The 142,660-nt window shown below is 44.2% G+C and overlaps 3 protein-coding genes across 3 annotated transcripts; 1 reads left to right on the top strand and 2 right to left on the bottom strand.

Moving 5' to 3' along the window:
• Window positions 1-22,944: 22,944 nt before the first annotated feature.
• On the bottom strand, window positions 22,945-50,405 carry LOC103303465 (cytochrome b5). Its single transcript, XM_008160470.3, has 5 exons — window positions 50,076-50,405; window positions 31,883-32,011; window positions 30,030-30,059; window positions 25,918-25,952; window positions 22,945-24,242 (listed from the first exon to the last, which is right to left on the bottom strand). The coding sequence occupies exons 1-5, from the start codon at window positions 50,202-50,204 to the stop codon at window positions 24,161-24,163; spliced, it is 405 nt and encodes a 134-aa protein (XP_008158692.2). The 5' UTR covers window positions 50,205-50,405; the 3' UTR covers window positions 22,945-24,160.
• A 9,486-nt stretch (window positions 50,406-59,891) lies between these two features.
• Window positions 59,892-81,212, top strand: C12H18orf63 (chromosome 12 C18orf63 homolog). The gene is made up of 13 exons (XM_008161667.3): window positions 59,892-59,896; window positions 60,877-61,045; window positions 62,732-62,810; window positions 64,541-64,597; window positions 71,260-71,371; window positions 71,956-71,997; window positions 73,446-73,522; window positions 75,988-76,097; window positions 76,900-76,996; window positions 77,109-77,194; window positions 78,355-78,538; window positions 79,918-80,916; window positions 81,099-81,212. The coding sequence occupies exons 2-13, from the start codon at window positions 60,912-60,914 to the stop codon at window positions 81,210-81,212; spliced, it is 2,091 nt and encodes a 696-aa protein (XP_008159889.1). The 5' UTR covers window positions 59,892-59,896; window positions 60,877-60,911.
• A 35,127-nt stretch (window positions 81,213-116,339) lies between these two features.
• On the bottom strand, window positions 116,340-132,111 carry DIPK1C (divergent protein kinase domain 1C). Its single transcript, XM_008160459.3, has 4 exons — window positions 131,905-132,111; window positions 124,901-125,566; window positions 119,961-120,125; window positions 116,340-116,565 (listed from the first exon to the last, which is right to left on the bottom strand). Exons 1-4 carry the CDS (start codon window positions 132,109-132,111, stop codon window positions 116,359-116,361), a joined length of 1,245 nt encoding a protein of 414 aa, XP_008158681.2. The 3' UTR covers window positions 116,340-116,358.
• Window positions 132,112-142,660: the final 10,549 nt, after the last annotated feature.

Raw genomic sequence — 142,660 nt, forward strand, 5'->3', positions numbered from 1 at the left:
GTTGCCAAAGAACAGCTTGGTTTGAAAGATCCTGAATGTGAGGGGCTAAGAAACAAGCTAATAGGAACTAGTCAAAGGTCTGAAAATAATAGAGGTCAAGTACAAGTCAAATGAGTTTACAATCAGTTACATCTAATAACTAAAATTAGACCATGCTTCCCACCTTAGGGGATGTGAGCTGATGAATTCATACGAATGATCAGTAAATGGCATACCAATGCTAAATTTATGCTTCTGGCACACTCTGGGCATTAAATATGTTCCATTTGTCACTTCGGTGTTTAGAGACACCTTTGAAACTGTATTTACATCATTAACCCGTCTGTCAAGCAGAGAAATTGTCCTCAAGAAAGCTCAGTTTTGCTGACCCACAGTTGACAAGTTCATGATGGCTGAGACGTGACAGTCTGACAATTGACAGGCACCTCCATAAAGGGCCACCTGACAATCACTTGATCATGGAACTAGCAGCCCAAAAGATTACATGGCAATTTTTTTATTTTATGTTCCCAGGTTAAAACTAGTATCCTTATTCCTCTAAAGATGGGATCTTTGTTCCTGGGATATTTTTTCCTTTAATTTTGAATTTCATGTCTATTTCTTCTCCATTTTGGTACAGTTAAGTCCCTAGAAGAGGCTGCAGCATCTTGACCTTGGTCTCCACAGGGCAGCTGGCACCCGGATACCCCAGCACCCTGGCGTGGCTGCTTCCACTGACCAGCACTGACACTTGGTATCAGCACCTTTTTTAGAGCAAATTGCTGTGATACTACCTGGGTGGGTTATAGGAACATTTAGGCACATGCTGCAGGTGCAGAAGGGATTGCAGGGGTGATGCCTGGCCAGCAAGAGGGGCACTGGCTCTACCCTGGACAAAAGCAGCTTTGAATCCTGGCTCTGCACCTCTTACAAACTAAAACCTGAGAAGTGACTTCACTGCTCTCAACTTCAGCTCACTCACCTGTAAAATGATGGTCATTGGTGGGGGTTAGATGTGGCCTTATCCTATCTAATAAAGAGGGAATATGCTAATTGACCCTCATGCCATCGCAAAGATGGCAGCGCCCACAGCCAAGAAGGAGGGAATATGCTAATTAACTGCCCCGCCCTCAAAGATGGAGGCTCCCACAGCCACAAGATGGCGGCACCCAGTACCCTCAGCCCCACCAGGGTGGCAGGTGCAAGGCACGGCTGGGCCTGCCCCCAGGCGGGTCTGGTCGCTCCGCACGACTGCCTCCGGTGTCCCCCAGTCCCCTCAGTCCCCGCCACCCAGCTGTCCAGGGCCGGCCCAAGGTGCAGGCAAGCCTTGGATGGGCTCAGGTAGCCAGGGCCGGCTAAGGCTTGTGCAGCCGGCAGTGGCAGCAGCAGAGGTGTGATGGGGTGTCGCCTTCCCCTGATTGCTGGGTCGAATCCCGCCCCTGAGGGCTCCTGGACTGTGAGAGGGGGCAGGCCGGGCTGAGGGGACCCCCCCCCTCCAGTGCATGAATTTTCATGCACCGGGCCTCTAGTTTAGAAATAAGAGCCTTTGCTATGTGAATTAAGGTAGGTCTTACTGGATTCAGGTGGGCCTTAAATCCAATGACCTTCTCCTTATAAGAGGAGAAAAGACACAGAGACAACAGGAGAGATGGAGGAAAAGTTTGGAAACCCTCCCACTGAAGGTGGTTCTGCCGACACCTTGCTCTTGGATTTCTGGCCTCCAGAACTGTGAGCAAATAAAGCTCTATCACTTTAAGCTGCCCAGTCTGGGGTATTTTGTTCTGCAACCCAAGAAACTCATACAGTAATAGACCTTGTTCACTGGCTGCTTATGAGGATTAAATGAGATTATGTAAGTGAAGGCTGATTAAGTGTTAGATATGGTCCCTTTTCTTTCCTCTTCCTCAGGGACTGGGAATGCCAATAAATCCAGAAAGGGCTTGTTACCTGAGAAATCAAAGGTGAGAGCTCCTGGGCATTGATGAGTCTGACTTAAAACAAGCAGCCAAATGACACACAGCATTGGCCTGCCCCTCTCGACATCTTGTCCCATGGGACAGATTCTTGGTCTGAGCTGGTGACTAAAGGTTTCCATTGACCAAAATCCCAGCCAGCTTGGTGTGGGAAGTTTGATGATGAGCAGAAAGAAGCTTGCTGAGCTGATTGTCCTCATCGGTGATGGCAGAGGACCTGTGGCCAGTCCCCTCCCAGGCTTCCATGACAGATTCCCTGGCCTGTGTCTTATAGACGAGACACAGGCCAGGGAATCTCCAAGTTCCCTTCCATCTCTGGCTTCCATGGCAGTGTGAGTACCACAGTTATTAGAAGACACACCCCTCAGAGCACCCAGGTCCCTTCTCCCTGACACCTGCTCACCTTCTCCTCTGAGTTCAGTTTCTCGGGTCAACCACAGAAGATACACGTGTCTGTATGCTATTTGGGAATAAACTGACATTGTGTCTAACAAATTAATTTGTGTAAGTCAGGTTTTTGTAGCTTCAAGTATCAGAAACCAGCTCAAGCAAGTTTAGGCATAAAAGAAATGTAACAGCCCCTGGAATCAAAGATAGACTTAAAGAGCCAGATACTAGGAAAGTCACAGCTGCAGCTGGGCTACAAGGACATCTGGGGCTGGGCCTTGACACCAGCAGGAATCTCCTCTCTGAACTCTTTGCTCTCAGCAGCTGGCTCCCTTCACTGCCTGGAGATAGCTGGCTGCTCTGGCCTCGGGGCCTGGCTCCTCCTCCAAGAAGTCCTGGGAGATAACCACCCTCCACACACAACTGTGTCTTGGAGAGAGCCCAAAAATTCCACCCACGCCACAAAGACCTATCCCCCAAAGAAGTGGCAGGTGGGGTGGGGTTGGAGAGGAGGGGCGCTGGCTGTCACCAAGCAACCCATAGATTAGACATGCATCCCAGGGGTGCAGGTGGCGGGAGACACTCAGCAAGGTCTGCTCACCTCCCCAGAGACCTATTAGTGAAGTCACAGGTCTTAAGTACTGAAAATTCGGACCCCAGGTAAGGATAAAATTGTCAGGGACTCTTTATCACAAATTCTGTCTGAACAGCTTGAGTCTTGCCTGGTAAGCGGTGACCCAAATCAAATCCTGTTTGAGAATCATTTTTTATTCAATATCCAAATGATAAGCAAGCAATTTAGGGGTGCTTATATTTTTTATGACAATTTACTGAGGTTAGAACATATGTAACTCAGTTTCCTATATGTTTTTATTTCAGAGTCTCAATGCTGAGACCGCTATTAGAAACATGGTTCTCAACAGGTATTGAAGGCATATTTCAGGTATTAAGTACTGAGGACCCCGTGATCAGAAAGACCTGTCCCTCTTAGGGGGCCTTCTAAACTCATTGGCTAAGTCACTGGGTGAGTTAGCCTCTCAAGTCCATAGAGTCTTCATCAGAATAATTGAGATCATTAACACCCACCTTGCCCCCTGAATTAAAGAGACATATAGCCTGGTTCCCATCACTCTCTAAACCATCCAGGCTTGGGTATGTTCTATTAACTTTTTGATGTTAAACATGTATTATTCTGATTTTTCATTTTGGAGATCCAATTATGGCAAATATTGTTTACCTTCTGTTTTCCACAATATTAAATTTGTAATAATCCTATATAGTAAAAGTGGTAATATGCAAATTGACCCTCACACCATTGTACAAGATGGCCGCCCCCATGTGGTCAATGATGGCCACCACAAGGTAGCTGGTAGGGAAGGGTAGTTGTAGGTGATCAGGTCAGCAGGGGAGGGCAGTTAGGGGCAACCAGGCTGGCGGGGGAGGGCAGTTAGGCATGAACTGGGCCGGCAAGGGAGGGCAGTTGGGGGCAACCAGGCCTGCAGGGGTGAGCAGTTAGGGTCAATAGGGCCAGCAGGGGAGTAGTTAGGCATCTATCAGGCTGGCAGGGGAGTGGTTTGGGGGTGATCAGGAAGGCAGGCAGGTGAGTAGTTGAAAGTCAGCAGTCCCGGATATTGAGAGGGATGTCCAACTGCTGGGTTAGGCCCGATGTGGGATCCCACATTGGGCCTAACCCAGCAGTCTGATATCCCCTGAGGGGTCCCAGATTGGAGAGGGTGCAGGCTGGGCTGAGGGACAACCCCCCTCCCGAGTGCACGAATTTCATGCACCGGGCTTCTAGTAACTATTTTAAATTATAATAATATTTGAAATGTAACTGACCATTTGGGACAGTTTCAGTTATCTCATTAAATAAATTGATCATTAACCAAAAATATCATGCTTCATTTATTCTGAATAGAAACTTATAGTAATAATAGCAGAAGGAAAACAATTAAATCTTTGGAAATTAAGTTAAAGAAAGGAGAGGAATTTTTACATTTTTAAAAAAATATTTTCAAATTTTCTAATGTGAATAATGTCACTCAAGTATAAGAAACTCTACGTGAGGTTCAAAGGGGCAGACTTTGAGCTCGTTGACATGTTATTTTTCAGTCAAAACTTACTGAGAAGTAATTGGTCATGATCTTCAGGTTTAAAGAGCACTTTTGAACTTCCTGGAAAATAAAAGCTCCCATACTAGCCTGGGCATGAGTAGCTCACTTTATCTCAGATCTATGAGATTAGAAGAAATTTTGTCTTTCATGAGCTATGACTGAGCACCCAGGAATCCCTTCTAGAAAAATCAGCAGCATAAAGGCAGCCGTGATGGGGGGTGGGGTGGGAGGCAGCACAGTAGCTTTTTGTGCTCACATTGATGCCAGAACTGAAGCAGCGCAGGTCAGGTTGTGTGACATTTCATTTTTCTCTTCTAAAGAGCAAATGTTTTAGGATCCTGAGTGTTGTCAACCAAAAAAAAAAAAAAAAATCAGTATGGAAAAAGGAGAAATGGCATTCAACCAGGAAAACTATACCAGGAAAAGTATAATAACATGGGAATATTATTTCTAAGCCCATGATACATATAACCATGTCATGATAGCCGTAGAAATTTAAAATCCCAGGAAGTGCAAGCTCTGTCAGTGTTTTGTGCGGTAAACAGTGGACAGAGAAATTGTTCCTGTTTATCCTGCTCAGTTCAACTCAGTGCTGGGAGCAAAGGCAGCTTAAGAAAATAAGTACCCACATTTAATTTTTTTTCACTAGTTCCTCATAAACACTGATCAGTGAGGTGAAAGACTTTTACTATGCTGCATGCACTCAGAATTAAAGATCTTCCTTGGAGAGATATAAGTCAAAGTAAAAGAAGTATTACAAAATGTTTCATTGAAGCTTGTGCCTACTGTGTAACACAGATTACTTTGGAAAATGCAAGTACCAGTATATATTGAAATAACCAGACACAGTGCTAACTGTGGGAGATGATGTACAAAGAAAATTCTATTTTTAGATTTGCATGTCCACGGTCTTATTATTTCAATCTAGGCCAGAATTCCAGATTTAGAATATTTTCCACTCTCAAAATAGAGCATGTATTGGTGTGTGAAATATATCTCAATAAAAATGTTAAAAAACAAAATAGGGCATATACAATCGCAGATAAAACAGCTATACCTTCAAGGACTGTGCCTTAAATTATGGCTCATGCCCTACCTGGTTTGGCTCAGTGGATAGAGCATCAGTCTGTGGACTGAAAGGTCCCAGGTTCAACCCTGGTTAAGGGCACATGCCCGGGTTGTGGGCTCGATCCCCAGTGGGGTCATGCAGGAGGCAGCCAATCAATAACTCTCTCTCATCATTGATGTTTCTATCTCTCTCTCCCTCTTCCTTCCTCTCTGAAATCAAAAAAAATATCTTTTAAAAATTATGGCTCATTATTTAGGTTTCATCAGTCTAAAAATGCTAAAATTCCAGCACAGAGTATGTGCCTAAACATCAACTTACCACCAAAACTCTGAGAATAGCTCACAACCATGATACTTTTGACCCTCAAAGAAACAAGGGATGAAATTCTAGGGCAAGGGAAGGGTTTTCCTGCCAGGATAGGGAAAGAAGGGATGGAAGAAGGAGTGTTTGTATTCCAGCAACGGAAAGATGGTGTGCGGTCCAATGAACTGGGCTTCCAGGGGAGGCGGCCGCCTGGGGCTGTTTCTCGCACTGGCCACCAGGTGGTGGGACGGCCTGGATAAGTGGCTGCTATGGCATGTGGGTGGGGGCAAAAGTGGCCTTGCCCCAGGAATGGAGAATGTGAGGAGATGAAATATTCAGAAGCTACATTTCCACACCAGGAAGTGAATGTCTCACAGCCTAGAGCAGTGATGGCGAACCTATGACCCGCGTGTCAGCACTGACACGCGTAGCCATTTCTGATGACACGTGGCCGCCGAGGATGCAACATTTGCTGCTCCTGAGGATGAAACATTTGCTGCTCCTGAGGATGAAACATTTGCTGCTCCTGAGGATGAAACATTTGCAAAATAATGTTTTTTCCTCAAAGTGACACACTACCTGAGTTATGCTCAGTTTTTTGGCGAAGTTTGACACACCAAGCTCAAAAGGTTGCCCATCACTGGCCTAGAGTCACTTCATTGTTCCTTAAGACCTTTTCAAAAATATGCATTCAAAGTTGCCCCTAACTGATAAGGAGGGTGGGAATCAAAAATCTATCTAAAACAATCTGCTTTCTACATTTTTCCCAATTTGATTTTTAAAAATCATGCTACTCCTCTAAACCAATCTACTTGGACTCCTGATGTTATGGGAAAATGTGAGTGTTGAATGGTCCGTGTTCAGCTTTCAATTGTATTGGACTTGAGGTGAGCTGGTCTCTGGGTATCTCTGGCATTGGGGTCTGAAGACCTGGGTTTGGCCCTCACACCTTGAATTTGCGACATGGTCTCTGCCTCCGTTTCCTCGATGATAGAATGAAGGTGTAAGACCCACTGCATCAGCCAGGGCTGGATCAGAGAACGGAAACCATGCTGGTATTTCAGAGTGAACTCAATGCAGGAAGTTTTGCCAAGCAGGTGATGGCACTCAGAAGTGACACAAGGGCCAGGAAGGCCAACCATAGCATGCAAGCCGACAGAGGGAAGGACAGAAGGACAGAGGAGAGGATGGAGGGACAGAGGGGAGGAGAGTGGAGTCAGCCTACCTGTACTCACTGCAGGCCTGGCCAGCACAGTCATGCCCCTGGTGCTGAATCCGGGCAGCATGCCTGCCTGTCCCTTGCTCTTATGCCCGGTGCCTCCTGCTAGCTGAGCTGGGCCAGAGCAGCCACCTGGGAAGCCTGGGAAGCACACTCAGTATGGAGCCTATGAAGGTAACCCTCAAGTGACACAGAGCCCAACAGGGACAAGTGAGGACTAGATTCAATAGCAAAACTGCCAAGGGTCCGCACCCTGCACCGCAGGCTGGAGATGAGCAGAACCCATAGGAGTGAGGCAGGTTGTGCTCCCAAAGCTGAGTTCTGGGTGAGTGTCCTTAGAACTCGGAGCAATGCTTTTGAATGAACTCTGTGACTTGTAAATAGAACTTCAGATGTGAATAAACAGCAGGAGGAAAGAAAATGTGATGTAGGCACAATCAAACAAGCAAATATTTATGTCAGATAAGATGTTCATCAACAAAAATAGACACAGAGACTAAGAAACACTGAACAGACAGTCCAACCTCAGAGAGAAGGCGGGGTTGGGGGGGGGGTGTGTGTGGAGAGGAGGGTAAGAGATCAACCAAAGGACTTGTATGCATGCATATTAGCATAACCAATGGACACGGACACTGGGGCGGTGGGGGCTTGTCCTGGGGGGAGGGATTAGTGGGGGGGGGGTCAATCGGGGAAAAAGGAGACATATGTAATACTTTAAACAAACAAACAAAAAAGATGTTCATCAATCCTCATGTGATGTTCTGGGCACAGTGGACCTCAATGTTGGGGACCATGGACTGGCTCTGGGTAGAGTTGGATAGGTCAGCAGCCTAGCTCCTCCCCCTCATGTGTACCCTGATCCCCAAGACAACTCCCAGCTCACAAGTGGATTCAGCACTGTACAAAGGTAAGCACATGTAAAACCTCTTTTGCAACCCTTACATGTCATTTTCAAGACAAATTAAGGATTTCAAAAGATGTCACATTCAACCCTAGCTGCAACCTGAGGCAGAGCAGCGGCCTGGGGACTTCCAAGGCTGCACGAGGTCCAAGGCGAACTCTGCTCATTAACTGCTGCCATCAACACACACTCTATAATTTCCAGAGAATGAAATCACAAATATTGCATCCAAAGGCAGATAGAGTATTAAAATTCCTGATTTTAAGAGTTACCATCTCTCATTTTGTAAAGGAAACTGATCAACCAGGTCTTTCTTTCTTTTATTCCATTTTAAAATTTTTATTATGGAATTTTCAAATATATTCAAAAACATAGAAAACAGTATAATAAGCTCCCATGTTTATTTACCAATTCAACAATTATCAAAATTTTGAGTAATTATCCGAAAGAAAATCTCAGGGTCATATAATTTCACCTATAAATATGCACCTTTAACCTTTATATAGCAATGTCACTATTACAACTAAGAAAATTAACAGTAATTGCTCAATATCATTCAGAACCTACCCATATTTAAAGTTTTATAACTATCTCATGTTCCAGTTACTGCTTAAAAAGCCTTATCTCTGTGCCTCTGCTCCGGTCCAGCGGGATGGATTCCCAGTAGGATAAAGCACATCCTCCTCCTTCAGTCTCAGGCATTGCAGAAAGGAAGGCAAAGGCAGCTTCCTCCTAATCCTGGGTCTGTGCTACCAAGGAACTCCTCCAGCTCCAAAGCATCAGAACTAGAGGGGGGGAGGGGGTGGGGGAGAGAGACTTAGTACAGGATAGAAGGAAGGGAGGGAGAGAGGGAGGGAGGGAGGGAGAAAGGAAGAGAGGGAGGGAGGGAAGAAGGAAGGAAGGAAGGAAGGAAGGAAGGAAGGAAGGAAGGAAGGAAGGAAGGAAGGAAGGAAGGAAGAAAGAAAGAGAGAGGAAAGTTCTAAATTCCTCGGTAGATAGATGGTTAAATCGTGCTAATGTAGATAAACTAAACTACAATTTACCAAAATTCTCTGGGATCTGAAAATCAGAATAAAGGTGATCATTTGTTTAACTATTTTAAAAAAGAAAATCATGTTTAAAAAAAAAAAAAAGACAATACAAGCTACTCTAAAGTTCATTTGGAAAAATAAACATCCAAGAATAACCAGGAAAATTCTGAAAAAAGAACCCAAATGAAGCAGGAACTAGCCTTCCCAGACATTAAAACATGTTATGAAACTAGAGTATTTAAAATAGTTTGGTACTGGTACATGAAGAGACAGACCAAAGTAACAGAATCCAAACATCAAGAACCAGACCCCTGTACATACAAGAATTCAGGATATAATAGAGGTGGGATTCCTAACAGAAAGGAAAGGTCACTAGTCAGTCAGTGGTGCTGAGACAACTGCACAGCCACCACCCGGACCAAAGCAAAGCGGGCTTCCTAACTCACCTCCTATGTGCAAAATAGTATTTCATCCTCAGGTGGGTGAAAAATCTGAGAGCCAAAAAAATCCCAAAGCATAAAAATACTAGGTGAATACTTGCCTATTAAAAAACAATTTTGTCCTAGTCAATATTGGTGGATCAGTGTTCGGACTGAAGGGTCCTGGGTTCACTTCTAGTCAAGGGCACAAATCTGGTTGAAGGCTCAATTCCTGGCCCTTGTCAGAGTGCATGTGGGAGGCAACCAATCGATGTGTCTCTCTCACATCAATCTTTCTCTCTCTGTATCTCACCCCCTCCTTTCCACTCTCTAAAAATCAATGGAAAAATACCCTCAGGTGAGGATTAACAAAATATTTTAAACATCTTGATGTAAGATGGCCTGTAGGTTTGTGCTCTCACATTGATGTTTCTCTCTTCTCCCTCTCTTTCTAAAAATCAATAAATCATTGTTTTTAAAACTTATTTTAAAAAGTGGTGTGTGCAATGCAATATACAGAGGATGTATAACAGAATAGTATACTTGAAACTCACATAATCTTATTAACAATGTCACCCCAATAAATTTATTACTTTTTAAATGTGATATATGTGTGTGTGTGTTTAGGACAATATACGAAATACATTTACAAATGCACAGAATAACTTTGGAAAAATACCAGAACTTAACAGAAGGACTGGAGGCTAAGGATGACAAAACTCACTTTTTACAGCCTTGGGAGCTATTTGAGTCTTTTGGCTACGTGCTTGCATGTTAAAAGCAAATTACATAATGGACATTCCACTCAGCTCAATACAGCCATACTTTACAGAAACAAAGTATGGCAGCCAGGCACTGGGGAAAAGGAAAAAAAGAGTTGTTTAATGGGTATAGAGTTTGGCAAGTGAAAAAAAATTCTGAAGATTGCTTGCACAATAATGCACTGAACTATACACTTAAAAATGGTTAAGATGGCAAATTTTGTTGTGTATTTTACCACAATTAAAAATCATTTTGCCCTGGCCAGTGTGGCTCAGTTGGTTTAGTGTCATCCCATGCACAAAGAGGTGGCTGTTTCAATTCCTGGTCAGGGCACATGCCCAGGTTTCGGGCTCCATTCCCAGTAGGAGGCATGCAGGAGGCAGCTGATTAATATTTCTCTCTCATCAATGTTTCTCTCTCTCTCTCCCCCTCTACCTTCCTCACGCTCTCTCAAATCAATAAAAAAGAAGCGTTTTAAAAAATTAAAATCAAATTTAAAAATATTTTAAAGTGAAAAAAAACTCCCTCACAAATACTCATACTTTAAGATTTTACTTACTACTAATTTGAAAATCACTTTTAAAATATTCCATTATTTTCTTATTCCAGAACTGAGCATTCAGGGCAGGAGGACGTTCATTCGGTGCACACGCGTTCCAGCGACCTTTCCCCTAGAACTTTTGCCCCTTCAGCAAGACACGCAGCTATTGTTCAACCCAAGATGGCTGGCCTTACAGGCAGCAAGGCCACCCACTCTGGACCCTTTACCTGTAGAAGAGGTTTGTGTATAGCTCCCACCCTGGAGTACACAACTCTGGGTTACTTTGCACGACTTACTATAATTCTGGGAACACTGCGCCGCATAGACCAGCATCCTGGAGCCTGCAGCTTCATCAACCTGGCCCCACCTGGCACACACCGAGCTTCCTCTTTCCTCGGTGCCCCCATCCCCTTAGCCAGTATTGGGTAACATGGTCAGAATCTATGGTGACCATGTTTTCCTTAAACTGCCTCTTGTGCAACAAAATATGCTCATCACTGTTCCATTAATCCATGATTGAAGAAACTTGGACCCAAAGAAGTTGTACCACTTATTGCCCAAGGTCACAGTCAGTTACAGGCCAAACCCAATTTAAAAGCCCACTTTTCTCAGCTCCTAATCCAATGCCCTTTCTCTTTCATCCCACGATGCATGCCAAAGGCTACAGAGATGACAATGAGGCAATAGCACAGGCCTTCCAGAGTGTCCCCTGAGGGCAGTCAGTCCCGCAGAGCCATCCAGCCTGTGTTGCAAGATGGCTTGAAATGTCCGTTGAAATTGCAACATGCCGGACTCCGAATGAAAATTTTGTTTGATGGGAGGCCAGGCTTTGGACAACCCCAGCTCTTTTTGGGTGGGGAAAGCATGTTATATGTCAGAATCTACACGTCAAATATATTCAGTTTATCTCTGGTCTGCCTCTCACTCTGGGCTCTCCTGGAATGTGCTGGGCCCACCTCTGTCCCAGCACACAACCCACCGGGGCCCCTTCCTTTGTGCATGTGCCTCTGGCCTGCACTGGGTGCATGCAGGTCTGTGTTCCTAGTAAAAACTGTCTCCAACGCATGGTCATACTTGATGAATATTTTCTCAATAAAAGGAAGCATACATGATAAAATGTAATGAGTGATCATTGCACATTCTAGAGAGTGACAGTTCTCTAGTTGTAAGATGACATGACAGTGACATGTTTTGCTGATCTATTCCATCAAGCAGGCAGTATATGTGAATCAGTAACAAAATCAGATCAATAGTCCTTAGTATAGATTTCTAATAAACTAAGAGCTGACAAGTATGATGCTTAAAATATCTGTTGGAAGAATATTTACAGATGGTTTGCTATTATTATATAACATTATATCTATGCTATTGGAGTGCTAATGTATTTCTTGCTTTTAACTCAGAAATTGTCTTAAGTATGTTAAAATGCCCTTTGATATCTTGTTTTTAACTTAATATTTTATTAAGAGTGATTTATTTACTAGTATATGACCTCCCTATCCATTGGAGGGTCAGCCACAATCCCAGGCAGAGTCCAGAGAATGCTGTCAGGCAGAGATGCAGCAATCCAAGAGCTCCCACCAGAACTGACCCAAATTAGATCAATAGTAGGCTGCAAGGACACAGGTGGGGTACAGACAGTATCTCCTGCCCCAGTGAGGCTTGGGAATTCAGGAACCCTCAAGCCCCTAAAGGGGAATAGCAGCTGCAGAAGGCTCTAGCCAGTAGGTAGCCAAGCCCAAGAAGCTAGCTTCTGCCAGCATCTGCACCAGACAATGCAAAGAGGAGAGGAAGAAGCAAAACACCTGCTGAGAAATGAGGCTACCAGAAACAGGTAGGAAGACCCTGGAGCTGGCGTGGTCCTCCTGCACTCCTGAGCTGCCACACTTGCTCCTACCTTTTCTCTGTGACGTCCTGACTCAATTCTGTGCCCGAGAATCACATGGTCAGCATTTTGCAGAGAAAGGAAGTTTTTTTAAAATTTCTTTATTGATTAAGGTGCTACATATGTGTCCTTATTCCCCCATTACCCCCCAGGCCCCCCCCCCCACTTATGCCCTTACCCCCCTGTTGTCTGTGTGCATTGGTTAGGCTTATATGCATGCATACAAGTCCTTTGGTTGATCTCTCCCCCTTACCCCCACCCTCCCCTACCTTCCCTCTGAGGTTTGATGGTCTGATCGATGTTTCGCTGTCTCTGGAACTGTTTTTGTTCATCAGTTTATGTTGTTCATTATGAAAGGAAGTTTTGATGAGATTCTTTTTTTAATCTTTACCCAAGGATATGATTTTTTTTTTTTTGAGAGAGAGGAAGGGAGAGAGAAACATTAATGTGAGAGAGAAATATTGATCGGCTATCTCCCAAATGCACACCTACTGGGAATCAAACCCTCAACCTTTTGGTGTATGGGACAACACTCCAAACAATTGAGCCCCCGCAGCCAGGGTGAGGTTCTTTTTTAAGTTAACAGAAGGCCCCCTCCATTGCTGGCTTGAGAAGGGATGTTCATGGGTAAGTGAGCACTAGCTATCACTTTTAATTATTTCAGTCACAAACTCAATACAGAGCTTTAGGCAAAAATATACAACACTGCATCCATTTCAAATGCCCCTCTTCCCATTCAAGACTGAAAATCTGAGTTCAGTTGACTGCTAGTGACCTCAGTGGTGGAGCTGAATACCAGCCACAGACAAGGTGCCTGGGGCAGGCCTGGCTTGACAGCACCTTTGGGCAAAGCTCTGCTCCCAGCTAGATGCTAAGTCACCCGCATGGGAAGTGCCAAGCAGGTGAGAGGTTTTTAATTTGGAAAGAGCAACAGAGCCTGGTGAAACCACCTGGGGCCCAAACCACCTGTGATTCAAAGACTCAACGAGGTGGAGATGTGGGTTTTGGTTCTAGGTTCCACTTGCAAACATGCATAGGGCACGCTTGGCCTCATGGCTGTGTTCCGCAGCACAGCCCAGGTTCATTTCACTCACTTTACCTTCCTACCTGTCCTGCTCTTGGCTCACCTGGTTTCTCTAGAAATAACCCTGGCACGCCCAATATGCCATTCCGTGTGTTCTGAACAGAAGTGATGGAGAAGTGCCCCTTAGCAGCTGTCCTGTAGAAAATACCGCCCCAACTCTGACTTGTTATAACCAGTGCGACAGGAGTTAGTGCCAGCTAACTGCCTGGTGTCTGCATCAATACAGACCATGTCGGTGCTTCCCTCTCACTCACCCTGTGTTCGTGGACTTTTCCAAGGAAGTTGACTATACCACAGGTCAGCCTCACATCAGCCTCTAAAATCTCTAGCCAAGTGAACTCGTTGGGTTTGTAGCACAGGTTTCATTATCTATTAGTTATTTTAGCATCATATATTTCATTGTACTGGAGATTCATTGTTAAAATATTAGGTTCCAGGTTGCCATGATTTTAGAGGTTTACCAAAAGGACTTTCTAGCATATTTCTTCAAAAAAGACCTCCTGATAGCAACAGGTGAGAAGTATGTCATAGGAAATCATAATATTTGGGTGGTGTCGTGAGCAAAATCAATCTTGCTTATTATTTAATGGTTTCGCTATCCTTAAGACTAACCTTAAAAGCAGGCATACTTGGCATTCAATATCTTATCTTGCTTTTCAAAGACAGATTAAGAAGAGTGAAGCCAGGTGTTGGCTCACACCTTTAGTCTCTAAGGGGAAGCCGTGACAATGAGCCTAACTTTCTCATCTGAATATCAAACCCTGCACAGCCGTGAGGCAGCAAAGCCCACATCAGAAAAGCAAACGCAAAGAGTTTCTCCACACCTGACTCTCACTATATTAAAACCGCAAGTGATTCTTCATTGTGCAGCCCTTAGAATGAATGCACATGGACTTTAGAGCTACTTGAACTCTGGCCCTGGCAATGAGAGTGATTACCTAACTGGGTATGTACAAAAGATTATGCTGTCCTGTGTATGTCTGGGCTCATAAGGAGCTTGTGACTTTTCCTAGGGACAGAGCTTAAAAACAGGCAAATCGGTCAGTAGGAGCGACAGAAAGGTGACCATGTTTTACTAATAAACAGAGCATCATTACATCTCCCTGCCCTGAGAGCAGGCACTTTGATTTGAAAGATTTGGCTCTGAACTTTGGTCAGCATCGGGTTTCACCATAATTTCAAGTCCAAGTTACTGGGTTTTTGTTTGTTTTTAAAAAATACATTTTTATTGATTTCAGAGGGGGAGAGAGAGATAGAAACATCAATGATGAGACAGAATCATTGATCGGCTGCCTCTGCACACCCCCTACTGGGGATCGAGCCTGCAACCCGGACATTTACCCTGACTGAGAATTGAACTGTAACCTTCTGGTTCATAGGTCAATGCTCAACCACTGAGCCATGACAGCCAGGCCAAATTACTGTTTGAAGATGGGGAAACCAAGAAGCACGAGATGCCTCTGCTGACCTTCACGGGACTACGCAAAGCCCAGGTTTTGCTTTCTTTGGCTTATGAAGCAGTTGTTCCTGCTGGGGATGAGCTCTCATCTCAGCAAGGCCAGGGTAGCAGAGGGGTGAACAGGCACGAGGGCCTGCTCGCTCCAAACACACTCGTTCCACCTGCCCCTGCACTGCAGCAGCTCTGCCAGGAAAGGAGAGCAGTTGGAAAAAAACGAGGCAACGGGCATCTTTGGCATAGGAATGGCATATATGCAAACTGACTTACGATTCCTTTTCCCCCAAAGAAGCACATGACTGGTAGGTGGTGAAAGGTGATGGGTTATTCTAAGTAGCTATGGCTTCACGTTTACTCTGCAGCTTATGGAGCAAGATGAGCAGGAAAAACCAACAGTATAAACCATTCATAGCCTAACCTGGAAAGCCTTCTTTCAGCCTGCAACACAGGTATTGCTGGCTTACCTGGCCACACCCAAACCCCTTCTGGCTATTCCCAAATAGTCACGTAAAGGGGAAAAATTCAAACACCTGTGTGTAGCTTGCGTCCTCCTCGTCCATTCTCAACACGTGTGTGAAGGCACACATTCCCCTCATGCTGATGTTAGGGTGAGGGACCATCCACGTCACGGGCAGCCACTCCCCACAGACAGGTTTCCATCCTTACACCCCCCTATGAATGTCCCCACAGGAAGAGGGATTCCTGAATGGTAACTCACCTCCACTGGCTGATCTGGGCCCCACTTCAGCTGGGCCAGAAGTGACCAGAAAGGTCTTTCCTTTGGGTTTCTCTCACTGAGGGGCAGATGACTCTCTCATACAATGACACTTGTTTATAAGAAGACGCCCACACAAACTGCAAACGGAAATGCACAAGTTGAGCTTGAGATGGGCAAGAATGAAACAATGGTTAAGCTTCAGCAGAACAATCTATACTAGGCACCCTGTCAACCCAACTCTGCCTAATCCTGTAACCGGTGACTCGCCTGTCTCCCTGTCCTCTGACACACACAAGACCCGAGGCCCACGGTCACCAAGACTCTGCCTCCTTGAGTGGCCACAGCCCTACTCCAACTAGGTGAGGGTATGCTTATCACTTGTACTGGTTCCCAGGCTGCTTATTTTACCCACATCTATAATCGCAATTACACTATTTTATTAAATATGACACAACTTGAAAAAAATGTTTGTGCAAAAGATGTTCCCATACAGATGGCAAAGGCTAAGTTGGATGCTTTTGAAAGCTCTACTAAAGGGGCTGTTAGGTGGGTGTGAACAGATCAGGTAGAAAATTCTGAAACTCTAGGGATGCCAGAAGCTTCTCTCAGTTCTCATTCTACTTTGAAGTAAGGGAAATTTAAAATGGTGCCTTAGTGATACAATCAGTGGGCCCACACTCAGAGAAAAGCTCTTGGCGAATGAATGAACACTTGAATGACTTAAAATAAGTGAAAATAAAATGATGATATTTCACTTTCCCGGACTTTGATCATCCAAACATCTGAAATAGGGAGAGGAGACAGCTGCCTGAAATCATAAAGGAAAGGAGGGAAGTTCTGTGAGCATTTGGAATGAGCTTTTATAAAGAGGTCATGCATCACACTCCCATCTTCCGCCTGCGCGACTCAGCAGGGCATGCTGATGAAGAAAGACTCCTCTGTGGTCCGGGAGGAGAGCCCTGTAAACCGAGGCCACACAGGTAAAGAGACACTTGATTAGAATTTACCTCGGCGAAGAGACCTTCACAGGGAGAGAAAAGTTCTGGGATCCAGATAAACTTGAAAAATACAGGAAACCAGCCAAGAAAGGGCATACGGCTCCATAGCAATGATTGTGAAAAATAAATCTGCTCCATGATTTCCCTACAAGCATTGCTTTCTGTAACATGGAAACTTCAACCAGAAACATTGCATTGCTCTAAATCGTATCTTCCGGAAATTCTGCACATTCCTCAGGTAAATCAGTGATGGAGCTCACAATAAGAGAGAGACGCTGTCTCTAGTGATTACTAGGCCTCTGTATCGAGTCTGGAATGCTGAAATAAACACTATTTTCCCAGCAGGAAAGTGTCACTTGGAGCCCCCCAAATCAACGGGTTTTAGTTAAAAGGAAGGCTTTTAGGTACGGGGCTTACTGCCACGTAAAATTAGCAGCTTGTTAGAGTCTCTAGACCCAGGTCTGAGGCGTATTTGCTGAAGTCACAAGATACTGCGGCTTGGCAGAGATAAAGAGTAATTTAGCAGAAATTAATCAAACTCACAGAACTTCTCTGACCTTTGGGCACGCAGCCCGCCCTGCCCTCCATCTGTTTGCTACTGATAACCCTGTGCTCTCCCTGGCCCTCGCTCTTCTGGACGGGCTCCCAGATGGAGGCACTCACAGAGCCTCCACAGGGCTTCACCAGCCAAGAGCATCTGTCACACAGAGACTATCAGAGCTCTGTCAGATAACATCTTTGTCAGCCTCCCGCAGGGCTGAGAAAGCACTGGAGTCTAAAGACACGTGGGCTCCGGCTCCGATGTAAGGAAGTCAGAGTCAACCTCCTGCCTGCAGCTGTTCAAACTCACTTTCCTTAAAGGCTGAGCAGCAGTTTCCTGAGCGCCTGGGGCACTGCCGTGGACTTAGTGGCAAGAGTGATGTCAAAGTGGTGTTTTAGTAAAAATAACCTGATGGTGATGGGAGTAAGACACAGAGATGGGAGGGCGGGGAAGCAGCTAAGGGACTTTGGTCATTGATTCGTTTATTCAGTTATTCAGTCAACCAACACCTGCTATGTCCCAGGAATTGGACAAGGCTTTCAGCAATGTTATTTCCAGAGTTCCCTCATGGCTCCAAGAATATTAAAACACACCAGCAAACTTTCCTACCTAAAAAGGACTTGGACTGGAGGTGAAATGTCTGCCTTTGTACGTTCTGCCTTGGTTTTCTGGGGCACCTAAGGCATAGACACAGCAAATTGGTTTCAGTTGCTCCTTTAAAGGGAACAGGGATACCAGAGAGCCCCACAGCCCCACCCTGGATGTATAATTGTTTCTAGGCCAACCCCTGAGACAGCTTCAGCCTGGTTCTCGGGATACCAAATACCAGCAGCTGCCAGGGACCAGACCACCTGTGGCATCAGGAAGGTCTGCCCCCACCCACCCTCCTTAACATAACTGCCTTTTGCCTCAGAAGTCCTTTGGTTCACACTGACTTTCCTGGCTCAGGGGGTCTTTGTCATCTGCCTCAGTAAGAAGAGGTGACCAGGAAGACACCCAGGCCTGAGACAAGAGTGGAGGGAAGCAGGGCTGCGTCGGATTTCTCCATTTTCCAGGACACTTCCCTGAGAGAGTCTCCCGCCTGTAACTTGGGACTTGCTTTCCCTCTTGACAGTCATTTTCACATCGGACAACCCAAAACAAATAAGACTGTGATTTATGTTTCAGAATTGACGTAAGGATTGCGTGATCTCTCTTCAGACGCTCAAAATATTTGTTGGTTGACCACCAAGTATATCTCCTGATAGCACCCTCTCACCACCACCCCCATTGCCATGGGAACCCCTGTGCCCTTTTCTATAGTTTCTCCTTTTCTATAGTTTCTGAGATTGACATAAAACATCCTCCTGTCCTGCTGCTCCTCCCACAGTCTGCCTCTGCCTCTGAGCAGCTGACTGGGCAGATACGGAAGTCCAGCCCCGTGGATGCCATTTGCCTTCACTCACATGGCCCCCCTCCCAGAGACACAGAGAGCAGAGACCAGGCCAAGGGCAGGGACCATCCATCCCTCTTCACCCACAGGAAAGCTGATGCTGATAGCTAGGAGTCGACCTCATTTCTCAAGGGCGACTCTACTATCCCAAGGACCAGAGTTCCCCACCCTGATAGGGAGCCAAACCCAGTGGCGCCTCCGGATAAGGTGACAGAGAGAAGACACACGTAGTCAGAGAAGAGCAGACATGGGAGTCTGAAGACTGGGTGGCCCAGCCTCAGATTCCTATACCCGAACAATGACATGGCTATAAACTGTAAATATCACAATTACAATTCGTTTTGTTTAAATTTGAGACACCGCAGACCTCGTCCCGCTTTAGAGCAGCCTCCTGTCTAAGAAACCCAGCTGGGAGAGTGCAAACATTCATGCATGTGGCCAGGCAGATGGGGCAGGCCCGCCAGTCACTTCAGTCCCCACAGTAACCCTGAGAGCCTCTGGTCCCTCACATCTGTGGGGCAGGGACAGATGTAGGAGCGCACACAGCAGGTCTCAGTATTTAATGCTATAAATCTGATAACAAGTCTGCCCAGGAAAATGTGTCTCCTCCTATCTTGAAAAAATGCCTTAAAGGCTGGGCTTGAATTTAGGATTTTCAGATTCCTCTCAGTTCTGTGGCGAAGTGGTGCCTGGAGAACCAGCTCATCCATCCTTCCCTTCGGATGCCAGGTACACCCACATTGCAAAGGAGCCCCAGCGCATGCAGGACACCATCACCTGTGGACTCCCAGACTGTTCACCTGAGTTGTCCGAGCTCCCTGGAAACCATAACCCCTTAGCCACCCTTCAGGCCAAGATGTGGGCATAATCCTGGTCAGTCTTTGGGAGGATTAGACTGGGAGAAGAGACTCACACAGGCCCATGGGCAGGCTGGGTCCAGGCTGGGGTCAGGGCAACAAGTGTAGCTTGGAAGGTGCCTGGCCCCACAGGGAGGGGCACAGCCAGAGGTCAGAGTGGGACCCTCTGACATGGGTGAGGCCCCTCCTATTGAAGGCAAGAGCAGCACTGCTCACAAATGATGAACTTGGAAAGTAAGATTTGTGGTGGGGGTTGGGGGGAGTATAAGGAACATACTCCAAATCAGGCAACTGGTTTCCACCTGAGGTCTTAGGCCAAGCCTTCCTCTCTCCTGGATCCTGACCTGGATTTAGTAGGGCAGATGCCTTCCTGAAAGAGTGGGTGGTTTCCATTGTAGCACCCTCAGAGATGCCCGCCTTACCTTCACCTAAAAACAATGTTGTTAGATGTAGTGTTTCCAATGAAGCAGTCCCCAGTTCAGGAACAGGAAGGGTTTTGAAAACCAACCAAAGACTTGTAAGCCATGGAAAATTCAATACAACTCACAATGTAGTTTCAACTCAAATCTTCAAATGCTTTCTGTGAGCCAGGCTGTTTAGTTTAGAGAACTAAAGCAATACTTGTTACTGACACAATCCAATTGAATATTTTGAAAGAAACAAGAAAAATCAGGCAGCCTGATGTTAAAATTAAGCAAGCAGTCCTGGCCAGTGTGCTCAGTTGTTAGAGCATGAGCGCTAGCACCAAAGGGTTGAGCGTTCGATTCCCGGTCAAGGGCACGGACCTGGGTTGCAGGTTCGATCCCCAGCCCTGGTGGGGGACAAGCAGGACGCAACCAATCAATATCTCTCTCACACATAGATATTTCTCTCTCTCTCTCCCTTCCTCCCTCCCTCCATTCCTCTCTCTCTAAAAATCAATGGAAAAAATATCCTCAGGTGAGGATAAATAAATAAATAAATAATAAATAAAATTAAGCATGCAGCATGAACATCGCTCAACATATACCATTCCTATTTTAAAATCATGTTTTGAATTCTTATTGTGGCCGAACAGTGGACGAGCACATAGCAGACCACAGTCTTCACACACCTGCGTAGATCATACCGTAAGAGAATTAAAACAAAATGTTCACTTTTCCTTTATAATTCTTCATCATGAATTTAAATATCTGCAAAGGGCATAATGTTGGTCTATTTTAAATATTGCCATTTTAAAAGAAAGCTGAAACATCACTTAAATGTGCTCAGTACAATTTAAATCTCAGAGCAATTTGCCATCATCATTCCCCTTCTGTAAAATAGGCTTTGCCACTCGTCCTTCACCGATAGAAATTTCACAAAGTCCCTCTTTCTCCTTGACCTCATGTTTCCACTTCTTTTCCCCAGAATGTTATCCAAAGAAAAGATACAGTTATGGCTGAAAGTCTTTGTCACCCTATCATACTTCTCTATAACAGAAATATATACCTACCAGTAAGATTAAAACCTTTTATTTGGATTTCATGTGGACCCATATCATACACACTCAAAGAGGAAGAAATTCATACTATGACCTGTCTGACAGTAGTCTTCCCAGACCATTTCTCCGAAGGGAGGCATTTTTCAAGATAGTGAGGAGATACCATTAAATTTAATTTATTACCTCCACTACCGATTACATGTTATATCTGAACTCACAACAGGCCCAACTGCCCTCACCAGAGATACACATCAGAAGAGGCAAGCATAGAGCCCTCCCTGAACTTATAGCATCTTGATTAGAGAAGTGTCCGATGAAAGGCTTCATAGACCTAATATTTCCAACCAAACTTTGCTTGATACTAATCATCAGAGATGCAAATTAAAACCATGATGAGGTATGACCTCACACCTGTCAGGATGGCTATCATCAATAAGTTAACAAACAGCTAGTGCTGGTGAGGGTGTGGAGAAAAGGGAACTCTTGTGCACTGTTGGTGGGAATGCAGAATGCAGCCACTGTGGAAGCAGTATGCAGTTTAAGCCCAAAAAATATTAAACATGGAACTGCCTTATGACCCAGCGATTACACTCCTACATTCTAAGAAACCCAAAACACTAATTCATAATAATATGTACAGCCCTATGTTCACTGTAGCATTAGTTACAGTAGCCACGATCTGGAAACAGCCCAAGTGCCCATCAGTATGAGTGAATAAAAAAGCTATGATACATTTACACAATGGAATACCTCTGGGATTGCAGCATCCTAGGACTTGCTCTATAGTCTCTTGGTACACCTCCTGTCACAGTGGCTTGTGCAGGCGTTTACCTCCGTGATGAGATAGAAGCTCTTAGCATCCAATTCCTGTGCATCCTTCACAGCGCATAGCATGGAGCCCACCCTGGTAGAAGTCTTTCAATATGCATGTAAACATGCAGCGAGTCTTGTAGTCAAAGGAAATGTATTTGGAGCCACACAGACTTAGGTTGCAATCCTAGCTGTGCTATTGCAAAACAAGATTTGGCAGTAATTACAAAGACAGAAGAATGTGATTCATGTCAATTACTCAGGGCAGTGTCTGGCATCCAGGAAGTGCTCAAAAGAAAAACGACAGTAATATTACATATAAACACATAACCTTATAAATTGTAATTATAGTATGTGAAATTGTATTCATCTAAATTTTCATTAACACAGTAATAATACAAGATGAACAATAAAATTACCATTATGACCTCTAGTATTAATGAAGTTCCTGAGTGTATCCTTTAGAGAACTAAAGCAAAGCCATAACTAAACTTTATATATATATGAAAGAAGAAATATCTCACCTGGCATAACTTTAAAACTTGAACATACTCAAGAAAAGGTTTTTAAGCCCCCCACCAGCTTTCCTTTCCCCAATGGCGATGCTGTGTGGTCTCCGTTAGCAACAGTTCCTTAGGAGTGTGTTCTGAGATTACAGAAAGCCCTGGTGGCGAGCACTCATTTCTTGTTTTAATCCCTTTGGTTTTACTACTCCTTTTGCAGACACATCCACAATAATGATGCTGAAAAACACATCTTGAGCAGTTAACCAACCTCTCTCCACTCCTAGAGGAAAAACTGAGGAACTGGGCACGGGAATCTTCGCTATATGAGTGTCAAAAAGAGGAATGCAGGTCCTAACAGTCATTCTAGTTCACTCCTTAGCTACCCATGAGTAAGCCAAGGCAGCACATGTGGACCAGAGTCCACGGACTCTGATGTCGATGATGTCCCGGAACTCAGAGGGAACGTCAGCACCACAAGGCCATCACAGGAGGCGTGATTTTGTTCCAGGCATGCGTTTATTGAAATCTGAGTAAAGGATTCCCACATGATACAGCATCCTTCCCCACCCCCTAGATTTGCTCCAACTTTAACTTTCAGTGATAGAAGAGGCAAAGGGTGATACATGTCAACGGTTATAAAAATTTATGCTCTGTAGTAAAAAAAAAAAAATTCCTTTCAATGTGTCAGTGGTTTCTGAAGAACCCTCACCTCTGTAGTCAGCTAGCTTGCCCATGTAAACTTGCACAGTCACAGCTAACTAGAGTACTGAGTGTCTACAGATTCATCCCCCAGCTTCCACTTTGAAAGACAAAAGGCATGGGGCGGAGAAAATAATCAAAGATGAGCCACTCAGTCCTCGGAGCCCTGCTAGATCCCCCAAGGCTCATCTCCAACAGCTCAATGCCTTTAGACATCAGATTCCAAATGTCCCACAATCTCTTTCAAATGTGTGTTTTTATGGATTAGAAAATCAGCATTTCCTTACAAGAATACATAAACAGTTTTTGCCTTGAAAAACTATATAACCGAAAACTTTGGACTGATATTTTGGAGCTGAGAGAAGGGACAGCTGTAATGTCCTCTCATGGGTCTCAAGTTTGTTTTTTGTTGCTGGTATTTTTTAATCAAAACAGAGAAGAAGTCTCCACTTTCTCTTTTGATAATCTATTTCAGGTAGAATAATTTTTAGAAATCCTTAGGCTATCATATCCAGGGCCTTTCTTAACTTCCTTGAGAAAGAAATTAAATGGGAAACATGCAATACCAAGTTTTCAACTAGATATTCCCTTCCTCACATCATACAAACCTTCACGTCATACAACCTTCATTTAATTAATACATTAAATGACTCCACTAGACAATCGGAGATTTGAAATATTAAAGACAATTACATCCCACATCGACAGGCACACAGGGTGGTATATTTGAAAAGCCAGATGCATTTTTGAAAGATCATGCCTACAGTGAGTAAATCACGTAGTCGTGGGACGTTGAAAAGAAGTTGATGAAGAAGAAGGCACAATGCGAAAGTTCAAGGGTAGACAGAACAGAACAGTTCTTTTGGCTTGGCTTGTTTCTAACGTAGGAGAGGGAAACAGGTGTATTAAAATTACTTTTCAGGTGAAGGTTTCTGTTCATCGAAGCAGCTAACACTGGCTTCTTTCTTCCTGATCCAAGGCAGCCTTTTCTTCCATCGGCTTCTGTGGAGGTGTTTAGTCTTCCGCCATGTAGAGGTGGTACATCAGGGCCACGACCAGTGCGGAGATGGCTGGGATCACCCAGTTGGTCCACCAGCTGGAAAGGAACAGCAATGATGCTTCATGGTGTTTGATGCAGGTGACACAGTCTCTGCACCTTCCAGTTACCATGGAAATCGTCTCTCACCTCTCCATGAAAGACCACTGTGAGTTGCTAAAAGTGATGTGAGCTGGCATTCGGGCCAATTCCACTATAGTTCTAGCTTTATAAGAAAACTAATGACCTCCTCCCCCACCCCCCAGTTCCACTTATATCTCCTTCTATAAACGTATACAAACAGCTATGAATTACTCCCCCAAAAGATGTTACGATTTAGGACTGGTGACTTACCTAAAGGACATCAACTCTGGGTTACGTGTCACAAGCTCACAAAGGGAATAGTCCTTACAGATTTTACTCTAGTTTCAGACATTCATTAAGAACTTAAAACAGCATTAGGTTGAGAACCAGAAGAACAAGGTTCCCCTTTTGGGAGAGCCTTGGGCAAGCACTATGGCCAAGGGCAAATCCGGCACCCTGAGCTGGAAGGAAAGGTAAGGGCTTTGAACCATAGGGTGATTAGGATTGACCAGCAACACAGCTCTACCGCTTGTATTCTGTTTGGAAAAATCTAATCTTTACACACATGTAGTAGACTTAGCGTGTTAAGAAACATGTGGCCCACAGTTGCAAGTTCACAAAAATGACTAACTGACCTAGTGATCAGTCCTGAAGCAGAGAATTTTGGACCTACTATAAATAACAGCTTACAGATCGAATCAGGGGCAGAGCTAGGGAGGTCTTTAATTTAGATGTGAACCTATCATTTCTTAGGAAACAGAAATTAACACATAGGTTTTAGAATCTGAATAAAGCCAGACAACACCTATGTATACGTCCATTTTTTTGCCATACATTTTCCATCCTTCAATCCTCTGCACACATCAACCCCTTCAAAGACCAAGTCAGTATAAAGATTTCAATTGCAGAAGGATTACAAGTGTGATTTTCATTTCGGTGGGGTTTCAGTTTCCCTTTTGGAAGGAACAATGTGGCAGTGAAGAGTAAGGTGGGGTACTGCCCGGAGGCAGGGAAGGGACCAGAACACCAACAGCCCAGGCAATTAACTTTCACAGGGTGAAATAAAATTGGCATAAATCTGTGGTTTTGAGCTCGGGTCCAAAATATATATTTATATGGTGGAAATTATACAAGTCAATATGACAGACCTGCCAAAAATGTTCCCATGATTTTGGACTAAAATGAAGAAATCTAGTCCACGGAACAAGTGATTCGGGCCACACCTGGATGACAGGGTTCAATTTCAGGGCCACGAAAAACTGAGCCATGCTTAGACAGATAGGATCACTGCAGTTTAAGGAACTGACCACACATCAAATGAGGAAGGAGATACAATGTTTGCCTGGAGATTAAAAGGTTGTGCGGCCCTTGGACTGCCCTGTGGGGAAAGGAGACTGGTTTGCTCCGTCTGTCCCCACGGGTAGGTGCAGCTGGAGGGCGAGATTCGCGGTGTGAGCTGTGTGCAGTTTAGGAGGGAATGCCCTGAGCAGTCTGGGTGCTGAGTGGAGGTGACCCCTGGATGTCCACTGAGGGGGGCTCCATGAAAGTTCGAGCATCAGAGAGGCCCTGAAGTCAGGGACAGGCCTCTAGTCCAACTCTGATTCTAGGAGCCTTCTGATCACAATAATTTTAAGAGGAAACTACCACATACCTAGAATTTGAGTCAACCGTAGTAATGAGAGTTTCCTGAAACGCAAGAGAAAAAGTAAAATAAGTTAAAGGGAACAACAGACTGAAAAACCGGTTTTATAATAAGATCACATTCATCTACTGCATTCTTCAAAAAGATATTGAAAGGGAAAATTACATCATACACTGCTTTTCACTAAAATGCCTAATTTCGACATTTTTTCCTGAAGAATTTTAAGAATGATCTACATTTAAATTACTTATGAACATAACCTAGAGAATTTGAAAGAAAATGTTAAAAACTTATAGGCTACAAAAAGATCCGGTACAAAACAGATATCTGAATAGTTTAACGTAGAAAAGGACAACAGCTATGATTACACACACACAACCCCATTATTACCTTTAGGAAGAAAGTTTAATTCTTCAAAATCATGAATGAAACGTTCAATAAAAACATTTATTTTATTCAAATCTTATATGAAGTAAAAGTGTCCCCAAATTATATTAAAAGGACGTGTCAACCAAAAAGAAAAAATTAAGAACCACCATTTAAATTGTAACACGCTGGGCAACCTTTCTTTTGCTCTGACAAGACAGTTCTAGAAAGATCCTGGAGGCCTTGGGGACTGACCTCACACTGTCACCCCAGAACCTCCAGAACAGGACGCCCTGTGTGCTGGGGTCTGTCACAGTTCCAGCCTGTCTACCTCCCAGCAGCTTCCGAGAGTTCTTGTCAGACAGGGAAAGTGAACTGAGATGGCTCTGGAAAATGCACACTTCCCCAAACAGCCGAATGACTAAGGCCTCGTGACTCAGAAACTTTTCCAGGCTTGCAAATGTGTTAAGAAGCATTCTTTTGAAATCCACACCAGCAAAAGCATTAGAACTGCAGAGGAAGGAAGCCATAAATAAGGCGGCAGCAGCATTTCATCTCTGCAGGGTCTCAAAGCGCAGAACAAAAAACCGTTAGCAACACAAGCGGCAGTGTGCAGGTCTGCATTGAGGCGAAGCTCCACACAGCAGGCGCGCTGAAGCTGCCGCCGAAGGGCGGACACCTGTTAGGGATGAGCAAGCAAAGCAGTTCAGAGACCCACCAACCTGGGAACATGGCCGTTAAGATTCCTGACACGGGAGGGGGAGGAGGGGAGGAATAAATCATTAAAAAAGTAAACTTTACATTTCTTATCTTTTTGAGCAATGTTCAATCCTAGAGACTACAACGAGTATTCACAACTACTGCAAGGTGATTTTTCAAATTTTATATATCATAAATAAAGTTAACAAAGATTCTTAGAAGTGGAATATGCAAAAATATTAGTTGGCTATTAGAAGACATAATCAACTCTGAAACACAACAGTTCATTGAAGGCAAAATATTATTGTCACACCAGAAAGTTAGTCCTGAAATAGTGAACAGCAGGCAAACACGCATCCGTTACTTTGTTACACGGAGCACATGCACATGCACTTGACCGAACATGCTGGCAACTCTGTGGACACAGCTGGCCTGGCCTCCCTCCGCCCACACGGCCTGAGCGCTGATGCTCAAACACCACTGGAACTTCCTCACCACCAGCAGCAACAGTGAAATTGTACAGAGCTGACCTTTAAGAGATCATATGTGATTTTGATTGCTTGTTAACTGTTAGGCTCTTACCCCAGGATGCTTGAGAATAAAGCAAGTATGAATTACCAATTAGCCCATTGATGAAAAAGGAAACGGTCTTTCCTGCCCAATGCTCTGAAGGGACTAAGTTGGGCTTTGGTATGTAACTAACCAATATGTCAACCACAAACAGGGAGAAAAGACCATGGTTTTTGTTACAGGCTCTGCCACTCACTCTGTGACCTTGAGGGGTTCAATTTCAAGCAGGTTAACAAGCTACCTCCCAGCAACTTCTAAACAGTACATAATACGCTCTATATAAAGACATGCAAAGGCCATCAAGCTTTTGCAAATCAAAGTCATCTAATTTATAGGTTCTCACTTAGCCAATTCCTTAATTGGAACTCTTTCCTAAAAATACTATTGTCAGACTAATGGTTTTCATGCTAAGTTGAGAGCCTACATAAGCTTAAGAGTCTGCAACTGTCAAACCTAAAATGGGTGGTGGCCCTGGTGCTGCAGTGTGACCTTGGACAAGGTCAAACTTGGGACAAGGTCTGAGTGTCACCTTCCCTGGATCCTGAATCTTCATCTTCTCAGGGATGCCTGAGAACCAAATAAAGTCATACATACAGCAATGCTTTGACAACTACAACCAAGAAAAGGCACTCCAACTACTAATATCCTCCGTGTAAGCAAATTGGATATAGATTTATTCATTTAAAATGCATCATTTCTATGTCTGCAAAGACCTTATTTTTGGCAAATTAACATTATACTTTCCTTTGGGCAGAATCAAGCTAATAATCTTTGGTTCATCTTATTTCACAATTCAACTAGCTATGTTAAGCAGGCAACATTTCAAAAATTCAGACCACAGCATACATTTATCAGTCTGGAGGTAGATGGATGGTTATACAGACACTCACAACAAAAGAATAATCTAAGGACACTCTCTTCTTCTGGCAAACCAGACCACATGAAAGGCAAGTCTAGAACAGTGGTCCCGTATTTCCTCTCACGAAATTTGCTTTCGGCCTCTAAGAAAAAGAGCCAGTTCTTGTCCCACAGTCCTCTCGTTCTGCTCTAATGTAAGCAAGGCCACATCTGTTCTAAAAGCAGACAGAGGAGAAAAGAGTCTGTCTTTCAAAAATAAGGCAGTGACAATGGGAGACCTTAGCCCTAATTGGTGCTTTCTGCTGGTAGGCATGAAATGGTTGGACCTGCATTAGATCTAAGCTCACGTACTGAGCCTTAGCAAATCCTTGTTTGATTATAGCCAAATGATTTGCACCAAGATTACTCAATACAGAGCACCTAACAGGAGAAATTATACTTTTTCCCTGACAAGCTTTGGAGAAAAAGCAAAAACTTCATACACCGCAGAATTTCGGCATTCCAAAAAAGCAGCCTCAAAAAAGGTGCTAAAGCCATATGAACCAACAGCAAGGATTCTAAGCAATTGTTACAGAGGCAATTCAAAGTCTGAAGTCCATTTTTTATCTCCCCAAAGATAAAAACATTGAACTTAAGCCTTCCTTGAATAGGGAAAGGAGAGAATATAAATGAACGGCATCACGCAGACTTTCACTGTATTATCTGGATTGCCAAGGTAAATGTGGCCCTTTATGCTCTGCTGGATTAACTGCTTGATTTTCTTGTAGATTAAATTTAGACAATGTCTTGTCAGTAGCAGCTGGTAAATGAGTTCACCAGATCCTAACACGAGCCCCGTGAAGTCTTGCTGTTATGCTCTCTCTAATAAAACCAAGAAAATAAACTAAAAAAGAAAAAGTATACTTTCTGTCATTTGTTTCAAGCAAACTTCCCCCACAGTCCTTTAGTTACAGGCCCAGGACTATTTTTCCCACTTGCACTTTCAGGGACTTTGGCGGTTGTCACAATTCTTACTCTGAATTTATCTTCAAGTATGAGTGAGATGACCACCTCAGAGAGAAGGGCTAGAGAACCTGGCACAAAATTAGTATCACTAGAATTATTTTCCTTTCCAAAGGAAAAATGCACCAAAAAGTTATCATTTAATTTAAATAACATTAAATTTATCCAGGATTTACTGAACATCTACTTATGCCCCAGAGATGTGGAGATGAAGACATGGGAAGTATCCTCAAAGGTTTAAGCATTAAGACCTCAGCTCAATCAGATTTTAAGTTCTCTGAAAATAGGGCTGAGTCAAATCTTTCACTCCAGAGGCATAGTGTGAGTTATGAAAAGGAACTAGCTCTTCAAAAGTTATCCATTAATAATCATGGTGGGAAAATTATCTTAGGTATTGAGAGTTTATGACAAGAACACACGCCTATCCTAATGAAATATAATGACTGGTCTATACAAATACAAAAGTGTGTTGAGCCAACCCAACAGATTACATATTCATTTAACCTAGAAATACACCTGTGCTGGCCTCAGTCAGATCAGTAAGAGACCTTTGCCCTCCAGTTTTCAGGAATGAGATACAGTGGCAATAACTATGGCCACCGAGATATCAAGATAGTTACACTTACCGTGGGCTTGGTTATCTTTGGTCTGTCATCCTGCAATAAAAAACAAGATATATTACAGAATGGAAACGTCTACAAATGTGCCATTTCCAAAGTACTCATTTTACTGCAATTTCTAAAAAATGTTACTGTTCAGTAATTACCTTTTCAGGTTCATCTATCTAGGCTGCTAAACACAAAGTTTGATCCCGCTGACTTGACTGCAAAAATTGTTAGCAGATTAAGTGCTGAAAGGTATTTTGATCTAGAGTTCCAAGTTTCTAACAGCATCTATGATTGTCATACTTATTTGTTGATGTGTGTGCACTTATTAGACTCTGATTCTGATCTTTACTTCAGGGAGCAGCTGAGTAATCAGATTCCTCCCTTCCATCCTCTCAAATTGCCTTTGAGATGTGTGTATGTGCGTGTATGTGTGTGTACATGTGTATATGCATTGTATATATATGTGTGTATATGTATATGCATTGTGTATATATCTATGTGTATATGCATTGTATATATATGTATGTATATGTATATGCATTGTGTATATATGTATTTGTGCATGTGTATATATGTATGTGTGTATGTATATACACATTGTGTGTATATCCATGTGTTTATGTGTATATGCATTGTGTGTATATATGTGTATGTATGTGTGCATGTGTATATTCATTGTATATATGTATGCGTGTGTACAATTTGTGTGATATCCTTAGTAAAATCCTGCAATCTCCCAATCTTAGTGTCAGAATCTACTTAAACCTCTGGCTGAGTCAGTTAAAATAAAGTGCATCTAAAACAGACCACAGGTGAATCCTGTAGGCAGAAGAGACAAAAATGCTGCTGTCACAGCCTAAAAAGCCAGCGCTCTACCCTCACAAGCTTTGGAAGAGAGAGTAAGAACAGAATGGAACGTTTTTTAAGGGCAGGCCCCACTGATTACCATAAAACTGCCCCCCTTTGGTAAAGTATGAAGATGAAAGTATGTGGGTGAATAAAATCTCCAGACAAATGAAGCCTATTTTCTCCAAGTACCATCTCTTACCACCACAAACCCCACCTGCCAACTCAATGGAAATGTGGAAGTGCTCTACAATGGTCCCATCTGCAGGCTTTCCTAAAGAGCCTCCTCTCTCCTCTTCTTCACTCACCTACCACAAGGCAGGAGCGCCCACTGCTCAGGACGCTGTCCAAGTTTGCAGCTATTTTCCTGATAACTTCAGTGGACAGACTAGCGAAGTTGTACATGGCCATTTACAAATGCCACTGAAGGTCCTGCATTCATATTACAGCCCTGGCTTGATATAAAAGCTGAATCAGGCCAGTGTTTCCTCAAGGCCGGTCCATGAACCAGCACCAGCGGGGATGGTCCCAAAGATCTGGGGTGAAGTTTTATAGAAGGCAGAGTCTACTCATTTAATAGAGCTGATTTTTCTTAATTAAAATCATTTTTTAAGAATACAATAGTCTCAAACTAATGAAACTAGAAGGGGGATTCTTAAAAAATATTTTGGTAAAAAAAAAATATTTTGGTCAAAAATGAAAACTATAAAAAATAAAATTATACTGGGTTTATATCCTCCACTTTCTAAAATTTGCTCCTCTGTGACCCTTCAGGGTCTGAGACACACTGTCCCCAGGGCATGGCCTCAGAGTTAGAGGATTCTGACTCTAAATGCCAATGGGAAATGCAACCAGGGAAATGCAAAGAAACTTCTAAGCAATTAGTTTCTGACAAAAATGGTGTTGTAAAATCGGGAGGAATTGTTCTACTTTACTCCTTTTTAAATCTGCACGTCTACAGATTTGGGTAATGTCAATCCATAGCCTTAAAGAAAAAGAAGTAAAGGCCCCCAAAAAGCACGTACTGGATGCAGCTCCCCGATGATGTATGTTTTGGACAATTCTCTAGCATCCGTCGAGTGCCCAACATCCTCAAAGTTCTCAGTAGCATCCCCTCCAGCTTGTTCCCTTAAGACTTCTTCCCCACCAGGATGCTGTTCAAAAGACACATAGACATAAGAATAAGTAAATATTTTTCCAAGCAAATGAGATCAAGGAAGTGGCCGGTTTATTTGGTTAAATAAATAGGTTATTCCAGAAGTCACAGATGACAACGCGTGAGTATAACTCATCCATAATGTGAATGAAAACAATATACTCACTTGTATTCAAATACCTTCTTGAAAGTATGGTAGAACCCTTCTCCAATGGTGTTCATTTCTCCGGGTTATTCACATGGCAATAACAGCATTAGGCAGATATTTTCAATCCTTTGGCAAATGCCCTCTTTACTTTTCCATAAAGCTCTCAAAATTGCTCTTCTCAGTCTTTATCTAATCTATTTTTCTTGAGTTCTGTCCCTTTGACCTCGTAGGTCTAAGTGTGAACCTACACCATTACCTTAGATGTAATTCATCTTTGAAAAGTACATTGTGTACCTGCCAAGTACAGAGAGGGGATAGCATGATGGGCAGGTAAGCGAGTCCCCTGCCTCTTGCAGAACTTACCTTTTGGTCAAAAGGAAAAGTGAAGCAATCGGGTATCATAGTGACTTGCTCAAGATGCTGCCATAGGGACATGTCATTGATAGGGAGCAGAAGCAAAGAGGAAGGAGTTCAATTCTACACAGGGAAGGGGTGGAAAGAGCCATTTGTGTAATCAAAGCATTTCAGTGCTCTTAGCTGCTTTCATTGGTAAAACCCAAGGATGGTCATGATGCAGGAAGGGGAGATTGACACTTGGGCCCAGTCATGGATATGGGTGAAGGCAAGGGAAGGAGTTCTCGGCCAAATAAAAAGAAAGTACTTGGTTATATCATCCTAAATACTTTTTCAGGGGTAAAAACTTTCTTAAATTGAGCTTCGTTATTACCTCAGATCAAATTCACCTGCCCTTGAGCTAAACACCTGTAAGTATCCAATAGCCAAAGAAAACAATTCTTCCTTGCACAACTGACTGCAGTCTCGTTTTAATTCCTCCCAATAATGGAAGACGTAAAGGCACATAACACTTTAGAAATGTGGACAATTATTCTGTTTTGAAACCTGTTTCTCCTTTTGTGTAAACATATCTAGTGCTAAACAAATTTACTTATTTTTTTCCTCTACTATTTATAAAAGTTATCCATCTACATTATAGAAAAATCGGAAAGCACAAAAAGAAAATAAAAATCACCTAAATCACCCATAATCTTGCCATCCAGAGAAATCTGGGTATACATATGCATATGTGTAAATAGTTTAAAAAAGAAAATTGTGATTGCGACCTTATGCACACAGCTTTGTTAGACAAAAAACAGATGATGATACATGGTACAGAGACAGTATGCCTAGTGGTTACTCCCCCTATGTGAACTTGGGAAAATAATGTGCCATTTGCATTATTATGTGCCATTTGCCTTATTGTGTACTCAACACACACCACATGTTGCCATGTGCCACAGAACAAATATGCCAGGCTCCACCATGAGCCCATGTCAGGGCTCCTGACAATCGCTTAGAAACTCTCCATGATTACAACTCAAGTGAAAACCAGTGCTCTGAGAAGCATGTCAAACTCAAAGGCTAACATGGGCCAAATAAACGAAGCTTGCGGCCCACAGGCCACAAGTTTGACATGCTTGGTGTACAGCCACCAAGAGGCTGAGTGAGGGGCAGGACCATGTGTCTGAAGTTCCCAGAGAGGAGGGAGCAGGTGGGTCCAGGACCAGAGAGGAAGGGCAGGTGGAGAGGGCAGGGCGGGCACACAAAGCTCAGGCCTCTTCAGAGATTCTCAGCTTTATCCTTCGGGCAACGAGAAGTCATTGAGAGGCTCTAAGAAGGGAAGGTGACAAAATCAGGTGTCATTTAAAAACTAAAACCCTGTCTTCGGCGTGGACAGCAGCTGTCAGAGCAGGAGAGGATTTGGGAGACTGCAGTGAGCTTATGTAGATGAGGGTGGCAGAAGATGATGAGAGCCTAGGGCAGGCTGGAGGCAGTGGGAGATGAGGAGGTGGATGGTGAGGGACAGACAGGGCGCACTACAGAACCCCTTGTCAAGTTTCTGTCAACTGACTTATCCAAGAAGTGGCCAACATCAAAGCTGAAGCTGGCCAAGGACGAGACGACTCTTCTGTGTGGCAGGTCTCAGGATCGAGTCTCACCAGTATTATGATTTTGCCAACCGTGGGGTGTTAAAGGGTAAGAATAAGAAGTTCTTGTCTGTATAATGACAATGCAATAAAGCCTTGCGTGATGCAGCTGGTTTCAGTTTATTTATTTACATTAATTTAACATAAATGAATAATTTTATGGCTTTAGTCCTCCTTTTACAATCACTAAAGGTCTGAAGTGGTCTCTTAAAGTCTTTTTCAGTTACACTTTATGTAATGTGAGAAATACAGTTGTAACTGTGCTTGTGAATTTGAGAGTTTATTAAAGTTACGTGTCTGCCAGACACATACAAAAATGAGAGAAATGCAAATAAGGCAGAACACAAAAAGTTGTAAATGAGTATCAATAAAGCTAAGAAAAGGATAGGTCCTTCCAGTGGAAGGACAGGCAACAAAGGAAGGCCTGAGGACTTCACTGTATGTCTCAATATGCCCAATGCCTGACAGATGGGAGGGCAGGTCACCCCTTCCCTCTTGATTGGTCGGTCATTCCAATTAATGGCACTCGCTGAGCCTGTGTGGGGCTCAATGATCTAAAAGGTGTATTCCCTGTTTTCTAAAAACAAAAACACACACACAAAACTAAGAGCCCAAAAAGGAAGAACATATTATAAACTTGGTAAATTTTTTTCACTGGGCACCAAATACCTATAATGATGAAGCAATACTGACAGTCCTTTTGGACAATGCTAATAAACAGAACAAGCTCAGGTTCTGCTTTCATGTTTAATTAGCAGTGCCACAGTATTTCCAGGTAAACACTGTTGAGTTACCTGCTGTGAAAAGCCCACATATTTAAAACCAATGACTAACATGTCCCTCTTCACCTGTGAAGCCAACAGAGCCATGATCCCATCTACCCTTCCTCTTTTGAAATATATATACTGCAGTGGTAAGAATTTGCTTTAATAGGGTAAATACTGAGTGCAGGTGTTGTTCTCCTGCTTCCTGCGGGAGAGAGGACAAGGTTATCAGGGTTGGCCCCACACTCACAGCCTCGCCTCAGAGACCATATGATAAGCTTTATTCATAACCAAAGTTCCAAGAATCTCACTGAGAAGACGGTGCCCTACGTTTAACACTACAAAGTTCAATGGTTTATACCCTAAGTCATTACAAAAAACATGACCCAAACCCAATGGACAATCCTCCCATGTCCTACTGAGGTCACATCTGAACTGTTCAAGTGAGGAAGGCCAGACCCCAAAGGGCTGTGGCCGGCTCCCCATCTTCTAACCTACTTCGGTATAACTAGTAGCGAGAGAGGTAACATATGCAACATGCAACACTTTTCAAATGAAAATAAGAGTCCAATTTCTCATGCACAGAAAAAAAGAAAAAAAAAAGACTATCAGACTAAAATAGCAGCAGATGCTTCACCGGAGCAAACCAGCACAAACAGATCAGGTTCTGATACAGAGAAAGCACACTTGATGGATCATGGTCTTGGGTTACATTACTTCTGTATGAAGAGACCAAGATTTATAGTCAACACACTGTGAGTGGTGCCTCAAATCCTGTTTCGAATGAGGCCAAAGAGAAATAATAAAGTAATAACTGCATTGCTATAGATTCCACCATATCCAAGATTTATTAAATTGCAGGAAAATTCTATTTCATATTTAATGATGTACACTAAAAATTATCTCTAAAAACTGGCAAGATAAAAGAAACTTAGATACTACTCCTGATGCAGATGATTTCAACAAATTCTTGATATATAGGCAATAATCTTAAGGAGACAGAAAATGTGAATAAAATCAGTCATTCTACACTCAAATACACAGTCTGCAACTACATTAATTCAGAGTGAAAACACTCTCCTGGTCCATTCTTCATTCCTACTGTTTATTTCTACAGCCATTTTACAGTTCCTTAGATTCTCTACTCAAAATATAAAGATGAGTTTAAATTATAATTTTGGCATCACCATTGCTAGTTATGTTCCCCTTTAATACAAAAGAGGTGAGCAAAGTTTACCACCCAAAAATATGCCTCTTTGGGATATTGATCATCTTACACTGGTTAACTGTAAGCAACAGCAGATGTGGGAGAAGCTCTGAAAAGCAAGTAGACGTTACAGCTGTGAAACGATTTTTACATTTTTAAGGGAAGCCTCCATCTGTAAGGGTGTCTCCCTCACAGTGCCAGGCCTGCTGTTCACCATCAGTGCAGAAGGCAGGTCTTACATCCACATAATAATCTTACTCTTGTGCACTGTGCTCTTCCTTGTCACCTCCCATAACTGACCACCTCCAACACCTTCTCTATCTTCAGGTGAAAGCGGTATTTAAGGTGCTGGCTTCCATCATTTTGGCGAGTTACTGCTCCTGGGTCTCTTATCATATACACAGAAGGTATACATCTTATTAAACTTGAATTTGCCTTCTTTCTGCTAATGTCTCATGTGAATTTGATTATTAGAACAGTCAGAAGGACCTTGAGGTGGAAGGAAGTTATTTTTCTGCCCCAACAGTTTCGTAAGTGAGATAATCTTAGGTTTGATACAGAATACTATTTTTACTTAGTCTTTGATCTTAACTCATAGAATCCCTAATTTTAGTGGCTTTGAAAAAAACAAGTGATAAAATCTCAAAGCCAATGGTTGGAAGATCTTGTTTACATGGTAAGAAAGCCTTGCATGCTTGTAAATAGAGCCGGGGTGGGGGAAGGGCGGGGAACGCTACCCATCAAGTTCACAGCTCCAGCCATGGATGAGACAGGTCTTCCTCTCTCCAACCCTCATGGTTTTTAACCACCTTCTACATCTGCTAGAATATTCGTCCTCAAATACCATTCTGACCACTTCATGTGCCTACTCAAAAATCTACAGTGGTGAATTTCTGCAGGCAAATAGAAGTCCTCCTGAATTTCTCACAAAGAGCTTCAACATCTACATAGTCCAGGGGGTACCCAGGTGCAAAACCACATCAGCGGGGCAAGCTGCTCTTAGCTCTGTCAGCTTCTCCCTCCCCAAACAGTTAAACTTCTAGCTGAGAAATAGCTACTTACTAGTAGAATAGCGATTTTTCCCCCAGACTCCCTTGTTGCTGGGTATGCCATGTGATTAAATCCCAGCTAATGAAACATAGGTATAAGTGTCAGAAGAATCTTCTGGAAGCCTTCCCTTCTAGAGTGGTGTGCCCCCTTTACCATTTCTCGTCACCCCTTTCTTCATTCTGCTGTCTGGAATGCGGAGGCTGCCTCTGAACTTGGGATGAGAGCCAGACCCTAGAAATGGTCAGGAAGTGGGCTAGAAGTGTGGCCCTGAGGACTTGACGGAGCACTGCCTGCACACGACACCTGGAAAGCTTGTTCTTCACGACAGGTGAACAAACTTCTATCTTGTTTAAGCACAGTTGTTTGTGGTTCTTCTGAGCTTAATTCTAATTACTACATCCATCATTTGTCAAATACCATGTGCCAGACACTAAAGTCCTGAAAGCACATAAAAGATGCAAATAAACATATTCCCAAGTGTTGAGAAACTTAAAAAACCAAATTAGGACAATGGTCTTCACATACATTAAACAACTGGATAAATATTAAGGGACCATCTTAACATATCCAATATTTAATAATGGGGTTATCTTCATAGATATCTTTAAAAATAGGTTAGAATTTGGATGAACAGAGTAGATACAGATGAGAAATCTCAAGAGGAACCTGAGCAGGGATGAGGCTGAAGGGCTGAAATGTGCTCGTGAGCTGGGTGAGTGAAGAGGTACATCTGAATAAAGCAAAATACGTGAGGCTGTGCCAGGGCTCTTTTTGTGAGCCAGCTTGACTGTCCAGGGGATGCTCAGACTGTTATTTCCGGGTGTGACTGGGAGGTTATTTCCGGATGAGATTAGCATTTGCATCGGAGAACTTAGTAAACGAGGTGACCTCCCCTTTGGGGGGGCTTCCTCAAATCCAGGAGAGCTTGAATAGAAAAGGCAAGGTGGAGAAAAGGAGAATCTGCCCCTTTTCCTGCCTTGTTGATAGGGCTGGGACATGTCATCTCACCTTCTTCTGTCCTTGAACTGGGATTTGCCTCATTGGCTCCCCTGGCTCTCAGCCTGCAGACTTGAACAGAGTGGCCCACCAGCTCTCCCGGGTCTCCAGCTTGCAGATAGCACAACCTGCGACTTCCTGACCTTCCTCATAATAAATCCCTTACGCTCTATGGATCGTGTGTGTCCTGTCTTCTGTTTCTCTGGAGGACCCTGACTAACACAGCTGGATGGTTAGAATGAACCAAATGAGGGAGGGCTGCGAGAGCTCATGGGGAAGGGCGGACAATAAGGCGTTCCTGAACAGCAGCGTGACTCAAACATCACAGGACAGACTCCAAGTGCAGACAGACATCTGACCAGTGGGGGCAGCACAGGGCCTCTCCATCCCCACCCCCTCCCCCTGGCACAGGCTGCAGCCTTCTGGAAAGTTCAACCGCCTCCACCTCCTCTGTGGGACAGCAACAAAAGCATGACACTCAGCTGGAGATCTCGCTCCAAAGGGCAGGCCTGAGGCAGGCCGAAGGTTAAAATCCCAGAAGTTCAGAGTTTAAAAGAACCTCAGAGACTCAACATTCTTAAACTCACAGATGGGGGACCCAGAGAAAATAAGCCCAACGTCAAGCTGACAGTTCATGAAGGAAACAGGCCCAGAACCCAGTTTCTAGCCTCATTCGGCCCCCCCTTCTTTTTGGAGCATGCGTATTAAATGACCATTTTTATGCTTCTGAACAAAGTGACTTTAGATAGGATGCCTTAGAAATAAAGTTTCTTCATACATTTCCCTTTTGGAAATTTAGAGGAAAATCTGTCTCACTTCTTCTAGACACCAAGAAACTTTGTGCTGCCTTCCTGAGCCTTAATCACTAAGATTCAAAGGTCTTTCTCTCTCTCGCGCTCTCTCTCTCTCTCTCTCTCTCTCTCTCCCTCTCCTAGTGCAGGTAACTACCTGGCTACCAGGTTGTCTCCGAAAAACGCAGAAGGGTGTGCAGAAGTCCACTCGGTGTCACCATGTACTCTAAATCCATACCTCCACCCCCAGAGCTTGCTTAAACTAAGCAAAAACAAACGACAATAAAAACCTTTCCACTTAGCTGTACTGTTATATAGCCCAAAGTCCACCAACTCTGGAATACCTTTCAATCCAAACACTTAGCCTGCCAAAACAGGTGTGGTAAACAATGACTAGGCAGAACAATGTGTGCGCAGAGATTATTTGCAATAATGAAGCCAAAGATGAGAACAACTCAAGGGAGTGTGGAAAGTGAACGATTTAAAAAGATTAGGAACAAAATAAGTAGCCTAACCGAATGTTTTCTATCATTTCCAGATGCTGTTTTTCCAAGGAGGCAAAGAATGAAGGGCCTTGAAGCTGGCTGGGTTCTGCAGACTTTTGCTCACGGCCCCCACATGGACTCCGTAGAGGGGCACCTCTGCATGGCACTGCCTGGGGCTGTGCATGCCCCTCGAGCTGAATCATCAAAGCTCAGGTCCAGGTTGGGGAGCGTTAGCTCCCTGTCTCACTTTGAAGATTATGGGATGAAACTTACAACAAGGCCCATGTGTGCGTTCGCCCAGCTGGAAACATCTGCAAAGTCCCCTGGCCAGCTGGGTTGTTACCTCCATAGGGAAGCCACGGCCCTGGCCTTAGAGGTTACAGTCCAGGGGAGAGACAGGCAGGCAGACAAGTAGCAGCTACACACAGCAGCCCCAGGTACAGGAGCCAGCACAGCAGGTGAAGGGATCCACTCGCCCTGGAGCAGGAGGCTGAGAGGGGGTCAGGGAGAGGCTCAGGTGGGAAAGGTTCAGGAGTTGTTCACCAGGTGAGCGGGTGGGGACGTTTTAACAAAGGAAAGGACATTGCAAAGACCCAGAGGCAGTAACACAGTGGCACCCTGGCAGGTGCTGTGGGTAACCCACTTCACAGGGATAAAAATGCATGATGAAGACCAACTGGAACTTGAAGCAAACACAAAGAGTGTGGAGGGTCTGTGGGAGGAGCTGGGCTTAAGAAGTTCTCATACTCCACTAATCACAGGAACCCTACAGACAAAACAATGTTTATAGTAAAGCTCTGTAGTCCTAACTTCCCCTTCCTTAACCTCCTTCTCCCGCCTGGCACGCAGGCCAGAGTGTGCACTTGGCTGCCATGTCTGTGTGCTCTGGGTTGCAACCCTTTCTTTCTTTTTACCAAATAAACCCTTTTTTTTTTATATTTCCTTAAGTTTTTTTTTAATTTCTTTATTGATTAAAGTGTTACATATGTGTCTTTATTCCCCCATTCACCCTCCCCCCAATCCCTCCCACTCATGCCCTCACCCCCCTGTTGTCTGTGTCCATTGGTTAGGCTTATATGCATGCATACAAGTCCTATGGTTGATCTCTCCCCCTTACCCCCACCCTCCCCTACCTTCCCTCTGAGGTTTGATGGTCTGATCGATGGTTTCTCTGTCTCTGGATCTGTTTGTGCTCATCAGTCCAAATAAACCCTTTTTGATGACAAGACACCTAGTCGGTATTATTTTTCAGTCGACAACTATTTGTTGGTTTTTGTTTTTTTTCACTTGTTGTTATTGGATCAGGGGAGGCAATCAGAAAGGAGAATTAAGCACATTATCACCTCCCAACTACTTTATAAATCACACTATCCCATATCACTTATCTAAAGCTACATGAAACCCCTCATTAGTCACATATTAGCCCAACCTCACGCAAGCACTTTCCCCTTTGTGACACCTGCCTGACCCCTCATGGGCTCCCACCTTCCTATACTCCCCCGGTTCCCATGTCATGCTCTAGAAGGAGTGATGGATTGTTCTCTGGTAGGCATAGCTTCTGGGTCCAGCCCGACCCGTGCTATGGAAAAAGCCCAGGCTGGGAGGGACCGGACCAGCAACACAAGGTGCAGCTCTGCCATGTCTTCAGAGAGAGACCCAGGAAGGTACTGATCCTTCTGAGTGTCCATTTCCCCAGTATCAAGAACTCCCTCCTCCTAAGCTGCACAGAAGGGTAGATGATATGATTAGTAGAATACCTGGCATATAATAGCCATTTGAGTAATATCGAGTTCCCTTTCTTCCCCACCCCCACCTGATATTGCCACAAAGAACCTGTACAGACCTGGTACAGTTCCTGACCCGAAATGCTGAAGGCCACATCCAGCACCACCTGCTTTGTCCCACCCCCACCCACCTTCAACTTCAAGTGCTTTTCTATGGATTAAATCAACTGGCCTGATTCTACCGAGGCACAGAACCAAATGACGAGAGTCAACAGAAACAGGTATCATAAGGACAATGACATTTTCTACAGGGGGTCATCTTTAGAGGCCATTAGGATGAGGACAGAGAGATAGTGCAGCTGTGAGCTGGAGAGCTGGCAGTTCTGCAGAATGCTATTACAATTCTCTCTCCTTGAAAGAGAGAAGCAAAATTCTTGGTTATTTTTAGAAAAGGTCACATCATAATAACACAAGTATGTGCCAGTTGTGTGGGAAACAGGGAGGAAAAGGGAAATAAGATGGTAACAGAGGACAGGTTGCTTTGTGTTCCTCCACCGGACTGTCCCCTCCCAGCTGAAGGGATGTTTACTGAGCAGCTACTATGTGCCAGGACACAGGGCAGTGAGGAAGAAGTTCGCGGCTGCTGTCTGGTGGAGAATGGCAGCCAGCAAACAAGAAACATGCAAACATCGCCTGAAGTGCTAGCAGAGAAGTGAAATAGGACGATGATGTGACAGAAAATTCCCCTTTCTGGGAAGCGACACTGAGCTGTGGCCTGAAGGAGGGGGTGACCAAGGGAATATACACCAGGCAGAGGGAAGGAGCTAAGCAGAGAAATGATAAGCTGTTTCCACAAGATAAAGCTGTTTTGATTTTCTTCCAGAAATTACATTCTTTAACGTCATAATAACATGTCACTCAACATGAAAACCTGAGCAACCATCAGCGCGATGGAAGCAGTGGGGTCCTGAAGGCTCTGTCAGGACACGTGCTCTGACATGGGAGAGAAGTCCTTGACATGTATGGCAGGGACTCGAAGACAGAGGGCAGCGTGAGGAAGCTCAGAGGACAGACTTCCTGCAGGGCCTGGAGGCGATACTGAAGTGGAATGGGGGCACTGGCAGACAAGGAGAGAGAGAGGGAGACCGTTACCCACAGAGGACAAGGACCCACAACCAGCGAGGGGGTGGGCAGGGGCGGGCCAGCACTAGCTGAGCCCACAGACGGACGGACTTCATCAGAGCAGGAGCCTCATCAGACTTCCCCTCAGAGCGGCCTGTGCCGGCCAGTGATGTAACAGGCCTCCTGAAAGCATGGGCCCTCCTCACAGACACCCAGCACACATGCAAACAAGCTCTTTCTGAAACAGCACAACACTGACTCTCAGCACCACCCAGATGCCCTGTGTTAGGAACGGAGGCCTTGAAGACCTCCAGGTCTTTCTTTCCTTCCAGACCCCCCTGTGAAGAGCTGCCGCGGCTACTTCCTTCACCTTTTAGAAGGAAACACGGGAAATGACAGCAGATGGGAAGAAAGGCACTATTAGCCCCCTCTTTACCTTCCAAGCGTTCCCTTTATGTTCAAATCTTTCCATTCACAACTTCCCTTTGCTTTCTTCCTGGTTCCTACAGAGAACTCTGGATACGGGGAGAAAAATCTCAAAGCAGATGATGGCATCTATGTACAGGTAGGGTGGCTTTTTCTTTTACAGTTTTGCTAGTGATCTCAAAAATGCCTGCGGTCTCACGCCCGTGTCACAGAGACAGCAGAGGAACTCGGACTGGGGAGTCCCACGTCCTGAACTGAAAACCTGGCTTTCAATCCTCACCCGCTGTGTCATTTGAGCAATTAACGGAGGCTCCTAAGCCACATTTTTCTTACCTAAAAAAAGGCACCAGCACCACCACTACCCACCTGAGAGGCTTATTTTCAGAATTAACAGTACAAAGGCAAAGGGGGTTTTATGCGTTTTGGCACACCGTCTAGCACACACGGAATGGCCATCAATGCTCAGTGAGTGTCCATTGCTATCACAAATAATATTAGCCCACCGGGGATTTCTGCTAGGGAGGGAGTGTGAATGACAGTGATTTAATACTTTCTGCAGAAGGTGGGAGGCGGAGGAGCAGGCTGGATATATTTTGTGTCCTGGCCCGTTTTTGTTCAGCTCTGCCACTGAGAAAACAGCAGGCGTGGGAAGACGCAGGTAGAAACAGGCACATCCAGGCCGTCACTGCAGAAGAGACAGAGGCTGCCCGCCCTGCGAGCCAGACACAGAAAACCGCTGACGGGCCCTAGGGGAGGTGAACGCCGCCCGCCTCCCTCCCCACCATCAATGCTGGTTCAATGTCATTGTTCTGGACATGCCGTCCTCATGGGCAGACCAGAACACGATTCTGGGGATGGAAGAACATGACTTTTTGCCATCATCCATGAGACATCAGCTCTCCCTAACCAAAGGTCACTTACCACAAGGCTGCACAGGCCAAATACTACTGACCTGGCCTGATTTCTCCCACCCACGTCTTCAACTCACTTTCCTGCCCCATGTGGAACTTGATAAAAGACACAGGGAGCCAGTTAATAAATACACTTAACGGGATGTTTCCAAGAAAACAAGTTCAAAGGTAATGGGGGTGGGGGTGGGGGGGCGGGGAGAAGCACACACTAAGATTTGGAGAACACCTCTGAGCCGCTGCTGTTTAAATGCCCCCTTGAGTCTGCTACCTCTGGCCACTGTTCTGAGCACCTGGACACGGACTGCTGCTGACAACTGTGGCTCATGTTAGCATAAACAAGGCATTACTCGCTGTAGTTGCACTTTTAAGAGAATTTACATGTTAAAGGGGCTGGAAAAAATGTTTCCATGCATTTCCCCTTCTGACAAAAATACACACCCAAGTAATTCAGGAGAGGAAGTGGGAACTCAATCAAGCCTCTCAGGTATTACAGAGAACTGAACCTGGGAGGACGGACCTGGCTACCTTGTGGGCCTTGTGGTCACTGGTGTGACCGACGTGGGCACCTCGGGGACATAATTATAAACACTTAATTTATAAGTAAACTTTAACTTAAACGATTTCCAAACTTTCCCAAGTGTTTTCACATATATTATTCCTGCCAGTGTTCACAAGTCTAAGGTAGATTCAGGTGGCAGAATGCTCCCTGCTTAAGAAGGAAGAAAATGATTTAGAGAATTTATCTGACTTGCTCCAATCACCTCAACAATAGATCTAAGATTTAGATCCAGCTTTCTGCACCCCCATCCAACACTGTCCCACAACTGACTAGTGGGACAGAGGCTGTTCAGACTCCATTAGATACAGAGAACAGACAGATAGCTGTCAGAGGGGAGGGGGTTGGGGCTTAAGTGGAAAAGGGGAAAGGATTAAGCAAAAAAAAAAAAAAAAAAAAAAAACCAAACAAACAAACATCAAAAAACAACTCACAGACAATAGTATGGTGATTTTATCGTAGGGAAAGGGGAGGTGGAGGGAGGTAGCAGAAGGTCTAAGGGGGATAAATGATGATGGAAGGAGACTTGACTTGGGGTGGTGAACATACTACAATATACAGATGATGTATTATAAAATTGCATACCTGAAACCTGTAAAATTTTATTAACTGATGTCACCCCAATAAATTAAATTTTAAAAATGTACAAGGTACTTATTGCTTATATTCTGTGGTTTGGAGAACTTTTAGAATAACAGATAGCTGCATTAAGGAGAAATGAGCATTATTTACTCCTTGAGTTACCCACAATGGCCTGCACAGTCTGTGCTCCCTGCAATTTAGAATTTCCATCTACCTTAAAGATACATAAAAACAAAAGTTGGCAATCTCGAGTGTTTGCTTTGAAACAATAAAAAAGCAACCAAAAACAAAACAAAACACACACAAAAACAACAACCCACAAATTAAAAACCTCTTCTCAAAAGTAGCAAAAAGTTACCAAAAGAAAAAAAAAATTATGTAGAACCTACAAAAGTAGCCCTGCCCACAGGCTTACATTCCCCAATGGCCTGTGAGACTGCTACTGTTCACCCGTGATGCCTGAGCCACTTAAACACCAGAGTCTCTTTATATTCTCCTCCTATGGATTTCATAACTTCTAGTTTTATTTACCAAACTACATAGGTTAAATAATTGGCAACCGCGGCTTTGTAGTAGTATGAGATTTAGAATGTTATCAAACTTCCTTTCGAAAAGCAAAGGCATTTCAGATTTTAGCCCTATATACCACAGCCCTATCAAGGGTTAAGATATATGGTTTTTCAAAATTAAGGACACTGAGTTTCGGGCACCCACAGTCTCTTCTTGGATCCCAGGAGCACTGAGGTCCCCCAGGCTCAGAACCACTGGTCTCTGCAAAGCAGGCAGCCATGTTCAATGGACAGTAACAAAAAGTAAGTCCTTACCACAAAAGCTGCTATAAAGTCACTGCCTAAGATGATGAAAGAGAGTCTGGAGCCAGCAGCCTTATGAGGCACATGATGCTAAGGATCAGCCAAGACACAGATCGAAAGCATCATAACCCCAGGGTCCCCAGAAATGGTCTAGAGCAGGCGTCCTCAAACTACGGCCCGCGGGCCACATGCGGGTGTTTTTGCCATTTTGTTTTTTTTTTTACTTCAAAATAAGATATGTGCAGTGTGCATAGAAATTTGTTCATAGTTTTTTTTAAACTATAGTCCGGCCCTCCAACGGTCTGAGGGACAGTGAACTGGCCCCCTGTTTAAAAAGTTTGAGGACCCCTGGTCTAGAGAAACCAATTTCCATCTGCATCATGTAAAGGAGGGGCAACTGGACACAACAGCATTGTGCTCATAACATTTTTCAGGAACATGCCTATTTCACAAATTAAATGTCTACTGGCTGTCATCGATTATGCGACGCCTTCTCTCCCTTCACGGCTCTTTCAAAAGCTGAGTCAATGCTGCCGCCCAAATCACAGAAAGAGAAAAGTAAACCATCCTTTTTTCCTGGCTGCAAGTACCTACATTGTCATTTCAATAATGTCCCTTCAACGTTCTATACTCATCAACCTTACTAATAATATAATCATATGAACTGACCCAACTTCATCAGTATAAATTAAAAAAACTAGAATTCAGGATTGAGAGATAAAAAAATAGTTCAAAATACTTAGGCAACTAAGTTTATAATCTTGCAGGTTGGTATCCGATAGTAACTCAACACCTGCTGCTACTTAGCTGGCCACTAACACTGAGCCCTCTCAGGTGTCTACCGTCCTTTCGAACATGAAAACAGCTTCTAAGGCCATTGTTTCAGGAGACAGAGCCTGTTGTGCAACTAAGAAACTTCACCTATGTTCTTAACTGGGAGAATATAATTTTTTAATAACACTCTCTTGTTTCAATAGCACCTGCCAGATATACACCTTTACTTAAAATCTCATATTAGCACTCAGCTACATCCGATGCTACAGAAAGCCAGCACCCCACCCTGACCCGGCTGATGTAGCAGTCTGCATTACTGCACGGATCTTGTGCCTGTGACCGTGTTACGCGTTTACCTGCATTATTTTGTTTAATTCTTATAATCACCCCATGAAGTTGGCACTATTACCATCTTCCCATTTTACTTTAAATAAGGCATCTGAGGCACAGAGAGTATAGGCAGCAGACCAGGACCCTCTTCCACCCATCAACTATGCATTTTCTCAACATAAACATAGACATGCATATAATCTGTGGTATTCTGAATGATGCCGTGGAAACCATGTTGTCCACATGGATGGGTGAATTCATAGGATAAAGAATCCTGTCCATAGTTAAAAGTTCACTTTAGAGGTAGGAAGCCTTTCCCATCCACCCACTCCCAACAAACCTTCCCTATTTAGGTAAGTTAGTGAAAACAGAATATTCTTTCGTTAGGATGCAAAGTCTTCATGAATTTCTGGAGCTTTTAAATGATAGAAGAAAGGGGAAGGAGAATGAGGGAAGACATCTTCTGGGCTTCTTTGTTTCAAAAGTAGGGATGAGATACTCAGCAATGGCTTCATAAAGTAATGGAACAGGAGGACTGAGGAAGAAGGAAGAACCCCTGTCAGAGCATCCTGCAGTCCTGTGAAGGAGAAGGTGTGTGTTTAAGATGCAGGAAGCCAGGGGCAGGGATCCTAGGATGGTCCTGCTGGGGTGGGAAGCCAAAGACTAGGACCCTGCCTTAAGCAGAGATGTCACAGAGAGTGACAACAAAGAGTAAAGATGGCAAATGGAAGACATTCCCCCAAAAGTGGAATTGGATGTGCTGGGAAAGCTGGTGCTGGGGATTCCAGCTAGAACAGGCTAGCGGGTGTCCTCCCCTCGGCATGCTGCGCTCCTTCTAGTAGGTCTACTTCCGAAGTGTCAGCCTCCTCCCTCTTCTACCTAAATCCAGCCCTGCTGTGAGCCGATCAGGCCCTTTCCACTCCAGTCCACTGACTTGAGGCCCTATTTACTAGAGCCCAAGTGTGAGGTTCCCAGGGATACTCCCGATGGCTGAATACAGCTATGTCACCGTTCCTGTCCACAACATTGTTTTCCGTATTCCTGCTTCCTCTGGGGCTCCGGTGTCCTGACAGACATGAAGGCTAAAAGAGCTCACTCAGCAAATACCACATCGACTGATCAGAAGGAAGGTCCGGAAGAGAACAGTGGGACACAAACTCAAGTCTCAGGGACGCTACTACAGGGAGCACAGTACCAGTACCAATCGAGAAAAGTACAGGGTATAGGGCAGTGATGGGCAACCTTTTGAGCTTGGTGTGTCAAACTTCGCCAAAAAACTGAGCATAACTTGGGTAGTGTGTCACTTTGAGGAAAAAACATTATTTCGCAAATGTTTCATCCTCAGGAGCAGCAAAGGTGTCATCCTCGGCATGCGGCCGCCTCAGCGGCCGCGTGTCATCAGAAATGGCTACGCGTGTCAGTGGTGACACGCGTGTCATAGGTTCGCCATCACTGGTATAGGGACTGCTGTAAACTGGGAATTATTTAAATCACTATAAACAGCAGTTTCTTGTTATCTCACTATAAGTATTCAATAGTGATAAAAACTAATTTCCCCAAATTTTACTTGGCAGCTATTCCAGTTTTACTCGAAAAAACATTATCTAATTCCCCCTTCCGGCCTCAAAATAATGAAATGTAACAGTAAATATTTTAGAGTAAAGTTTAATAATCTTCTCTTATTATCTCTTTCTGAGAAATGTACACTTAAAGTTACGCAAAACACATTTCAGAGCAGGAACTCCTTCCAAACTAGGAATGATTTTTCTCCCCAAGGGGACATTTGTCAATAACTGGGAACATTTTTGGTTGGCACAATTGGGGGAGGGGTGCTACTGACTGACATCTGGTGGGGGAAGGCGAGGGAGGCCTCCTGTACAACACAATGTGTAGGTCAGAACCCACAGAAAAAGAAAGAAATGATAAATGCTTCATAATATAAAACAGCCCACTAATCTTTTATAGATGCTATCCTTTTTAATAGACATGAATAAAGAAAGCACACACTGGATCTTAAAACTACAGAATTACTTATACCATAGGGAGAGAAACAGTTCCAAGTAGACATTTAGTGTCAATTACGCCTGATGCTATGCTCAAGAAACTCTAGTTCAAGAAACTCTAATGGCAAATAAACTCTGTAGTTCAGCATAAGGGGCAGGAAAAATCAGATGTGACTCCAACTAAAAACCACTCCTAACTAAAAATGGGACACTATTTTATCTTCTGGCACTCCACCAATTGACAAGTTCGTGGTAAAAATATCTTACTGATAAAAATCAACTCCAATCTTTTTTAAAACAGTTTTTTAAAATTCTCTGCAAAACAAGTCCCTTGATGTAAACTGTAATCCAGCTAAGCCCAGGCCTCCATCTCAGTTATTCCCTCAAACTATGTAAACAATTCCCATCACTAAACATTCTTTTTTATTGTCTGGGGAATGAAGGAAATTAACTGTTAAGGTTTACGACTTAGACTGCCCCACAGTGATAAAACACCTCCAAAGGTAGCAAAGAAAAGCCCCTACGAATTTATTGCAAAAATGATAACCTAACACAAAGAATCTTAACAAAAGAATGTTTTCCTTTACGTAAGCGAAGTTGTTTTACAATGTCCAAAGTTGCTTTAGGATCAAGTCCCACTGGCAGCGTTTATACTGCTCGGTCCCTCTTCCTTCCTTCTTCAAAGCCAGCCACACACCTACAAGCAGTCCCAGGAGTCCAGCTCTGTACCTCGTAGCAAAGTCCTCATCAGGCGAGTTCACAGTCACCGGGTGGGTGTGGGTGCGGCCCACCCACCCCGGACCTCAGAGTCCCCTCTGGAGGGAACCCCACAGCTCACGGGCGGGAGCATCCAACCTGCTCCTTTTAGGAATCCACTCGGGGAATACCAGAAGTGGACGACCCCGATCCATATGAAGATCCCGTTTATGCAAACTCAGGAAAAATAGGGATCTTTCAACATTCTCCCGCGTAGCTGCGCCCTCGGCCAGGAAGCCGATCCAGCCGCGACTCTGTTTCCCACTAAGTGCTGGGTGGTGCCGCAGTCCTACACGCCCGCGCACGGGCTCCCAAGGCAACGCCTGCCCCGCCACGGCTCCCCCCGCCACAGCGCGGGCCTCTGCGCCTCCGGTCGCACCCAAGTGGGCGCTCCCAGGAGTGCATACACCGGCACGCAAACTCAGAGGGCGCAGAAGCGGCGGCTGACCGAGTGTGTGCAGAGACAGGTGTGTACACAGAGACGTGCAGGCGCGGAGACCTCTCCCAGGTGTGCAGAACTGGGTTGGGCAGGCTCAGGAGCACACGCACAGCCTCGTACCGCAACCCTGCCGCGCTGCGAACCACAGGTCCCAGCAGGGAACCTCCAAACCCCGGTCCGCCGCGCGTCTCACCAACTCACCTCCTCCAAAAATTTGGTCACATCATACACCTTGTGGTGCAGGATCAGCCAGGTGCTCTTGCTGTGGTTGTGCTTCTGGATCTCCTCCAGGGTGTAGTACTTGACGGCCTTGTCCGACGGCTCGGCCATTTCGGAACTCGGCGAGCTTCAGGGCCTGCAGACAGGAGCCACGCCGGGCGGAGCAAAGCGCGTCTCTACAAGCCAGTGCCGGGACATTCCCCCCGGTCCCGGAGGGCGCCTGGGGCGGGCAAGCGGCACCTCAGAGAGGGCGGCTTGCTGACGGCCTCCGATGATTGGCCAGAATCCGTGTCTCTCAAGGGGCCCACCCTCGACTGACACCCTCCACCAGCCCCAGCGCGCCCCGCCCAAAGCGGGTGTTGATTGGCTGAAGATGCCCTATTGCGCGAAGGGTTGGGCGATGCGGAGCTTTCCTTGCGCCTGCGCAGAAGGGGGAGAGGGAAGCTCTGGGGCCAGGGGGTGACCCCTGTGACGCGAAGGTACACGTGCGTGGGAAGGACCGACCCGGCGGGGTGGTCCATAGGGGCCAGCGCAGAGTCCATTCGGTGCGGGGCAGCGACCGCACGTCAAAATCGCCGCTATTTCCCAATCAAGTCAGGTCAGCCAGACCAGCAGGTTAATTTCTAACAGTCTCTCCACTGCGAGTCTCGGGTAATTTGTTAGCATTACGTGAGAGATAAGCGAGCCTAGTGGACGTTGAAACACACAGTGCGGTCACTTAGTCCGGGTGAAACAAGGGTACTGCCCAGAACAAACTCTAATTTCGCTTGACCAACCCCTTCCCTCACCCCACCCTCAAATTGCCCAGTTCTCACAGTAAAAACAAACCCAGGGGAACTGTTCTTAAAAAGCAAAGCAAAGACATTCTGGCCCCGCCCAGGTGGCTCAGTGGTTGAGCGTAGACCTATGAACAGGAGCTCACGGTTCCAATCCCGGTCAGGTCACAAGCCCAGTTTCGGCTGGATCCCCAGTAGGAGGTGTGCAGGAGGCAGCCGATCAATGTTTGTCTCCTTTACTCTCTCTGAAATCAACTATATATATATATATATATATATATATATATATACACTTTAAAAACGTTCTGATTATTTTTGTACTTCTCCGTTGTTGACCACTGGCTAGGCGAGTTCTGGTATTGGCATCTTTGTCTTGTCTCAGTAGTATATTGCTAAGGTGAGTCCTAAATGATGGATAGCACTTGGAATAAAGTCTGGAAGAATACCTCCCAGCAGCCTTTTGGGAGGTACATATGAAGATTTACAAATGATTGAGAAAAGCAAAGCAGAAAAAGTCCACCATATTAAAAAGTCATCTGATATTTACTAAGGTCCTTTTCAGAAACAGTAGTTAATTCCAAAAGAACTTATACAACAGGGTGCACATGTAGGTCATCCTCCCTGGGGCTGAGCACAGTTTTTCCATTTTTAGGTCCTGGATGAATGTCAACCCCTACTTTTCCCTGCCCCTTACTTCCTATATAGGAATGCATGGCCATCAAGAAGAAAACATTTTTCCAAGCATCTCAAGCGTTTTTTAGCCTTTTTTATAAAATAGAATACATTGCTTTTCAAATGCTGAACACATCCTGCATCTCAGAAATAAACCTCACTTGTTTATGATATATAATAATTTTATATATTAACTAGAGGCTCAGGTGCACAAAATTCATGCACTGGGGGTGGGAGGAGGGGAGGGGTTCTTCAGCCTGGCCTGCGCCCTCTCATAGTCCAGGAGTCCTCGGGTGATGTCCAACTGACAGCTTGGCCTAAGCCAGCAGTCGGACATCCTTAGCACTGCCACGGAGGTGGGAGAGGCTCCCACCACCAGCCCAGCTTCTGGGTGAGCATTGCTCCTCTGTGGGAGTGCACTGACCAACAAGGGGGTAGCTCCTGCATTGAGTTCTGCCCCTTGATTGTCAGTACGTGTCATAGCGACCGGTGGTTCCACCTTTTGGTCGATTTGCATATTAGCCTTTTATTATATAGGATGAATTATAGGTTGAGTTTTTGCATCTATATTTATGAGATAGTGTGCAGATTTCTGTTTATGCATTACATTTGTCTGGTTTGGATATCAGAGTAATACTGCTTCATAGAATGAATTGAGAAGTATTCCCTTTTCTATTTTTCTGGAAGAGATTATGTACAATTGTTGTTATTCTTTAAAAGTTTGATAAAAGTATCCAGTGAAACCATATGGGCCAGCAGATTTCTTTTTTAGGAGGTCTTAAACTATGAGTTTAACGTCCATTAACAGTTATGGAGCTATTCAAATTTTCTGTTTCATTCTGGGTGAGTTGTGGTAGTTTGTGCTTTTTGAGGAACTGGTCCATTTCATCTAAATTGTTAAATCTATGTGTATATAGTTGTTCGTGATAGTCCCTTACTATCCTTCAATGTCTGCAGGGTCTGTGTGATATCCTGATATTAGTAATTTGTGACTTATTCCATTTTTTGTTGTCATTCTTGCTAGAGGTTTGTCAATTTTACTGATCTTTCCAAAGAGCCAGCTTTTCTGCTCTTTGATTTTTTTCTATTGTTTTCCTTTTTTTTTTCCAATGTCATTGATTTCTGTCTTTATTATATCTTTCTGCTTGCCTTGGGTTTACTTATTTGGTTTTTTTCTAGTTTCTTGAGGTGGAAGTTTATTGATTTGAGACTTTGTCTTTTTTCTAATGTTTGCATTTAATGTTAAAATTTCCTATATATTTTAAAAATAGTAAAAAATAATTATACTATTTCCCAAACAGTTGTCAGGACTACTAAATCTCCCCAAGACAGAGCAATGCATCTCTTGAGTGGATGGCTACCTCTAAATCCAATGTCAAGGCTGTTTCAGATTTCAGTCCCACTTTCAAATAACTCTAGAAGTGATGAAAAACAAAACATTGGTGCCAGCGATCTGGGTCCTATCAGATGTGATTTATCAGATGCATAACCATGAGCCAGATGGTGAACTATTCTAAACCACTGCTTATAACATTCATAGCATAGGGGCTGGCACAGAAAGCAATCAACAGAATTAACTAGTGTTATTATTATTATTATTATTATTATTATTATTATTGTTATTATTCAACAAAATTTCCTTATTCTAAAATGCAGGCATGAGGAAACATCCTACCTGGCAGGTGCTCCAAGGTGAAGTAAACATAGGCAAATTTAGAAACAAACGAACCTGGTAAAGGAACACAAATACTTATAAACTCCTGACTTCCCCTCCAGCAAATGAATTTTTATAAACATTTAGAAAACCAGTTCTACTCCTAAAATTCCTCAGGTAAAAATATACTGTAGAAAGCACTCAGCCTTCTCTTTCATTGTAAGACAAAAATAAGCAAACATTAGATTTTTAAATTTATTTTCCAATTCCTTCTGCAACTTGTGCACAAGACTTACATGAGCAGCTCTTTCCTGCCCACTTAGGTAAATAGTTATATTTGCTATTGTATAGTTACAATAGCTGCTTCTCTCAACAAATGGGTACTTCTACAAAGATGGACTCTAATTCAAATGTCTACATGGATAATTTGCATTATATTCATGTATTTTAAAACTCATGATACCATAGGTTATTCTATCCTCCCCCAAATATCTATAAGGTATCCCAAAAATGTATGCACACACTTTGAATTATAAAGGCAATATTTATTAATATACATTTCACTTTTTTTAAATTGAGCTATCAAATGTTAAAGTGTGTATACATTTTTGGTGACACCCTATATATCTCTAGTATATATAGCTTGGTTGATTTCTAAACAATTCCCCTTCTATTAGTAATAATTTCCAAAATTTTCTCAATTATTAAAATTTTATTCATTTTAAAATTAATCATGTATGACTTGAAGTTGCTTTTATTCATATATATTTATAACACACCAGACTGTTCCCGGAGCCAGGTGTTAACCACACCAGTTGCTTTTATTCATATATATTTATAACACACCTTTTGACTTCTGTAACGGCAATCTCTGATCAATCAGAGGCAGAAATGAGGAGCAGAGAGCAATGGATATGATCTGATCACAAAGCTAATACAAATGTCTTAAATTCATTGCTGAAGGAAGGCAATTTCCCTCAGTTAACATCAGATAGTAAGTTAATTATATGCAGGACATCTTATTGTAAATACTTCCTTAGGCACATTTTCCTTCTATATCCATCTTTAAGTAGGAGCAGGTAATTAGGGAGAGCAATGTTTGATTGTAGGACATTGTTGCAATATTATATTTTGCAATATTATATTTTTTTAAATCTCTTGTCTCCAGCACAAGAGAACAAGAATGAAATGGTGTAGATAAGAAAAATTCCAGATATCCTATTTAACTTTGTAAGGGTTCAGGTTCCAGACAGTTCTATAAAATACAGTTGATGGTGTCACCCAAGTCAGAAACTTGGGAACCATCCATCACCAAGTCCTATAGGTTTTTCCTCCTAAACACCTCTCTAATCAGTGCTCTCCTGTTTATCCCCACTTCCACTGCCCAGACCTGCTTTTCATGCTTACCTGCCTACCTGCTTACAATAACTTCCAACAGGTTCTTCGTGGGGCAGAGGTGTAATGGCCACCTGAACAAGAAGGTATCTTCAGACCAAAAACCGAAGCAGGCAATGCCATAAAATACAACAAAATTTATTATAGGTAATGTACTTGTAGACATGTAGGGTCCAAGCAGCCAGACAACCCAGTGGGCCTGCTACACACTCCTGTTACTGTGCGTGGTTTTTTTAAAATATATGTTATTGATTTTTTTTTACAGAGAGGAAGGGAGAGGGATAGAGAGTTAGAAACATCGATGCGAGAGAAACATCGATCAGCTGCCTCCTGCACACATTGTTACTCTCCCTAACAATGTCCTACAATCAAACATTACTCTCCCCACTGGGGATGTGCCCACAACCAAGGTACATGCCCTTGACCAGAATCGAACCTGGGACCCTTCAGTCCACAGGCCAATGCTCTATCCACTGAGCCAAACTGGTTAGGGCAACTGTGCTTTTTTAATAGTCTACCTATTTAAATGACTGACAAGACAAAGGGACAAAAAATGCAGCAGTGCCAAGGGTCATACCTCCTGGTGGTCTTATGATAGATGATGGTTTATAATCTATGCCATCCCCACTTTGATATTTATCTTAGTTGTCATGGCCTTCCAGCCTAAGAAAAATAGTTATGGCTACATTTTAAGACACAAATAATTATCAATTAGAAGGCTTTGATATGCTTGCTAAGGACAATGAGGTTAGTCAAAGGTCACAGAATGAAACTTGAAAATGAAATGAAATCTGGGACACAGAGATGGAGTTGTCTCCAGGCTGCAACTTCATCCGCTACATCCTTCTTTCCCTGATTTCACTGAGTACTGGTATCACTCCCTGCCACCCACCACCACCTGCTCTCCTCAGCGCCTCTGGCATACGTGTGCCTCTGGCATCTCTCTTTGTTTTCTTACAGCAGAACATTCAAATGAACCAAGTACTATTATTCTAGAGCCTGACAGTTTATTCACCTTTACTAATTGAAACAGTGGCACCAATTCTGTAAGTCCATCTGATTCTCTAATCTCCTTAAGTGATTGTGAGGATCCTTTTTAGGGACCTGTCCTTCTGAGTTCCAGCCTCCCTCTGTATGTTTGAGGACAGCTGTAACACTCTATCCATAAATATGATCTTAGACATACAACTGTTCAACATCCAGGCTAAGGTGCATGCTGAGTCCTGCGGCAGCCCCACCTAAGTCTTGTCATCACAGTTCGTTTCCTGTCTAAGGAACTGACACTTCCCCAAATAGCCTTTCTTAGGAAAGACCTTCATTTTCATAGGGTACTTGCCCAACTACAAAATATAGCCTAATCTTTGCATTTTCCAACAGTTTAAGTATGACAACATAATGTAACAACAAACCAGTGGGTGGAATCCTGAAGATGATTCTTTGTCATCCTGAACACCTGTGAATGAGATAAAGGGGAACATAAATAACTCATTTACCTGGTAAATTGATGCCTCTTCATGACTTTTATGTTTTTAAAAAATACATACATGTTTTTCTTGATTTTTAGAGAGAGAGGAAGGGAGAAGGATAGAGAGAAACATCGGTGAGAGCGAAACATCATCAATCAGCTGCCTCCTGCATGGCCTACTGGGGTTCAAGCTTGCAACCCAGGTATGTGCCCTGACCAGGAATCTAATTGGCCACCTTTTGATTCCCAGGCAGGCATGACTTTTGTGCTTTTTTCTGTGACTGTTTCACTCTAATTGATTTGTAAGAATTCTTTATATAATCTGGAAACTAAACATTTGTGGAGTAGATATGTGAAAATACCTTCTCCCAATTTGTACCTTATCTCTTCACTTTATTTGTTTTACTTTTGAAAAACAAGTTTTTTTTTTCAAAAAACTTTTTATTATATAAAAGTTCAAACATATACAAAAGTAGAGAGGATGTTATGTGTAATGCATAAAAGCACAGATAATATAAACCTTCACTCATTTTCAACAATTATTAAAACAGCCAATTTTGTTCTTCTTTATCACCACCCTCCCATGGAATCATTCTAAAGCAATTTCCAGTTATATAATTTCACCCATAAATATATATTTCAATTTATATGTCTGATACATAGGTCTTACAAATATTATCAAAGCAATATTCCTGTCTATAAAATAATTAGTACAACTAAATATACAGTTGGTATGCAAATTTCTGTTTCATAGTTTTTTTATTCAAATAAAGGTTGAAATAAGGCCCATATGTTTCACCTTTTATGTGAATAGAAATGGACTATTTAGTACTTGGGTGTTTGGTGATGTGAGCATAATTAAAAACTGCAACTATCTTTAATCTTGCAGAGATATTCAGAACATGAGGCAGTGACCCGTGCTTTTCAGAATGAAGAACAGTTGGCTTTTCCCTTATTTAAATAAATAAGAAAGCCTAGTGAATATCTACAGTTATCATCAAATTTAACCTGAATTTTATATTTATTTTTTAGTTTGTCTTCATACAGTTTTTCCCTATGTGAATGTACCACGTAGGATAAAGAGCTTTTCTATAATCTTCAAAGGTTTGTTTTAATAATTCCAATGACTACTAATATAAAACATTCAGACTATACATGTTAAGTTTAGGACATTAAATTTGTTGGAATGTTCGTTTGAGAAGACTGTATTTTGTTCACTTACTATTGTAAACTATAGGAGGCTGATTTTTATCATAGGAGGCTGATTTTGCTCACCAACCTTGTGATAATCACTTACAATGATCTCACAGCCGTGATTATATGTAACCAAACAATATGTAAGGATTGAGCACTTTCTTACTGAGTTAGGAGGATGTCTGAAAACACTCCTCTTTGCCAACATTTATTTTTGCAATAAAATAATTACTCTTCTACTGTAAATCAAACATTAAACACAATACAAAATCTCATTCTTTCACAACGTAACTGCTAGAACCTGGTAAAATGTAACGTTGAAAAGTACCAAATCTTCTCTTACTTAGGAAAATCTTCCTGACATTCCACCCATGTGTTTTCCTCATCTCCCGGAATTTACATTGGAGTCTACCAGGTTTCAGTGTTTGGACTTCTTTTCCATCCACACTCACTCTCCTGGAGATCTGATCTGGACTCATCGTTTTAAATACCATCTATCACATACAGATCTTTCCCCAGAACGAATCCCCTTCACTTCTCAATGTCCACATGTCCAAAACCGAAACTCCTCCTGATCTCCATCCCAAACTTGTTCCCCCCACAGTCTTCCTCTTAACGGCAACCCCATTCTTTCAAGTCCTTAGTACAAATACCTTGGAGTCATGCCTGACTCCTCTCTCTCAGATCCCACATCAATCCATACCCAAGGCCTATTAGACGTAACTTCAAAGTACCTTTTTATCCCGTGCCATCTCACCGCCTCTATGCCAATATCCTGATCCAAACCGCATCATCTCCCTCCTGGATAAATGCTACTACCTCCTAACTGCTCTCCTTCCTGTCCTTCTGTACCCTTCAGTCTATGCTCAGCACAGCAGCCTGGGTGCATCTCTTACAATGTAATGTGTCTTACCAGGCCTGATACTGTTTGTCTGTTTTAACTTCTCTGGACTCAAGTCACTACTTCTCTTTCCAGCTCCACTGCAGCCAACTCCCTCGGGTCTTTGTCCTTGCAATGCCTCTCTTGCAATGTTCTCCCTGATACCTGCATGGTCTTCCCCTCACCCCTCTTTCATGTCTTACATGCCACCTTGTCCATGAGGCCTTTTGACTTCTGTAACGGCCTCTCCCAACACTCCCTGGCTCCCTCTCCCATCAGCACCTACCATATTAATATTTTGCTTATTTATCTTATTTGTCCCGCGACCCCCAAATACAATGTTAGCCCCATGAAGGCAGGGAATGTTGTTGGCTTAATGCTCCATCACTAACTCCTAGAAGAGCTCCCGGAACACAGGAGGCACTTTAGTAAATATTTGTACCGCATTTGCCCCAGGTTTCCCCTTCACACTGCGCCGCAGCATGTCCTAGTCATGGACATTTCAGCCGCCGCAGGTCTTTCAGGGGTTCGCTAAGGGGTGGACTTGTGTATCTGAGGCCGGACTGCCCTCCAGCATAGTCAGCGCGGGGCTTGGTGCCTGCGGTTCCCCAGCGGCCCTACTGCAAGGATGCAGCGCTCCTCTCCCTCGAGGACGAGGAAGGCAGGGGCCTCCTGGACAGACCCACTGGCGCCAACCCCAGCTCTTCTCTCAGGGAACCACAGGGCGGCCTGGCAGGTGTTGGCGAGGAAGGCAAGGGCGCGTGGGTGATTGTGGCAGCGTTCACGGTGTGGTGAGTTACAGAGCAGGCCAGGAGCACGCGGTGGGCGGGGCTCGCCCAGAGCGATGGGTATGCTGGGATTGCGAGCGTTCTAGAGTGTTGGTGCGCAGGGCATGCTGGGATTGCGGGCGGCCCGGAGTGGTGGCGCGAAGGGTATGCTGGGAGTGGAGGCGAGAGCGCTGTGAAGCAGCGGGCGGGCGAACTGGCCCCTCAGAGGTGAGGAGAGACGGTGGCCCCGCAGAGGTGAGGAAAGACGGGGAACGTTTGCCGAGGGAGATGGAGAAGGAGCAAGGGAGGCCGTTGTAGGTCCTGCCGCACACCCCGCGGCTTCTTCCCCGCCAAGGCCCACGCCTCAGCCTCAGGAGGCGTCAGCTTGGAAGGCATTGCTTTTCGTTTTCGGAAGCGTTTTGCGGGCTCGGTTGACTGCTGTTCGGGAGCAGTCCAGTAGGGAAGGGGCTCGGCCATGGGACAGGACGCCCACCCGTGCGTGGTGTGGAAACGGTGTGGAAACGCCAGATGTAGCTGAGGGGCGGGAGAAACATGCCTTCCCGAAGGCCCTCAGGTTCCAACCTTCAGGGCGTCGTATTTATCGGTAATTCACAGAGTCACCCTGTAAACAGTCTTCTTAAGCTGAAAAAGACCTTGGAGATGTTCCTGCCCAACCCCTTTTCTGTAGGTGAGAACGTGAGGCGCAGAGCGGAAAGAAACTAGCCTGAGGGATTTCCTGTCCCTGTTTTCCCAGCAGGCCCCGCGGAGGCGGAAGTGAAGGAGGCTCGGGACGCCAGGTGGGGCGGACTTAAGTTCAGTGGCCGCAGAAAGGTTCTGTCTGGGTTCTGAGTCCTCAGGTGTAGAACTTGGTGGGCAGCTGTTCCCGGAGCCAGGTGTTAACGCTTCATCCACGTGTTTGTCAGGCTACGGCCCAGGTTTTGAGCCTCACCATGTGCTTATACAATCTAGGAAAATGTTAAGGTGATTCTAAATGATAAAAGTAAGTAAATTCTGGCCTATTCCTGAACAGATCGGAGTTGTTTACATGCAGTTTTCTCATCAGTCTTTGAGGATTGACAAGGGGAGGGTCCCTCAAAGGAATTCCCTGGGTTAACTCTGCTACAAGGTATTGGGAAAATGAATAGAAAGTAATTTCAGTGGGAAATTATTCTATTTGTGGTATAAAATTGTAGGTTTGAAATTCTGAATTATCTTTTTGGGGTGACAAAAGTGTTCTAAATTGTGATAGTTGCATAACTCAGTGAATAGAGTAAAAAGCATTGAATTGTACACTTTTAAGTGAGTGAATTGTATTATTTGATGAATTATATCTTAAAACATGTACCAGCCCAGTGGATATGACTCAATGGTTAAGCATCAACCTGAGAACTAGATTAGGGTTCTATTCCCAATCGGGGCACATGCCTGGGTTTGGGGCTCAATCCCCAGTAGGGGGAGTGTAGGAGGCAGCCAATCAATGATTCTCTTTCATCATTCTCTCATAAACAATGGGGAGAAGAAAAGTTTTGTGAATAAGAGAAAAATGGAGGACAGCCCAAGTGTCTTTCTTATTTCTGACCTCTAAGCAATCTTAGAAGTGTTTGATGTTTCTCTCTTCCTTCCTCTCTGAAATCAATCAATATACATTTAAAAACAACAAACATATACCAAACAATTCTAGATTATCATTAGAGAACCTTAAAGGTAAAATGTCAGTGACATTTAACTGCTAAAGTTTTTTATTTGTTTTTCTTATCTTACTAGAGGCCCAATGCATGAAATTTGTGCAAGGGGCTAGGCCTTTGCAGCCCTGGCTTCGTCTGGACAGTTGTTCTGCTTTTCAAGACAGCTGGTCTAATTATCATATTATGCTTTTATTCTATAAATTATATAATTTCAACACACTATCAAATAATTCTCTTGCATTGGTATAGTTTATTACCTTTTTATTGCTGTTTATTTGTCTGTTTGATTTTAAAGGCCTGATTGCTGAGACATTTAGCCAACAGGAAAATATGAATGATTCAAGTGTGCAGTCGCTGTTCTTCATCACACTTCCAGATTTACAGAAACTCTGTGCCGTCAAGATAATATTGCATAATGGGGTGGCAGATACTGAGATTAGAAGTACACAGATTAAGATGTGCAGGTAAGAATACATATATAACTAATGCTTTCTAAACTTTTTGAGACCTGTGAGAGCTGTTTTAGAAGTATCTTCTTTAAAGCAAAATACTTAGTTTGTGTATATAATTTTAAAATAAATTTTGTTTGGGCCAGGTATATAGGATTACATTTAAAATATTTGAAATAGAATATCTCACTGTTGATACTTGAGATAGAATATTTCACTGTTTATAGACATTGGTGAAATAAATCAGGTTCCTCAAAACTTAGAGGTAGTAATTAATAAATACTGAATACCTTCTGTTTATGAGGCACTTTAAGAGATACTGTAAACATTTTAGATTAATATAATTTCTTAATATTCGGGTCAATATAAGAGTATTTCTGAAGAATATTTCTCCAACAACTATTGTGAAATGTCTAACCCAACATAGTCTTTGGAAAGTTGAAGCCTAAAGTCTAACTCCCTGATTACTGAGGACCCACCATGTGCTAGTCTTTTCAATTGTTTGAGGCACTCAAAGAAAGACTCAGAATATGTGACAAGATTCTCTCTGTATAATTTCTTGGGGAGGAACAAACACTTCTAAGATTGCTAGGGGTCAGAAATAAGAAAGACACTTGGGGTGTCCTCCATTTTTCTCCTATTAACAAAACTTTTCTTCTCCCTATTGTATATATTCCCACCCAAGTGCATCTAGGAGCCTGTGCCCTTTCTGCTAACGTGTAGTTTGATACCTCCTGAGCAGTTATCTGTGACCCATTTGGGGAACAAATAGGGAGAAAACTGTATGAGAGATTTTCTCTCGTTTGCTCTCAAATGGAATGAGGCCATGCCCATAGAGTGGGGTGTTTTTACTCATGCTCCTAGTAACTGAGAGGTTCAGACAAAGGCAGGCCTTGTAAAAGCAAGTACCTGCTGTACCCAGGTTCTGACATCAAAGATGAGACTGGGTTTGTATCATCTTACTTTTTGAGATAACCCCTCCCCAATACACACTCACTCATGGTTTTTTAAATTTGTTTCCTTGATGATTAGTAATTTGGAAAATTATATTTTCAACTCTTCCTTTTTGTGTTTTTCTACCTTTTCTTTGACCTTTGAAAACAAAATTATTGATAATTTAATTGTAGCAATTTTTGTTTTAAGTTTATTTGGCTGTTAAATGCTAAACTAAAACCACTAATGTCATTCTGACTTGGACAAAATTTTCATTTTTGCAAGAAAATAATCTAGTTCTAACATTGAAGTAGTTGATAAATTCACTGATAGTTGAGTCCTTAGACTGTTGCCCCTGTTCCCCCAACCACCACTTAAAAAACAAAGGAAAATGGACGAAACAGAAGTTAAAAGAGCTGGATTCTTCAGTGTCAAGATTTCTTTAAGTCTACACTGAGGGTAGAAATGGGGTTTTAAAAGAGGAATTCATATTCACAGATGAAAGAGGTTAAGAAACTCAAATGCAGGGACAAGTTTACAAATTAATATCTGTAATTTATAATTTCCTTAATTCAAATCTTGGCTGAGTGCCTACAGTATTCAAGGTAATGCTAAGTGTGGGGAGAGATACAGAAATCTATAACACAGTCTTTGCCTGGAAGAGACTTAAACTTCTAATTGGAGTTAAGTGATTTTAAAATGTTCTGTTAAAGGAAAAAACAGACATTGGGCAAGTCCACTTTAAAATGAATAATTTTATCTCCACAGGCAGTTGCTGTTTTTGCACGAAGATATTCTTGTATCACCTGTGTCTGGAATATTTAGCCAAATTTGGGTGGTGATGGCGGTTAGTATTTTAACATTTTATAAAGTATTCTTACTAATTATTTGGGACAATATTGATAAACAGTAATTCAGATACTAATTATAGCTCAAATTAAAGATGTTTTATGAAGACTAATTATACTGTTTTGAAGTTTGAACCATCAGCAGACTTTAACGTTGATATATCTGACATTCGAAATCTATTTTTGTGGTTCTAATATCATATTTAGTTTTTTGTGTCATAAATGTTAAGATGAAGACTATGAATAATTATTAATATGTTACTGCAGAATTTTTAAAGATATAATCCTTTTCTCATATTTTATTCTTTAGAATTACACTTACCCTAAAGGAAGAAGTTTCTCATTCCATCAAATCTCCAATTGTTTTTAAAGAATTTAGATCATCATTTTTTTAAATTTGGAAAATTACCAAAAAAAAATTTACACTTAGTAAAATTAGAACCAGAAACATTTCCCTCTGCTGTATATAGCTAGGAATTATAATGAAGGGCCAGAAATCTTCATAAAAATCATACCATCCTAAGATTTTTGTCAAATATCTTTCTGAAAATTCCCTTATTCTGATATTTTAAGTTCCCAGAATTTATTAAAAGCAACATTTTTTAACAGTGCTGATAAAACATACAAATTTTTCAGTTCTTTAATTTTCCTTCTAGGTTATATGTTCATTTTTTTCCCTTCTCATCCTTAGTATCGTTTTCAAGAAAGACAAGCCGTTGGTGAACAAGTAGACACTCATACCTCTTAATTGTGTGTGTTTTTCTACCTGGAAATTTTATGGAATAAGGAAGAGATTGTTCTTTAGCATTCTAGTAAATTCAAATATATAATCTTAGAATAGCCATCTAAAAATATTTTTCTTTATTACAAATATATTACATGCTATAAAAAATTACAATATTATTTAAAAAGGAATTATTATGCATACTATTTTAAAGCTTCCCTTTCATTTTCCCTTTAACAGCCTCTCCTGTATACTGTTCTGTCAACACATGTATCTTTCTTGATTTTAAGGCTGTGAAATATTTCATTGTATGGCTATACAATAATTTATGCATATCTGAGTTTCTAGTTTTGTGCTGTTACAAACAGTGCTTCAGAAAGCATCACTGAAATTATATAATTTTTGTTTGGTAGTTTCTATGGATTAAATTCTTAGAAGTGGGATTGCAGCCCATTTTAACTATAATCTAGATACTGCAAAATTGATATCTGAAAAATTCTTCTAGATTACATTTTTTTAAAATTATGTATATAAAAACCTATAGTTCCACATTCTCACAAATACTGGATATTTGCAACCTTTATACACCTGCCAATCTTTTAGCTTATAAATAATCCCTTCTTTTTATTTGTATTTCTTTCATTGGTGAGTTGAAGCACCTTGGCCTTTTGAACTTCCTCTGATCTTCCACTATGTCCATTTTCCTTCTTAAGGTATAATAACTTAACTGTATATTATGAAAGATATTAAATATTCATTAGCCTCTTTCTTCATATGGTTTCTGGATTCATGTCACCCCCAGAAAGACTTTCCTCATTTTGAGAATATATCCATAGATTCTATTTCAGGGAGAGATTGGTCATCACTCGCTTCTCCAAAGCATAGAAGCTATCAGGATAATGGCCTGATTCTGTGCTCTCTGCTGTGTAATGTTTAAAGTCTTTTATGTATTGCTTTACTTAATATATGTTAATTCATCTTTATAAATGTGGATTTTTGTTATAGATACCATTTTATAAAGTTGGAAAACTTAATGCCTATATTGAAAAATATGGAGCTAAGGTACGTTTTATTTTTTAAAGATAATAATTTCAGATATTGTTTATATTGATTTTGTATTCAACTTCTTTCATCAGCCAACAAAAATTGGAGTGTCTTTCTCATAATTTGTTGCTATGCATGTGGAAAACCTGGACAATTTTTCTCAAGCAATTAATTTGTGCACGTTTAGTAGAGACAGAAGGGAAGAGGCTTATTTTTGTTGTTGATTGCTTTCTTACAGGCATTTTACGTGGCATAATACTATTTATCATACATAACTTCCAAGAACTGAATATTCCCATTTTAAAGATGAAGAAAATGAAACCCAGAGAAACAAAAATATTATAAGCAGAGGCACAAAACAATGTAAATTGTATTCTACATGGTAATGAATTTCTGGATCTTAGCAAGGAAAATATAAATACCTGGGTTGAGCACCTCTTGTGTCTCAGTTACTCAGACCATGGAGACTTGGCTAGAGCTCACTTCATGTCTGCATGTTTCTCTGAGGTGCACTGTGTTCTGGATTATTCCAGCAGGCTGATCAACTGGGGTTTGGGATAATGAGGTTTCCAGTCAGCTCCAAGATTAGATACTTTTTTTCGGTTTTAGGAGGATTATAAGGTCTCAACAATACCCGAAGGTGCTTTGCAACTCCATAAGAAATCTCTGAAGAACCCGAAAAGCTGATTTCAGCTGTCAGTCACAACCTATGGGAAAGCTATATTATTTAATCTTTTGGCAAAGACAAATCTGAACTATGAGAACCATATTTACGGTATATCATTTACCTAGAACTAGAAACTAGGTCTACCAGGGATCCCTACAAAACTCTGTCCTTTATTGTGGAAAATGTCTTAATGGTTTTGTGGGGACTCCTTTGATGTCTTACTGTCCCACTCTTGGGGAATTTAATACTTCTATTAATATATTGACTTAAAGCTAAACATTGTATTGTTTTTTTGACAAATGTGTTATAAAAGAATAGATACAATACGATTTTAGAAATGAAATATAAGAATCAAAACAGTTATTTTTTAGCACAAGAATATATAGCATTTCAGTATTGATTTAGTAAAAGTATATTTATACCAACTATCATCATTTTATATATATCTTAAGATTATCAGAAAAAAAAGGGAAGCTCAGCCAGGTGTGGCCCAGCAGTTGAGCATTGACCCAGAAACCAAGAGGTCACAGATTCGATTCTCAGTCAGGGCATATACCCAGGTTGCAGGTTCAATTCCTAGTGTGGGGTGTTCAGGAGGCAGCCAGTCAATAATTCTCTTTCATCATTGATGTTTCTATCTCTCTCTCCCTCTTCCTTCCTCTCTGAAATCAATAAAAATATATTTTTTAAAAAGGAAAAGTTAATAAACACATCTCCCATAGTCCTTATACACCAATAAAAACACACTTTCTGATTAATTTTCTTCTAGTTTTCTAATTTACACCTTTGACTGTATCACTGCAAGTTGTCCAATGTCAAAATATTTAAAATCTTTTTGTTTGTACTCTCATCCTTTTTTTATGAATCCCAATTCCTCATTGTTACTAAGTAAACTTACTTAGGCCCCTTCACCAGACTGCCAGATCCCAGATGCCTCGATATTCATGAGCTTTCTTCCAGCCTGACTTTCCTACCCTCTTGGGCCTTTGTGATTTTGCTCAACTTTTCTTTTTATGAATACTTTATGCATAATAGTAATTATAGTCAGCATATATTTATTGAACATTTAGCATATCCTGAGCACTCTACCTGTTTCTGGAATTAAAGCTGTGAACCACATAAACTCCCTTCTCTCAGAAATCTTATAGTAGGAAAAAATTTTCTCCTTTTTAAGTTTTTGGCGTTTGTGTAGAATTTTTGTTATTCCTTCTATAAATGTTTGATAAAATTCACCAATACAGTTATCTGGGCCTAGAGTTTTCCTTAATGGAAGGTTTTAAACTATAATTTCAATTTTTTTAAATAGATAATAGAGTATTTAAGTTATCTGTTTCAAGGAATATGTCCATTTCCTCTAAGTTGTCACATTTATTGGCATAAAATTACATAAAATATTTCCTTATTTTCCTTTGCTATAGAGTCTGTAGTGATGTCACCTCTCTCATTCTATATATGATAATGTGTGTGTTTTAATTTTTTTCTTCCTGACCAGTCTTGCTAAAGGCTTAACAATCTTATTGATCTCAAAGAACATCTTTTGGTTTTATTGATTTTTCTCTGTTATTTTACTCTTTTGCTTTTCATTGATTTTCATTATGCTCTTTATTATTTTCTTATGCTTATTTTAGGTTTAGTTTGCTCTTTTGCTAGTTTCTTATGGTGAATTCACTGATTTAAGAACTTTTTCTTTTCCAATATAGACATATTTATTTGCTATAAATGTCCTTGCAAGCATGTTTTGTTTTTATTTTCCTCAGTTCAAAATACTTTCTAATTCCCCTTTGATTTCTTCTTTGATCTATGAATAAATTAGAAGTTTGTTATGTAGTTTCCACATATTTGGGGATTTTCCAGGGATCTTTCTGTTACTGCTTTCTAATTTAGTTATGACTAGAGAACACATTTTGTATAACTTGAATTTTTTAGAATTTATTAAGACCTAATAATTGGATCATGTTAGTTGATAGTGTTAAGGTACTATATTCTCACTTATTTTCTGTCTACCTACTGTATCAGTTACTGAGAAAATGTGGTACAGAACTTGCCCCCGACTATAGCTAAAGTGATCAATAATACCATCTGTGTCCTGGAAGGCATCCAGGTCACCAGTCAAGATGTTTATGAATGATAGAATTGGCCCAGACTTCCTCCTTGCATACCATGGCTGAATGTGAGCTGGTATATCCTGCTGTATCTGGGTTAATACCTCGGGGCAAGGGGAAGTCAACACAGAATCAAGGAGAAAGCCATTTGGTTTTCTAAGGTAGATCCTGAAAGTTACAGGATTTGTTCAGCTGCTTGGGTCCTGGACCTTGGGGACATGTGTGAAGTCAACGCTGCAGGTTGGAGTCCTGTTGATAGTAGCCTTACTAAATGATCTGTGAGACAATTGAACAGATTTGTTCCTCGCCAACAGATTAATTATTTACATCCTGACAGAATTTACCCGAAGCCAAAATGGTATGAAAATGAGGGTGGATGATATTGGGAGACAGTTCTCCTTGGTGCTAACACTTTTTTGCATGTCTTGGTAGTAGAGGAAGTGGCAGCATTTTCTTCTGAACTGTATTTGCACAGATGTTTGTAGAACAAACAGCCTTGATTCTGTCCCCAGCCCTGGTTTCAGAGTCTGTTCTCTGTACAGCTCTCCTACCGCCAACTCTTTGCCCCCATAGCTTGCCTTCCCTTTTCACCCTGGACTCTCAACTCTGACTCTGCAACCCAGAGAGTCCCCTGGCTCCTCCAGGACTGCCCTCCATGCATAAAGCCTGGAAACCCTCTTCAGTCAATATGTTGGGGTGATCATAGGTTCCTGTCTCTGAGGGACTGCTTTTGTTTGTTGCTTGATATCCCATGTCCTGTAAACCATTGTTTCATAGAACTTGCCCCATTTTGTACTTTGTCTCAAATGGGAGGATAAATCTGCATCCTGTTATTCCCCTTGATCAGAAGTTCTAATTTTTAAAAATTCTCTTCAAGGAAAGATTCTTTGCTGGTACCCATGTAAGTATTTCATTGTTTTCTGATGTTGAACTAGAGAGAACAATTATGAAAAATGTTACAATATAGTTCTGCTCTGTGTATAGCAGAATATTAAGTAAAGTATAAGCTTGTAACACAGAGGCCCTAAAAGTTTAGGTTTCTTGGGCCAGGATAAGCAGGTGGAATTGGGCTCTTATTATAGCACTAGAAGCCTGATGTACGAAGATTTGTGCAAGAATAGGCCTTCCTTTCCCTGGCTGCCAGCACCGCCTTTCCACTCCGGCCCGACCTTCCCATGCTGCCCAGAGGCCCTGAGCAACTGGGGCGGTGCGGAACGCCTGCGACGCAAGCATCCTGCCCTGCCCTGGCCACTGGGTGCCTGTGTGTGAAAATTAACCTGGCATCTTTGTTGGGTTAATTTGCATACTCACTCCTGATTGGTTGGTGGGCGTCGTGAAGGTACGGTCAATTTGCAACTTTCTCTTTTGTTAGTGTAGATGGCAGTAATCATAGTTTCAGAGTGGAAATGGTTTAACACTTTTTAAAAAAATAAATCTTTATTGTTTAGATTATTACAAATGTTCCTCTTTTCCCCCCCATAGCTCCCCTCCACCCGGTTCCCACCCCACCCTCTGCCCCTATCCCCCCACCACTGTCCTCATCCATAGGTGTACAATTTTTGTTCACTCTCTTCCCACACCCCATTCCCCCCGAGGATTATCAGTCCACTCCCTTTCTATGTCCCTGATTCTATTATATTCACCAGTTTATTCTGTTCATCACATTTTTTATTCACTTGATTTTTAGATTCACTTGTTGATAGACATGTATTTGTTGTCACTTTGTTGTTCATAGTTTTTGTCTTTACCTTTTTCATCTTCTTCCTCTTCTTACAGAATACCTTTCAGCATTTCATATAATACTGGTTTGGTAGTGATGAACTCCTTTAGCTTTTTCTTATCTGTGAAGTTCTTTATCTGACCTTCAATTCTGAATGACAGCTTTGCTGGGTACAGTAATCTTGGTTATAGGTTCTTGCTATTCATCACTTTGAATATTTCTTGCCACTCCCGTCTGGCCTGCATAGTTTCTGTTGAGAAATCAGCTGACAATCTTATGGGTGCTCCCTTGTAGATAACTGTTTTTCTCTTGCTGCTTTTAGTATTCTCTCTTTGTCTTTAGCTCTGGCATTTTAATTATGATGTGTCTTGGTGTGGTCCTCTTTGGATTCCTTTTGTTTGGGGTTCTCTGTGCTTCCTGGACTTGTAAGTCTATTTCTTTCACCAGGTGGGGGAAGTTTTCTGTCATTATTTCTTCAAATACGTTTTCAGTATCTTGCTCTCTCTCTTCTTCTGGCACCCCCATAATTCAGATGTTGGTACGCTTGAAGTTATCCCAGAGGCTCCTTACACCATCTTCATATTTTTTGATTCTTTTCTCTTTTTGCTTTTCCGGTTGAGTGTTTTTTGCTTCTTTGTATTTCAAATCTTTTGACTTGATTCTTGCGATCCTCTAGTCTGCTGTTAGATCTCTATATATTATTCTTTATTTCAGTCAGTGTATGTTTAATTTCTATTTGGTCCTTTTTCATATCCTCGAGGGTCTTACTAAATTTATCAGACTTTTCTAGAAAATTCTTGAAAAACCTTGTAACTGTGGTTTTGAACTCTATATCCAGTCATTTGCTTTCCTCCATTTCTGTCATTTGTGACCTGTTTCTTTGTCTCTGCATTTTGGCTGCTTCCCTGAGTTGATAGAGTGGCTTTGTGTGCTAGCTGTCCTATAGGGCCCAGTGGCTCAGCCTCCCTAGTTACCTGAGGTGGATACTCTTGGTGCACCCCTTTGTGGGCTGTGTGCACAGTCTTGTTGTAGTTAAGCCTTGATTGTTGTTGGTATCACTGGGAGGAATTGACCTCCAGGCCAATTGGCTGTGAAAATCAGCTGTGTCTACGATGTGAGAACTTCTGTGCTGGAAACACCCTTATGAGGCAAGGCTTGCTTCAGTGGAGCTTTGGTGCTCACTGAGTCTGCCCCCTGAGTGTGTCCCTTATGGGTCTGAGGAGTTGTAATCTGGATGGTCCTACTTTGCCCCCTGGGTACACTGGCTCTTGGATCTCCAGGGAGGTGCTAATTTAGCCTCTGCCTGAGGCCACCCAGTAGGAGCTATGGAGAGATCTGCAGATTCCTGTTCTTTGTTTGGGTTTTGGAGGTGCCCAGATGAAGCCCAGCTCTGAAGCAGTGCAAGCTGCTGTGGGGCCTTGGGCCTTCATTTGGATGTTCTGGGTCTCACTGACTCAGCTGCAGTTTGTTAGGTAAGTTTAGATTTCAAAGACCAGGTCATTCATATGCAAAAGCCTCTGTGCACAGCTGGAGTGGGGCGGAGTCTCAGGGCAGAGCAAACAGCAATGGCTTCCCATCAGCCCTGAGCCCTGTCCTAAGAGGCCCCCGGATCTCAGTGTCCCTTGGTAATAGCCACAAGCACCTCTGAGAGAAAGCTGCCCTCGAGTTCTGCCCACTGCCAGACAGTCCAGTTTCTCCCCATATGAGTCTGGGTCCCCAGAGTCTCACCAGGAACTGGAGTTCAGAGCAGTCGGGAGCTTGTGTCTCCCTCCTGCTTGAAATAGACAGCAGCATATTCAGTTGCCAGCCTTTCAGCGCGTGTGCCTCCATACCTCTGCCTTAACTTCTGCAGCTCCTCTGAGTCTCAGTGTGCTTTTCTCTTTCCTTCTTGTTGTAGAATTTCCACTCAGCCAGCCTTCCTGTAGTTCTGGATGATGTCCGTTTTGTCTTTTAGTTGTAATTTTAAAGTTGTTGTGCAAGGTAGCAATTTAGGTGCTTACCTATGCCACCATCTTGGTTTCTCCCAACACTTCTTTAACTTTAGAACTAGATGGGATTATGGTGACTAGAACTATCACCCAGAATAGCCCAGTTTGCTAGGTGGTGATTTAAAGACAGACTTGTTCTGGTAGCTTATAGGGACATACTGATTGGTGTAATTTGCTTATATTTTATCCTTTGATCTTTTTAGATGGAGGCACCACGAAGAGTAATTCCTGTAATTCTTCAAAATTGCCTTTCATATTCACTCACAGCCAGACTTGCTCCAGCCTGGAATAAAACTGGCCATCTCTTGGTGCAAGGTAACACTATGTTTTTCAGCACTGTAGCTTTCTGACTTCATTACGTCTACTATGTGCATCTGTTTTTAATTTCAATATATATTTAGGAAATAGTTTTTAAAGCATAGCCCCAACCAAGCATTCTCAAGCAAGTCCACAACAACATAAATGTCATCTCCTTACTTTGGGATTATATCCAAAGCCTGCTGATGTTTCTTTAAACAAAGTATGTTTTTTAACAAAGGAAAAGAAAATATGTTTATTATATAACACTTGATGTTTAGAAATAAATATAAGTGAGGAGTCTTAATATAAAATGAACAGAATTTATTAATATTGCTGGTACCAAAGGGCTATTCTGAGTTTTGTGTTGAGGTCTGACCTTTTATAACCATTTTATACTAGGAAATAAATATTTGAGGGTATAATTGAGTATTTCTGTTCTTTTAATTGAAGAGATACTTTTTGAGTGGTTATATTTTTTCTCTGAGCTGACATCAGATACTCTTTTGTATAAAACTGCATTTTAAAGCATTTTCTGTAGCTTTGATAATAGCATGATTTATAGATTATAATAATATGGCATATTCTATCAATTTTTTAAGGAAGAGAATTTCTTTCTCAGATGGGAAAGCAAAATGCCGTTGGTAAGTAAAAATGCCTAAGTCAATAGATAAAAACATTAATCTAGTCAACAGTTAAGCTGTTACAAATTATTGAGTTGTACTCTTGGTGATTAGGTAATATTGAAGTTTAATCAGCTGTTATAATCACAATTTCACCTGGGAAAATAACTCTGGTTCAAAATATTTAGCCTACCTAATTGAGAAAAATTCACTTATCTTTATTGGAATAAAATCTATGTTTTTTACTTCTCTACTTAAAGAAAATTATGACTATAAAGGAGTTTAATTCTTATAGGAATTTATAATGTGTAGTTTCCAGAATTATATCATAAGAAATTCTTCAGTATTGTTGCAAGTAAAAGCTTTATTTCTTATGAAAACATGATTCTTTTTCTCCTTAAAGTCTGAAAAGACACAGATGATCTAAAATAACTGTTTATGATATACTTTAATTCTTTCAACGATATGTATGGCTATTTGCAGTTAGACAAATTTCTAAGCAATAGTCCAGATAAAGCAGATAGGTGGAAATCCTAAGCCCAGGTAGGCATTACTAATCAATCCACAGCTTTTTGAGCTCATCTGCCCTCCTTGCACTAGTTTTATGTTAAGGTGAACAGTGGTAATCATTATACTCTAGCTATGGACAAATGGGTTCGATCCTAAATTTAGTTTAATCCCTAAACACTATCAGTAGACTACAGCTATCAGAGATTAAAGATAACAGTTTAGGAGAGCAAAATTCTTTACTTCTGTGTTAGAATTTTTCTCTTAGTTTACTGAATGTAATATTCTACAGCAAAGGTGACAAATTGGAAGGGTATAGCTCATTGGATTTTCACGAACTAAACTTACTCTTATAACCAGTTATCAAATCAAGAAACAGAAAATTTACCAATACCTCACAAGCTTCCTCCTACTTTCTTCCAGGTATTACCCCTTCCCAAGATAATCAGTATCTGACTTGTTAAGTACTTTTAATTACGAAAAAGCAAGGTAGAAGCCTTGGGGCTCTATAAGATCCAGTGTATATCTGCCAGAATATTTGAGGGCATTCATTAGTGAATGACTACTGAAGTCAGAATCATGGCATGATACCACCTGATTTAAGAAGACAGTCTCCATTTTTACATATAATAGATGTCAGACTTGTAAAAGGTACTTGTTGAGTTTCCCTCTCAACTGAGATACCTCATTTTTCTTATTGCAACCCTGCCCTATGACATCTCCCAACACATACACACCCACATATCCATGTTGCTTCATTCAGCCTTTGTCTTCTTGTAGATGTGCCATCTGTGACTGTCAGATAAAATATGTTGATTGACTTTTACCATGTGCGAGAAAAAAGCCATTTTGAGTTTCTAACTTGAATAAATTAAGTTAATTTCTTTTGTTACTAAAATACTTAATTTGATAGGATGGAGTAATAATTCCAGAAATTTTATAATTAAATATTTTATTTTCAGCATTAGACATCAATGTAACAGAAACTCAAGTTTGTCTAAGTATAGAAGCTTATACAATCAGACTGCCACAACCTGAGGTACCACAAAATTTGATTTCCATAATTAACTTTATTTACTATATACTTAATATACTTATTATTATTACTAGCATGCCAGTAGGTTTTAATTTTTAATAAGAAGGGTGATAATATTTTTTATTTTCAAAATTCATATTAAATTCTTGGTATATTGATATTGTTCTAAATCTGGTTATTCAAAGAAAATATTGTCAGTTCAGCACAGGTCCAATTATATTATTCCCTTGCTCAAAAATCTTTTTAATGGCATTCAAAACTACCCACAACCCTCTCCTGCCTCAGTGCCCAGTTCTTTCCTCTTCTTATACCTTCAAATATTAAAAGCAATGTTTCAGCCCATAGTAAATGTAATATTCCCCCATTGGCATTCTGGTAGCTTGTGTGTGCGTGCCTACTTTTTACATGTAATACTTTTTGCCTTCTTAATTGAAGGATATGTCTTTTATTTTGCTATTTTCATAGCACCCAGTATAGAACCTTACTAATGCTAACTCAATAAGTGTGATGTGCCTTCTCCTGTGCCAGTGGTTCTCAACAGAGACCCGTGAAGGGGGAAATGAGTGCTTTTGTTCCTCCTAAGACATTTTGTAATGTCTTGAGACAATTTTGGTTATCACAAAGGGGAAGAGGTGTGTTGCTACTGACATTTAGTGTATAGAAGCCAGAAATACTGCTTAATATCCTACAGTGCACAGCACACAGGACACAACCCCACAGCTGCCACAACAAAGAGTTATCCAGCCTAAAGTGTCAAGAGAAACCCCAGGCATGGGATAGATGACTCTGCCTTTGCTTGGAGCACCCCAATTGGCTTCACATGCTGCTAATCCTTTAAGAGCCAGCTCAAATGCTTCTCCATTCACTTTTCTGTTTAACTTTTTATTATGAAGAACAAATCAAAGAGGAATGGGATCTACTTTCTGATCCTCAAGAATTATGTGAGCTGGTAGGGAAGCTGACCTGCATATAAATAAATAACTGGAATGGGCTGCATGGTGTTAATTCAGTATCTTGTAGTGATGAGGAACCTTCACAAGGCTCCAAACCCAGTGCGATCTCCAGCCTCTTTTAAACCTCCATGCCATTCTACACCATGCTCACATACTTACTTGTATTTCTAGAGTTATACTCCTCATTTGTATATCCCCTATAAGCTTCTTGAGGACTAATTATTGTACCTTACCTGCCCTTTGATTTCTTACAGACGATACTTCTGTTTTAAATACCTGAGATTTGAACCAATTAGAGATTGACAAAGAAGAGTAAGACATAGAGATCAATATACCACCTTTATTAATAGGATGAGAATGTAACTATCCAAAATGGACACTTTTGAGAGTGAAAGGGACACTTGCCTAATCGGATACTAGTCCAACATGTATGAAATACAATACGTTAAAAATAAAATCAGATTAATTAAAAATGGGTGGTTAAAAGTTTATGGTACATAAAAGGACAATTCGTGAACCAGGAGTCTTAAAGCCAACAGTGGAATGAAGCTTAGAGGTGTGTTGTTCCAGGACAGTTTACATAGAAAATTTGTTACACCATTTTGGAAAACAGTTTAAGTTTCACTTATGGATTCTTGAGGCATTTACAAAAATAATCTAAGTTAAATTTTGCTTGCATTGCAGGATAAGCTAAATTAGGTTTTGCTTATGTGTCTTAATTGGTTTTGTCTGAGTAAAGAATTTTCAGGTTTGGTCTCCATTTTATTTTAACAGACATATGGTCACACTATTTATTATTGGGGAATGTGGCCTATCTGAACCTAGAATTAGGTAGATTGACACACCCATGAATGACAGTGATGGAAATCCACAGGCTGCCTTGGGAGATCAGGCACCAGTCCCAGAATGACAGAGAGAATGCACACCACCACTTTTTGCCAGCAGGCCAGCTCCCAAGAGGAAGAGGAAGGAGTTGTCCTCATTTTAAGTCACCTCATCTGCTCTAGAGAGGAGTGAATGAGGTACACAGTGACATCAGGGTAGCAGAGCTTTTTTCAACATGGGAGCAAACACAAGTCAGAAGATGCTCTTTTTTCTACTCAATACTATACACTCAGTACATACTTGTTCAGTTCATTTAAATTAAGTTTCTAAATTATAATTTGTCATCAGCTCCTCTAAATCTTACTTTTCTTACACTTTGATAGGACATTTTCACAACCTGACTACTATAGCAATTCATACATGTCTATAAAATGGTACAGAATAGGAGTTTTCATTTGGGAGTTAAGAAGGAAAGTAGTAAAGCTCTTGCTATACTGTATAGAGAAGAGACAGGGTGAGCTGAAACATCACTTACATCATGGAACGTAGTTGGTCCAATGTAACTGGAGCCTTTAAAATTACTTTATAACCGTGTGTGTATGTGTGTGTGTCTAACAAACACAGTATGTGTCTTTTGTTTGTCAAATTCTTTTGAGGACTTACAGATTAAAATCTTATTTCTATTGAAAGCTAAAAGAATTTGATATTTCTCAAAGTATTATAAAGGACTTTGATACTCACAAGAATGCTGTCATAGAGGGTCATTCAATTTTAAGCAACTGGTGCTACGTTTTGCCAAGGTGAGATTTCAATTTCTAGTAACTAGGGGACGTTCAAATATACCATTTTTTTCTAATTTTGCTTCAACATTGAGATGTGCAAAAGTATAAATCATTTTGTGAACTTTTGAAACTGAATTATAACTTCAAAAACATACTGCAGCAATATTGTCAGATTTACAGAAACTATCAGATGAAAATAAATTTATTATACACTAAATGTATAATATATATTTATTAGACATATTTATTAGATCTATTTTTAAGTAAATTTCTAGGTCTCATGAGATTACAACTATTATAATCTTAAAATTTTATAAACTCATAATTAATGATTCATTATTTGATATGAGCTAAATTTTAAGTTTATACTATATTCAGTAAAATATGGCTTGTTAATAACATAAATAGGACTCTTGGGGTGAAATTTTAACTTGCTTTACAAAAAAAGAACTTTAGTAAGCATATGCATAATAATTTAAGCATGCAGGAAAGGATACAGCTTAGATGGGAAACAGATATGACTCAGATTCATTCAACTCTTAAACTTTTCCCTAAAGTATAATAGTTACCGGGAATACCTATGTTTGGCAACATTAGTCATTATTTTATCTTTATAACTGGCACGTTGTTTGCATCAATTCAATTATTATTAACAATTCTAGTTAAGATTTAATACAATGCTTGGAACTAGGAACAAGTGATTCGTTTATTACTTATGTGTAGATAGTTTTTAAATCTTTTTTTAATGCTTTCTAAATACCATAGTTAACATATCTCAGCACTGGCTCATGATATTTTACCGAATTCTTATTTTTCATAGTATGAAAATGGGGCAGATATTAAGTATTCTTCATACCATACCTCCTGACTGTCCTTTTCACTCCTATAAAGATTTCCAGATGCAATGGGACGACCTGGTAAGGAATAGAAATATATATTATGTAGGAAGTTACTTGATTTTACTTCTTATAACTTAACCTAAGTTTAGCTGTCTCTCAAGAGAATTTCAGCTTTGTTCTTAATTTTTAGTATGGCTACAAACTTCCAGAAGATGGTGGAAATATTAAAATATACTGCAACATCTACTTCAAAATGATAAGAGAAAGGATCTTTACATATCCTTTACATGCCACCTTTAATGGGTGCTCTCTGCCCTACTTATGACCCAGTCTCTCTCCTGCCCTGATGTCATCATCATTTTCAACCTTCTTTGTCTAAATGTAACTACTTTCCTCTCTACTTTTTATTTGCGTGAGTATTTTGTTTTTCTTCCCATTTTTACTTGAGAATTAGTTTAATAATGGCATTTCTCCCCTTAAACTCTTCTGCAACAATTAGACAGGAAAGAAACTTTACAGTAGATAGAAAAATATGTTTATATGATTTCTAGTATAAAGAAAAAGTCATGAGTTTCCTTAGTCAAGGGCTCCCTCCAGTGGCATTTTGGATATAACTGAAAGGGTGGAATTAGATTTAGTTTAACAAAGAATTTTATTTTTGGAAGATTGCTTTACAGGCAAAATTTAGAGGATTTGACTTGCACTTAATGCACCCCATTGATTTAAAAAAATATCTTAACATTCTTTTTTAAAATCTACACACACAAGAGTGCAAGTGCTGTGGTGAAACTCTTCAGTTTTAATACGGATCTCCTGGACCTTTGTATTCTGATGAGCTGGAGTTTCAAAATTAAGAGAGAAGAGCCATAATGCTCTTTCTGTATTTTGTTTCCTAACCAAAATCTTAATATAAAATTAAAGATCATAGATATCCATTATTCCCTTTCATTAGATGCCAAGTCATTATTCTGAATCTTCAGAATACCTTTTATCAGAAAATTAACTGCTTTTTTCAAAGAACTGCTTTTGGAGCTTAAATGAAATCTGTTTTGTTTCTTTGTACTGAGTCTTTACTGCTTTTTGGAGCTGCAACCTGCTTATTGTTTACTATAAATACTTATTTTAAATCCACAAAGGTCATAGTGTCTTCCTTATGAATCATTTCTAGAATGTCTTAGTTTGCCAGCCTGTAAGGAAAGCCATGTCATAAGGATCCAATGAGCTGTTTTGATTGTGTATATTAAGATAGAAGTAATTACTATCCCTGTGAGAAAACATGCTTTTTAGGTTTGGATTATGAAGTTGGAATTATTTATCTTGGAATAAATAAGCACCATATAAAATAGCTAGGATTTAGTTGTGTCTTTTTAACAGTAACTATTTAATCCTTTTTTTTATTCCATAAAACTGTTCCATTGTTCTTTAACATTGTTCACATACCCTCTCAGTTGCATCAGAAGTCAGCCCATACAGTACTTTCCAAGGGTAAATTTGGAAGATGTGTTGAAAAGTTTTCTTTCAGATTTAAAATCTAAACTGCCCCATATATGTGGGTTTCCCATAAAGATGACAACAAAACCGTGCTACTCCACACAAGAACTAACCAAACCGAGTATACAGGTAAGACATTCGTGTCCTCTGAAGTTCTCTGAGACATACTGTGCACCTGTCTTACTTGATCTCTTGCCTCCTCTGGTGAACCACCTAATCTATTGTGATATAATTATTTTTCTCTCAGGTCACTGTTTCTTTAATACTATTTACTATGATTATACTTAACCATTTCTCACTGCCATTTGCTATTATTGTATTTAATGTGCTGTTATTTTATACTAATGGCCCAGTGCACGAAATTTGTGCATGGGGGTGGGAGTGTTCCTTAGCCCGGCCTGCACCCTCTCCAATCTGGGACCCCATAAGGATGACTTACTGCCGGTTTACAGGGATTTGGCCTAAACCGGCAGTCAGACATCCCTCTCACAGTCCAGGACTGCTGGCTCCAGCCGCTCACCTGCCTGCCTGCCTGCCTGATTGCCCCTAACCACTCTGCCTGCCGGCCTGCTCGCCCCCAACTGCCCCCTGCCGCTGGCCTGCTTGCCCCCAAATGCCCCCTCTGCCAGCCTAATCACCCCCAACTCCCTCCCGTGCCAGCCTGCTCACCCCCAACTACCCCCTCTGCTGGCCTGCTCGCCCCTACCTTCCCTCCCCACTGGCCTGCTCACCCCCAACTGCCCCCCTGCTGGCGTGCTCACTCCAAACTGCCCCCACCCCCGCTGTCCTGATCACCTCCAACTGACCCCCACTGACGGCCTGCTCACCCCCAACTGGCCCCCCTGCTGGTCTGCTTACCCCCATCGGCCCCTGCTGTCCCATCCTGGCCTGATCACCCCCTGGTGACCCAAGGTCCCAGCCCCTCCTTTTTTTCTTTTTCTTTTTTTCTTTTTCTGTGCCTCCTTGAGCAGAGGCCAGGGCGGGCTGGAGGCAAGTATCTAGGATTTATTTATCTTCTATAATTGAAACTTTGTAGCCTTGAGCGGAGGCCAGAGCCGACCAGGGTAGGCAGGAAGCTTGGTTTCCTCCATTGCTGGGGCAACCCAAGCCTCCTGCTTGCTCCGGCTCTGTGGCCGCCACCATTTTTGTTGGGATTTATTTATCTTCTATAATTGAAACTTTGTACTCTTGAGTGGAGGCCAGGGCCAGCCAGGGTGGGTGGAAAGCTTGGCTTCCTCCATCGCCAGGGCAACCCAAGCCTCCTGCTTGCTCCAGCTCTGTGGCCGGCTGCCATCTTGGTTGGGTTAATTTGCATACTTGCTCCTGATTGGCTTGTGGGCGTGGCTTGTGGGCATAGTGGAGTGACAGTTAATTTGCATGTTTCTCTTTTATTAGTGTAGATATTGTAATGTTACTTTATGTGCTTATTTTGATGGTATTTCATATCATTTCTTTTCCATTAAAGACATTTTTATATTTTTTAAAATTCTTAATCTGTATCCTTTCAGGGAAACAAAGTCAAGCCACCAAATCTGACCTCTAAACAAATGTTCAGGACCTCTCTGACTCAGGCCCCTTCCATAGGACCTTCTCTGACTCACCATCCTTTATCACGATCAGTGGCCATAGACCACAAGGTGGAGCCTTGGGTCAGCCAGCAGAATACCTGCATGTTCTCAGCTCTGAACCTCCAGCCAGAATCTGCTCAGAGCAGAAAGAAGTCCCTCTCTGACAAGGCACCACAAGTACATTTGGAAGTACCAAAGCCCACCAGAGGAAATACTCAAGTTCAAGATACTAATTTTAGCTCCCAAAGTAATGTGGCCCCTAAATTCATACCAATTTTCAAAACTCGATCATTACAGATGAATAAAAATGTCTTAGAGCCTGGCAACCTGAAAAGAAAACCACTTGTTACAGAATCCAAGTTGTTTTCACTTAAAACCAATGTGATCCGGGATGACAAACTGAATTTAGATCCAGCTATAGAAAAAAGATCTAATTATAACGTTCAGATGGAAGTTAGAAACTTAAATCAGAAGACTTCTAGACCTCTGCAAGTAAAAGAAAGTGTGACAAAATATCTCCCTTCAAACGGAAAATCGTCAGCTTTGAGTATGAATGGAAATAAGCGATTACCTAACAGTTCAGGACTGCAGATGTCAAATAAGAGTTTAGGTGTGCTAAAAAGTGCTATTGACTGCCAAGTGAATGGAAAAGAAATTTTAACAAGCAAACATATAGCACAACTTTCAGAAAAGGGACATGAGTCACTAAAAGTGAAAAGACCACACATTTTTGAATCAGACTCAGAAATGGAAGGTTCCCAACTACTTCAACAATCAGTCAATAAAACTAAAGAAGTTGATATCAGTGACCACAGACTGATATCAGGTATGACAGCCCACAGGCCTAACAGAAAACTATATCAGGAATCTTCAAAACCTGCAAAGCAGCTTCATTCCATTAATGTCCACTATGGACAATCCAGTTCTTCTATGAACCAGGTAAGAAAACATTTTAATCTGGGGGTATTTATCATATGATAGATCTTTAAAATTCCTAAATAAAGATTTAAGGGATTTTCCCAAGATCATCTAGAAAACACATTGGGAAAATGTGCCCTAACATAACTACCAAGTATATACAGTTGAGTCATTAAAAATGTGATTCCTTAATCTGATTACAGATACATGACTTGGACAGATCAAAACCTAAGAAATCTCTCTTCAGCCCTCAAGCTTATAACATGGATGTGAAAGCAGGAAATATCCATCCAGTAACTTCGGTGATAACCTTTTGATTTATTTTCATTATGTTATCTGAATTGGAATTGCCAAGTTTAGGGATCTCCAACCTCTTGATAAAGAGGAGTTACTTTTAAACCCCTTGAAGCCTTAAAATCAGCCTTTGTATATAACAGCAACTGTTAATACAGAAGAGACCCCGAAGAGGGAGGAGAGAGGTCCCACTATGGGCTCTTCCTACTTTTGTGTTGGGGTCTTTGCAGACTAAGAGCCTCCAGGGTACAGCCGCAGCAGGCTGCCCAAAGATAGGAGTCCAAAACCACCAGAATGTGTATCTTTGGGGACTATTACTTAAGATGATTAAACTTAAGGGATGTTCCAAAGGCTAATCATTAAGTTAAAATTTACTCCAAAAATGTTGCAGTGCTGGCTAAGGTAAACTTGAGATTTAGCTAAGCATGCTGAGTCCACGACACTGAATTCACAAAAGCCTACATCTGGAAATTACATTTTATTCCATCTTGCCATCTGTTCTATTCTAAGAACAAATATTACTAAAACATCTACAAACACTTTTTTGCATAGAACTATTGGAATACTTTCAATTCAAATTCTTTATGAGCAAACTAGAAAATATTTACTTCTTTATTCTTCCAAATGCTGTTTATTTTTATAATTAATAGAAATTTCAGCCTGATTTGAGTTAACCAAAAGGTACTTAAGTCTATTCCTATATATTTTATCATGTGCATTTCATGTAGTTTTTGACACATTACATTTTAATGAACTCAGTAGATGTTTAAGGGGAAAATGTATGTGCTACAATGCCTTAAAAATTTTCATTTTTAAAATAAATGAAATCTATTCCAGATTTTATGATTTTTAAAAGTATAATTTTCCCACTTTTGAATTACTTAAAATCTAAAACAATTTTTTAAAATACAAAATCATTCCCATCATCTAGACAGAATATCATGAGAAAAATTACAGGATATCATTATAGAAACTAATTTCCTTCAAATATAAAAGTAACATATGCCCCTGTAAGAAATTTGAGAAATATAAAATAGTTTCAAGTAAATTTTTTGAAAAACCACTGTAATTTCTCTTTGCAGAGATAACCACTCTGAACAGAAGATGGACACTCAGGCGCTCCTATGCACATGGAATTGGCTCCGTACACAGCTGTGGGCCTCCTTTTTCACTCGACAGTTTCACTTTTCATGGTTGCATACAAGGTTCATTGTATATGGATACATTTACCAGTCCCTGCTCATTGACATTTTAGTTCTTCCAGACTTTTCACTATGATAACAGTGTCATGTGAATGAATAGTCTTGTACAGATGTTTGCAAAATAACCATTTATATGATTAGTTTTGTTAGTTGAAAATATTTTTATTTTGTCCTTACTACTTTTATTATTGAAATTTTCAAATCACACAAATTATAGATAATAGTATAAAGAACCTCTAAGTACCCATCATCTAGCTTCAATCATTATTAATATTTTATCACTGTTGCCTCTGCTTCTCACATATACTTCTTTACTATTGTAAAGTACATTAAAGATAGCATAAGGGGTAGCATATTTTTTTAAGAATGTGTGTGTGTGTGTGTGTGTGTGTGTGTGTGTATTCCTTTGTAGTGTCTGCCATATCTTTATTGACTCACTAAATTTCACTTTAGTTTAACAAAACTAATAGGAAGCCTTCAATAAACATTTCAGAGAAGAACTAGAACCTCTGGCACATAGCAAACTATTGGAGTAGAGGTGTCTTTGTTCAGACATGTCCATTGCTTGTGCTCTGTGCCGGGCAGGAAGCGAAGTGGGGTTGCTGAAATGACAGCACCGCCATAGGCCACAGACTGCTCTCAAGCAAACCCCTCTAGGTTCCTGGCAAAGACGTGAGAGCACCTGTGATTTGAAGCAAACATTAAGAATGAACTTTCGGTCCGTATTACAAATAAATTTAACATGTAAGATGAGAGAAGCAGAAATAGAGCTGCTCACTAGGATTATTCTGGCTTTCAAATATTTTAAATGTTAATTTACAAAATGTGATATAATTGTTGTGGTAAGATACTTTAAAAATATCTCAATATTCCACTGAAGTAATCCTTCATTAAATTTTGAAAAAATATCAAAGAGTCAGCATAAGTGGAATTTTTATTTTTTAAGTATGATTTACTGTTTTTGCTATTTCACTAAGCCATTTCAATTAAATGCAAACATGAACGTGAACTCTACTTCAAAGCTATAATATCATTCTTCCTCTTGAAATTGTGCTTGGCTAACTAATGCACTACATATCTTTACTGTAATAATTGCTGTTTTCCAGATTTATCTCTATTTTACAGTATTTTACCATTTTCATAGGGAAACACATCTAGTATAAAGCCCATTCCGAGTGTGCCTTTCTCGTCCTGAAACTTGTATGGTAGATCATTAGTAGACTGCAGTCAAGATTGGGCTGCCATCTTGTTTCTGGGGCTGTGGTGAGAACATGTTTTACAAAAGTGCAGTTGATAAGAACATATACTGGGTCGCTCAGTTGTCCGCAGCATGTACTCATTCTCAAAACCGGTCTTCCCCTGCTCCTTGTGTCTTGGGTGCCCTTCTGGGACTGTCCAGCCATCATACTGTAGCTAATGAATACTTACTTTGTTAGTGCACTAAATAGAATAATTACAAGATAAACCCACTGTTGAACTAGGGTGTAGTATCTTTCAATTCAGAATTTATAATGTATTTCATTTAGACAAATGTTAACCTACAAGACAAAGCCTGTGTTAGTATCTGTTTTCTGGTGTAGAATTAGGTTTGTGATACATATATATTTCAGAGAGAGGAAGGGAAAAGGAAAAGAGAGAGAGAAACATCTATAAATGCCCCCTACCAGGGATTGTGCTCTGACCAGGAATTGAATGGTGACCTCTTGGTGCCTGGGTCAACGTTCAACCACTGAGCTGGGCAAAATAGGTTTTATTTTTTTCTTACAGTATTTATGCTAATGAAAGTTTACTCCCCAAAAAAAATGTATACACACTTTACAGCTAATAATTCAATTGATGTTTCTTTTCAGATTTAACCTATTGGAATTAATAATTATTCAAAGTTTGTATATATTTTGGGGGATAACCAGTATATGTATGATTTACTGTAGAGATACATGGACAGGTTAACTAATTGCTTATTTACTATTTATGTTCAGATTATTTACTCTCCATGTTCTAGACCAATTTGATATGCTAGGATTCACTAGAGAAATCAAGGAAAATTTTGGTTCATTTTAAATATTGTAATTTTGAAAGCCAGAATAATTCCAAATCTAACTAAGGAAAACTAATTGCACTTCTTCAAATTTTTGGTGATTCATATGCATGTGGACATCCCCCTAACCTGCTGCCAAGTCATTATTTACATCCGAATTGTATGTTAGTTTTATAAACATTATAATTTTAAAACCATAAATAAGTTATTTTTATCAAGAATCTTAGATCAGCCATTGCATTTAAACTATGGCAGTCTGCCAAAATTAATGCTGAGAATTCATCTTTATAGAAATGTAAAAATACTGTACGTGTACTATTCATATTTTAATTTTTATAGTATTTCTTGCTTACTACATTTGTATTTGTTTTTATTTAATATTATCTGTAATAATTATACATTATTATATTTTTTATTTATTGCTTACTACAACAAATTGGTAAAAAATATGGTTTTGTCAATGATTAGCTTTTATTTGACTAACCAGTTCACTAACCAGGTCTTGCTCTTTTTCAAATTGCTCATCATCTGGTGTTATGCTGGAACTGTATTGGATATTTATTGATACTTAAAAATGGGCAGTATTTATAAATGTTTAATAATGTCACGGTCCTTACATATTGATGCTTAAATTGTTTGTGTTGTGTCCTACATACTGTCTTATTTGAAATATAAAATAAAGATATTTCAAATAGACATATTTTTCATATGTCACAGTGTCTACATAGGCATGGAAAGGCTTGGGTAAATTACAGTTTTTACCTCTGTGGTTGCATTTCTTCATGTGCATTTGCTGCTGGAATCAGGTAAACTAGTTTAAGTCTCCACCACTTCGCAGAACTTTTATTCTGAAATGCCCTTCATTTTCCCATTGGACAGGTATTTATTTAATGTCTGCTATGTGCCAAGCATGACTGTAGATGCCTGTGATGTATCAGTGAACACTGACCTTATATTCTAATGGGGAGAGATAGACAACAAGCAAAATAAGTTTCATATATACATAATGTGTGTGTGTGTGTGTATATATATATATATATATACACACATATATATAGATAGATACATAGATAGATAGATAGATATTTTAGAGGCCCAGTGCACAAATTCATGTACCAGTGGGGTCCCTCAGCCTGGCCTGCGGGATTGTGCCAAAACCGGCTCTCTGACATCCCTCAAGGGGTCCCGGATTGCGAGAGAGTGCAGGCCAGGCCGAGGGACCCCACTGGTGCACAATCGGGGCCGGGGAGGGACACAAGAGGTTGGCCACTGGGGAGGGACCGCAGGAGGGCTCCAGGGCCCATCTGGCCCATCTCACTCAGTCCTGATAGGCCGGACTCCAGCAGCAAGCTAACCTACTGGTCAGAGCGTCTATTCTCTGGTGGTCAGTGCACATCATAATGAGCAGTTGAGTGGCCTTAGCATATCATTAGCATATTATGCTTTGATTGGTTGAATGGATGACTGGACATTTAGCATAGTAGGCTTTTATTATATAGGATATATATAGTAGTATACTATGTGTGTGTGTGTGTGTGTGTGTGTGTGTGTATAAATATATATAAAAGGCTAAGTTAATTCACGCATGTGTGATACATATAAAGCTCTTGCTGGCACCAATGGCATGTGTATGTTTCAATCTGTCATTGTCAATTGTGAATTTGGTTGATACTTCTATTATAGAGAAAGGGTGAATAGCGATATTGAAATATTTCTTCTAATTAATTTCCTTTCAATGTGCACGAATTTGTGCACCGGGCCACTAGTATATATATAATGTATTAGAAAGCAACAAGTATAAGAAAAATAGAGCAACGTAAGGGAGATGGTCATGGTAGGCTTCCTTGAGCAAAGATGTGAAGAAATGAGTGAGCCGCATGGCTGCTTGAAGGATGAGCTGTCCAGGCTTAAGGAACAGGCTCTATGTTTAAGAGGCATCAGGGAGCCCACAATGACAAGGAGAAATATCTGATCATATTGGGCCATGGCAAGAACATTTACTTTCATGCTGAGTAAAATGGGGTTGAGACCAGAGGGTGACATAACCTAACTTAGGTGTCAAAAGGACCATTCTGACCACTGAGAATAGACCAGGGGTAGAGAAGAGTGAGAGAAGACATGGGGACCAGCTGGGAGACATGGCAGCGCCCAGGCTGAGATGAAACGGGCTGGTCCACCGGTGGCGGTGGGGATGAACAATGACTGATTCTGGCTGTGTTGTGAAAAATAGGGCCCCTTCAATTGGGAAATTGAGAGAAAGAGAGGTGTTTGACTCGATCACATGGGAGAATGGCGGTATTAGCATGAAGAGGAGCAGGCTTTGAAGTTAGAGGAGGACAGGGATCGAGTGTCAGGTTTCACAATTCGGAGGTGATTGATGCCTGAGGAGCAGTTTCCTTGAAATGGTGAAGCAAGAGCCTGAGTTTAAAGGAAAGGGGAAGCATGGTTTGGGGTTTGGAAATCACAACTGTAGACAGCTCTTTTGAGAAGGGTCACCAGTGGACTTTTCTAAATCCTTGCTTTCATTTACCCCTTGACAATATCGTCCTTTGCCCCTTTCTGTAAATGTATTCTCCCATGGCATCTATATTTCTTGTTTTCGGACGCAATTTCTCTGTTTCCTTTACTGGTTGAATACACCAAAGACCTTGAAGCCTGAACAGTAGTTATGCCAGACACACTGGGGCACAGGAAGACTGGAAGAAGGGCATTCCAAAGAAAAGAAACATGAGCAAAAACTTGAGGAGGTACACACAGGACAAATACTTGGTTTTCTGATAGCACAGCATCCTGTCTGCTGAAACACATTGCTCCGTGCTGTTCATGGACTCTTTAATGCAAGCATGTCAAACTCTCAGCCGGCGGGCCGCATGCCCATCTCCCCAAACTTCAACCTCATTTATTTGGCCGAGAGTTTGACATGCTTGCTTTAATGTGTGACATAAAAGAAGGATTTACAAGACATGTTGACCTGATCATTTTCATGGGTATCAGTCATCTCCATATACATAAAATTTCAAAAACCTTCCTTTAAATTAGTTCTCACATGAAGTCTCTCCCTTAGGAACTCACTCAGGGAATCTCAAGATAGGAGAGAGTGAGGGTTTGGGGTGGTGTGTGCAGCTCATATGTTTGAAGAAGCCCTTCAAGAACCGAGGTGTGTAGGTGGGGAGCTCCTTCCCACTTCTCTTCTGAATACTTTAAGCATCACTTGATTGGTCCGGGCTGATACCAGCCTGAATGAAGGTCTTCCCAGTTTACCCAGAGAACGAATTGAGAAGTCAGTGTAAATTCTGTTATTATGAAGGCCTGTCCTCTCAGAGATCATGGTCAATTACTTCCAGAGTCTATCTGGTATCAATATATGTCCCATGCTAACTGTTCCCAGGCTGTGCAATTGCTTTGTAGATAGTAAAGCCACAGGGCTGGTAGACCTTCCCTGCCCCCTCACAGCCCATGTGACGTCCCATCTCAGGAGACCCCTGAGTTCAGCGAGCTTGCTGCAGCACGCAGTATAAATTGGCGTTAATGATTATGACCTAGACTTTTATGACATACCTATAAAACAAAGAACTTTTATATGGTATAAAATTGAGTAAGCTCTGTGTTTCCCAGAGCAATAAATTCAGCCTGCCTTTTTCCTCCTAAGACTAGTTTTAGTACTTTGTAAACTAACGTAAGCCACACTATATTTGTGGCTGCTGAGATGAAACAAAGGAAAGCATTTTTAGTCATATTTCTCTTTAACCAGATTTACTGCATTTCATTACTTTGCTGCCTACTATTGCTCTGTTGTCTCCAAGGAAATAACTAGATGAAACTGAGAATAAAAGCATCATAAAGTAGGATATTTAATACCCCAGGTTACGTATAGCCAGCTAATCAGGTCACGCGATGATTAAATTTAGCTCGAGTTAACCTGATTTCAAGCACAGTTCAGTTCTGGGGGTTATGAGAGATAGAATGCTTGTTCTACCTTATCAGAAAATATTTATATTGAGACATATGGTTTTGAGTTTTCCTGCCACGTAGGAACATTAGCACACAACACACATATCACTGAATATTGTGTGTGAACTACCAACTTGACAAAGACTTGATCTGGCCAGCAAGAGCATGAGCCCAGTGTGTCTTGCTGCTTCCTGTCCACACTCACATGCTACCTGTAGCTTCTCTGCCTGTTGTGCTCTCAGAAAGGGAACAGTTCCATCTGGAGGTTGGGAACTATGACATTTCTAACAGGCAGCTCATTTCGATTTCATCTCCCCAAACTTCAACCTTGAAAGTATTGTCTATTTAGAAAGAGGCCCCAAAGTGAAGAGCATCTGTGTAAATCAGAAGAAAGAATTTTCAGACATTTAGAGTTGATTATGTAACAAGGCTGTGTAATTTCTTCCTGGGGAAAGGGAGGGTAGAATTTCCAAGTCGAATCAGTCTATTTTGTCTGGACTGGTTTTAATTAACCAGTCATTCTGCCAGAAAGTATAGAGATAGACCAGATGTCCTCTCAAGGTTTCTTCCAACCTGCCTGTTTTTTGCTTGGCCCATAGTCCAGTTACCTCACTTAACCAGGAGAAGCTGAGATACAAGGAGAAAATGCAGTTTACACTCATAATTATGAAGAAAAAATAACTATGTTGCTTTATGGTCCCATTTGCTCTTAAAAACCCTTTTTTTGTGAAAAATATTAAGAATTCAAAAATTTATCAAGTATATATGTGCAACATAAAGAATAAAATGAAACAAACATTATGCTTTTCTCTTTTTTAAATTATTTTTAATGATTTTTTTAATAAGTAAAATACACATATATGTTCTGTCTACAGAAACTTCAGGAATGAGATGCATCAGAACATTACCGGTGGCTATTCTCTGTATCATTTTAGGTGATTTTTTTCTTTTATATACTCTTTTTAAATGTCCAAATTGCCCATATTAAACATGAATTATTTGTATTATCAGGAAAAAGGCAATTGGTGTTATTTTTTTAAATAGATGGAGCAAGACACAACATTATCTCTTTCAACCAGACAGCCATTTCCTTTAGCTTCATATATGCAAAATATCATAGGAGTAATATCATCGGAGTGTTTAGAAAACCACTTTGGTTTTCCTTTTTTATTCTTATCTGTTTCATCTCGGACATATGCCAAGTTATTGCTGATGCTTTCTAGGGCACTGGGCAATCACCCAGATGACGTTGAATAGCCCTACCAGAAAAGCATGATGGGAATGCTGCCAGAACCTTCACTCAATACCTTTTCTAATAGGAAGATGACAGAATGTGAGGCCCTGGAGTCATATAGGGAATCCCAATAACTTATTTAATTGAGAAATTTTAGTTTCAAACAATTGAAGCCACAGAGAAGATCTGCTTTCTCAATGGTGAGTATTTATGTAACTACTGGAACCAGGGTAAGTTTATGCTTTGAAGGAACCACACAGATCCTCAAATAGAATGCAGGGCTGTTGTTAAGTTGGAAGAGCAAGTGAATGCCAGGAAATGACAAGTGTTGACAGTGAGCTATAACCCAAAAATCCTGACCTCATCGACCTGTAACCACAAATACCACTAAGTCCACTGCTTCCTCTCTATACTCACATGCTTAGTGGTCTTATTTCCACTAAAATGCTATCATTCTGCCCAGCTGGAGTGGCTCAGTGGTTGAGCATCGACCTATGAACCAGGTGATAATAGTTCAATTCCTAGTTAGGGCACATGCCTGGGTTTCAGGTTCCATCCCCATTGGGAGGCATGTAGGAGGCAGCCGATCAATGATTCTCATCATTGATGTTTCTGTCTCTCCCTCTTCCTTCCTCTCTGAAATCAACAAAAATATATTTTTTAAAAAAGATAAAAAATGCTTTCATGCTGATATTGTATATCTGTGCCCTAACATCTATTACATGCCAGGAACTGTATTTAGGGTACAGATATACAATTATCAGATACAGAAGACCCAATCACTGTTCCCCACTCCATTGGGGAAGAGAGACTATGAAACAAGTTGAGACAAGATGTTAACTGCTAACACAAGGAAAGTGCAGTTGAGCTACTATAGAAGCTATAGCAGAAGCAGAGCTCCCAGAAAGAAGAGAAGTGTAAGTTGGGTAATACAGCTTGGGAACTAGCAGAGTAGGAGCTTGGAGGTAGAAGAGTGGGCAAGGCAGAAGAGGCTGTGTGAGAAGATCCAAAAGAAGGTATGATAGCTAAGGAACAAGAGGAAGTCATTAGGGCTAGAATGCAGGGAGAAGTGATAGTGAGCCATGTGGCTAGAGAGAAGGAACTAGGAATTTGAAATTGAAGGAAAGCAAGACTGGAGACAGGGATTGGTTAGGAGGCTGTGGCAGCATGATGGAGAAAAGTAAACTGATTAAGAAATAGGTAGGGCCCAGTTGGTGTGGCATCAGCCTATAAACCAGGAGGTCATGGTTTGATTCCTGGTCAGGGCACATGCCCAGGTTGTGTGCTCGATCCCCAGTGGGGATCTGTGCAGGAGCAGCTAATCAATGATCCTCTTTCATCATTGATGTTTCTATCTCTCCCACCCCCTTCCTCTTGGAAATCAATAAAAATATCTTTAAAAAATATTTAGGAAGGAGAACCAATAAGACTTAGTAATTAACTGATGTTAAATCTTTCTCTTTCCTATAACCATTTAATGCTATAAATGTCCCTCAAAGCACTTCTTTAGCTATATCCTACAACTTTGATATGTGTTTTCATCTTCATTCAGTTTAAAATACTTTCAGATTTCTATTTAGAAGCTTGTTTAATTTCCAAATAGTTGTGATATTTCCAGATATCTTTCTGTTATCACTTTCTAGTTTAAGTTCATTTGGTCATTCATTTTAAATTTTCTAGGACTTCTATGGTAACCCAGTATACAGTCTAGTGGTGGGCCATCCCTAGCCCTGTTGATTAGCTTCCCTTTTTTTTCTGTCCTTACCTTGCCATACCTGACTTTTCCTCCTTCTTTCTCTTTTTCTTTGTCAATGGTCTCTCTTCCAGTGCAGAGAAGTGAAGAAAAGGTCAGGTCTGCATGGATTTCCTGTAGTCTGGGGATCTTTTCTCAACACTGCCTGTGAAGAATTATGCACCCACTCACAAAATAAGCAATGAGTATTGGCACATTGTAGCCTAATCCATATTTGGGAAAGAAAATTACTCTAGAGAATCATGATCTGCAGAATGTGATTCCAACCACAATAATTACAACCTTTACATTATTATGCAGAGGAGTTTAGCTCCTTGGAGCCAGAGCCACATGGTTTCAAATATCTTCTTCCCAGAAGAGGGTCTTTCCCATTAGGGTGGCTTCTCAGAAGAAACAGACATTTGGCCTCAAAGACAAATTCAACCTCATCTCTTAAGAGGCAGGAAATTGCAGGAACTTTAAAATTGCAACTTTTTTCTATCCTCTTCATTAAGGGTGTAGAATATTATATATAGTTAGTTATAGTTATAGTTATAGTTATAGTTATAGTTATAGTTATAGTTATAGTTTAGTTATATAATATATACACTGAGTGGCCAGATTATTATGATTTCTGAACGCATAATAATTTGGCCACTCAGTGTATTTGTATCTCAAATGGGTACCAAAAGTATTCTAGACTTTTGCTGGAGATCAACCACCTATTTGCCTTGAGCTTTCTATCAGCCAGTGCAAAGGGGAAAACTGATCAGGTGCACGATTTATAGTATCTTTGATATATCAAATAAATGAGGTACTCAAGAGAAGTACACTCAGTGGCCAGATTATTATGCGTTCAGAGATCATAATAATCTGGCCACTCAGTGTATATGTCCTAATAATTTATATACAATTATATATATTCTTTTTACATGTAATTTTTAGGCATATATATGTCAAATCTTGGTATGTGGTCTCACCCAGGGTCACTGTGTATTACTATTGTTCAGCAAGGAAGAGAAACATGTATTAAACTGGGAATTGTGGATTCTGCTTTGCTTTCTGTAAGTAGTTAGAACATAAAAATAACCTCTGGATCCCCATGGGTGCCTATTGATATCTCATGCCAGCTGATAACCCCTCCACCTTCTGCCCCTTTTCTCATTGCAGTGTGTCTAGACAGTGGTTGTCCCACTTAGTTCTTACAACACTGGGGCTCTAGTAAGTTTTGAGACCCTTGTCCTTTCTCCTTATGGAGCGTTGGAATCCTCTGTAATTGGATCAGAGGTACCTCTGGAGGCACTGCACAGGTCCCTGCCTTGAGAACCAATCATCAAAGGAGCAGCTGAGACGAGCAAGTGAGCAAGTTCTGGGTTTGGTATTCTGAAGCCCCATAAGTCTGCAGTCACAAATTCTGGGAAACTTAGTAATGTTTTTGTTATTCTGAATTCTGTTCTTGGAGAAAGGAAGTGGGATAGAGAAAGGATGTAAAATGGGATGAGAAGTCATGTGGTAGCCAGCAACTTTAATGTAAAACAGTTTGAGGGGACTTTTTGTTCTCTTTTGAAGGTTATTTTCTCTTTTGGTACTTACCATGATGTCTACCCATACTCCTACACTGGACGTCTCAGCCACATCTGCCCCACATCTGAGAAGGTCAACATCTTGAGACATTCTGGCCAGCTCCCTCACATTTTGTTCTATTGCTCCATCAGGCTCACAGTCCTGATTTAACCACCAGCCTAATGAGGGAAGCTGTCCCACATTTCTCTGGTCTCTCGAATGAGTACTGGAAACCTGTGCATCCCCTGTGGCTGCCAAGGCAGGGCCTCAGCTCAGCTTCTCTCCAAATGACTCTCCTCGGACAACCGGCTCAGTTCTGTAACGTCACCCAGCAGTCACGAGCTGCCACAGTAACAGAGGACTTCTACTCTCGTTTTCTAACAAGGTTGTTATCTCAAGATCACTGTCAGCCGAGCCCACAGTTCAGAGCTCTGGGTTTTAGTCTGCATTTGTACCTTAAGGCGTCCTGCTGCCTTTCTGCCGAACCCTCGTGTGCTCTCCAGGTGGGTTTGGGAGTTTCTATCAGCACAAGGTGAGATGCTGTGGGATCTGACCGTTTATTCAAGATGATTATGCAGCAGAAATTCAGAGGAGAGCATGTTTTAAAGAAAGCAAATGTGGAAATTACTGGCTAGGGTTGGGTTTCCAGCAAGGCAGGCCATTGAGTCTGTTGTCTCAGTGCCTGACAACTAAGGGTCATCCGCCCCAGACACCAAGAGTGCAGAGGTCGGGGGCCCTGAGCTAGGGAACTAGGTGTACTTTCTGACCTTCACTCCCAGGGGTTACAGCATTACGAGAGTTATATTTCCTCTAACCCAGAGTTACAGAGACGTGGGGCCTATTCCACAGGATATATTTGCCTGAGGAAATTAACCATGACATACAACAGGCCTAACCAAGGCTGGTGAGTGCTCCAGGTGGTCGGGGGACAGAGTTCCTCTTGGGGTCTACGTGGTGCCTTGGGTAGTTGGGGAATGCTACTCTGTGAGCTCTGGACGAGCCCTGGGAAACGGACTGGAGAAGTAAAAGAAGGTCACTTTTGCAAGTGCTGCTGTAGAGTGGCTGATGCATTTGTGAGCAGAGGGTGGACCAGGTGGACAAGAGTCAGGGCTGGTGAGAAACTGGGTTAAGGTTGCAGTGGTGGGCTGGGGTCCAATTTGGACTTAATTCGTCACGATTATATGATAATTAGTGAGCATTTGCTCGTTTTTTAAAATAAATGACTTTATTTTAAAACAGTTCAAGCCCAGGAGCTCTGTGTACTTCCTCTAGACCAGCGGGGCTCCAGATGCCCCGGGTACGAGCCATGCTGTGTGATGCAGTTCCCACCCCACCCCCATATTTTCTGTTTTCTGGATTTAAACTGATTAAATGAAATTATTTAGGGGAAATTTTTATGGTAAAAAGAGACTCTGAATGGCTTTGTGTTTTGTTTTCAAAGAAAATTTCTAGGCTTTGAAACCTCCACCTTTAAGACGGAACGGTATCCACACATCCCTGGTGTCTCCAGCTCCCCAAGCGACGTGCTCTTTTTCTGCCTCCCAATCTTAAAATTCACATTTCCTAAGCAACCACGGAGCTTATCTTGTCTTCCCAGCCACAGAATTACATTACATAAGGGCTGTTATTCTTTAAGGGAAGAGCAAAGGACTATTTAAGCGCCCAGTCTAAAAGGGAAAAACCGCAGGTACAGAAATGTGACCTCCTACCACATTCCTGTGCTTCCCAGAAGCCTTTCCAAAAGCTCCACCTGCCACAACACCGCCTCCTGACTCTTTACCCATGGCTGCATTTGGGGAATTGGCCAGAAGAAACATCGCACTGCTCCCCTCCCTCCCCCTTCCCCCCGCCCCCCGCCCCCTCGAGGTCCTTCCTTTCCCTTCCTCTGGAAAGTTCTGGGAGGCTTCTCCTGCAATCAAAGAAAAGGTGAACATGAGTTGGGAGGTGGAAGTTGATAATAGAGAAGTCGAGGTAAAAACCAAAGAAGGTGGCCCTAGCTGGTTTGGCTCATTGGATAGAGTGTCGGCTTGCGGACTGAAGGGTCCCAGGTTCGATTCCAGTCAAGGGCACATATCTGGGTTGCAGGCTTGATCCCCAGTAGAAGGAAGGTATGCAGGAGGCAGCCAATCAATGATTCTCTCTCATCATTGATGTTTCTATCTCTCTCTCTCTCCTTCTTCCTCTCTGAAATGAATAAAAACATATTTTTAAAAAACAAAGAAAGTGAAGGGGCACGTGGCCTTTCTGAAGGTAGACACATCTCTCTGTCAGTAGCTTAATTGCCTGAGGATATTTTCCCATTGATTTTTAGAGAGAGGGGATGGGAGGGGAAGAGACAGAGAGAGAGAGAGAGAGAGAGAGAGAGAGAGAGAGAGAGAGAGAGAGAAACATCAATGTGAGAGAGACAAATTGATTGGTTGCCTCCCACACTAGCCCAGACCAGGGCCTGGGATCGAGCCTGCAACCAAGGTGCGTACCATTGACTGGAATTGAAGCCAGAACCCTTCAGTCTGAGGGCCAGTGCTCTATCCACTGAGCCAAACTGGCTAGGGTGAGAAGCTTTTTATGAGACTTAGTGAATTCCCACTTGACTCGCCATCTGGTCATTGGGTTCAGTGCCTGTGTTGGATTTGGGGGTGGGAAGGGAAGAAACTAAAAGCATTAATACAGGCCTTGCTATCAGGGTCTCAGGGTGCTCAGGGAGGGTGATAGACAGGACAATGGCCAAACATGCCACTCTCCTCGTTCCCAGAAACTTTGAATGTTACCTCATCTATATATAGAAAAAGCTAATATGCTAAGTGTCTCTCCACCCATCCGACTGGTTGCTGTGATGCTCACTGACCACCAGGGGGCAGACAATCAATGCAGGAGCTGCCTAGCTGCAATGACTTGGCAGCGGTGGTTCTCCAGTGACACACCCTGAAACCAGAGAGGAGGGAGCCCGATTCCTTGCAGGGCTGTGCGATTCCACCTTCGGTCCTGGGTTATGTTGTTGCTGGGTCACTGTTGGCCCTGAATCTGGTTTACTGCACACTTGCATTTGCATTCCACACCCTGTATGATAGCAACTTTACAGAGTGCCCTCTCACACTCCAGGACCCCTCGAGGGATGTCGGAGAGCTGGTTTTGGCCTGATGCCCACAGGCCAGGCTGAGGGACCCCACCTGCCAGAGGGACCCCCATCCCCGCTCACTCCACAGACGCCTTTCGAGCCACAGTGCCACACCAGGTGCGGCCGGCCTGGAGGGACTGCGGGAGATTGGCTCCAGGACATGTCTGGCCCGTCTCACCCAGTCCCGCCCCACCAGCCACCTTCTAATTAATTTCCTTTCAATGTGCACTGGGTCACTAGTATGGCATAAGGTACTTTGTGGGTGTGATGGAGTTAAGGACCTCAAAATGGGGACATTACCTTGGGATATTTGGGTGGATCCAATGCAGTCACAAGGTGACTTTTTACTTCTAAGGGAAAGAGAGACGGGGAGGAGAGTCATAGAAGGAGATGTGAAGACAGAGCTGAGGCGAGAGAGGGATTTGAGATTCTGTGCTTCTGGCTGTGAAGGAGTAGAGAGCAATGAGCCAAGAAACATGGGTGGCCCCTAGATGCGGGGAAAAGCTGGGGAACGATTCTCCCCAAGAGCCTCCAGAAGGAGCACCATCCCCCAACGCCTTGACGTTAGCCCATCGGACCCTTTGATACTTCCCCAGGACTGAAAGACAATTATCTGTGTTGTTTCAAGCCATTCAGTTTGTGGTAATTTGCTACAGCAGCAGTGGAAAACTCAAACAGAGGAAGAGGAAGTTAGAAAACATGCGACAGCCTGGGCCCGCCACACCCAGCCCCAGAGCAGGGCCTGGGCACAAGAAGCCGCCCTCGCCTGCAGCAGGGGGCGCTGACCTGGATGTTCTTCTGCAGTGTGGGTAGCTCTGCCCAAGGGATTTTCTTCAAAACATGGAGTTGGTTCCTTCAGCCCCATCATTGACCACAAATCTTTAGGGACTCAAGGGCCTCATGCTAATCTGGCCCTGAGACATTAAAGACTGTGAAAATGCCAGTACAGTGCTTTTTAGAGCCTGCCCTTACTGTGAAAACGGGGTCTGAGAAAGGGCCCCTGCATCAGATAAGCACCTGGAATTTTCTGTGGAGCTTGACAAAGACCATGTCCAGCACCCATGAGTGGGAAACTGGGTTAGGGACCAAGATTTATGAACCAGAGACACTTTCCAATAATACTGTGAGTACAACATGCAGACAAGCCCTATATTAAGCATTCAGAACAGAAGAAATTGATTTAAAGCCATGCACTGAATGAGCCAAAAATAATTGCCCCAGAGGCTTGGGATAAAGCCAAGAAAAGCACAGGGCAAAGCCCACAAGAAGTGCATGCACTTGTGTCAAGATTAGTAGCTCACAGACCCACTGAAGTTGGTCCTTCTTGTTCTGCACCCTTTTTTGAAGGAAAGCAAAGAGGAGGTGATATACAGCCCCCAAGTGCAAGTCAAGAGGAGTGAAGAACTCTCAGCAGCTCAGAACGGGACCTTGGTTCAGCCGGATGCCTTATGTGGCAAAGAGATACCACACATCATAGACTTTGGAAGCTGCAGTGCAGGGTGTGGCAACCAAAAAGAGGACCAGGTGTTTTAGAATTGAACTCTACCCATCACCCATTCTACATGTGTGCCAGATGTCATGCTGGGCATGGGGATGCACTTCAGAACCCCACTTTGTGAGGGGGATGGGATGTGGAGGGACTGGAAAGATGTAAATAATTAATTACAATCTAAGACTCAAGGCCCCAGGAGCACATATGTGGTGAGCAGTTCGTGGTCTTGTCTGCTGGGCAGACGGCTGGGCTGCAGGCTGACAGAACCCTGAGGGGAAGAGAGTAGTTGGTTAAACTCAAGAGGAGATTGAGAGGGTCTGGGAGAGGACTTGGGATGAAACAGCTGCTAGAGGGAAAGGAATCTTGGAGAAACAACGGAACTGCTTTTAAGGGGATTTTAGGAATTCGTGTGCTTTGTGCTATGACATCCTTCCCCACAATTCAATAAAATCATCATTACCCCAGCTTCTGAAACTTGGGGGGGGGAATTTTGGGGTGCAAGGATATGCAAGGGTTCCAGTCTCTTCCCAATGGATACACCCTTTAATAATTCTTCCAAAGAGGACCTGACCTCGAAAATGTTATCATAATGAAACAGTGAGTTTTTTATTTTTCCTATTCAGGACATTGCATGCTTCTTCCACTTAAAGATTGTCTTTCTTTTTTTTTTTTTAAATATATATATATATATTTTGATTTTTCACTGAGAGGAAGGGAGAGGGATAGAGAGCTAGAAACATCGATGAAAGAGAGACATCGACCAGCTGCCTCCTGCACACCCCCCACCGGGGGATGTGCCCGCAACCAATGTACATGCCCTTGACCGGAATCGAACCTGGGACCTTCCAGTCCGCAGACCGACGCTCTATCCACTGAGCCAAACCGGTTTCAGCAAGATTGTCTTTCTTAAATTCTAAAGTCTCTCAGCCTTTATTTCTTCAAATAGTTCACCCCATGCTCTGCTCTGCTCTGCTTCCTTCTGAAGGAACCTTGGTGAGTTCAATCATTTCTGAGCCAGTTCATGCATCCTGTAGGTCTGTCCTGAAGGTTTTCATTCTCTCTTCCATGTTGCTTAGGATCTTTTGCATTTTCTTTCTGTTTTGCTCTCTGTTTTGTAGATGACTTCTTCAGACCTATCTTCCCATTCATTGGTGATCTCTTCCGTGGTGTCTGGCTTACTGTGCTGCCCATCTACTCGGTTTTCATTATAATAACCATACTTCCTATTCTTAGAATTTCTGCTCATTTTTTTCCCTAAATCTTCCTGTACTTGTCTCAGTGCCTCTCCTCTCTTTTAAGACTATGAGCATGTTGGTGTTGATGTCCCTTCCAGATGGCTTCGTCACCGGTGCTTCCTGGGAGGTTCCTTTTGCAGTTGCTGCACCTGCTTGTGCTCATATGGCAGTTTGTTCCTTCGCATGGGGCATACCATTGGGCCGTGAAATCAGCTCCAGGATCAGCTGTTTCCACAGGTGGTCCTGCCCCTGTCCTGGGAGGTGGCCATCCCTCATCACTCTCTGCTGGTTGAGCGTTGCCATTTCTGGACCCGGTTGACATGTTAACTTTCCAGCTCAGGGTTTCTGTACCTCATGGGTAATGGGATTTAGGCCCTACCCCTGCAAGTGGCCCAGAACTTTGCTGACTCTTTTCCACACGTGACCTAGAGTGAGGAGCATGCTGCTGAGCCATGTCCCTACGTCAAATGGGCAGGATTTTCTTACCCCTGCTCACAGATGAGGCAGCTCTGCCTGGCTCCCTGGAAAATGTCAAAGCACAGCTCTGAGCTGAGTACAGGGCTATGGTCTCAACTCCTTCCTTCTTGCAGGTGGAGGTGGCATTCTGAGAGCTTCAGAGTTTCTATCCTGGTCCTCAGCTACGGCTTTGAGTGCCCTTTATTCTGACACTGAGGAATTTTCAGCCTGGACCTGAATGTCCAAGGTATTGTCATTTTATTGAGTTTTTTTTAAATGTATTTGGAGCAGGGCCGCTATGTTAAGGAAAGGGCTCTCATCTCAGCTCCATCCACCATGCCCTATTGACCAGAAGTCTGAGATCATGGGGCAGAAGAGGAATTTTCAATTAATAAAACAACTAAGCCGCTTACAGAAACCCAAGGATGCTGTCAAGGTCCCAGCAGTTCACTCTCGCACCTGGAAACTGCTCTGCTCCCCTGGACCACGAGGATCCAGCACCTGTAGGCCCAGCCGAAGCGCCCAAACAGCCAGCAACTGCTCCTCACTTATGCCTCACAGACATCTCCAGGGCTCAGAACTTCCCGAAGCAGGTATGCTTTTAACCCCCATTTAAAAATACAGTGAGAAGCCCAACCTATGAACCAAAAGGTCATGGTTTAACTCCTAGACAGGGCACATGCCTGGGTTGCAGGCTCGATCTCCAGTGTGGGGCATGCAGGAGGCAGCCAATCAATGATTCTCTCTCATCATTGATGTTTCTCTCTCCCTCTCCCTTCCTCTCTGAAATCAATAAAAATATATATTTTTAAAATATAATCAGAGGAAGTCACTTGGCCAGGGTCACTCAGCCAGAAATCAGCAAAGTTGGGAATTCTATCTGAGGTCTGTCTGAGTCCAGAGCCCATGTTTATTTTTTAATCACGACTGTACTCGGGAGCCTTCCACTTGTTTGTTGAACAAAAGAGTGTGGAAGAAGGAAGACTTACTCTACTTGGCCTCAGTGATAAAATAGATAAATGAGTAGCAGCTTAATAGAAACTGATTTTGACTCCGATGAGGACTTTTTATAGGAATTAAAGCATCCATCTGGGCCTCCTGGATGGTCCTAGTCCCTCGGGGGAGTTCAGACACTGACTGGAGAACCCGCAGGGGTGATTCCAGAGGGAAGGAATTCCACCGATTAGCTGAGCTGAGCCGCTTTCTGCCCTGGACTCTGGGACTCTGGCGAAAGCTGTTTTCACATCTATTCAGAGCCTGCCAGTCAATGGACTATAATGCCTCCTTTGATCTAATTGATGACCCAAATAGCTGTAAGTGGCTCTCAGCGGGTGGCCCCAGCATTGTGCAGGGAATCCGGATCCGAGCTGCATGAACTGAGTGGGTTTTCTCTCCGTGGTGGCCCCCAAGGGTCAGGACAAAGGAGGGCTTTGGCTGGTAGGGCCCCAGCCTGTCCCCATGTGACATCCCTCAATTATCTGTGTTGATACAAGCCATTGGACCTGGCCAGGGAGCCAAGGGCAGCAGGAATGAGAAGGAGAGGAAGAAAGAGAAGAAAGGGGAGAAGGGGTGGAGGAGGGCAGGAAGGAGAGAAAGCTTTTGGAAAGTGTTGCCTTCCACCTGCGCCTCTGCAGAGGGCTCATGCTGCATGTACTGACTCAGGCTCAGCCATGGTATCCATGCCGTTATCCCCCAGCCAAAGAGGGCGATTTGCTTCCTGCTCCAGGGCCTTGGGCAGGACATGCCAGTCACCCAGGATGAGTGTGAATGCCCACCCCGCCTCGCTAAGGAGCGGGGCTGCTAGGTACACTCGCTCTGGCAGTTTCTTTCAGCCACTCACACAGCTCAGTTCCCTGACTCAGCCCATGAGACAGCCTAGTGGGAGCAGCTAACAGGTCCTCCACCTCACCTGTCCTGTCCTGGCTCGGTCTCCACAGGTGCCTTCACCTGACAGCCCTGCCTCACCTGGGGGCCCTGGTCTCAGTCCCTCCCCTACCTACCAGCCAGGGGCCTCGCCACTGGAAATACTCTCTTCCTGCTTCTCAGGAACCTCATCTCAGTTCCTGTCATATGGGCGCCCCAACCCCACAAGAGGCAGCGGGTGGAGCACAAGCAAAAAGCAACAACAACAGGTAACAGTACAAAAAGGCTGCTTTAAAGAACTAGAATTATTACAAAATAGCTGTTGCTGCTGCAGTTTTTGCCATAACTCCCCCCCGCCCCGCCCCCCAGTCCCTGCATTTCCCCTGAGACCAGGATGGCCTGGCTCCACGTCCGTCCTCCCAGCTCAGACAGGGAGGCACACCTGCGGCGGGAGGAAGGCCAGAGATGATGCTGTGGTTCTGGCTCAGGACGCTCTCCTTCCTGAATCAGCTCAAGGATGGAAGCATCAAGGATTAGCATTTTAAGGAGGAGGATCTGAATGTTTGTGCCCATGCGTTGAACCTAACCTCCAAGGTGATGGTATTAAGAGGAGATGAGTTCATGAGGGTGGCGCCTTCATAAAAGGAACCCAGAGAACTCCCTTGTCCCTTACCATGTGGGGTCACAGGGTGAAGACAACACTATGAACCAGGAGGTGGGCTCTCACCAGACACGGAATCTGCCTGGATCTCGGCCCCCAGCCCCCAGCACTGTGAGCAGTCAGTGCCTGTTGTTTACAGGGCCCCAGTGTGGGGGACTTTGTTCCAGCAGCAGGGACAGACAAAGGGTGACAGGATTCTTTATCCCCGATACCACTCAACCTCAGGCATGGGGTGTGCTCCGGAGGCCCATATACAGCCTCTTAAATGTTGAGCAGGTCCCTCTGCTCATGGAGGCCAGACCTCCGCACCAAGTCAGCTGGTCCGAGTTGTCCTGAGCCCAGCACCAGCACAGCCGGAAGAAGGACAAATACGCTTCCCAAGATGGGGCAGCAGGCAGGAGACGGCACCCTCTCCTGCTGGCCCGGGGAAGAGAGAGAAACCACGCTCTCTCATATCCTTTCATCTTATGACCGAAGGGGTCCATCTGACCTGGCGGGGGGTGGGGGGGTATCGTAATCTTGACAGAAGTCACTCCTTGCCACAGATTTTCCTAAAGAAAAAGACACAAGTGGCCCGGGATACACTGGGCAGCCTCTGGGGTTGGGGTCGGGGTCGGGGTCAGGGTCCCCTTGGCCTTTGCTGCCCCAGGGCTGGCGTGGCTCTGGAAGGAAGGGTGCCCATAGAGCCTTGGCCTCTTGGTCAGCGGAGCAGAGACAGCTGTGAGGTTGTGATGGGCAGCCAGGTCCCCGTGTGGCCCGTGGCCCATCTCTACAACAGGAGACCCGGGTCAGTGTGGGCATGAACGGAAGTTAGACCCGCAGGGGTGCTGGTTTTCCACATGGCATTATGGGCCTTTCAGATGGCACAAGGTTATCACTCTGGGGCTCCCGTGGTGGCTCGTTGGCACATTATAGGTTCCCCCAAATACACGTTCTTAGGGAGACACAGTTTTGTGACGGACTCACAGAGCGTGAGGGGCGCAGCCCTGCATTTCTCAGGTGGCCCCTGCTCACCTAGGAGGGCCAAGTGGGTGGGAAGCCCTTGCTGACGCTGCAAACACCATCACCTGAGTCCTGCGAGCCTCTCCGTGGGCTCCTCCTGGCTCCGCAGCGATTCCCCCCCCCCCCCGCAGCCGCTGCTTTCCTCTGACTCCTGCTTGAACTGGCCGAGGTCCCACCCATAGCCTCCCCCGATGTTGTTCTTGGTGTCCGGCCATGGACCCGCTCTCCAGATAAAACCTCAGAGCTCGGAGCCAGGATGTGGGGGCAAGACTCCCTGGCTCCTCCAGCTGATCCTCAGCAAGGCCCCAACCAAAGCAGGGCAGTGGGGCAACCAGAGGGAGGGCCGGCGCCCAGCTCCCATCTTAGAGCCTGAGTGGGGGGAGGGTGGGGGGCAATGTCTGTGTTGCTTAGTTTAGGCCCCAAACTTTAGGGTGAAACAGCGGTCCTCACGTTACTGTGTGGTGTAGAGATGATAACCACCCATTAGCCATGAAATTAGTTAGTGGCCATTCCTTAGGGGGAGAGTCAAGTCCTGGGGTTCACAGCATCCCGCCACCACCTTCCCTGCCTCCCGATCTCGGAGAGCTCTGCCTGGGAAACCGCATCCACTCGGCGCTCAGCCTACCTTCATTTGAGTGCCACCTCCATGCCGGGCTCTGTGCCGCCCCGGGGTGCAGACAGCAACAGGCCGCAGGGCCCCGGCTTTGTGACAGGCTCTGATCCCAGACGGGGAAACTGAGGCACGCGTGCACGAGTGGTGACGTGATTTGAATCCACCGGCCCACGTCAGCACTCTGCTTGATTGCCCTCAGGCCCCACAAAGTGTGGGGGCTCCATACAACGAAACCAACAAACAGAAACAGGGCTCAGTGGGTGTTTTCATCAAGGTCAGCTCGCAGCCAGCTGCAGCCTGGTGAGGGTCTGCTCCACTCAGCACCGGGCGACCCCAAGCCCGCAGGTCGGTGAGGGACCTCTGTTCTATGGGAGGGACCAGGGTTGTGCGGGACAAGGGCCGAGGCTGCCTTCCAGGCCCGTCCACATGTCATCGTTCTGGCACATTCCTTCCCCACGCACACACAGAGGGTTTCTGGGGATTGTGCCGCTCTCCAGGGGCCCCGATGCGGTCACCTCCCTGGGATCTGTCTGGGCGCCTTGCTGGTCCCACAGGAGAGAGAACACATTCCCACACCCTCGGCAGGGGCTCCGACACTCGTTTTTCAATCCGTTCCAAGCATTAGCAGCTCAAAGCAGTTTTTCATCTTAAGTGACTTTATTTGGTGTCAGAGACAAAAACATGATTCATTTATTGCTTTAAGGAAAAGGATGTCTCTTACAAATCAATTATTTAAGCTCAGTGACTTTCTATTCATCATCTTGAGGTGCTTTTAAAAAGACTGCCTTCCTGCAGCCTGACCAGCGAGGCCTCCCGGAGGCTCTGGGTGATCTGTAACCCGCTGCCTCCGCCTTCACAGCCGCAGCTGCCCCTCTCTGAACGCTCCGAGAAACACTCTCCGCGTGCTCAGTGCTCATGTCGGCGAAGTCGCTTCGCAGGAGAAAAATGTTTCTCGGAGCAGAGCGGCTTCAGGTGAAAAGGACAGAATAGACAACGTGAAAATAGAGCCTTTCCGCTGGGGACCCTGATACCTCGTTGTAGGAATGAACGGTCCTCGTGTGCAGGTTGAAGCAATGACGATAATAACTAACACGTGGCTAAAGGTCCCTGTTCCCCAAAACGCTCACGACCCGTCCTGTCCTCGGCGCAGAGATGTGTCTCCCCCTCAGACAGGTCCCTGGGGGAGCCCCGAGAGTGGCTCTGGCGCTTGCCTGCCTCTCCACCCCACATTGCACCCTGGGCTTTGCTTTCTCAGACCTGGCAGTTCCCTAAAATCTGGTGGATGCAGCAGCCTGGGCCTCCCCTAGCAAAACCCAGCCCTTCCCTCAGCTCTTCAACTCTCCTTCTCATCAAATGAATACTCATCAACCGTGCAGCTGGCTGTAGTTAAATTTAGAAAGTCAGTGGACTTGTTACATGACTGACCCTGTGGTAGGCAACTGGTGAAACCCCCCCTCCCCCATATGTCCATGTCCTAATCCCTCAACCTGTGAACAAAACTTATGTGACAAAAAGGACTTCGCGGGTGCAATCAAATCAAGAACCTGGAGATGGAGAGATCCTCCTGGATCATCTGGAAGCCCTACCTGTAGTCACAGGTGTCCGTAGGAGAGGGAGGCAGATGGGTAATAGTCTACGGAAGAGGAGGAGGTGATGTGAACACGCAGACAGATAGATGGGAGTGCTGAGGCCACCAGCCAAGGACTTGGGCAGCCACCGGAAGCTGGAGGAGGCCAGAGAGATCCTCCACAGAGCCCTGCCCACACCATGAATCCTGCCCAGTGACAGTGACCTTGGACTTCTGTCCGGGAGCAATTTGTGTTGTTGTCAGCCGCTGGGCTTGTGGTACTTGGTGACAGCAGCCCCAGGAGGTGAGCGCAGGTGTACTGCATGGTAGTCTAACCTCCTGAAATGCAGCCTTTGCTTCTGTACAGAGGAGTCCTTGGAATTGGAGTTGAGTCTACAGATCACGGGGTACAGCAGTGAAGGGCAGACCCTACCTCAGCCCTTGGCCTCCACAGAGAACTACCCCAAAGGCACTTTGAACAGACTGGCGTTGGCCCATTTTTAAAGACGTCCCACTTGAGTATTTTTCCAACACTGGCAAAGCAGCCTGCCCCAAGTAGGGATCACATGGGAAGCTTAAAAACAGCAATTCCACAGTCACCCCAGAGAGTCTGATCTGGAAGGTTGGGACGGAGCCTGAGCGTTTCTCTGTTGGAAAGTCTCACGAGCAATCCGGGCCCTGCACACTCCAGCACTTATTCACGTCTGAGCAGTGCCTCCCTCTGTTCCCATAGCCGGCTGGACCTCTGCCGCTCCGCTTTCCTTGGTCAGATAATGCGAAGAAACCATCACTCACTCTGAACACCCCCACATTTCTCAGGAAATGTGTTGACGTGGACCCACCTTCCCAGACGTGATTTCCTCCAGAGGTAGGATTTCGTGGTCAGTTCCTGAGGCTGAAAGCAGCCTTGGTAGGAAAATCCTCCGTCACACTCAACTTAAATTCCTTACTCTGTAGATCATGTCTGGCTCATTCATTCAACTTATATTTGTTGAGCACCTATTATGTGCCAGGCACGGGGAATTTAAAAGTGAACTAAACAGACAAAAATCCCTGCCCTTCAAATCTAAATTTGATCGCTCATCCCATCCCCCACCAGTCTGAAAGACTCCCGGAAGGTGTTGGCCATTGTGTCTCAGATTTCCCTTCTCAAGGATGAGGAACTCGAACTCACCCTTTTCTTCCCTGGCATCTTCCAGGCCTTCCCTTCCCCCAGCCCACTTATCAGCCTGTGGCTTTTCTCTGCGTCCCTCCGCGTTGCCCTTCTTCCTACACAAACGGACGCGGGAGGATTTCAGGGCCGTGAACTGAGTCTGGGAGATGCTGTAATAGTGGATGCATGCCATACATTTGTCCAAACCCACAGAGTAAGCATTCATGTAAACCCTGGACTTCGATGATAACAATGTGTGAGTGTTGGTTCATCAGTTATAACAAACGCACCACTCTGGTGGGGATGTTGATAATAGGGGAGACTGTGCATTGGTGGGTGGGTGGGTAGAGGGTACTTTCTGCTCAATTTTGCTGTGGACCTAAAACTGCTCTACAAAACAAAGTCTATAGATTTTTTTTTAATGGCATTACTTGGTGCAGACCTAGAATAATTCAATTCGGAGTGTGAGCTTGCAGGGGAATCAGGAGACCCAGCAGGATTGTGTGAAGATAGCACTCCACCCCCCCCCCCCAACAACACACACACACACACCTGATTATTCCCAAATCATCTAACTTAGCAACATGTGGGACCTGCAGAAGAAGTCCTTCACAGACCCGAGGAAAGCCACCGTCCTTCTCCGTGAGCACTGAATTTTGTCACAGATTCCAGGCATCTTCCTTTGAGAGGGGCTTGTTCACATAGGGGAGCCCCACCCGTGCATTAGGGAAATCCCCTGAGACGTCTTCAGGTGTGCGTGACAGCAGTACGCACTTACACCCACTTATGACGGGTACTTTGCCATCTCCTTACGAGCGAGGGTTACAGTGGGCTACCAAAAGGGTCTCACACCACCCTCACTGTCCTGCTCAAGTGTCTGCTCCACCATTTTTCACTGACTTTTTAAGTCTTTCTTTCCCAACCAGTTTCTTTGTTTTGGCCCCAATGAGTCTTCTTTTATCGATTCCCATTTATTTCCTGCAAGGAATCGTGAGGCTTCCTGTCAATTTCCACTTCCAAAGCTAGTTGAAATGGAGTAAAGTGCTTTCTTCAGATCAATACTCCTTCCCGACTTGACACTGAATTATCAGTAATTACGTGGTCTGCGATTTCACCAGGAAAAATAGGGGCCAATAGGATGGCAGTACGTGGATATAAAACTAGCTGGTCTTCTCCAAGACAGGTTTTACCGAGAAGCCCCAAAATGCTCCAAAGAAGCAGATAGATGCTCTCAGTCACGGCATCCCCATTATCACTAAGCATGTGATCACATCGCCGGGAATTCAGTCCATTTGGCAAGAATCCCTTCAGTGACTTGTTCTGTCCAGTGTATATGAATTCCTTATTTTCCTCTCTGTGATTTCAAGTGGATGACTTTGCTGGCCAATTCAGCAATTGACTCAGCATTCTAAGTTATTTACAGCCAATAAACAGGTTTCCGGTGATTCTACTCAAAATGTAAAATTCCATTATTCCTCCAGGGCTATCCCTCCCCCTCGTCAGGTTTTCTCTCCAGAGCTCCAATCCCAGCCTTGGGGACACATCAGCCTCCTCTCCGGGATCCCCCTGCCTTCCCACCTCTGCCCTCCACTCTCCACATCTCCACCACAGGAAGTTGAAATTCTCCCTAAGGGTTAGAACAACAGCTAAGGGGAACTAGCCCATCCCCCACTGGTCCAAGAGGAAGAGCACCAAGAAAAGTCTTCACTCTTCTCTGGCCCACAAAGCTGCGGAATCCAGGTGTTACCCCAGTGGTCCCCATCCCTCTGCTGGAGTCCGCCTTCAGAATACGCCCTGAGGGTGTTAGAGGACCAGTCCAGGCTGGTGTGGCTCCCTCAGTGGCCCCTCAAGGTCTTCTCATCCTTTGCTTCCAAACATGGAACTGATACCAACTGATAGAGCACACATACATGAAAACACATGCACACAAATGCACGCACATGTGTGCACATGCATGCTCACACACACACCCAATTTCAGCCTCAGTGAGAAGCCAGAGTCAGAACAGTGTGGAGGAATGCAAACACTTTCCTGAGTCCCACAGCTCCCAAGGTCACAGTGCCTGGGAGACACCGAGTGCATTGCTGATCTTTGGCTCAGGGTATTGGCTCGTCTCCGCCCCCACCAACCCTTTTCAGATTATGCTTCTCTGGGCCTGCTGAGCTCAAGAAATGGGCCCGTTTCTAAGAGGTCTCCCTCTTCTGGACTGCTGCCTTGACCTCAGGAAGACCTGGGTAGAGCTCTAAAACACCTGTGTATGCAGGCCTAGGAGGCTTGGCCATCTTCCTCAGGTGGAGGTGAGAAAGGAAAATTCTCATCTAAATCATCCTACCCTGACCACATAACTGGTTCCTGCAATCTCACCTGACCAGTTCTTGGTTACTGTAATCTTGCCTGCATCAGTCAAACTGCCCAAACTGGAAGGCTCCCTGAATGACTGGAAACTTAGTCTATATGTGAGACACAGGAACTGGGGACATGTCCAGAAGCCTACTCCATATTTGGGAGACAAAGGAGCTAGGGGGGATAAAAGGCCAGGCCCCACTGCATTCTGGCTCAGCCTCTAGAGAAGACTCCAATAAGCCAAGCATCCTTGCGAATAAAACAGTCCTTTTCTGAACCTCCCAGTGCCTCTGGTTTGTCGCTTCCCACCAGCCTGACTTCTGCCATAACAGAGGGAAGTGGGAAATTGGGGGCATGTGACTCGTTCTTTCACTTGTACATGGAGGGTTTGCATTTTAAAGGAAACCCTCCTGTGCTGGGAAGAGGACTCAGGGAAGATTTCATTCGTACCTCACAACTCTGCTGTCTCATTTCCCAAAACAAGCTTTGAGGTTGCTCAACTCCAGTGCATTTAATAAGACTTGGCAGCCCCACTGCAAACGGTGTCCGGTTCCGGTGCTAATCTGTGTCATCTATACAGTAAGAATCTCTGTGGATGTTATTTCCCCCAACTAGTACCATCTCACTTCAGATTTTATTTCTAACTTCTGTGCAAGCTATTTCTTTTTTAAGGAACTAATCATTCATAGATAGACATGCATGGGTGGACCTATGGATTAACAGGGTGATGAATAGCTAAGAGAACAGTTTTTCTATTCAAAGCTAGCACATTCCAGCTATTTCCTTAGAGCAAGCACCTAAACCTTCTGGCTTCTTATTGGTTGAAAATGGGCCTCTTGTTTTAATCTTCAGACTCGAGCTGGAGAGGAGATGGCTACACGGACAATTTCACTAGGGATCTCAGGCCTGCATGTTCCGAGGACAACCCACATTAGAATTTGTTATGAGCCCACATGGACCCAGGGAAGCAGCAGGAACAGCTGTCTTCTGAGCCCCTGGCAATGGACCTGAAAATTAGTTGCACCATTGACCTCAAGTAGAAAGGTCTTCCCCCACCCTGCCAGGAACTTTCTAAGTCACCATATGGCACTTCCTGTCCTCCTGTGAGCTCCTCCCATTCTGCCCCCCTCCCCGCCCCCCCCCCCCCCCCCCCCGCCCCCGCTCTGGGTTGTTACAGTCCCAGGAAGCTTTGGAGAGCAAAAATGGATGCAAGAACAAAGGCATGGCCAAGAGCAGATGTGTCCAAGCACATTTCCAGCAGACTCCTGCACACATGCTAATGCTGGAGCCCAGCACACGTGCTTAGACCTCTCCTCAGCCAAAAGGCTTCAGATGGATCACTGCAGTACACACAGCCTTTGCACAGGCTTGGGAGTAAATATATTTTCTCAAGGAAACTTCAGTAGGAAAATCAAAAGCCAAACCAAAGCAAAACAAAGTTGATATCCCAAAGATTCACTTTGGGTGAATTAATGTCCCAAGTTTTACAAACCCACTTTCTTTAGCCACCATGTCTGTCTTTTCGACCTGTATCTTCAAGTCTGAAGAAAACACTTCAAGACTCCAGTGTCCTTGATCCATCAAGGACATGTCACTTGTCTCTATTTATATTTAGGTGTATGGGCTACTGGTCATTAAAAATAAAATAGATTTCTTCAGAAAGCTGGAAAACATTAAAAAATATATCAGAAGTCAAATTTCATCCAGTCAACATACAAGAATGAGCACAAGTAGGTTAATAATAATAATAATAAATAATGCAATAATAAATAAATAATACAAGACTAAACTGTGTTTTGTGTACTCACAACTGTAAATCTATGTTTGCCCACCCTTGTACTTGAGTAAATAGTACCTTGAATTGCAAAGAATTTCAGGAATGAACAGTGGATTCAAATAATGCAGTTTTCCCTCAAAATGAGCCTTGCCTATTTTAGACACTGTGTTTATGTAGGGTCGTGTTCACAAATATAAAATCCAAGTTTCAGAAATCCAGCCCCTTCCATGAAAAGTATGGGAGCACCTCCGACAATACTCACAGACAGGCAGCACATATTTCGAGTGTGAGAGTAGAGTTGCTTTGCTTCCCAACTCACAGAGGAGTTCCGTACGGAGGATCTGAGCAAAAATAACCTGGATTTTTATAGACTTGTACTTTTTTCCAAGGCCTTGGCCCATAATCTTATTAAATTTAACAGTTCCAACTAAGTTTCCCTGGGAAACTTTGAAAACCGACTCTTGGAAAACTTTGGAATCATTGACTTATAAAATATATATTGTTTTTAATTTTCAATGACCAAAATGGTTATTATCCAAAAAATTAGAAATACATGATGCAGAAGGATATAATTGATGAAGTAAATATTCACCTCCCCGAGAGGGTCACAGTCAGCTTCTTGAGCAGAATTTTAGACTTTTTTACGTATGGTTTTATATGTGTGTGTACACACCCATGAACAGATGTGGTTCTTTTCTTGAGCAAAAAGTGAATTATATGCTAAGAGACAAGGTCTTTATTGTTCCTGCCACAGAAAATAAATACATAACATGATAGAGATGTTAGCTAATGCTATGGTGCTAATCATATTACAATATGTAAATGTATTACGTAACGTATTGTATACCTTAAACTTACACAATGTTGTACACCAGCAGTCGCCAACCACTGCTGTTGTACACCAATTATATTGCAATCTTTTTAATGTGAAAAAAAAAGAATTGTAAAATACCAACTGTTCTGCAGCCTTTTGTTTTCATTTAACAATTTATTGAGGATGTCTTTCCTGGGTGGTACAATAGGGGATGATGATGCTGTGCAGGTAGGTGAGGACCTGGGGCTCTGAACCCAGAGGGAACAGAGCAGGTGAGGAAACCGGGGGCATTTGCTGCCCACGCTGGTCTGAGGATCCTCTTAACTGAGATGTTTGTAGAAGTGATTATGCCCTGATCCAGGGACCTGCCCAGTTTACAAGGCAAACGACCCTCAGGTGGAATGGGACTCCAACATGGGTCTTTGATCCCAAACCTGCCAAAGTGAGCTATGATCCCATTGGAACCAATACTCCATAGGGTAGTAGTGTGTCCACACAATCCAAATCTATTCTGCCATAAAAAGGAGTGACTTTCTGGTCCATACTACACCATGGGTGAGCCTCAAGGACATTATGCTCGGCGAAATAAGCCGGACACAGGACAGATACTATAAGATTCCACTTATGTGAGGATCTACAGGAGTCAAATTCACAGAAACAGAGAGCAGAAAGGTGGGTGCCAGGGGCTTGGGAGGGGAGAGTTCAAGTTTAATGGGGACAGAGCTTCAGTTTGGGAAGATGAAAAGCTCTGGAGATGGATGGTGGTGATGGTTGCACAACATTGTGAATGTATTTAATGCCACTGAACTGTTCACTTCAAAACTGTCAATTTTATGTTGTATGTATTTTACCTCAAGAACAAAAATGGAGTGCATTTGCTTTTCAAGGACACATATGTAATACCTTAATCAATAAAGAAAAGGAAAACAAGAACAAGCTACATTTCTTCCTGTTCTTGGTCTCTTTTCCTCTCATTTTACTGTAGAAATTGGCCCTTTGTAGAGAGCCGTGAGGGTGTGAGGCCTGGCCCCAGGGGCACAGAGCTCCACAAAACGACTGTTCAAGAAACACTATAAATCTGAATTGCTCTTGAAAGCTTCACAGTTTGTTTTCCCAGAACTGAGAGCCTAGGACGTTAGCACACTCGGAACAAGATGCTCCAAGACAGGAGAGGCCCTGGAGGCCCATCAATCCCCAGCTGGTGCAAGTGTGCGACTCCAGCAGTGACTGTGAGAAACCCTGTGATTAGGGCGTCACTCCCCAGGGGGGACACACTCGGCCACGGCCCACCACACAGAGGAGGTTGCTCGTGGTGGCGCCTCCACAGTTCCCTCCCCCCAAACTCCACGGGACCCCCTCCGTCTCTGTCGGAATCACCATGGGATTTGGAGAAGGCTCACCTTGCACGTGACCCAGCCAAATGTTTTCAGAGAAAGCAGCGGAATAAAGAATGCAGCAAGAGAAGTTAAGCAGGAGTGTTCACAGTGGGGAGAGGCATTGACTAAAAGCACGAATTTGGAGAATTTTGCGGCTCCCTCAAAATTACACAACTTCTTAGACTGCACCCTCCAGTCTCAGCTCCAGCCTTCGAAAGAGGTTGGGGAGGATAAAAGGAAAAGGGACTACAGAGCGGGAAAGCTGTAGCAAAGAAGGAAAGTTTGAAAAGCTGAGAGTCTGAGAGAGGAGGCTGGGGACTCACATGGTGCCTCCAGGGGGCCCGGCCGACTCTCTGAGCCTAGGAGCCCTTTCAAACGCCTGAAAATGGGTGAGGTGCCTGGAAGGCCTGGCCCTCAGATCCCAGCCGAGGGCCAGCTAGGTCCTCTCCAAGTACACAATCATTTCTTCAACACCCGCAGCTGTGCCCGGCTCGGAAGGGCAGGAGGGGCTCTGAGTTGCGGGACCTCATCACGGGAAGACCTGACCCCAGGGTGGAAAGGAGGGCACGCCGATGGAAAGTGGAGCGGAAACGTCCACCGGAAAACCCCACTCCAGCGATTGAAACGTCATGCTGTCTCGTTGACTGCGTTTTGAATGTGACAGCTGGTAAATGTGCTCACACTCCGAGGCCCCGCAGCAGGGGCTTGTCAGGTACCCCGAGGCTGGCGATGCAGTGGGGAGAGAGCAGGAGAGTTGGAATGACAAAATGGCACTTGCTCTGCAGAGACAGGCAGCTAGACTCGGGGCAGAGATATGCTCCAGGACTGCCGGCGAGTTCCCAGGCCCCTGGCCCAAGGAGGGGGTCAGAGTCAAGTGGCACTTGCACCTGGGAGTTTGGTGAACAGGGACTGCTGACAAGTAAGAGATGGAATAGAAGTAAGAGAAATAAGAAGAAGGAATAGAAGTTGTAAGAATGGAATTCATGCCTCCAGGTCTATTACCCAAAAGTGATTAGTTAGAAAGCCATTGCTCTATTTAAAGATGATCTTTTCTTAAAAAACAAAAACAAAAAAAAAAAAACTGACTAAATGTCCCTAACCTAGGGGAGCATGCTTGAGGAAAGACTAGCTGGGGATGTCACCCCCCAGCCCAAGGCCAGCCTGGGTCACCCAGGGAAAGTCTCCAGAATGAAGAAGGACTAGGCCAGGCCTAGGGAGCAGTGTTCTCAAACGTTGGGGTGCATCAAAAATCTCAGGGTGGGGGCAGCCTCAGCCCCAAAGACCCTGCTTCTAATCTGCATTTAGAAGAAGATTCCAGGTGATTCCGAAGCAGCGGTCTGGGACCACTGGTGGAGAGAGAAACTCTGCCCATGGTTCTCTGTACCGACCAATCTTGTTCAGATGCAGCGGCTTGCTGCTCCCACCCCGTGAGGAGGTGAGAAAGGAGAGGAGGATTAGATGCAGCCACGTGGCACTGCCAGAACGGCCACCCCTCCAGGGTACCGAGTCATTCAGGAAGCACAAGGTCAAGAGCATGTGGCCCGAGCTGCCCACGGTTTCTGTGCAGTTGATGTCTGTCATCTGTAACCCAGTGGGGCATGTGATCTGAATGGTTTCATCACAAGGTAATGTTAACTACACCTTATCAAGAGACATTGTGAAAAAGTATCATCTCCGGGGAGTGGAGATGAAGTCAGCACTGCTGACTGTAACTTGGATGAACTGGAAAAGGCATAGCCTGTGCTTGCTGAACCCACTTTATAAGCCCCCGATTCCCATGCACATTTCTCTGAGAGTGTTCTGTCTACTGTGCATGTTTTTTTTTAAATATATTTTATTGATTTTTTACAGAGAGGAAGGGAGAGGGATAGAGAGCTAGAAACATCGATGAGAGAGAAACATCGATCAGCTGCCTCCTGCACACCCCCCACAGGGGATGTGCCCGCAACCAAGGTACATGCCCTTGACCGGAATCGAACCCAGGACCCTTCAGTCCACAGGCCGACACTCTATCCACTGAGCCAAACCGGTTTCGGCTGTGCATGTTTTTATAACAAAATATAGAAATCACTTAGGCTGACACTTGTCCCAATCGGGAGGGTGGCTGCTCATCAGATATGCAAGAAACACTCTCACTTGTTACATTAACAATATTAAATACTGATACAACCTTGCTTGTTTATTGTATTATATAAAAGTTTTATTTTGCAAGGGATTGAAAACTAAAAACAAAAAAATAAAAAAATAAAAGCGAAACTTTACCACGGATAGTTCAAGAAACACTGCTGTAAATGCAGTTCCGCAGGCGGGATGGGAAAAGGGCGTGTGAGTGTGTGTGTGGGTGTGTGTGAGACAGAGAGAGGTGGGGGGGTGGGGCTGGGGAAGAGGTCAAACACAAGGGGAAAGGGATAAAACCGCTCCTTTTCAACAATAAAAACACTATAGTGTTGGGTGAGTACATATTGCGTAGTTTCCATGATAAACAAAAACATTTGTTTCCATTCGGGTCAAAATGCGAACAAACCTCTTCCGTTTCCGGAGCCAGACCTCCTGCCTGGCCAGGGAGCTCCGGGCCAGCACTCAGGGCGGCTCTCAACCCGGTCAACCGGCCAGCCACCCTCCGCCCTCCCAGTGCCAAAGCCAACAGACCCCGAAGCCCGCTGCCCCTCCCTCCTCGCCCTCTGCTGCACACCGTGTGCAAGGAAACCTCTGGCTCACAGAGACCCCGACCAGAGGGCTGGTTCCCTGAGACCCCAGCACCGCAGAGCCTCGCTCCCGCTCCGAGACAAAGGCATTCTCTTCTCTCTGGAATCAAACGTTAGTGTTCATTTTCTTCTGCCACAAAGTGACGGCCAGGAGTCCTGCTTCCTGCAGGGAGTACCGCTGCAGAGGGAGGCGTTCATGTTTATGATGAGCGGGGTCCTTCACGAACTTCATTCATGTGAGACAGTGCAGGGGGGTGATGAGCGGCCTAGCGGGTGACCGTGGGCCTTCAGACGCCGCGCAGGAGCCACGGAACTTAGAGCTGCTGGGCCTTAGATTGTTCTCCGCCTCACGTGTCACCGCACAGAGCCAGCCGAGGTGCCGACCTAGGAAAATGTGTGCAAACAACACAAGCAGGCTGTTCCCCTTGGCCTGGATCCGAAAGGGTGGGCAAGGCACAGACAAATAGTGTGGGGTTTGTCACTGCAAAAGCGGCTCCCCGGGAGGACGGACTGCACGAAGGGGCAAGGTGCTCCCTAAAACACAGCCCACAGTGTCCACGGGGCCCTCACAACCAATACCAGCACGAGGTGTCTCTCACACTCCAACACAAACCGCACTGCCTAACAAGGCAGCTGCTGTTTTTACTGTGTTTCATTCCAAAGGAAAGGAGACTTTCTTGGCTAGCTAGGCCAGCGGTCCCACAGGACACACTGGAGAAACCACCTTCCCCCATCCCACAGCACACACACCTCACCCGCTCTCACACACCTCACACACTCGCCTGTTCACTCTCACCTGTCCACACTCACCTGCTCACTTAGGCATGTGTGCTCACATGTGTGCACACACACGTACACACAACTATGTACACATGTGCATGTTTTTACCCGACAACCATTTGCAGCGAGAACAGCTGGAAATGTCTGTTCTGAGTATGAGCACTTTCTCGAGAGCAATTGCACGTTGGCATCTGTGCTGTTTCGGAGGGAGGGCCCTCCAACAGCAAAAAGCTCTGTGCCCACCTCCCTCATATCACCTTCCAAGGAGTGACTGTCAGAGGCCAGGATTGTCTCTCCAAACAAGGAATCAAGCCAGAACAGGACAGAAGGACACGCACACCACAACAGAGGACGCACGATGGAGACGGCGTTAGGTGGCCTCGCTCTTTGGGAGCCACAGTATCTCAGAGACCATCATTTACATAGTGACAATGTCTCCTCTTTAAAACCACACCGAGGTCACCTCTCCTGAGCGAGCATTTGAAAGGCCGTCATGGCTACTTCTCCGCTTCCCGCAGTTCCCTCAGTGCAGCTTGGAGGAGGCGCTGAAGCCTCCAGAACATGGTGGGGGCTGCTCTCTGGGGGCCGCCTGGGTCTGCGCACTCCTGCACGGCCTCCTGCAACTGCCGCTGGAGCTGGAAGGAAATGGCAGAGCTCTGGAGAGTCGAGGAGAACCAGTGTCGGAATATTTTGTCACAGACGACCTGAGGGGAAGGATAGGGAGACATTCATTCGGGGAGCGCATACCCTCAAGAGCCCGGAGCCCGCAAGTGGTCCCTCCATAGACCTCAGCTCTGCTCCCACACCCCCAGGGGCCTTCGGGGAGGGTCCTGCAGACCCCAGTAGGTACCTTCCCTTCTGGAAATTAAGCACTCAGCCCCACGAGCAAACTTTGCATCAGGGAGAAGGCTACCTCATATCAGGTAGAAAATTCCACTTCTGGCCTCAGAGCAGATGAGGAAGTTCTAGGTGACACTTCACAAAAGACTGAGTACATTTCCAAAGATGAAGGGAGCAGGAAGTTACAGGCAGTAACTGCTGGGTAAGGAGCAGCCCCACGGAGGACCTGAGAATAGTCGCCCTCCCCCCTATCACCACATTGCTGAGGTTGGGCATTCTTAGCCACACATTGGTCACGGCAACAGTGGTAACCAGGACATTTTGGTGAGAGCAGTATGCACTTGTGATAGCACCTTGAGGCTCAGGGGGAAAAGGCGGTAAGGCTCTTTTTAGGAGCCTTCGAGATGGTTTAGTTTAAGCCATTATCTTACGGCCATTCATTCCAAGCAGGTATGGAATTCACTGATGCTGGAGCTCTCTTTACATTCTCAGTGTACACCCTCTGTGTGTTGCACAGCTGTCTGTTTCCTCTCTATTGGGAGAACTGGACTAGGAGCGGCATAATTAACACGGCTTCCTTTTTCTATATCTGCTTTATATTAGCCTCATTTAACAAATGCCTCCATTTATGGAGCTGCTGTCTCACAGAAACAAATAACCTTAACTTCTGTCTCCCAGTGCCTGCAAGGGCAAGGATTCTTTTAAGAAAACATTCTCTTGTTTCTTTTTTTGAGTTGACAATACATTTTCATGTGCAAAAATGTACACTGTCCCAAAAGACAGACTGCACTCTTGGTCTCCATCCCGTCCCGACAGCCAGATGGGATGGACGACACCCTCCTTGACTCTCCTTCTCGAGAGAGTCTGTGCACACACACAAGCCTGTGTGTGCAAGTCTTTCTCCTTTACTTTCCATAAATGGTGGTATATAATGCTCGCTGTCTTACAGCTTCCCTTCCCACTTAACCAAATATCAGGGAGAGCCTTCCAAATCAGTTCTCATAAGGATATCCCATTCGTTTCCACGGCTGTCCCTCAAACGTGTGGCTGTATCATAAATTACTTAATTCGTTCCCCATGATGGAAATGTAGGTTGTTTACTAACTTTTGCTATTATGAACAATACTGAAATAAATACCCTGCATATATGTCACTTTTGTGAGTGACTAAATTTCTAGAAATGAAATTTCTGGGCCAAGGGGTATGTGCATTTTTTCTTTGGATGCGTCTTGCCAAACTGACCCCCATAAAAGCTGTACTAAGTTACACAGCAGTGTACACTCACAGCAGTGTACAATGAGAATGCTCCACTGCCCCATGCCCTCGCCAACACGTATGTTATCTTTCATTTTTGCCAGCTGGGTGAGAAGGTTTAATTTGCGTCTCTTATCAGTCATATTGAAAGCTATTTCTGCTTCCCTTCCAGTGAATGGTCAAGTTGATATCCTTTGCCCACATTTCCACCAGGTGTTGAACTTTTTCACATTAATTTGTAGGTGTTCTTTATATCATAAGGACCGTTGCCCCTTGCTTAGGTTGGTTTCTTGGGGAGCAGACTCTAAGAGGGAGGTTTGCACGCGGAGATTTATTGAGGGGCATCCTCGGGGACCACACTTCCACACTGTGCTTTGCAAATGCCCCACCCCCACTGACCAATCACAGGACACTGCCCCAGGGATGTGGCCAAGAAGCTCTGCTGGGCAGGGACAATCCTGGGGATACTCTCGGAGCTTCAGAGGCTAAGGGATAAGGGTCACCACTTGCCTCAATAGATCTATAAGAGCCCTTTATATATGAGGTGGGACAAAAGTATGTTTACAGTTGCGAGTACACAAAACACAGAATTTATTCTTGCATTATTATTTATTAGTAATTGCATATTTTCAATAGGAACAACTATAAACCTGCTTTTGCCACACCCTGTATTAGGGATGGGAACCTTAGTCTCTCATTATGGGCAAAGGGCATGTGGTTGCTATTGTAGCGTCAATCATCTTGTTCCCGCCACTGAGTGGTCGGCAAACTGCGGCTCGCGAGCCACATGCGGCTCTTTGGCCCCTTGAGTGTGGCTCTTCCACAAAATACCACGGCCTGGGTGAGTCTATTTTGAAGAAGTGGTGTTAGAAGAAGTTTAAGTTCAAAAAATTTGGCTCTCAAAAGAAATTTCAGTCGTTGTACTGTTGATATTTGGCTCTGTTGACTAATGAGTTTGCCGACCACTGCCGCCACTGAAGCAGAGGCTTTCCCTGCAGACCCGCCTAGCGTGTGCGTGCACATGAAGTTAGAGGCTGGGACGGAGAAGAGGCCTCTGAAGGCCACATCACTGCTGCGTGCGTCCCACCCAGAGCTTTTGTCTGGCCTGGTCCAGGAATTCCAGATTCACACCACGGCCAGGTCTCCTGAGAACAGTCCTCCTTTGTTGCATGACGCAGCAGCAAGCTCTGGCCTGCTCTGGCCCAAGCCCACATCACCAGGTCTGCATACTGCATACGGGCACACTGGCCTTTGGGTTGGAGGATGGTAGGGAAGAACAGCTACAGAAAAGTGAGTAGGGTAGTGGGTTAGATAAGTGAATAAGAAAGCAGGAAAGAGGAGGTGAGGCAAGGGCACAGACATGACTGACCACAGGAAACCAGGTGGTGGGCCCAGCTTCTCAGCCATGGGCTCTTCCTGGTTGCAGTCAACACCTATGAGCTCAGGCTCATCCAAGCCCACCTGAGAGCCTCAGCGGAGGGCTGAGGGCAGATAACTTCTGCCCAAAGAAGAGAGAGTGGTGGGGTATGGAGCCCTGCTTTTGGGACCTCCCTGACTCTAGACCCTATCTGAGAGCCTGGACCCAGCATCCTTCCTACTTAGCGCTGATTCCTGAACTTGAGACACACTCTCTCTTCGATTACCCACCTGCTGGCCCTAACCCATGCCTGTCGGGACTGTGGTGTCTGTCCAACCTCTCTAATTTGGCCAGTTTCTCAGAATGGCTTTGCATTCTCTTATTCTTAATACTCATTCTGTGTGTGTGTGTGTGGGTGTGTGTGTGTGTGTGTGTGTGTGTGTGTGGCAGGTGGGGGGGGGCGGGACGGGGAACCAGGCTGACTTTGCTGGGAGCTGTATCCATTGGACCTCATGGCCAACCACTTCATGGGGCAAACAAAAAAGAATGAATGACCACCACCTCGCACCATCCCCACCCTCGCAGCACACATCAGGCCCAGGTGGCACAGGGTGGGGTGCTCCAGAGAGCAGTCTCGCCGCTGCTTACCTGCAGGTTGCTGTTGACTCTCTGCGCGCCACACTTGTTGACTCTGAGATCGCACTTTGAGAAACAGTCAAAGAAATTGCAGTCTTCATCTCCCGTGCAATTCTGCTCGAGAATTTCCCTCATTTTAGGTTCAAAAAAAGCCATGTCCACATCGATAGCCACGACCTGTAAGCAAACAGCACAGGGTAAGTAAGGGGGCACTGGGCTCAGCACAGAGGGAGCCTGGGCAGCACCTCCATCTCTGTGTTCCCGAGCCGGGGTCACAGGGGGCCGGCCACAGAGCTCTGCAGCCAGCGGAGCCCGGGCCATGCAACCGGAATAGATCCTATCGCAAGGCTTTCACTTTGAGAAGGACCTTTGCTGTCCCTAGCGAAAGCCTGGGATTTGGGACTGTACAGAGAAGCATCCCTTTTCATCCTTAAACCTTTTTCAGCTTTAAAAGTAGCATCTCTGAAATGTCTTAAAAATGAATTGACTCCCCCTCCTTGCTTTACTACTTTGGTCTCTGGCCTTCAAGGGTCAAGATTACAAAGCAGTGAGAGACAGGTCATCCTCCCCCTTGAATATAAGCGATAAAAGGAAACTACGTTCAAGAGGCAGGTCTGTGGGTGTGAAGGTGAAAACGAGGCTGACTGTATCTAGGTTGTCTACCTATGGCATCTCTGTTACCTGAATCAACTGGCTTGCAATTGACTATTTGGATAGGCATGTGAGGGGAAATGACAGCGCCAAAGTTCTCAGATTAGGGTTGATATGTGTGGAGTCCGATCCAATATCATCAGACACTACATCCCACTGTCAGCATAAGAACTGTGACCCCTGGAATCTCAGATTTATCTTCTTGGCTTCAAACCAAAGAGGCTTCAAAACAAGAATAATATCTAAATTATGCAGATTTCCTTCACCACCTGAATTTAAAAAAAAAAAATGAGCTCAAACCTGTGAAAACCTGGAGTTGGCCCAAATCAAGCTGTTTATAGCTTCAAGGTATTAAACAGCTTATAAGACTTGATGAATTTGAGGGAGTCTGTGGCATTTCACAAGCCTTCACAGGTCAACGTCAAAACATTACCCCTTCCTTCTCCCACTGGTAGCATCTCAAGAAAGGGTTCATTTGTTTTTGGTTCTCATTCAGGGTTGATGCCGATGGCAATAAAGCTTCTTGGGGAGTATTTCTTGAGGAGGGAAAATAATTTACTGCAAAATATGGGGAGAATAATGAAAAAAAAAAAAAAAAAGAACAGGGAACTTTTTCCTTGTTAAGAGCTTTGCCTAATTACTAATTCAGGCACAGCAAACAGAAATTATCATTTTAATCAGTTTTTCCTGTCTCATTATTTATACAAAAGAAATAGCTCACTTCATTATTTGCACTGGTTAATAGACTGAAAAAGTATTAGGCTATGCTAATGATCTACAGCCTTTCTAGTGTATTATTGGGGCTACAAGACCCTTCTCTTTCTTCTACAGTTTCTGGCAATCCCCCAGCTTCTTCTGGAGCCCCAGATGGAATTTCAGCTCCTTGCAATTTCTCTCTTTACCATTACTGATGGTTCCCTTCTCAACTCCTAGGAGAACCAGATTTATCTTTTAATTTTTGTGCATGGCATAGGATGGATTACAGCCATTGTGAGCATAACTATAAATACCGAAAATAGGAACAGTGACCAAACAAATCAGAAGACCTGCAGGAGGTTTCTCAAATTGTATCAGGAGAATCCTAAAATTCTTCCTGCGTGGAGTGACCTAACTCATGCCACCTTCAAACTTCATCCTGCGCCAGCCCAGAAAGGCCCGGTGAGAAGCATTTCATTCTCCACTGGGAAGCGTGGCTCTGGGGGAGGAAACATATCACCTGCTTGAAAGGAGCCCTTGCTGGCAGCAGTCCGGGAGCACGAAGCAATGATGTGCCCTACTTGTCCTTGTGCAACCCCGGGATAAATCGTCAGGACCTGTAAGTGGGGACCTGGAGGAAGTGAATGACTTTGAGTCGTCAATTCTTCCCGTCATCTGAGCAACTGCAACATGGCCCAAAGGGAGGACCCGCCTGCTGGTCCCCTAGCTTGTTTCTCAAACTCAGACGGCCACATCCATCCTAGGAGGTCTGGGGTAAATGCTGAGAACTTGCATATCTAACCCGTTCTCTGGTGATGAGGACACGACTGGTTTTTACTTAAGATCGTAGGTAAAATGAACTTCTTGAACCTCAGCCGCCTGAGGAAGGTCAGTAATGCCAGGGTCAGCACAGTGGAATCCAGTCCTTCCCTCCCCATCCTCACCCTCGCTCTGGCAGCAGCCAGGGCTGCGTGCTTCAGGGCCGAGTGCTTCAGGCACAGCAAGTCCGGCCCGGTCAGGAGAGCAGCCAGGACTTCATTGAACAACTATCTCAGGCCTACGATGCAGAAGATGCTGGAAGGCACAATGGAGGTGGACCTTGCAAGCCAGTAATGCCCCATGTTGCTCACTCCTCGGGGAAGACCCATCAGCGCCACCTCCTTCTAGATCAGTGTTTCTCAACCTTCCTAATGCCGCGACCCTTTAATACAGTTCCTCATGTTGTGGTGACCCCCGACCATAAAATTATTTTCGTTACTTCATAACTGTAATTTTGCTACTGTTATGAATCGTAATGTAAATATCTGTGTTTTCTGATGGTCTTAGGCAACCCCTGTGAAAGGGTCGTTCGAAAGCCTTTCCTGGGAACCCAGCCCAGACAGCCGCTGGGTTCCCTCGACTGCCACCACTCACTGACACACCCTCATACTTGCTGGATGAATAAACAAATCATCTCATAACAGGAAGGACGCACCCCTCACTGCCCAAAGCTGGTGGTTGTATGTGAACGCTCAACGCCTCCTTGCCCAAGGCCTTAGGGTGGCTGGGTCCCCAGGACGGCTCTGAGGAGAGCCACGGCCCTCTGTGTTCGTTACATAACCTTCCTGCTCACAAAGTAAGGAAGCTTCGGCCAGGACCTCAGCTCTGAGAAATAAGCCGGTGAGTCGGGGGCATCCTGACTTTCACAGCTCGTCTGGCAGGTCTCCTCCTGGGACTTTCCAGAACTCTCTGGAACCTCAAGGAACCCCCTGCCCCAGCTCTTTCCCTCCCACACTTGGAACCACCCGGCTTATCAGCCCCTCTGGGATAGCCAGGGACAGAGCATTAGGATAAAGAAGTGGGGGCAAAATGCTATGACGCTCTTCACAGTGACAAAGACTTGACAGGAGAAGGGCTCTATATCGATTTCAGGCTGTTATACCGAGGCATTCCTGTGGCTGTAACAGTACCTCCTATTTGTCCCTTATGTTTTGACTGGGGTGGATAAGAGGAACCATATACTAAACCTGACAAGCTCAGGAGAGGCCTGTGTGGTGGCCTTACAAACTCAGACACCTAAAGTAACCACATAGGATACTCTGAAATGAAAATTTTTAAACTAAAAGCAGTTCATGGCAGGTAGTCAAGTCCAAAGGCAGTATTTTTCCCTAACAAAATTCAATCTTTACCTTAATTGAGCCTATTATCTTTTTGCATCTCAGATAACATGTCTTTTGAATGTCAAAGTAATTTTCCTTTTTAAAAAAATGTATCTTTATTGTTGACAGTATTACAGATGTTCCTCTTCCCCGCCCTCCCCCCCACCCCATCGGCCCCCTCTTCCCTACTCCTTCCCCAGGCCTTCACCACACTATTGTCTGTGTCCATGGTTATGCGTATATACAAATAATTTCCTTTTTCTGGACCCCTTAAAGCACAGGCACTGCTCTGCAGAGACCACAAATCCCCTCATTGTCACTGAGTTAATTGTTGTCTGTTAACTATCCTGCACCCACCTAAGTGAAAGAAGTATGTGTCTATCATTTTACTTCTTATCCAATCCCAGAGGTTTCTCCACTTTGCCTTCTCACACCTCCCTAATCTATCACCAATGGATTTCATGTAACCCACTTACGTCTTCTCTTTTTATTGTAATGTATTTTAAAAGATGCAAAACTGTCATTCTCCGGAATATAATCTCTAACTATTGAGGTTTTGTCATCAGTTTGGCCCAATAAACTCAAAAAAATTCTCTATAGGTTTGAACCTTTCTTACGTTGACAAGAGCATAGGCCACCATGAGCCAGCCTCCACAATGCCCAGCCCACTGAGGTGGCCGGAGTGCAGCTGGCCTGGCCCTTCGCCTGCTGGCACTTGCAGTGTAAGAGATGACTCATTGCAACAGGGGTGGCCCCAGGCAATGGCCCCTGGGATAGAGCATCCGGATCAGATAGCATTATTGTGACACCTGGGTTTACCTAGGGAGGGGGGGAAGGTGAGGGGGATTATCTTCCAATGACACTGCAGTCCCTCCTGCCGCTGCAGCTCCTTCTCATTCAATTCCCCGGAGAGGGAGCAAAAATGCACCTTCCCGGCAGAGCAGTGCGGAGGCCACCATGTCCACCTGGGCAGGGTTGTCCCTGCAGGAGGCGCCCCACTCGAGTCCCTCTAGAAATCTTACCCATGGAAGGGAAGCTAGCTAGAACCTCTAGGGAGAAAGTGCTAGAAAAATGTTGCACACTGTCATGGAGCCTGGACAGTTTGAAGACAGCATTATTGCCCAAAAGCCCCGAAGGCCATCCTCATCATCATCTGGTGTGGCTCCTCACCCCTGAAGACTGCTTTCTGCTCTCAGCAAGAGCTTGCTTTCCAGAACAGCCCCAGGGAGGACACGCCTCGCCTCTGGGGCCTGGGCTCCTGCTGTCCAGCCTTTCATTCCACCCACCCCCTGGAGTGGGGTGAGGTGTGCGTGTCCTTTGCATTCTCATGAACTCAGCTAGGGCTGGGTGGGCTGTCCAGGCTACAAGGCAGCATGATGCTACCGTGTGCCCCAGGATTTCAGAAAAGCTCTCATTTAAAACCATCCGTCCCCCACATGAGGCGTCCACTCCCCAGGGAGCACTCACCGTGAAGTCCCTCCTGATGGCAAAGTTCTCGGGCTTGACATCGCAGAGGTGGAGGCGGTGGGAGAAGTCGTTGTCGAAATGTCTCACCAGGTCCAGGAAGCTGAGGGCCATGTCGCCGATGGCCTGGGCCTGGCCCCGCGAGGCCCCGTCCAGGGGGAAGAGAGCCCTGTGGTGGGGGCTGCCCGCTGCCAGGTACTCCACAGCGTAGAAGTGGCCGCAGGAGCCCAGCAGCGGCGGGGCGTGCGGGCTGAGGCCGTGCAGCATGCTGAGCAGCACGAACTCCTCCTGCTGCGCCAGCGACCACAGGCTGGCCAGCTGGCCCCGCCAGCGCGCGCCCCGGCGCCCCGGCCACAGCGGCCCCAGGCTGCCGGCCGCCAGCTCCAGGCCCAGGGCGCTCTTGACCTCCCCCGCCACCAGCAGGAGCAGCTCTGCCTCCGGGAAGCCCTGGCCTCCGTCCTCCGCCTCGTCCTCCATCAGGCCGGGCGGCCGGAAGCTGGAGAAGGCCTCCTCCTTGGACTTGAGGATGATGGGGCGGCCGCGCCAGTCCGCCTGCAGCACCTTCTTGCCCCTCTCGTAGTACAGGCAGCGCCGGTACCGCAGCCTCCCCGCCACGCACAGGTCCTCGCAGAGGTCGCCCGCCAGCGCCCCGCCCTGGTAGTCCCGGCACTGGAGAGAGGGGACAGCAGGTCACAAGGTGGTGGTGGCGGGAGGGGGCAGGAAAAGGGCCCAGGTTGGTCCCTGCGCTTGGAGTGCTTCTCATCAGCCCTTGAGGGGAACCTCATGAGCCCTGCAGGGTCTCTGGGAAGTCAGTGCGTAATTAAATAAAAGACTTCAAAGTGCCTCATATTTATGTTTCTCTATCAGGCCCAGGGCCAGGTTCTCAAAACCAAAACACCCAGAGCCCAGAAGTTGGTCTCCCACCGTCCAGCTGTGGTGACCCCGCCACTACCACACTGCAGTCACCCTTAAGAAGACAGTCCAGCCAGGACTTGCTAGAGCAATGGCCACAGACAAGGCCCACCTGCCTCAGGCACACCTGGCCAGCTTCCAGTTAACAATGCCACTTTCCGAACTCAGTCCAGCTGTACGAGAGCTGAGCCTCCATCCAACTACAGGTACCAGGCTCCAGAGTTCACAGAACCGTGGTGGCTGCCTTTGAAACTCATCAATGATAGCGGAGTATGACATGGGCAAGGTAAGTTTGGGAAGTGTGGTTTGGGAAAACTGGGCTTGTCCCTGGGCTCTGCCCCTCACTAGGTGTGGGGCATGTTTTCAAATCTGTAATAGGGGATGATAATACTGTGTCACAGGAGGCCTGTGGGGTCAACCAAGGTCATGAGTGCAGAGGACTTGGTTATCTCGGGGAATGCTAGTTTTATCCAGCCCTGGTCATTAGAAGTCGGGAGCCAAGGAGGCTTCTTCCTGGAGAGATGCATCTGAGCTCACTTTTGAAAGACAAATTGCAGGTCTGCTTAGCAGACAAGGAGGGGGAGGGCAGTTTCATGGCAGGAAATAGCCTGTGCAAAGACCTGGAGTTGCAAAGTAGCATGGGATGTTCAGAGAATGAGACCAGTTCAGGGTGTGGAGAGCAGGCCAGAACGTGAGCCACGGTGTGACAGACTGGGGTGTCCTATCAAAAATGCCATTCCTGCTCTGGCCGGTGTGGCTAAGTTGGTTGGGCATCATCCTGTGCACTGAGGGGTTGCCGTTCCATTCCCAGCTGGAACGTATGCTCGGGTTGCAGCTGGATCCCTGTTGGGTGTCGTGCAGGAGGCAGCCAATAGATGTTTTGCTCTCCCATAGATGCTTCTCTCTCTTTCCCCCTCTACCTTCCTCTCTCTATAAAAAAATCAATTTTAAAACTGTAAAAAAAAAAAAAAAAAGGCCATTCCTGCATCTCCACCTGGCACAAATGCTTCCTACCCTGCAAGGGTCAGATCAACCTTCTCCTGAGGCAGCCCTACCTGCTGGTGGGGATGCTCCTCTGCCCAGGGCTCTCACTAAAGGACCCACCCTTGCGCCATCCCCCCTCCTGCAGGCTTTCCACAGCTCAGCATTCCCTACAAAGCTGTACTGCACTGATGAAATCAAATTCAAATTGAATTGAAACCTATCCAAGATTTGCCCCTGCAAATTGGGAAGGCAATTCCAAACAGGAGTCGCAAGATATTTGGAACAACAGTCTAATCATTGAATTTGGCATACGGCCTATCGATTTTGGAGGGGAACATTAATGTTGGCTGTTTTCTGCAGATCAGCACGTTGAGGCATAAGGGATGTGGTGTTAGGCATCGGCAAGGACAGGAAGTGGAGCGAGATGCCCAGGTGAGGTCTTAGGTCTGTGACCTCATTTATCATAGGAGACCATTTACATTAGAGCAAAGCACACACATTGCAATTATCACCCAACTGTTCTTTGCTATCATCCTTTAGGATAGGGGATTTTGGGCATTTTGGTTCCCACGCCTCTTATGTAGAATGTAAACTTTGGCCACAGCAGCTATTCTGGTCACCAGTGCCAGAGTGCATCTGCAGAGTCTTCGCATGTCTGTGCATACTAAACACAGAGAAAAGCTTAATCTAGCATTTAAAAAACAGCACACTTAAAGTATAAATTATGAGGTTACAAACTAATGAATAATTATCATCATGTTAGAGACAATCATTAAATTATTTTATTTAGCTGCAGGTCCTATTGAAGTTGCTCTTTTTTTTTTTTCTTTCTTCAAAAAAGGGTGTGTTTTTTCTATTTTGAGATAAAGAGGGAGAGGTTGAGAAAGAAACATTGATGAACAAGAATCATCAACCAGGTTGCCTCCTGAATGCCCCTCTCCCCCCTCTAGGGATAGAGCCTGCAACCCGGGCATGTGCCCTAACCAGGAATTGACCACTCAAATTTTCAGTGCAAGGGATGACACTCAACCACTAAGCCACACTGGCCAGGGTGAAGACGCTCTTTTTCAACTAATAAAAAAAAAAAGTGCTTTTATTTCTTTTAACTCCATTTTAAAAATCAGTTTTCTCTTACCATGAGGAGATCCAAACTGCCAGTTTTGAAGACAGGTACGTTTCTGTACCCAAATGTGTGTGCACCCAAAACCCACAGGTATACACTGAGAAAAAAGTCTCATTGTAGTTAAGTGGCATTATCTAATTAGTTGGACTCACCGTGCGTTTGTATTTCCTGTAGGTTGTGTGGGGATATGCAAACACACATTTTTAGCATGCCCAGCTCTGCAGGAAGAGTTCTTAGTGGTTGTGGCTTAGAATCTCTCCGGCTTGTATCATGCTTCTCAGGCAAAAGCAAAGCCTGTCCGTTCCAGTTTGGGAAATGGTTGACAGGTCTCAGGGGTCATGCCTAAGATCTGGGTTTTCTGAGTGTTTGGTTTTGTTTTTAAGGACTGTTGAGTTCTTATGTGGTTAGCAATCATCACACAATGAAGATCCTTCCCTGGCAGTGACGCTGTGCACTGCAGACTCTCAGAACAACTGGCCAGTCCGCTGGGCAGCCTTCCTGACCCTGGATGAGTACTCAGGAGAATAGAGTTATTCTCTGCTATAAAGTCTTTCTGGGCATGCGCCCTGGATGTGCGCTAGGGCCCTGGGTTTCCATCACAGCAAAAAAGATAAGCCTGTCCTATTAAACAGGAACCCCGAATGTAGGCAACTAAATTAAATCACATCAAGCCTAACTAGCCAAAAGGGAAAGAAGCCTCTGAATAACAGCTGTGGGAATAGTTGTGAGATGCTTTGAAAGCGATATGCTGTGGAGGGTTAAGTATCCCCAGTTGTTACTGATGGTTCTCATGACTAAAGAAGCCACTCGCTGTCACAGGGACTCTCCTATCAGACTGCACACGGTTCACCCTGGCTCCACACACACTAACTGCACAAATCAGGACAAGCTGACCTCTCTGGGGCTCAGTTTCACCATCTGCCAAATGGGGATAGTCAAAGCACAGGCCTCCCAGAGGTTGTGGAGGGGATTAAGTGACATGATACATGTAAAACTACTCATCACAGTGCCTACCCTGAGAAGCAGACAGGCACCCGCAGCCCAGCCCTCTCTACCACTGCATGAAGAACTCCGCCTGCAGAATAGGAGCCGCGTGTAAGAACTACCAAGCATGGCCTGAGGCTCATCAGCCTGCATCGCCTCCTGGCACTGTTCTCTGGAACAGTAGGGCTGTAGCAACCTCCCAGGGCAGTCTAAGAGGGCATGTGGATGTCTTGATTATGGGATGAGCTGAAAAGCCGCAGTACAGAGGAGCACTGCAGTCTGACTAGGGAAATCCAAAGCTCTCAGACCCAGTGCTCGACTCTTTGGAACAAGGCCAGTTGGCTCTTCCCGGGCTGGGGAGTGCGGTGGGCTCCCTCAGAAGGTGGGGCGGCTTGGGGCTAGCAGCAGACCTGGCTCCTGGCTCCTCAGCTTCAGCTAGACTCCCCCCGCAGGCCACAATGCCCCTGTGCACTGGGGGCCTGGGAACACCCCAGGCCTTGCCCACAACTCTGCTGCCCCTGCCAGAGAGAGAGAGCGAGAGAGGGCTCCCTTTGGCTCAGTTCAGTTACTCCTTCTATGCTCTGGTATTCAGAGGGAAAGCTAATGAGAGTCTGGAGGCCGGTCAGAAAACTAACAGCCTGTTTCATTACTAAGGATAAAAGCCAGGCAGGATGAATTGAAAGTGCTTGGGGAGCCCAGAGACAGACGCTCGATTCAGCTCGAGTCCTGGGAGGCCACAGTGCCAGCCTCTGCGGGGCAGCCAGGGCCCAGCAAGCGAGGTTTGCAGGCTGGGTCTTATTCAAAGCTTGTGCTAGGGGAGTGTCCTGGGTAAAAGGGAGCCAGCGTGCTGTGTGGGGCTCACATCAACAAGTCAGAATGGAGAAGGTAGGAAGAGAGGGAGAGAAAGCCAAGTCCTGCTCACATGGGAGAAACCATGGCCTCAAACAAGGCGTGCAAATGATGATCCCCGAAAAGTGAGTTCAGGGAGACAACGGCAGGTGAACTTCAGCAAGAGGGACCTGGTATTTCAAATCATTCTTTTGGTAACAGGAAAGGAGAGAGCCTCCAGAAGCAGGACCGACCTCTTCAGCTTTAGGTCAGGCTAAAAATGCCCCCCAAGGCCGCCATTGGAGATACAGTGGTAGCACCGCTCATCAGCATTGGCTTTAATTTATGGGCTGAAACACGTGGAAAGTTATGATTAGCAATTACTTAAGTTACATTAGGCTGTTCATTTCCATTTGGCCTTCCCCACTTAGTCAAAGGTAGATAAATGAAAAGTGGAATTCACCTTTTACTTTAATCTAAAAGATTATTTTCTATTATTTTTGTAAACAGAAGTGTTCCATCTTGGTCAAACTATTAATCTTCGTTCACTATAAACAGTCAATCAGGCCCCCCACCAAAAAAGAAAGAAAGAAAGAAAGAAAGAAAGAAAGAAAGAAAGAAAGAAAGGAGTTTTTATAAGGGTTCCTGAGAAAATCAATGAGCTCATGTAACTTAAAGAAAACTTGATAGAACTTCAGAGTAACCATCAGTGGGTGGGTGGTAGATGCATGGATGCGTGGATGCATGGATAGATGATAGGATGGAGGGAATCAATGATGAGTGTCTCATTTGCATTATGGTCCATTCATAATGACACATGTCAGACTCAATTAGGGAATATAATTTGTTTTAGCTTGTACCTTTCACTCATTATTCCTTAAATTTTTCCAATCTCACTTTTTATATTTAAAAAAATCATTTACTTGAAAACCTTTATGCTACCCTGTTTTGAAAACCTACAATCTCAGCCCTATCCTGTTTGGCTCAGTGGATAGAGTGTCGGCCTGGGGACTGAAGGGTCCCGATTCGATTCTGATCAAGGGCACATGCCTGGGTTGCAGGCTCTATCCCCAGTAGGGGTCCTGCTGAAGGCAGCTTATCAATGATTCTCTGATTCTCTCTCATCATTGATGTTTCTCTCCCTCTCTCCCTCTCCCTTCCTCTCTGAAATCAATCTATAAATATATATATATATATTTTTATATTGGTTTTTTTAAAAAACCTACAATCTCAAAGGGCCCACCCATATGTAAGCAATTGAACTAAAAACTTCCCATGTGTTTCTTTAAGATTTCTTAGAAAACAGATCACTTTTCACACCAAATGCTTAGATGCTCACTGTTTGGAGAAGTGAATAAACACTTCAAAAATCAATGTAACAGGAGTAGCTGCTATCTTCATCTTTCTTGGCTTTCCCTTGGGGGATTTCTACCTTTGTTCAAGTCTCGGAAAGCACGTAATCTTCTGAACCATACTGAGACTAAGGAGCAGCCAACGTCTGGGAAGCAACTGATGAGCATCTGGGGCCCAGTGCGCGCAGACAGAACCCTGCGGTTCTGTCTCCCGGTCCCGCCCCGCCCAGCTGAGGAGCCATCAGGCCCTCCCGTGGAGGGACAGAGACTGCAGCCACTACCCCAGGACTAGGGTCCACGGGGGTCGGACCGCCTCCCGGAAGCACGCTGCGCCTGGGGTCCCACGGATGCAGGAGGCGAGTGTGAGGCGAGCGAGGCTTGGGGCGCAGGAGGCAGGGCCCTGTTAGCGCCTCGGGCTCGGCGTGGTGAAGCCCAGGTTGGAATCACAGAACGGAGTCTGGGCCAGAGAACAAGGGACCCAGGGACCCGAGAGGCATCTTGGTCCGCATCCTGGCCCCTAACCCGGCTGCCCCACACGGGATGGGCCACCAAGGGGTTGTGAGGAGACTCAGAGCCCACCGCAAGCAAACTTTCTTTAGGAGCGCGGGCTCAGGGGCGGCGGGAGAGCAGTCCGGCAGGAAGACTCTTGGGACAAAGGACCAATTTTGGCGATGTGGGGAGAAACACCCCTGCGCGCCCGGAGGGCTCGGGGGCACAGTGCCCATCCCACGGAGACTGGGACCTGCACATCCTGCATCCCACGACCCGGGTCCCACCCCTTCACCCTGGCGCACCTCGCGGGGCAGTGCGGCAGCGGGACCTACCAGCGCGGCCAGGATGCGCCGGCTCTTCTCGTCCGTGCAGCGCTCAGAGAGGACCCCGGGGTGCGCGCGGAGCAGCAGCGCAGCCGCCAGCACCCAGACCACGGTCCAGGCAACGCAGGCAACCAGCGCGCGCCTCCCGCACCTCCAGCGCCTCCCGCACCGCCCGCACTGCCCTGGCCGACCCCGCGCGCCCGCAGTCTGCGCCATGGCCAGCGCGCGCCACAGCCTGTGCCCTGCACTCCTGTCGCGGCTCCACTGCTGCCGGCTCAGCGGGGGAGGGGATGCGGGGGAGAGGCCACGCGAAGGGAGGGGAGGCCCCGCGGCTGGATCCCCTGCCCAGCAAGTCCTGGGGTGGGTGAGGGTGTCCGCTGGAGCACCGGGGAAGGGGGTGTGCGCTGGCCGTTCCCTGGTCCGTGCATGCTGGACGCCCCGCTCCACCGCAGCACCCAGCCACCCTTTCCGCTTTTTTTGCACCTTTCCCCCCAGATCAGCTCTCCTCTCAAACAGAATCCGCGCAGATTCAAACTCCCTGGTCTAGACTCCTGACTCCTCGGCCAACACATCTTCAATTCTGACAAAACCCGCCCCCCCTCCCCCCCTTCTCCTCTGGGCGGCAGCTCAGTGTCTCAAATCTAGACCCCGGGTTGCTCCCTGTCCCCTCCACCATTTGCCTCTGTTAGATTCCTCCCTCCCCTACATCACCCGGACTTGAAAGGCCCTCCACAGGTGAGACCCTGAGCCTGCGTTGAGTCCTGGGTCTCGGACAGTTTGTCACGCTGTGGCCACTGTCGCGGACTTTTCCCAGGCAGCATCCTGAATCCTGAGTCCCCCACCCCCCTGCCCAGGCTGCCAAAAACTCCAGGGTGTCCTTTCCAGGAGAAAAAGTGCAGCACTAAACATTTCTGCTTCCCCCTGGCAAGGAGAAAGCACTCAATAAACGTGTCTAAATCTGCATTTAGGTCTGTTTGTGACAAGCTCTCAGGGAGTGGGCTTCAATGCTCTACCCCAGCCATTACATAAAATAGGCGGGCACCTCGGCTGCCAGACCTGTCCCTGGTTCTTGTCTCCTCCCCACGCCACCGAGTTGCTGCTCCCTGAAAGCCTGTTTCCTGCCCCCCTGCCACGCACCCAGAGCTGTCCCAGCTGAGGGCTTCTGCAAGTGCAGGCCCAGGGCCTCTGCCACTCACTTGGCAGGAGCTTATCTGGCCTGTTAGGTGCCAGCACATGGGGTCACACGCCCACCTGCACTGTGCCTGGATTTCACATATCCATTTCTGAGTGTGGGGACAGCAGAATTATTCTGGCCGGGAGGAAGCATTCTGTCAATCTCCCTTGGAACTGGCTTCCTAATCTTGTCTGTTCTGCAATCACACGTTTAACTTCAGGTTTCATGACTCAATGGTAGAGGTCTCCAGAAATTGTGAAACACCACACTAACAAGGAACACTCTGGGTACACCTCGGATATTCTCTTACGACCAGCCCTCCCACTCCCAGGGCACACCCAACCCCAACCCCAAGCACCACGCGGGAATATTGTTCTAGGCACTGTACAAACTTGGTCATCTCGTTTCAAAATGGTTGTGAAGCACAGAGGGCAATCTTAGGACAGACACTGCTTTCAAATCCTGACTGGATGGTGTAAAGGTGATTGATTCCCTTTCTCCAAAATGTTATGGGGGGAGGGGCACAAATAGGAAGGAGGATGAGATAAAGAAGTGTAAACATTTATGGTTTCAAACCTAAGAATAAAAACGGGGAAAGCAGAACTTGAAATCAAAGTCAGGATTTGCAAAGTGAGCGTTACTTGTGTAAGTTTTAAAAGTATGTTAATAATCACACTTCTTTTGGCATTTAAAAAAAAATAATTGTATTGATTTCAGAGAGGAAGGGAGAAGGATAGAGAGAGATAGAAACATCAATGATAAGAGAGAGTCATTGATCAGCTGCCTCCTGCACGCCCCACCCTGGGGACCGAGCCTGCAACCCTGGCACGTGCCCTTGACTGGAATTGAAACCAGGACCCTTCAGTCCGCAGGCTGATGCTCTATCCACTGAGCCAAACCAGCTAGGGCTCTTTTGGCATTTTAAAAAGAAAAGTATACAGAAGAAAATGATAAGCCCACATTGAAGAGGGCCTTCGAACATTCAGCATTGTTTTAGTACAGAAATCACGGTCCTCTCTGGAGCCAAAAGTAAACCTCTGGGAGGCAGGACCTGTGCATGACCTCCTGCTATGCGGGTTGCACACTGCAGGAAGCCACGAGAGGCGGGTGGGGCTGAAGTCCACCAGAGCCCAGCTCACTAAACCCTCTTCCTGGGGGTGGGAGCTCACGGGTGGGGGGGGGGGGGAAGGGAGGAGCCTTTTAAAAATATCTGTCCAAAGAGGGCTTTTTTGGGGAATTCACAGGATGGTGATTGATAGGCCAGCTGGTACAAACGATCTTTCCCTAGAGCAGCAAAAAGATAAACAAAAACATCATTGCATTAACAACACGATGTGAAGCTTTGGCTTAACCAACAAAGAAACAGGAGTTTGGTCTCATCTTCCAGGAGCCCTAGTTGCTGCATGTTGGTGCCAGCAGCCTTGTGGGGCCTGGTCAGGCTAAGAGTATGGGTAGAGCTGGGAGAGTAGCCTGGCCAGGTGCTGGCTTCACAACAAGTTGATTTGAATAGGCTTTGACTCCTTAAAAAAACAAAACAAAACAAAAACTATGAAATTCAGGAACTACTTTCCCCTACTCCCTAACCCAAACTATAAAAAGTAATTACTAGAAATGGCTGAGTGTGATGATCCCTCCAATCATACCTAATTCACACAAAAGCTCTAAGGCAGGTTTCCCTTGTTCTGAAGGAGATGGAAACTTAGGTCTGTAGAACCGACAGGGAACGCCCTGTGAGCAGATGAAAGGCACCCTGTGCTCCAGTCCGGAACCTATGCCCCACGCCCAGGTTTCTGGCACCTACCACAACAGAGCAGAGCAAACATACCACGTAATCAGGGTTGTCTGTTTTAATTAAGCATGTAGACTAGACTGTTTATTCATTGATTTCTTCCATTAGACAAGAGACTGGAGACTCTGTCTTGTTTCATGTTGTAATCCCAGCACCTAATCCGAAGAAATGAGAGGAAGATGCAGTCTAGCCTTCTCTCTGAAAGATCAGAAAACTCTGAGCACCCTGTGGAATTTGTCTTGACAATTTCTCTTTTAACACATAAATATTTCTTTCTGATTTCCTGAGGCTACATTGAATAACGCAGACACATCACTGGGTTACGAATATGTTTGAACATATCCTTTGGATTCTGAACTAATAGACTGACAGTTGAACTTGTTGCTGAGAACAGAATATGAATATTTTGCTTGTAGGCCATTACTGGAAGAAAGAGTACAATTCTGTAGTTTTCTGACTCTGATTATACCAAATAGCTTTGCTAATGCTTGATTCTGCTACATTTCTATATACGTCGAGCTCATAAAAATATTTTTCTTTCTACAAAGACTGACAACAACAAACACACCTATGCTTGTGTGTACTTAATATGTTTGCATACATTAGCTCACATCATTCTCCCAGCGCCCCACCGAGATGATGGGGTGAATGTTATTACCTAAAACCTCACAGAAAAGGGCATGGCCTTTTGTATCTGATCTGTTAGTTGGTTAGAGGCCCACTCACTGCTTCTAGGTTGATGCTCTGATTCCTCTTTCAATGCTGGGATTTCCCGCTTTAGAGTGAGAGCATGAAATGTACACATGTCACAATCAATGATTGAAATAATCTGCCACAAGCCAAGAACGTTTCAAACGTTTGCCAGTGTTACCAGTTATTTGTCATCCAAGAACAAGATTTTAACTCGGGCTTAGCTTTCCTATGAGGGTCTTTGTTGCCCATCCCAGCAGTGACTACCACATCCGCAGGGTGATGACAGCTCAGGAAAGGGGCGGCTACCTTTCAGAAGGAGGCTTGTTTCTGATCCCCTGTCACGGGGCGAGGGAGAGTAAGCCTGAAGAAAATGAGGGATAGCCAAAGTCCCCTCCCCACCCAAAAAATGTCTCTACTCACATTCCACAGAGAAAGGTTAACGAGACTATCACCTGGGTTTTACTTCATCATTTGTCTTAAGTGAGATCAGTCCTATTTATAAATGAGAGTTTTGTTTGGAGGGGAAGGAGAAGTTATTTCCTAGTCTGGGTGGGGGTCCAGGTGTAGTTCCCTCTGGGATCCTTCACAACCAGAGGCCAGGGTGCCAAGAGGGCAGGAGGCGGGAGCTTAGAATGGTAAAAACAAAACAGGCAACAACAAAACAATGACTGGCTTCTTTTGCAATCTTGCTTCGAGTGCCCAAATCATCCAGTTGGTAAAGCTCGATACATGTTTACCTTGATTTAGGAGAATTAGCATTTTTGAAGAACATGGTCAAAGTTGTCCAACAGTGTGTCTTTACAACACAATTTATGACAGCAAGGAGTTGGAAGTAACCTACACGTGTATGGTGGGGATGGTTCAGCAAACCATGAGTGGAAAGAGGTATACTGCCCTCAAAAACTGTGACGTGAAGTGTGTGCTATAGGGGGGTTCACTACAGTCTTAAAATACTGATCCTAAAAATACTGATAGCTCCGGAATTAGATTCTCCTTACCAAGGTTTATTAAATGTCAGCACATGAGAAGCCAGAGTGTCAAAACACCCCCACTTTCTCTCACCCCCATTAATCTCTCCAAGTGCTGCTGAAAGTACTTGTGCCAGTTAATTTAGGCATCACCTACCGAGGGACGCCTTGGTTGCTTCTAAGTGTTGGCAATCGTGAATAAAGCTTATGTAAATATCCACTTGCAGATTTTTGTGTGGACATAACTCCTTTGGTTAAATACCAAGGAATGCAATTTTTAGATCATATGGTCAGAGTATGCTTAGTTTTGTAAGAAACTGCCAAAATGTTTTCCAAAGCAGCTGCACCATTTTACATTCCCACTAGCAATGAACGAGAGTTCTTATTGCTCCACATCCTGGCCAGCATTTGATGTCAATGTTTTGGACTTTGGCCATTTTAATAGGGGTGTGGTTATATCTCATTCTTGTTTTAATTTGCAGCACCCTGATGACATACGATGCTGAGTGGATTTTTCGATGGGCATTGTCAGGGCTTATGATGGCACAAAAACTCAAACTATTTGTTCAAAGTACTTAAAATCATGGTATCCTGGATATTTCATGAAGAGCATTTAAATAATCATCATGGTGAAAACTAAATTTGTGGGGCTTGCATGCAGTTAATTTCTGGTCGGGGGTTGCTTTCATGCTGACTTAGTTTTAGGAGAGTGCCACCAGCCTGTCCGTGCTTTAGGCACTAACAGTCCTTACTGGCCCTCTCAGTCCTCATATGCTGTTAGCAAGTCCTATGTGTGGACACCTGGGTTGACCCACCTTTTGGCTATTGTGACTAATGCTGCCATGAACATGGGTGTATAAATATGGGTCCCTGCTAGAATACCTCAGGAGCTAAAAGAAAATATCAGGTGCTCATGAAAGAGAGCCTTCTGATAAAGCATGGCAGCTTCTGTGACATCACAAAATGGATTCTCTGGAAAGCACAATGATGGCTGTTCTGATTGCAACTAACATATCTTAGGCCAGTGGTCGGCAAACTCATTAGTCAACAGAGCCAAATATCAACAGTACAACGATTGAAATTTCTTTTGAGAGCCAAATTTTTAAAACTTAAACTTCTTCTAACGCCACTTCTTCAAAATAGACTCGCCCAGGCCGTGGTATTTTGTGGAAGAGCCACACTCAAGGGGCAAAAGAGCCGCATGTGGCTCGCGAGCCGCAGTTTGCCGACCACGGTCTTAGGACAACAATGTCTTCTTAAAGTTACAACAACTGTATTGTGCATGCTTGCCAAGGCACAGGATTACAAGAAAACCTCACACAAAAAATGCCAGTCAGCACAAGGAATCGAGTAACTCTAACAACAAGTTGCCCTTCATCACACAGACCAATGAACTCAGCATCCTCTTCACCTAATTCCCTCATGCTGCCTTCCTCCAACACCATCTCCCTTTCCAGCCAAGTTCTTTCACTCTGTCATGCCATTTTTTCCCTTATTCACTCACCCCTTCTGCCAAATGCACTTGCCCGTTTTCTTTTACATATTGCACTTTTAATGGGAAAGAAGTGCTTAGTTGTCCAAAAGTCTGATGTGCCCCTGGACATCATTGCTGCCTTAGGCTGCAAATCCCAAGAGGGTGGGGAAGGTCCTGGCTTCATTGACTTTGAGTTGGGAGCTTGCCTGCATTTCCTGCTCCTCTGACAGAAGTGGACGTGTGAATGTGACTATGGGAATCAGGGTGAGGGTCTGGCAGCAGGTCCCCCTACTCCACACCCGCCCCCCCCATCCGCTCTGTGGCCTCTGTCCCATCAGAGGGTGAGCATCTCATCAGCATAACCAGCTAGCTTGTGTTGTTACCTGCAACCAGGAGGCAGATTTCTGGGTGTTCTTTCTCCCCCATAACATGTAGTGTTTCCAGTCCTCCTGGCTGCTGACATTTCTGGCTGCTCTCAGAGCTTAGTCACTTTCAGTGCTAAACAATAGCTTCTTTCAGAAGAGAGTCCTGTCCTGTTTAACATTAGCACTCCAGAGTTCATTTACAAATTCTCTCTTCCTTGGCTCAGGTCAGCCTCCGAACAGAACATCTGCACTTGGGAGGGCGTGTGGTCTCTTTTCTCTGTATTTGTTAGTCTCCCTGCTTCCCTACATACAAATAATGATGGTTTTATTGTCATCCTTCCAATCCTTATGTGTTTAATATTTTTAATCTCCAGTCAATATTGCTTAGAAGTTGAAGCAGTAAACATCCATGTCTTGTTCCTACATTATTTGTTTTCCCATGACTAAAACAAATATCTTATTTGTATAACTGAAGAAAATGTGCACCTGGCATGGGGAGCTTTGAGGAATTCTGCTGTAATGGGGACCTTGCTGATACCAATCATTTAAAGTTCATGATAATCATCTATAAAGTTCTACCTGCTATTAGCTTCTACAATTTTATTTTATTTGTTTATTTTTTGTTAATCCCCACCAGAGGATATTTTTCACATTGATTTTTTTAGAGAGATTGAAAGGGAGGGAGGAATAGAGAGAGAGAAACATTGATGTGAGAGAGACACATCCATTGGTTGCCTCACACACACGTCTGGACCAAGGCTGGGGATTGAACTTGCAACATAGGTACACGCCTTTGACCAGGAATCAAATCCATGACCCTTTGGTGCACGGGCTGATGCTCTAACCACTGAGCCAAGGCTTCAATTTTATTTTTTAATTAACATACAGTAGAATTGACTTCTGAGTGAGCCAGTGTACCAGTTTATGAACTTTAGCACATGTACAGATCCATGTGACCATATATACAGAAGAGTTCCTTCGTGCTGCCCCTTTACAGCCACCCTTCCTTCACCCCTACCCTGGTAATCGCTGGCCATGTCATAAACAATGGGATGCCAGACCTACTGACCATGAAGTCCTGCAGGTCAGAGGAATACATGTTTTTTGGGGTTGGACAAGTGGAATGGCTGATGCTGTGGGAATGGAAGCAGGGCAAGAGAAGCTGGAGCCAAGGAAACAAGGAGGCCACCTGCCTTCGTTCTGCCTAACCCCATCTCCCTTTTCTTCCTAGCGCTGTTCTACTCGGCAGGCGTTCTCTCATTGGTTAGCTGCCATTTCTCTGCACCTGGGTTTCTGGAGAATCGGCATGCTGTCCACAGTGGCCACTTGGCCCAGGAAAATTCTTAGTTTTCCAGGGTAATGGGTGGGCCTGTGGTCTGGATGTTGAGTTAAGCTTGGTTAAGCAGAACTGCCTCAGATTCTGGAGACCAAGCTCTGTGACTGGTGCTGGGGACTGAACACCATGGTAATTGGAAGCATGATCTAATGTTTTATAAGTGGATCTATAAACAATAAGTAACTCTCATAATGCTTATACTTCTTAAATTCTCAGAATACGTCATATCTCTTCTTCTAAAGCAACCAGCCTCTGGTCATACTGCTTTCTTTTTTTTCGCTCATAGTGACCCTGTTCCCCAAAAATCCAGCAGAGAAGAAGAGAAACCTAGCTCCTTAAGCCAAGATCAGATTTCTCCCTACTGAGTTGGCTGCAAAGCATTTTTTGCCCAGGAAGAAACGGATTGCAGCGCCACCTGCTGGACATACTGAACTGTGCACACTTATGTTTAAACAGCTCATTTACTTAATTGTCAACTGAGATACTGGGGACAGGAGAAAAATTTTAAAGGAGGGCTCAGAGAGCTTTGAGGGTACCAATTTCCAGTTGCTCAGACTCTCTGTGTACTCTCTCCAGAGCATATAGGCCTGGGAACATGCGGGCAGTGGAGTTACTTGCTGTCTTCCTTCTTGCCTTCCTGAAGGTTTATTTTCCCCAAATTCATGTATTGAGGCCTGATCCCCTAGGTCTGTGGTCGGCAAACTGCGGCTCGTGAGCCACATGCGGCTCTTTGGCCCCTTGAGTGTGGCTCTTCCACAAAATACCACTGGCCTGGGCGAGTCTATTTTGAAGAAGTGGCGTTAGAAGAAGTTTAAGTTTAAAAAATTTGGCTCTCAAAAGAAATTTCAATCGTTGTACTGTTGATATTTGGCTCTGTTGACTAATGAGTTTGCCGATCACTGCCCTAGGTGATGGTATTTGGAGGTGGAGCCTTTGGGATGTGATTAGGTCCTGAGGATGGAGCCCTCACAAATGGGATCAGTGCCCTTATAAAAGAGACCTCAGAGAGCTCCCCCTGGCTGTCTGTGAACCAAAAAGTAGGCCTCTCACCAGATGTGAGATCTCAGACTTCCAGCCTCCAGAACTGTGAGAAATAGATTTAGTTGTTTGTTATAGCAGCTCGAGCAGACCAAGACACTCAGTGCCAGGCATCATTCTAAGTGCCGCATGTTTATTAACTCTTTACAAGCCTCAAACAGAGGGACAGTATGAAATACCATAGTATATTATTGGAGGACACCTCCTTAATCAAGGACACCCGTCAGTTACATATTTTGTATTATTTCAAGGGGCAAGAGGTAGAAAGTGATAATTAACATATTTCCAAGTAAAAGAGTTCTGTATCAAGAATAAATTGTGTATAGTTTCTTACATTTTTTAAAACAAGACCATCCTTTATTTACTTTTGTTGTTTTCAGAGAGAGAAAGGTAGAGAGAGAGATAGAAACATTAATGATGAGAGAGAATTATTGATCGGCTGCCTCATGCAGGTCCCCTACTAGGGATCTAGCCGTAACCCAGGCATTTGCCCTGACCAGAACTCGAATGGTGACCCCCTGGTTCATGAGGCGATGCTCAACCACTGAGCCACACTGGCCAGACATGTAGTTTCTTACATTTTATTCATATTTGTAGGAGAAACATTATCATTACTTGTTGTCAAATGATTATCCATACTGTAAGTGCATATTCACTTTTTACTTGAACCCAAGCCTCCTTGCTCTTGCTTATCAACAGCTTCTTTGCTAACTTAGTTATAACCACCACATAAATATAAAACTTCTATAAACTTAACAGGTAATGTGTTATAGATCCTCTAAATCCTTTTCGTTGTTGCATTTTTCCCTGGACCCTGTCTCATTCCAGCAATAATCTCATTTATAGAACCTGTGGACCAAAAGGGGCCAGAAACTAAACCTGATAAGCTTGGGGAAGGCCTTTGTGGCAACCTTGCAAACTCAGTGACCTCAAGTAACCACACAGGACGATCTGTGGTCATCATGGGCACTAAAAATATTTATACGATGTGGGAAATTACAGGTACATCCGTTGCAATTGTTAAACTTCTTTAAAGAAAAAAACTTAAGGAATGTGGGAGGGGTGTAAGTTTTGCCAAATTCTTTTGGAATTACTCAAATGGAGATAGTCGTTATGCCCAAGAATTGTTGTAAAATATAAGTAGTAGATGCTTGATAAATAAATGGTGTGTCTTGTGGAGGTGGAGCCTGAGAAAGAAGACACCTACCAAGAAGGGCTCCTGGTGGGTAACTGGGCTCAAAATATTTAAAAATAGAGCATAGCAACCATTTTTAAACAGGCCCTGTCACCCTAGCCTGCACTGCATTCCTGCTATCTTGAGCCTATTTCAACCAATAGGACTGAGACTTTCCCTAACCAATTGGAGCTGCGGTATATTCTATTAACATCAATCTGACCAATCAGACTGCAAGGATTTGGAGCCCTCGTTTACATGAGATCAAACCAATCAAGGACCAGGGAAGGGACTTCTTTCTATATGTCAGCATCCCTGTGGCTAGACTGAAGATTGTTATTTCCCTGCTGGAGCTGAAAGGCTGAAACAACAACCAGATGGGCAGAGTGGAATTGAGCTGAACCCCCACCCCAGTCATTTCACAGCGTGCTGTTCTTGCCGTATTACAATCGAGCTCTTTGCACTGAATAAAGTTTCCTTATCCACTACACCCCAAATTGGCATTGAATTGGCCACAATGACCATTGGTTGGCAGTCTGCCTTCCTTGATTTCTGGGATTACTGAACTTATATACTAAAATATTGGTAATGGTGCTGATGAAGGTTTTGCGAAGGAAATGCCAAAGCTCCGTGAAAAGAAAATGTGTGTGACCAGCAAAATGTGCACTGCTCAGGAGCCCACCTGGATGGGACACCCCACAAAGCCAGAGAGTTCAGGGGGTGAGGTGTGGGCTCCCCGACTTGAGACCTCAGA

Source organism: Eptesicus fuscus, chromosome 12, assembly GCF_027574615.1.
Source record: "Eptesicus fuscus isolate TK198812 chromosome 12, DD_ASM_mEF_20220401, whole genome shotgun sequence".
In the NCBI taxonomy this organism is placed as follows: Eukaryota; Metazoa; Chordata; class Mammalia; order Chiroptera; family Vespertilionidae; genus Eptesicus; species Eptesicus fuscus.

What these genes read in the sequence shown, in the direction of transcription:
- LOC103303465 (XM_008160470.3), bottom strand. Translation starts at nt 50,204, where the DNA reads ATGGCCGAGCCGTCGGACAAGGCCGTCAAGTACTACACCCTGGAGGAG. An exon ending in TGACCAAATTTTTGGAGGAG is followed by an intron (nt 32,012 to 50,075) that starts GTGAGTTGGTGA and finishes TCTTTTGAACAG; the next exon opens with CATCCTGGTGGGGAAGAAGT. An exon ending in TCATCGGGGAGCTGCATCCA is followed by an intron (nt 30,060 to 31,882) that starts GTACGTGCTTTT and finishes TTTTTATTGCAG; the next exon opens with GATGACAGACCAAAGATAAC.
- C12H18orf63 (XM_008161667.3), top strand. Translation starts at nt 60,912, where the DNA reads ATGAATGATTCAAGTGTGCAGTCGCTGTTCTTCATCACACTTCCAGAT. An exon ending in TTGAAAAATATGGAGCTAAG is followed by an intron (nt 64,598 to 71,259) that starts GTACGTTTTATT and finishes TGATCTTTTTAG; the next exon opens with ATGGAGGCACCACGAAGAGT. An exon ending in CCAGTTCTTCTATGAACCAG is followed by an intron (nt 80,917 to 81,098) that starts GTAAGAAAACAT and finishes ATCTGATTACAG; the next exon opens with ATACATGACTTGGACAGATC.
- DIPK1C (XM_008160459.3), bottom strand. Translation starts at nt 132,111, where the DNA reads ATGGCGCAGACTGCGGGCGCGCGGGGTCGGCCAGGGCAGTGCGGGCGG. An exon ending in CCATCAGGAGGGACTTCACG is followed by an intron (nt 120,126 to 124,900) that starts GTGAGTGCTCCC and finishes GTTTGCTTACAG; the next exon opens with GTCGTGGCTATCGATGTGGA. An exon ending in GAGTCAACAGCAACCTGCAG is followed by an intron (nt 116,566 to 119,960) that starts GTAAGCAGCGGC and finishes CCTTCCCCTCAG; the next exon opens with GTCGTCTGTGACAAAATATT.